The 144,179-nt window shown below is 38.9% G+C and overlaps 6 protein-coding genes and 3 pseudogenes across 9 annotated transcripts in view; 3 read left to right on the forward strand and 6 right to left on the reverse strand.

Annotated features, from left to right (window-relative positions):
- Positions 1-4,665: 4,665 nt before the first annotated feature.
- On the reverse strand, positions 4,666-5,826 carry LOC143556179 (chaperone protein dnaJ 6-like; annotated as a pseudogene). Its single transcript, XR_013139336.1, has 4 exons — positions 5,756-5,826; positions 5,544-5,642; positions 5,338-5,442; positions 4,666-4,794 (listed from the first exon to the last, which is right to left on the reverse strand). The product of XR_013139336.1 is annotated as a chaperone protein dnaJ 6-like (transcript).
- Positions 5,827-8,265: 2,439 nt separating this feature from the next.
- LOC143555273 (zinc finger A20 and AN1 domain-containing stress-associated protein 4-like) lies at positions 8,266-12,295 on the reverse strand. The gene is made up of 2 exons (XM_077044861.1): positions 12,098-12,295; positions 8,266-8,977 (listed from the first exon to the last, which is right to left on the reverse strand). The coding sequence occupies exon 2, from the start codon at positions 8,964-8,966 to the stop codon at positions 8,481-8,483; it is 486 nt and encodes a 161-aa protein (XP_076900976.1). The 5' UTR covers positions 8,967-8,977; positions 12,098-12,295; the 3' UTR covers positions 8,266-8,480.
- An 11,862-nt stretch (positions 12,296-24,157) lies between these two features.
- Positions 24,158-32,830, forward strand: LOC143555282 (uncharacterized). Its single transcript, XM_077044866.1, has 14 exons — positions 24,158-24,519; positions 24,609-24,702; positions 25,081-25,267; positions 25,900-26,158; positions 26,627-26,842; positions 26,962-27,048; positions 28,080-28,214; positions 28,295-28,408; positions 28,488-28,735; positions 29,050-29,130; positions 29,224-29,455; positions 31,267-31,365; positions 31,579-31,764; positions 32,679-32,830. Exons 1-14 carry the CDS (start codon positions 24,190-24,192, stop codon positions 32,775-32,777), a joined length of 2,367 nt encoding a protein of 788 aa, XP_076900981.1. The 5' UTR covers positions 24,158-24,189; the 3' UTR covers positions 32,778-32,830.
- A 3,119-nt stretch (positions 32,831-35,949) lies between these two features.
- Positions 35,950-43,250, forward strand: LOC143555293 (uncharacterized). Its single transcript, XM_077044872.1, has 14 exons — positions 35,950-36,282; positions 36,363-36,456; positions 36,726-36,912; positions 37,164-37,422; positions 37,530-37,745; positions 37,810-37,896; positions 38,991-39,125; positions 39,229-39,342; positions 39,438-39,685; positions 40,660-40,740; positions 40,841-41,072; positions 41,947-42,045; positions 42,762-42,947; positions 43,145-43,250. Exons 1-14 carry the CDS (start codon positions 35,953-35,955, stop codon positions 43,241-43,243), a joined length of 2,367 nt encoding a protein of 788 aa, XP_076900987.1. The 5' UTR covers positions 35,950-35,952; the 3' UTR covers positions 43,244-43,250.
- Positions 43,251-45,398: 2,148 nt separating this feature from the next.
- LOC143556189 (adenylosuccinate synthetase 2, chloroplastic-like) lies at positions 45,399-49,430 on the forward strand. The gene is made up of 4 exons (XM_077045588.1): positions 45,399-45,686; positions 46,274-46,966; positions 47,794-48,105; positions 49,080-49,430. The coding sequence occupies exons 1-4, from the start codon at positions 45,399-45,401 to the stop codon at positions 49,248-49,250; spliced, it is 1,464 nt and encodes a 487-aa protein (XP_076901703.1). The 3' UTR covers positions 49,251-49,430.
- A 459-nt stretch (positions 49,431-49,889) lies between these two features.
- On the reverse strand, positions 49,890-54,299 carry LOC143555301 (uncharacterized). The gene is made up of 6 exons (XM_077044876.1): positions 54,104-54,299; positions 53,798-53,994; positions 53,603-53,701; positions 50,906-52,440; positions 50,435-50,507; positions 49,890-50,175 (listed from the first exon to the last, which is right to left on the reverse strand). Exons 1-6 carry the CDS (start codon positions 54,258-54,260, stop codon positions 50,008-50,010), a joined length of 2,229 nt encoding a protein of 742 aa, XP_076900991.1. The 5' UTR covers positions 54,261-54,299; the 3' UTR covers positions 49,890-50,007.
- Positions 54,300-66,648: 12,349 nt separating this feature from the next.
- LOC143552494 (WAT1-related protein At5g40240-like) lies at positions 66,649-74,256 on the reverse strand (annotated as a pseudogene). Its single transcript, XR_013138664.1, has 6 exons — positions 74,012-74,256; positions 73,860-73,925; positions 67,342-67,445; positions 67,007-67,205; positions 66,762-66,920; positions 66,649-66,717 (listed from the first exon to the last, which is right to left on the reverse strand). The product of XR_013138664.1 is annotated as a WAT1-related protein At5g40240-like (transcript).
- A 37,677-nt stretch (positions 74,257-111,933) lies between these two features.
- The window catches only part of LOC143552499 (WAT1-related protein At5g40240-like), a 37,352-nt pseudogene continuing 5,106 nt past the window's right edge, over positions 111,934-144,179 (reverse strand). The window contains exons 3-7 of the transcript XR_013138668.1: positions 114,421-114,534; positions 114,026-114,230; positions 113,766-113,924; positions 113,533-113,684; positions 111,934-112,231 (exon numbers count right to left, since the gene is read on the reverse strand). The product of XR_013138668.1 is annotated as a WAT1-related protein At5g40240-like (transcript). The remainder of the gene's footprint in view (positions 112,232-113,532; positions 113,685-113,765; positions 113,925-114,025; positions 114,231-114,420; positions 114,535-144,179) is intronic.
- Positions 125,087-126,196, reverse strand: LOC143553791 (uncharacterized). Its single transcript, XM_077043697.1, has 2 exons — positions 125,255-126,196; positions 125,087-125,208 (listed from the first exon to the last, which is right to left on the reverse strand). The coding sequence occupies exons 1-2, from the start codon at positions 126,119-126,121 to the stop codon at positions 125,176-125,178; spliced, it is 900 nt and encodes a 299-aa protein (XP_076899812.1). The 5' UTR covers positions 126,122-126,196; the 3' UTR covers positions 125,087-125,175.

Here is a 144,179-nt window from a genome sequence, read left to right on the forward strand (position 1 = left end):
GAGCGAAAAAACGGAGGGGGCCGGGGCCACCCCTGGCCCCAACAAAGCTACGTCCCTGGTGGTCGACCCCCCTTTTTTTGGAGTCACCAGATTTGCTTGATTTTTAAATGGGGGCTTCTCATGCATTTGACCCGAATTCACGGGTATAGGTCTTATCAAACCCACATATTTATTAAACGGGTTATAACATCTCATTAAATAAAAAATTAATCTCACCAAATATTTGATATAATAATCCTATAAAGTATGGATATACTAAAAATTAATATATGATTTATTTAAAAAAAGATATATTATTTATAATTAAAAAACCGATTTGTAGTAAAAAAAATAAACGGGTCTTTGGTATCATCAAACTCATATAGCTTTTAAACCGGATTATAACATCTCATTTATTTGTGAAACAATTTATCATCAAACCATAAGTATATTATTAACTTTCATACAATAAAAAAAAGATAAAAATTCAAAAAATAAATAAATATTAGAAACAAATAATATAAAACAACCCCCGTAATACGGGGGATAAAAACTAGTAATATATATAAACGAAAACATAAAAATCCTACGTGTCGTGATATGGTCGCTCCCTCCTTTTTTGGAGTCATCAGATTTGCTTGATTTTTAAATGGAGGATTCTCATGCATTTGACCCGAATTCATGGGTATGGGTCTTACCAAATCTAAATATTCCTTAAACGGGTTATAACATCTCATTAAATAAAAAATTATTCTCACCAAATTATTGATGTAAAAATCCTATAAAATAGGATATACTAAAAATTAATATCTTATTTATTTTAAAAAGATATATATATTACTTAAATTAAAAAACCAATTTTATAGTAAAAAAAATAAACGGGTCTTGGGTCTCATCAAACCATAAGTATATTATTAACTTTCATACATATTATTTATAACTAAAAAAACCAATTTTATAGTAAAAAAATAAACGGATCTTGGGTCTATCAAAATCATATAGCTTTTAAACCAGTTATAACATCTTATATATCTGTGAAACAATTTATCATCAAACCATAAGTATATTATTAACTTTCATACAATAATAAAAATATAAATTCAAAAAATAAATAAATATTAGAACAAACAATTTAAAACTACCCCGTATATATAAACGAAGACATAAAAATCCTACGTGTCGCGATGTGGTCGCTCCCTCTTTTTTTGAAGTCACCAGATTTGCTTGATTTTTAAATGGATGTTTCTCATGCATTTTACCCGAATTTATGGGTATGAGTCTTACCAAACCTATATATTCCTTAAATGGGTTATAACATCTCATTAAATTAAAAATTATTCTCACCAAATTATTGATGTAAAAATCCTATAAAATAGGATATAATAAAATTTAATATCTTATTTATTATAAAAAAGATATATATATTATTTAGATTAAAAAACCAATTTGACAGTAAAAAAAATAAACGGGCCTTGGGTCTTATCAAACCATAAGTATATTATTAACTTTCATAAATACTATTTATAATTAAAAAACCAATTTTATAGTAAAAAAAATAAACGGGTCTTTGGTCTCATCAAAACCATATAACTTTTAAAACGGGTTATAACATCTCATTTATTTGTGAAACAATTTATCATCAAACCATAAGTATATTATTAACTTTATACAATAAAAAATATATAAATTCAAAAAATAAATAAATATTAAAACAAACAATATAAAACAACCCCGTAATATGGGGGGATAAAAACTAGTTATATATATATTCATTGAACTTCACGACTAATCATACCAATTATAATTATTAATTCTAACATTGTATGGTCTATTATCATTGTCTTATACATTGAATTTATTAGGTGTTTACGTTTTCAAATCGTAATAACACTTATTAAAAAATAAGTTTCAAATTACTATTCTTCATTTCTCTTCCCATTTTTTTAAAGTTTGATAATTCTATGTATCATTTTCATGCCTAACTTTAGAGAAAAACCACCAATTGTTATAGGTATACTAAGCTCCAATCATGGTATTAAGAAGTTTCCTAGTTAGCATCATGTAAATGGAAAAGTATACATAATTTACTTAATCTTTTTCTTCTTACCTTCTCATATAGCATCATATTTTACTCTCACGTTCCCTCATATTTTTATCTCTTACAGACTACAGAAGTATGTACATATAAGAACACCCGTTTTCTAGTTAATAAAATACATATATGTTGACTTAGAAGTTAGGATACATATGTAGATATGAAACAAACGATCATATTAGAATATAAGAATCTCACAAAATGATTTGGATTATGAACTACAAGCATCAGGTAACGGAAATTATATACGCTACTACTCAAATACAAAATTGAAAACATATTTAATGATATTTACATAAGCTCTCAACTTTTATTATCAAATCAATTCAAAAAAACAAAAAATAAATAAAAACTCATGTCTAAAATTAATTATAAATAAAGTTATTATAATTTTATTATTTATTATTCATATATTTTTGATTTTTTTCTACCTCACCTAATTACCCAATTCAAAACGTGGCGTGTAGTATTGTTAAGCCGTCCAAAACAAGTAACACGTGTCAACAACCTACTGGTTCCCAAACCCGACCGTTGAAGTTTGTCACTCACCGGCTTAACCGGTTCGCATTTAAAAACTATAATTAGGTGACCGGAAATACCTTGACGTTACCGTTTTCCAAAACCCTATAAATACAAACCCCTCAACCTTCATTTCTTCACCAAAACCAAAACCAAAACCCTAATTGCTTTCACAATTCTCTGCATCAATTAAAATGGCAAAGGCTAGCATTATGAAGAGAGCATCAGTTTTTGCATTTGTGGCGCTTGCCGCCGCTGCCACCGTCTCCGCTCAGGCTCCGGCACCGGCTCCTGATGTCGGTGCGGCGGGCTCTGTTTCGGCTTCTGGTGTTGTGATTGGGGCTTCTTTGGTTTTGTCTTTGATTGCGGCTTTCAGAAATTGATTGATGAGATGGGGGGTTGATTATGTATTGATTTATATACGGATTATGATCCAATGCGTGTATTGGATGGATTCTTTCTGTTATTGTATCAATTGAGGTTATATTATTATATATGAATAAATGAATTTGGATTTGAATTCAGTTTTTGGTGTGATTAGTTTGTTATTTACAATTTTGATTTTAGTTAAGCTGAGGTTTCAAAAGTAATAATTGTTGCCGATATTTGTATTTAACGAAAACCGAATTGTCACGTAATGGTAACCAAGTTTTAAACATGTCAGTATTAGGCTACTCGTTCTTTTTTTCCAAATTCGGTCAATAAACTTGCAAATTAAGCATCGAAATGTTTTTTGTCAAGAATAAAATTGAGAATACGTGGGGCCGGAATTTTCGGTATACATGATTATATTAATAAAAAATATATGTTAGTTACATTTAAAAAAAATACATTAAATTCACGTTACCAATCATATCTGACGTAACTGAAACGCTTTTAAAGCTTGAACGCTTTAATTGGACTTTGTTGGCAACTAGAAAAGATGGCAACGAAAACATGTTTAGAAGGGACATATGAAACTCTTGATTTGGGTTAACATAAACGAAATCTTTCTCTATATAATGTTCATTTTCGAAAATTTTTCTTTTACATAAATGTGGAATTGTGACTTATGGTGATTGAAAGAAAAGATCGGAAAAATCGGTAGTCATGTGATGTATTCCTTGCCAAATAATCTTTTGCTTAAGATGTGAATTGATAGCTAATTTTTTTAACTGTTTTGTAACAAATGTATTTTTAAAAGTATAATTGTGGTTAGAAGCGAATTAAAACTATATTATGAGTTATTATTGTCAATTTGTCATAGTCTTTGGCATTTTGTGTTACATTTTAACAAGGATACTTTTTGATACTATAATGTTGTCACAACTCACATTCAGAAGTGATATTTGTTCGTGTGCACACGTTTGTCAACCATACTTTCATTTCCACCTTCAATCCAGCAAAACATAAGTAAAACTTAATAAACCAACCATACTCCACACCTGACACAAGAATGCATATTGCCCTATAAAACTAGTTACAACTTATATAGCTTAAAAAGATGACTTATATCTCAAAAACACACATACACACTAGAAACTCGGTTACTTGCGGTTGGATTTCCTTGAACCCTTGCGGGCTTCAATCTTTTGCCTAGCGGCTTCAAACTCTTCTTCGGTAGGTTCACAACTCGGTTGCCCTCCACCATATTTGCTAACTAGAGATGAAAACATTGAATCCAGGCGGGTTTTTCTCTCACTTTGCCTTTGTGAAATAATGGCATGTAAATCATTTGGACTCTTTCTTTGATCTGTTCATTAGTGTTGATTACAATCATTAGTTTATTTTTAACAAGGTTTTTAGTACTGTATAAAACAACATGACCAAAAACATTGGAGATCATATGACTCACTTTTCCTTACGACGTAAAGGGTTTGTGGGCGGGTTTGTGTCCGACACCTGTTTAGCCCACTTTTGATATGCCTTGGTTGAGTTCAACTCGCCTGCATAAAACAAGAGTACAATAATTATGGGTGGTCACAAGGAGGAACCCCCTCCCCCCTTCTCAGTGACGAGCTTACGGTGTCTGTTTTGCAGGTTGAGAAGAATAACCATCTTTGCCGGACTTAACCCTCGTGGGAAACATCTATTTACCCTAAGATTATCCTTAATATGCCGGGGTTATTTAGTGTTTCTTCAGTCGAGTAATAGAACGGAACCTTTTTGTACATGGATCTGAAGAAGTCCTTCAGATTTTGAACTACATCCCCTGCAAGATCCTGTTTGATCAAAAGAAAATAACAATGCAATTAAGCTCTAAATTCAAAATAAGATTATTATATAGTCACCAGATATTGTGTGAAGCATGGTTTGACACGTTAGGTAAGTCAAAGCGGACTACTTTTAGAACTAAAAATAGATGAATTTGGGTCGGGTTGCCTCACATGAAACTAGTTGTGTGCATGAAACCGAAAAACCAATATTAATCATTAACTAACAAATATATATAAGCTCAAATTCATTATTTTTTCAGGCCAAAAATTGTAAGCCGAAATGGGAAACCAAAAACCAAACGATTTTCAAAAACGTCAAAAACCGAGTTTTCAGTTTTCCGACCCAAAGAGCTTAGAGCCCCCATGTACATCCCCTACTGAAAACACAATTTTATCAGTTTTTTAGGTTGGCCTGTTTGACCACGCTCCAATTTAGTTAAATTACAAGACAATTATGCTCTAAATTCTAAATAATTTTATCAGTGTCAGTTTATGCCTTCAATTGATAAAAAAAAATGTATGCATTTATAGTGGATGAAATTAACTTACAGCATCGTCATCAACACAGCCGGTTTGATCATAAAGTGCCCGTTTTTCCTCATCACCAAGAATCGATACAACTTTTTGCAGCTGCTGAAACTTTTCTTTTGCATTCTACATGTAAAAAACACATAATTAAATTGTTGAAATAACAAACTTAAATCATTTAAATATTCAAATGTTTATTTGAGCATGCTAAAGAAGACGAAATTGACCTGATCATCTGGATTCTTATCGGGGTGTCAACGTAGTGCCAATTTGTGGTATGCCTTCTTAATCTCCTGATGCGACGCCGTTTTCTCTACCCCGAGAATCTGAAAACTCAATTCAACGGCGGAAGTTTGAATTTGAAGATGGTTAAATCGTAATTGAAGGTATGGAAATTGGAATGTTTAATTGTGTATTCATGCATACATACATACCATACCTCATACAAGCTCGAATGATCGATTTGATTTTGTTGATCTGTTTTCTTGTTGCCCATTTTGAATGATTGTTGTTGCTGATTACAATGCTACTACTATAACTATACTACCACCACTTGAATTGACTCAAAGAGAGACAAAGACATATATAATGAAAAGTGAAACCAATCGAAATTGGGTTCCACTCCCGCCATAATATTCCAAGTATTCCCGCCATTGCAGCAACACATGACGCTCCTTTGGTCTGGGCCCTGAATTTATACCGTGAAATGGAACTTTTTAAAATAATAATTAAGTTTTAAAAATGTTTTAATTAAGTTGCTCGAGTTTAAAAATTGTTCCAATTAAGTCACTCATCTTTTATATTTTATTAAATTATAAGATTTAACATGTTTTGTTTTTGTTTCAATGAAAAAATCTTTTTATTCATTTTTTTATGTTGATGTGGAATGACAGCATGAATTTTATTTGTTGTTTTTTATTTTTGATATATTAATGTTTTTATTTTATTTTTAGATATAACTACAGATATTGCAAATCCCGACACCTACATATTCTCCTCCGTTGCTTTCTACTCACACGAAAAATCCAATGAAACTCGATTTTAAAATTTAGTGACCCAATTTGAAGAAAAATTGTATGGGCAACCTAATTTGAACACTTTTGAAACTTGGTTACTATTGTATGAGATTATCCGTGAACTTTTATAAGCCAACGACCAAGACCGAACGACTTACATTACTTTGAATTTACACCACTCTCTCAATCTACATTTTAATCGGTTTTTAAACCACAAGAAACCTAGAGACTTGACATCTCCAATTATATCATCTATCTTAACTTCTTTGCATTTAAAAACCTTTTTTATTCGGGTTTTCCATAATCTCCAACAGTCCGTAAACACAACCCGTTAAACTGTCTTCAACAACATAATCTCGAACTAGAGGAATGTATTAGAAAATCTTGTTTTTTATTACTTAAATAAAGGTCGTTATGAAAAATGACCCGTTTAATAAATTATAGATTATTAATCTACTTTCCTATAAAGAGTCAAGTAGCTTTAATATCATCTGTAACTAATTTCCATCGGTATAATATTTCCATTATCATATATTTAGTAGGTTTGTTGATAAACAGTTGAAACCGATGACGAAACAAATCAGTTGGTTGAAATACATGCGGTTTGATTATTTACAATTCGTAGTTCAGTTTATGATTTGAGAACTTGAAACCAATTATTTACAATGATCACTTATAGTTTATAAATCTTAGGAACATAAAGTTATTTATATACTGTACAATTACAAACAATCGATATCATGTGGTTGCACAACGACGATCAAGTTGTGGAAGAACAGGTTTGTTGGCGTCTTGGCTCATTGGCGAAGACTTCATGCCCTTGAACCATAGCTAGTTGCTAGGTAATTAGGTTAAAGATGCAATGGGTCATCCACTATGGAACGGCCGGAGTTGGAATAGGGGCTGTGACTACAATTTATGGAAAAATAATTTCAATCTATAGATGAATCAGATGATATCATATCACATATAGTTGAGATCAACTCGTTTCTAAATAAACTAATTCAAATAATCACTTATTTGTTATTGCAACTCTTATAATTATCAAAATCATCATAATGGTATTTCCTTTACATTATTATTATTATTATTATTATTAGTTTCTGTACTTTGATTTTCTTTGTATTGCTTCATACATATGTTTTTAGAGCTGAGGGTCTTTCTGGAAGCCACCTCTTTATCCCTTTGGATGGAGGTACGATGTGCCTACATCCCACCCTCTCCAGACCCTACTTATAGCTTTGCTGTCGGTAGGACTTCACTGGGTATGATTGATTGATATAATTATCAAAATCTTATTATTTCACACATTTTAGGAAATGTGAGGATACTAGGGATTGCTTACTGAAACTACTTATTAACTTTTTTTATAAGTTAAAAAAGTACTTCTCAAAACTCCTTTTAAAATTCTTCTTCATCTTCATTGTACTCAATAAATCCCACCGATAGCAAAGCTATGGTAGAGTTTGAGGAGGGTAAGATGTAGACAGCCTTACCTCTACCCCGAAGGAATAGAGAGGCTGCTTCTGGTGAGACCCCCGGCTCGATAGTAGTTTTGCATCAAGCATTTGACATAAGGCACATAACACTTAACCACCGGGACATCGGCCGATTGGTGCGTGTACCCTTGTCTTTCGGCTATCAGCGCCGCTATCAGCGCCACCACATGATGCCTGATTAACCTTCCGCCACTTTTAACGTTATTTTCACGAGATTAGTAAAATAACGTCAAAATTAGTGCAATTTCACTTTTGCCCACCCGAGGGTTCACACATATATACATTATATGGGCGCACCGCAAGCAGGGCGTAAAACTCCTTTTAAAATATTTTTCTTAAAATTTTTGCAAAGTTAAAAGAGCGTAAAATAAGCAATCCCAAACATGACCTATACAGAACAGCATTTCATTAGTAGCACAAGATCAAGACATTAATAATGAGAACAAATTACAGTTCAACACAAACAAGATTCCATCAATCCATCTATCAATACATTACTAACCACCACCACCACCCACCCCACCCACCAACACAAATGCACCCTTTTCTTCCAAATCAAATTTCAAACAATCTATAACCAAGGGCACCTACATTGCCAATTTCACAACCATTCATATAAAGACTTTTGACTTTGACCAAACCCCCTTATTCATATCTTGTCAAGCTTTTCAGCTTTCACCACAGGGTTAGCCTTCGCTATCGCATCACGACCTGCGCCACGGTAATCAAACGTGCACTCGTGCTTGTCCGAGTAACGATGAACCGAGCAGAAAAGATCACCACATTTGCAGTTGAACCCTGTTAAACCAACCCGCTTGCGACACATGGCGCACCTGTTGGGCCCCACTTTCACCTCGGGGACTTGGGTCGATGACTCTGGTGCTTGAACTGGGCCCACATTCAACTCCACTGGTTCTGCTGACTTGGCAGTCTTGATCACATCAGCACTCCCTGAACCGCCATTGATGATGTCATCGAAAGAGGAAGCTGCAAGTTTGGCGTTTTCTTGTTTCAGCATCATCTCTTTGTGGCATTTGGAGCACATGCTCATGGTGGCTGCACTCCCAAAAAACCCGCAGTTGTTGATGCAAAGGATCGGGCCTTCTGGAGCTGCGGTCTCTTTGGTGGATTCCATCAGTTGACTTTCTGTATAAGATTAGTCGTTAACATGGGGTCTTTTTGGAACCATTCGTTATAAGCAGACAGTAAATAATTAAATACGAGCATATACGCTATAATAATCAGATAATTGGTTTGCACACACAATTGCTTCTATCCGAAAACTCAAAAGTAAGCATTTTCAATTATGATGTAATAATAAGATGATTAGTTTGCGAATGTAATCCCAAATACCCCATTAACAATGTCACATTTACAAGCACTAAAAGGAGTCAACTACTAAAGTCGATGCACAATTTAAAGCCTCTATTCTTCAAATTAACATTCTAGTGTAGCCCCCCTACTGTTAAGTAATTGTATATCATCTACAAGTATAACACCAACGTATATGGGTAGCTCTATACCTATTTATGTAATCCATGCATTTTCACACAGAAAGGAGAAAAAACAAGAAAGATGTGTGTGTGTGTGTGTGTGTGTGTGTGTGTGAATATATAAAAGGGCATGTCCCTTATCAAAACCAGTAATTATTTATGTTCCAAATTGGTTCCCACAATGTTTAAAGTAGTAAAACCCTCGACTAGATACATACATATGTACATATACATGCACATATACATGTAAATATACATATGCATATCCACACGCACACACTAGGAGAGGGTTATAAGTAAAAAAAACTAGATACAAAAAAAGGGTTTAAATGAATAAATGCAATGTATTAACCTCTTCAAGCATTCTAAATATATACTTATAAACAAAATTTGTTTATTTATAGTACATACACATTTGTAGGTTATGTGTATCACCCGTAGATATATTTCCTACAGATAACCTAGGCATATCTGCACACGTGTAGGTAAACATTTAAAAGTAAAAACAAAAAAACGCATGAAAAAATTAGTCTAATGGTTTTTTATGTGCACAACATGACATATGTATGTAAGAAGTAAAAGTTTTTAGAAATATAGAAGAAAAAGGTAATAAAGCGAAACAAAATCTATTATGAGTTTTGGGAGTTGCATGAATTGAAAAATACGAGATTTATCAGAAGACATTAACAAATGCGTTGCAACCACATTCAAGCCCAAGTAAATTAGAAAAAAGCAAACAAGATAGCTCTCCTTCCCCAACAATGTCAAAAATATAAATTGAAAATGAATAAAAAATAGAACTTTGTGAACAGTAGTTAACTCAAGCTTTAGAACAGCATGGCATCCAATCTATACAAAAAGTTTTAGTTCCAGACACTCAAGGGACAACAACAAAGCAGACTCGAGCCGCAAAAGAGTTGCATGTCTCGTAAGCGGAAGGAAAAAAAGTGCATGCACAGCCGAGTAAAAAAAAAGGCGAAAACACGCGATAATTTATATATATAGTAGGGTTAGAAAATAAATACTACTCCACATATATGGTATAAAACCTTATCTATATTTAGTCATTAAAATCATCTGACTAATACCAAAAAATTTAAAACCATTTATAGTATCCAATTAAAAAGAAAATGATATAATAAGCAAACAACCACAAAACATAGGTTATCCAAGTAATGAACTAATTAAATAATATACTTGTTCTACCCTAAGCATGTATCATGTTAATAAAGGCCAAACAAGAAAAAATAAAGTCCGAACAAAACAAAAAAATGTCCGCATAGCAATATTCAAACCGGCTCACTTTTGACCAGACGGATTTGGTTAAACAACCTTAATTCCTCACTAATTAAAGAAACAAGATCATATAACATGACAATCCTACGCATATTTAATCAGCAGCTGAAAGAAACTAACCGGGTAAGTTTTTTATAGAAAATATCATGAAAAGGTTAACGCTTGTATATGTCAAACTCCTTTAACATGTACATTACACAAAAGTATACCAATGATTGTCAAGAAAACAAGACAAATTAACCAGATACGAGCAATCTTATTTCAAATTTGCTTATAACAGTATCTTAAACGAACAGACACAGTAGATTCTATTTATCGAATACAACGGTAAGAACCATAAGAACTAATCAAAACTATGAATTTAAAACATACATGTTGACCCTTATAAAATTGTGATCTAAATTAAAGGGTTTGATAGTTGATAATATGTTGATACAGTGTTTAAGCATTCCACATCGAAAAAAGTCAAGAAATTAACAGACGCATCGGTAAAAATCGTGAATTTGTTACTTTTAAAGCTTCAAAATTTATCAAACGCTTCAATGGAAATATAGAAAGAAGACAAGTTTGTGAATTTGTTAACTTATATAATTCAACGAAGAACATAAAATAAAACCCACCATATAATCATCAACTTATTTCAAAATGATATGAGCAAAAAAAAAAGCGAGACAACTTTAACAAGATATGAGCAATCTTATTTCAAATTTGCTTATAACAGTATCTTAAACGTTAAACAAGTAGGTAATTAGGTATAGTAGATTCTATTTATCAAATACAACGCACAAATTTTGATCCAAGCCAATGGTTTCCATACCAATGGTAGGCTCCAAACTTCCAATAAAAACTTAACTAATGATAAGAACCATAAAACTAATCAAAACTATGAATTTAAAACATACAAATTGATCTTTATAAAATTGTGATCTATATCGAAGGGTTCAATACAGTTTTTAATCATTTCACATTGAAAAAAGTCAAGAAATTCACAGATGCATCGGTAAAAATCATGAATTTGTTACTTTAAAAGCTTCAAAATTTATCAAACACTTCAATGAAAATATAAAAAAAAAGACAAGTTTGTGAATTTATAAACTTATAAAATTCAAATTGCCCATCAATATTCATAATTGAATACAAATCCCCAATTTAACAAAGAACAAAAGATAAACCCACATATAATCATCAATTCATCATCATATACAGATATCAAAACAACCCATAAACAAACGCCTAACTCATAACACCAAATTGAACAATTATCGTAAACTAAACGAAACCCTAATTTCAAAACAACCAAAATTAGGTTTCAAATTCACCACAACAACCAATCACCAATCGCCTAAACAGATCTAACCCACAAAAACAAATAAACACATACACCAATTGCACCGATCTCCACGTCAATTACAATTCGCCCAATTAAATCAAATTGAATCAATAAACGAATTAATTAAGGAAAAAGAAATCGATTGACCTGAAATTGAGCAGATTAAACGATGGATGATGGAAGGAATCGAGAGAATTTGGTATCGAAATCGAAGAAGACTGAAATGATTTGATAATTGGGGATGAAATAATACTATTAATATTAATATTAATAATAATAATATTATTGTGATGTGGTTGGAAGAGTATTTAAGAATTGCTTTCTCCGTGTCAACAAAACGCTTGTTTTCTGGTGAGGCCCAAATTGGCCTTCTCCCAACCACTAATTTATTACCTTTTTGCCATTATCCTTCATTTTTTTTTAATTATTATTATTGTTGTTGCAAATTTAAATTTTGAATTATTATAACTATTGTTGCAAATTTGAATTATACTGCCCAAGATTAATTATTGTTATAAATTTAACATTTGAATTATACAATTAAATAAAAAAACTTGTTAAATTTATGATATTTTTATTAATTTTTTAAAATAGAATTTCGGGAAACTAAAAATCAAGCAAGCAGACAAAATTGTGTCCTGATAAATTGGAAATTGTATAGTGATATGATATAGTGAATCTTACCTAATTACTTACTCGGCGAACCCTAGATGGCATAGGAAATGTAATTCGATATTATATTTATGTAATGGATTACTATAATATTATTCAGAGAATAAGAAAAGAGTGTTTTCTGCTTTTGGAAACTCGTCGTTACCAATTTATGTTGTTACGATTTAATTTAGTCGATGCATTAAACAAAAATTTAATTCCAAACATTTTTATAAGTTATTCTCATTATTTCTTAGATTTATGAACCTAATTCAATTCAGTGAGATCTTTCATTCACATTTTTTTCCATCAAGAACGTTCTATAAAACTTATTGTGTAAGTATTCCCAACAGCGATCATACTCATGCTATCATACACTCATGCATAGGTCCTATACCGGGTCAACACGTTTGTACCATCAAGGTCAATATTAAAATTTTACAATAAAGATTGGAATTTTAACAACTCTAATTAAATTGATAGGTGTTTCATCCCGAATTTGTATTCTATTAGTGCATCACCAGCTATGGCATTAACAGTAGTGTATTTGTAACATCCGACCTCCCACATATCACACATGGTGATCGTGTCTCTATCACCATTGTTGCCTCTGATTATTTTAATCCAACATGCATAGTGTTTTTTTTCTCTCTTTGCAGTCAAATATATTTATATTTAGTGTAAACATAAACATAAGATTCAACACAAATCAAAACATAACTAAAAACAGAACATAAATCAATTTTTCAATGCTTCTATTTCTTTGTAAGAAAAACTCACCACACTCAAAACAAACCACCTATTTACATATTATTGTATTCAATAAACATGAACTTGTACTCAATGCCTTCTGTTATGTACATCACTACGCAATCCTCCAACATTGGAGGACGTTCTGATTGGGAGAATTGTATCATAACTTGCATTAGAACTTTAGAAGTGTTTCAACAACCAAACAAATTGTTGAAGATTAGACCATTCGAAGAATTTTAATCTCCCAAAAACAAAAAGGCATAACTACCTATAAATATGAAAATAGTAGTTATGTGATATTAAATAATTAATCACAGGCTGTTAATTTGTTAAAGATGATAAAATAGCCTTTTGATGTGCTTTAGTTATGATTAATGGGATAAAATATATTTTTTTTTTCGTAAAGAAGAAAGATACATTTCTGCAAAGAAAATTGTGATGGAAAAGATATTTTTGTAACAAAGAAGACAATTTTGTTGATGAAAAGGACATATTTAAGAGAAAGAACAGATTATTTTGTGACAACCAGAAATTGTTATTGGAAAAAAAAACATTTGTGGCAAAAGTAAAGCAAATGTGGTGATAAGAAAATATTTGTGGATAAAACAGACATTTTTGTAAAAAGAATGAAAGTTTTATGAAAAAAGACATTTTTTTGAAAGAAAATACACTTTTGAGAAAAAGAAAATAATATTTTTTAAAAAAGGATACTTTTATGAAAAAGTTTGTAATAAAAAGATATCTTTGTGATAAAAAAGACAATTATGTGATTATGAAAAAACTTTTGTGATACAGAAGCCATATTTGTGAGAGGAAAAAAAGGTATTTTCTATGAAAGAAAAGGTAATTTTTAAAAGTCGGCCAAGCTATGAAATTTGTGCTTATCGTGTTAGGTAAAGCTAAAGAACAGCAAAATAGTTGCGCCAATTTTTGTAATATAATCCATAATGCCCAAAGCCGGTGACGGCTATTTGCATACATTGTGATTGCCAACTAGTGATTGGAATAGCTCAAAGTGCAAAGTATAATTACAAATTAATACACATTCAACATAGACATAATATGATACGACAACTACTATCAATAGGAGTTATCATTGTTGAATGTTTGAAGTCAAATGATAACATTGTGAATCCGCTTACAAAAGGCTTAACGCTTAAGCAGAGAGGTAGTACATAAGTCTTTGATATGAATGAGATTAAAGCCTTTGGAGTATGTCTCTTCAAAGGAAAACCTATCCTAAAAGATTGGAGATCCCATGTTTTAGGCTCAATAAGACAACCTAATTGTACAAACTATGGTTACACTATGAGGGATTACCCCAACATGCATAGGGAGTTTCATACTTCCTAGTCCATTTCTATATCAAACCAGTGATATCAAAAGAGGTTTTGCAAATGACTTTTAATGATTTGCATAAAATCACGTATGAGAGACCTGCATATTTCAAAAACAACATACACAATAGGAAGAGTTTCTAGCATTTTATACATTCGACACTCTCGTTTTAGGTAATGTTTTGGGTGCTTGGTTAGTTCCAACAGTACATCTGCTTTGACTGTTGTATCATGGGAGACATGTGACTTTAACCTGGGTGGTCCGAAATCTACTTTAAAGGATTTCTGTTGAACATATCCTCAACCACACCACCCGATTTCTCTTCTTACTTTTCTTATTTCACTTATTGTAATTCACTCTCTTATGTAGAGGTAGAGATGTTCAACGAATCGAATTTTAAATATTCAATTTATTCTAATAGAATTATTTGAATTTTGAAATTTTAAAGTTGGATTCGAATTCGAAATAGATTCGACAAATTCGATATAGCCAATTCAAAAGTCGATTCGAATCGAGAATGAAATTTGAGTCGACTTCAAATGGATTCGATTTTAATTATATTAAAAAAATATTTTTTAATTCCAATTTCAACGTCCCTATAAACCTGAGTTTTTTTAACAACAAAAATAACAAGTATATAAAACAAATAAATCATTCAAAGATAAACATCCTAGATATTCAACGTGGTAACGCCCAATTATATGAATTAATAACCATAATGATGAACTTTCAAATTTTATGTCTTCAGAACTTAAACGACTTCTTTAATTTATCTTTTTATAAATATGTATGTTTATAATAAAAATAAAACTATAATTTGAACTTGAATTTTGAATCGAATTTAAAATCATAAATTTGTATTCGATTCGAAATTCACTTGCTAAATCAAATTCAAACCAAATCAAATTCGAATGATTGAAAACCGAATTCGAACATTCAAATTCGAATGCAAGTTGAATCGAATCAAATCTCGAGTTCATAGAGTCCGATTCGAATACTGCATACCTCTCCTCTTATGTTTCTTTTTATTTATTGTATTGCAATTCAAATTATTAATTAATAAAAGTTTTAGGTATTTATTTCTAGAAAAATAATCATGGTCAAGGATTAAACATTTAGGGTATGTTTGGCAAAACTAGCTGGTAGCTGTAGCTGGAAGCTGTTGGCTGGTAGCTGAAAGCTGGTGGCTGAAAGCTGTAGCTGATAGCTGTTAGTTGTAGCTCTTTAGATATATTTAGATGTTTGGCAGAGTAGCTGGAGCTTTTAATAAAACGTATAAAATTACTAAAATGGGCATAACAAAAATCAATAATAGTAAATGTATTTATTTTGGATGGTTATTTAAGTAAATTATCATACTAAAAGCTTGTAGCTCTTTCTAAACGCTACTAATAGAAGCTTTAAGCTTTAAGTTTTTTCTCCTGACCCAAAAGCTTCAAGCTCCTTGAACCAAACAGAGCTTTTAATTGAGTTTGAGCTTTTTCTTAAAAGCTTTAAGCTTGTAGCTCCTAAAAGCTCCAATTAGATATGGGGAGCGACTATTTTTGTTTATAATACGGATTGGCAATTGAGAATTAATATAATAGTTTACAGAAGAGTGGAATTTAATATGAGACGTCCGATAAGATCCAAGATTGAATATTGGTTGTTCGAAAAGAATGGATTAAAAAGCGGTTATTTTCCTTACATGTAACTACCTCACTACACTTTTTTCCTCACATGTAACTAACCCACTACACCTTTTTCCTCACATCTAACTACCCCACTACACCTATTTATATGGGTAACCACCCAATACTAGATATATTTATATAAACTTTGAAGCATTTTTTATGCATACATCAACTATTGCACAAAGATGAAAGAAAACCAAAGTGATATACATGTCCAAGTAAGGTGCAATACATACGTAAGTGCTTTTGTCTTACCTTCATCATTTAATCATATTATTTGAAAGATCATTATGTTATATTTTTAGTTGCAATGATAATGTACACTTTATATATTTTATTTTGTTGCTCTGTGGTCTTGCACTCTTGCTTATTTTTAGACATGCTTATGAGAGTGTTGAAGTTGTATCATTCGGACCTTATAGTCCGTACAAATAAGAACTTTCTCGTGAGTTCAACGACGAGGTAGTTTGCATGAAGTTATGCTATTCGATTTTTAACGCATTTATGTCTTATTGGGTTTATGAACTTCCAACAAACAAGTTATTTATGTTTTGTAGATCTGTCGTATAGAGAAGAAAAGAAAAAGAACCGGAGCCTTGCTAAAATGAAAATGGAATGATGTTGTCAAATCAGCAGTTCTAAGGAATCCATTGAGTTTGTTGATATGACTGTTAATGCTACCATCCCGTCTGATTATGATTTGGCACCCTCCGAAGATGCAACTGCCGACACGGCTTATTCGCTAGAGAGTTTCTACAAAGGACTAAACATTCCAAAAGTTTTCATTAACCGCTACTATCGTGTTCTTAAGCTTTAAGTTGCTGCTTTGTAGTTGTTTTTTTTGGTATGTTGTTTTTTGTCTTTTTGTTGGCTTCATAAGTTGTCTTATGTTTATGTTACAATATTTACTTTATCAGTTAATATTTTGCCATCCCTATCCAATATCATCTTAATTAAGCTATTAAGGTTGAAAATTTATAAATTTAATAAACACGTCAAATTTGTCATGTTTAGTAAATGGGGCAAAAAACTACCATGTTGAGTAAACAGGTCAAAATTATAATTTTGATAAACTAGTAAAACTAATTGTTTTTAGTAATTGGTTCAAACATATCACTTTTAGTAAACGAGTCAAATGGTATCATTATTAGCTAATGAGTCAAAATTGTAAGTTACTAAGCACGCCAAAGTTGTTATTTTAATAAAGGGGTAAAAAAAATACCAGGTACGTATGAGTCGCAATGCATATACTACTTCAAGACTTCCATTTACAAACAGTTAACTGTATTATAGTTAGATAAAATGGGATGCTATTGTTTGAAAAGAGTGGTTTCAAAATCCATTGCGGGTTTTTTAGTTCCGTTGTTAAAAAAGGTGTTGCTACACTTTCTGTATTGATGTATTGGGCCATGATGCCTACTAATTTTTAGTTTTATTTAATTAATACAGTCGTTCAAATACAAAGTATAGACATAAATCTAACATCAAGATGTGTTTGATTTTTATATATCAGTGTCCCTAAAAATAAGAAATGAACATATTTTTTTGAGTGAAAAACTTGACTAAATGTAAAGCAATCATTTACCACTTAATTTCGAAAATATGAATATACTCTTTGTTTCCCAAATTAAAGATACAAATGGAACATTGTTATATAGATGTGGTATAATATGAAATGGGTATTCCATAGTTATTATTGCTAAATGTTAATTTCCAGTCACATGTTATTTCCGGTTTGTTAATTTTGAGTCATTTAGCCAGTTTTTTGGGTTTATTTGGATCATCTTAAATTTAGTCAACGAGTCATAATTATGAGAAAAATGAATTTTGGTTAAAACATGTCATTTAATAAAAAAAAACGTATCAATTTTGTTGATGTCCACCTTTTATTTATTCTTTTTACCCAAACCAAAATAATACTTCTTTTAAGTTGCCTATGTTAATGTGGACTTGCTTTACCCTGATAAGTTGCAACTGAGACATTATATTGACTTTGAAATATTTGCACATGTTTGAATTTATGTTTTGTAACATTGAAGACACGCTTAAGAAGCACTATTACATTAACAAATATGCCATATGTGATCTTTTATTTCTTCATATTGTTTACAACCTTTTTTTTCTTCTGATTTGTTTTTGTTTTTTTTTCTTGCTCTGTAACTTATTGATTTATTTGTTTGCTATGATACTTTTTTTACACAATTGTTTTTGTTTTATAATGTAATTAAGAAAAATACTTACATAAATGGTTCTCATATCTTGAATTCTTGATTTTAAACTTTTATCAATTAACAACTTTATTACAATTATGTAGTCGTTACATTCATGTGTTGATGTTCCCGTCCACCGGACGGGAAAAGTACCAGTTTGAGATGGATTGTCTTATGTTAAAAAGAAAAAAAAAATTAGTCCGGTATAAACTAGAGGTGGGTAAATCGGTTTTTCTTTCAGGAACCGGAACCGGAACCGGGTAGGACTTGGTTCTGGGTTTGGTCAACAAAAGTCACGAACTGGGTTGAGTAGAATCTGGTTGTAGGAATGGTCGGGTTTTCTACCAGGTTTTGAGCGGTTTTCCTGGGTTTTTATTGGGTTTTGGCGGTTCAGGTCTTGGTTTTTACCAGGTAGAGGTGGAAACGGTTCTGTTGGGTGTGGATCCGAGTATGATGTTGAAGAGAAACTGAAACTTTGTTCGTACCCTTGGGTCGGGTAGAACCGGGTTCGGTTCCTGGTCAGGTCTGAAACCGGGTTTTATGCCCACCTCTAGTTAGTGGCAGATCTAGAAATGGGGTAGCCTAAATTTTTTTTTAAGGTATCCTAATTTTGAAAACTTGAAAACAATTTATAGCTAAGAGGTAGCCTAAAATTCTTTTTAGGGCTAATGGTATCCTAATTTTAAAAACAATTTATAGTTAATTGATCAATCTGTTTTTTTGAAGATTGGAAATAGACGCAAATGATAATAAAGGACTAATTTTGTATATAAACATGATTCGAACTTGGGCAAGCAACACCCGCATGATTCTTATTCATACCTAATAGCCAGTAGCACATTTACTTGATGTTTTCAAATTGCTAAATATAATATACATATTGATTTCATAACAATTAATGCTAAAAATCTAAATTATTTGCACTTATGATAAAGTTGAGAGGTAATCCGGATCCACCCTAGAATAAACTTTAGTGGTTTAGCCTAAAAAAAATTAGGGCCTTAAAAATATAGAGAAACTGTTAATGGGTTTGGGCTGGCCTCGTATAGTGACGTATACAATCATGTGATCAGGGTATCTGGGCTAGTGGGCTGTCACACACACAGGTTGACTTGGCATTACATATATCCTAACTTCATCAGGTATTCAGGTACGTTAGACCATCCGTAGTGGAGAGTTATGGGACGGCTTTATCTTGTCATGTGATCAGGACATCAAACCTGACACGAAAAAAAACATATATACGAAGGGAAAATAAGTGCTTTTGATTCACTTGTGTAAATCTGATATGACATTTGCTTAGACGTGTTTGCCGCAAGATGGCATTAGTGAAGCTGTGAAGGTAACGATGGTGGTGGAGACGAGGATGGCAGGTGGTGGCCAAAAACAATGGTTGTTGTCTTGTTAATGGTTTTGTTATCTAACTCATTTTAAGTTAGCAAATTTGATAGAAAGTCATGTTGTAGTATAATACTATAATTTGAATAGAAGCAAATTAACTCGTTGATATAAAATTGAGTTGACACAAATCCCTTTACTCAAGTTAGCACATTTATTAAAGAATGGGCCATGGTTGCTAAAATTTATACCGCCTCTTGATTCTTAATGATATTTGAGTATTTATAGATATACATCTTTTTTGTGTTTGGATATAAAAAATTAGTGCTTAATTTGTGAGAAGTTTGGGAAGCAACTAGGAAATGTCATGTTTATTAAAGGTTAAGGGGTAAATACATCCAACTAAAAATATTGTAGTAAGACACATTAGGGTGATGTACCATTATATAAGTTTAACGCACCATGTATACGGTGAACGCTCTAATTAACTATTATAGCAATATCATATTCGAATTTAAAAAAAATCTTAACTTTATGATAATCTTTTTTAATTTTATTTTAGTTGACAATAGTCTTAATAATTTCTCATTTTGTCATTCCTCAACCATAAATAATGTCCATTTCGATACATGTGATTAAGTAATCGTATTGTGAACTAACACTCTAGTGGTATGATGTTTCCCCTTTACAAAAGTGATATGAGTTAAAATTCTCATATGTACAAGATTAACTGGTATTTAGGTGTAAAAAGTTATTGTTAAAGTAACACCCTTCACTATAGTAACTTTACTTGATTAAGGTTCCAATTTCTTACTCTTTATGGAATGTTTTGGGCTTTTGGCCTTTGGGTGTAGCTTTTCAAGGCTAGGGGTCTTCTCTTTTCCACGTTTTTTTTGTCACCTTTTTATTCCAATCGCCATTGATTGTAAATATACATTTACTTGTTACAAATTTTAGATTAACGTCATATACATATAAAATGCGTGGTTGTTTATAGATTTGGGTTTATTTTAATGCAATAAAATACTAAAATTCTTCAAGCAACCCACGTTCCAGCTCCATATTATTCCTAGATCTAGAGATGGAGGAAATAACTCGATTTCAATTAAATTAAAGTAATTATTAAAACAAAAAACTTTTAACTAAAATCATCATAAATATAATTGACTAATTAACTGTGTTATAACAATATGACTTTTTTTAAGACATGTATTTTTATAATTTTTTAATGAATATCTATAATAATATATATAAACGAAACCATAAAAATCTTACGTGTCGCGATGTGGTCGCTCACTCTTTTTTTGTAGTTACCAGATTTGCTTGATTTTTAAATGGAGGTTTCTCATGCATTTAACTTGAATTCACGGGCATGAGTCTTATCAAACTCATATATTTCTTAAACGGGTTATAACATCTCATTAAATTAAAAACTAATCTCACCAAATATTTGATATAAAAATCTTATAAAGTAGGGATACTAAAAGTTAATATATGATTTATTTAAATATATATATATATATATTATTTATAATTAAAAAACAATTTTATAATAAAAAAATAAACGAGTCTTAGGTCTCATCAAATCCATATAGCTTTTAAACCGGGTTATAACATCTCATTTATTTGTGAAACAATTTAACATCAAACCATAAGTATATTATTAACTTTCATACAAAAAAAAAATAAAAATTCAAAAACAAATAAATATTAGAAACGAATAATATAGAACAACCATCGTAATACGGAAGATAAAAGCTAGTTATATATATACAAGCCAAATTTAAAATATCATATAGACGTTCTTAACGAAAATATCTTATATACTTATTTCATAGAAAACAATTTAAAAACAAAACTATTTCATCATTATCCTTGTAAAACATACAAAATTCAACCAATTATTTTTTTTATTAGATCGTAAACTATTCAATTATAATATTTTATTATCAATTAATAAAACAACAATAAGATAATGCGATATAGTAATAAAATTATAATAAAAATTATAATTTAATAATAGTTATATTATAATAAAATAACAATGATAACGATAGAATAACAATAATAACGGTAGGAGTAATAATAATAACAATTATTATTATTATTGACTATTTTCCCTTCAATTCCATTCCTAGAGTGAATAAAAGAACAACCACATTTTACTAAAGAGTGAAAAATGTTATATATGGAAGGAATTGTATTCCTTATAAATGATTCATTTCGTTAATAAATGACAACCAAACATGTTTTATTTCATTCAATTGAAATTATCCATTTCATTCTGCCTATCATTATTTCATACCAAACACTACCTTAATGAGTATTTATTTATTTAATGCTAGCATTTGTTATCCAATATTTTTATATATTATTTGAACAACTATTTAGATTACTTACAAATTACGAACTCACACAATTATCTTCATTTCATTATCAGGAGAAAACTTACCGACATGTGAGAGTAAAAGTACTTAAAGATGAATCAAATTTCCTTTGATGAATGAATTATGAACTAAAAACAAAATTCAATGCTATAATATCAAAATTCTTTCTTAAATGAAAAATTCAATGTCCATTAATGATGTGTAAGATATAAATCAAGCAATACTTTATTGTAGAAGAGATGAATCAAACAACAGTTTAACTAAACATTTTAAAATATCAACCTTTGAATCTTTTATTATAACCAACAAAACCTACATAAATAAACATATTTTTTAAAATTTCAACCGACCCAAAACTAATCACAACTCAATTACACTAAAGCAAACCCAAAAATCTCATATGTTAATCATTACTTATTAAAAAAAGAATATTTTAATCAATTGGTTAATTCTTTTATTTGGAACGAAAATTAATTGGCTAATTCTACAGGGAGTAGTTGCAACTTACAATCGTGGTCAACTTCTAGTATACAAATTGCAAGATAACAGGCTGTCATTTGACACAAATACCCCTACACATCGAACCATATATAGTAAACTAACCATCCCCGTCAGGGGTATTTCAGAAATTTTGTCCAGTCGTCATTACTATTTAATTTTCTAATTTCTTCACCTCTTCTTCATCTTTGTACTTTCTGTATTTAATTTCTTCATTTGATTGGTAAGTAAACTCGATCTGTTTATTCTTGGTAATTAATGTGTTGGTGGGTACTCATTAAATTTGAAAAAAAATAAAAAAAATAATATATTTTCATGTGGGGTTTGAAGGAATTGAAAAGGGTTTTGGTGAATTTTGATAATGTTGTGTGTTTGATTAAATTGATGATGATGATGATGATTGATTGTGTTGGTTTAAAAGGTAATCCCTTTTTGAGCTGGTAATCATTCCCATTATTCTGTGTTGTATTCTTTAGGACTAGTGGTTGCTAATTATTATTCAAATCTGGTTGTTTTGACTTTTTGTTTAAATATATGAAGTTTGACTTTTTATTTCAATTGTGGTGTTCATTTAGTTATGTTAGATTTAGCTAAGGCTGTAAACGAGCTGAGCTCTGGCTGAGCTCGTTTACAGCCCTAATGTAAGCCGGACAAAAAGAATGAATCAGGTCAAAGTTCATACAATTGAAACAAAAAGTCAAAATAAGCAGATTTGACTTTTTATTCAGTTATTTGAACTTTGACCTAATTCATTTTGTTTTGTTAGATTTAGCTATGAACCGAGCCGAGCCAGGGTAGGCCCTGGCTCGGTTTGATTACAGCATTAGCTAAATCAAACAAAACAAATGAACTAGATCAAAGTTCATACAACTGATACAAAAAGTTAAATCTGCTTACTTTTGACCTTTTGTTTCAGCTGTATGAACTTTGATTTCATTATTATTTTAGATTTAGCTAAAGATGTAACACAATCCGAGCCAGGGTCAGCTTGTTTACAAACCGAGTCAAGCTGGTTTCGACTTGTTTATCTTAACAAGCTGAAATTCGGGCTTTAATTTAAACGAGCCAATGAGTCAGCTAATGAGCAAGCCACGAGCTGAACTTAGCTTACGACCGGTTAGTTTACAAACCGAGCCGGCTCGGCTAAATTTCAAGCGAGCCACAAGCTTTTAGATTGACTTCTTGATTCCACATAATTTTTGAACAAATTTAAATTTTTGTTCATGGTCTCATGGAATTGGCTTAAAACAGTTTTAGATTGATTTCACATATATTTGTTGAAGTGAACCCTCAATCTAACCATGTTCTTCATGTTTGACTTTAACCAGGTCAAACTCTCTTGATTACTAGGTAAATGATAATCACTTGAAAAGTCAACCAACAAATCGGCCATGTTCTCGCGTCAAAAGTGGACTTGCTCATGGTCGCTAGTAGCAACCATCGCTTCAACCATAGCATTAGTTTCGGTAATCCAACTATTGGTGTTCCCTGCAGTCCCTTCTTTCGAGTACTTGGGATACAAGCAAGTCAAAGACTCATGCATCCCGACTACTGAACCTCAAAACACCAATGGGTTGCAAAAACAACCTCAATCTTTAAAATCCCGGTTTCCAGCTGACTTGCATAAGGCGGTTGTATACCGTGGTGCACCGTGGAAAGCTGAGATTGGTCGATGGTTATCTGGTTGTGATTCAGCTGCCAGTCCGGTAAACGTGGTTGAGGTGATAATCAAAGTGCATATTACAATATTATTGTCTTGTGTTTGAAATTTGAAATGTGTTGTGTTGATCATGTTTTGTGTCCTTGTTAGGAAATAAATGGCAAGAAATGTAAAGACGGGTGTAGTGGTCAAGGTGTTTGTAATCATGAGCTTGGTCAATGCCGTTGCTTTCATGGATTCAACGGTTAGTATTGTTTCAATGCTTTATCACATAGGCTTAGGCTATTCCCACACCACATAGGTTATTCAAACACCAGGTGCTCCTATACGAGTCGTATAGGCCAAAACTATGCCATAATGTGTCGGAGCGTGTCTCAGTCTATACTAGTCGTATACACCCTATACGGCTCGTATAGACTGAAAAAGCTGTCATAAAGTACATTTGTCAGTCATGCAGGGGTTATACGACTCACATGGCTCCTATACGAGCCGTATACACTTGTTAACACACTATAGGGGTGGTGTTTGAATATAACTAGTCTACAACAGTTATGCAGAGTTTTTTTAAACATGCGTTTAAAAATGTATGTATTGTGTAACAGTTTTTGAATTTATAAAACAGGAGATGGATGCTCTGAGAGACAAGAATTAAGTTGCAATTACCCTGCAACGAAGGAGCTACCATACGGTCGATGGGTCGTGTCCATTTGCTCTGCACACTGTGACACGACACGGGCCATGTGTTTTTGTGGTGAAGGAACCAAATACCCAAATCGTCCTGTTGCTGAGTCATGCGGGTTTCAAATGATGTAAGCTTATGAATTATAAGTTTCTTTAAGCATGCCAAACCAGGTGGGTTGGGAAACGGTTTAGAATGGGTTTGGGTCAACACAGGTTCTGGGAAAAAATGAGTTCGGGTCAAAACTGCTGAGAGTAACATATTGGTACGGTGTCGCAATGGGTTCTATGGGTGCAAACGAGCCGAGCCGTGACGATGCTTGACTAGGCTCGAGCTCAGCTCATATTGACTTATGAGAGCTCAAGGTCGGCTCGTTTTGAGCTCTTTTTCTAAAGCTCGAGCTTGGCTCCTAAGCTAAAATTGGTTAAAAGTAATGTGAAGAACAGTGTCTTGGCCCTAAAATGTTATACAAACATGACTAAGCTAAGACTAGTTAAAAGTAATGTGAAGAACAATGTGTTGACACTAAAAAGTTATACAAACTATACTAAGTTGTATTGGGCCAAAAGTTTAAATGTATACATTAACGAACGTAAACAATCATAAACTAATGAACATAATCGAATTAAAATGAACCAACGCTCGCGAACATGAACGAACGAATGAGACCTGTGTTCATGTGCGTTCGTTTAACTAAATTAACAAACTTTTTTGTTCATATTCGTTCGTGTCTTGATTTATAAAACCAACTCTCTTAACCAGTTTACCTACCGAACCGGATGGACCGAAAGTGGCCAACTGGTCAAAGGCCGATCACGAAAACATTTTCTCAACAAACGGAAGCGTGCCCGGGTGGTGTAATGTGGACCCGGTTGAAGCTTATGATTCAAAGGTGAATTTTAAAGAAGAGTGTGACTGCAAATATGATGGTCTTTTTGGGCGGTTTTGTGAGACACCCGTGCTCTCGACTTGCATTAACCAATGCTCGGGTCACGGTCATTGTCGCGGAGGGTTCTGTCAGGTATATTCATTATTTGGTTTCAAACTGATTAATCCGAAAACTAAAACCGTTTGAAATCGAATCCCTTTATATATTTGGTTTTCAGATTTCATCTCAGGAATCTAAATTCAGTTTAAACCAAACAAACCAGAATAAATCGAATATAAGATAATGGCAAAAAAGGTTAAATAAGTAATAATAAATAAAGTGAAACACCTATTCGCAATGGTGTGAATTTCTGACAGGATACAAACTGGATTTGGTATAAACGCGTTCATGTTAGTATGGGGTCGAATCCGCGAACCCGTTTGGATAAACGGGTCAACCCGGTAGGTTCGCAGGTGACCCGTTCAATTCGGTTCAGTCCTGCTTTCAGTTTCACCCGAAAAAGTTTCAAAACTGAACCAATGAATATCCGTAAAAAGAACTGTGTGTTTTAATAATTAAATAAAATATACATTCATATTTTTGAATGTATGGTGAATGCAGTGTGACAATGGCTGGTATGGAGTGGATTGTAGCATTCCATCGGTTTATTCATCAATTAAAGATTGGCCACTTTGGCTAAGTCCCGCCAAAATTAGTATTCCCGATGGTGGACCGGTTGTTGGGATAATGGACGGGTTAAAAACCGTGGTGGAAAAGAAAAGACCGTTAATTTATGTGTATGATTTACCAGCTGAGTTTAATAGCTTGCTACTCGAGGTTAGAATTTTTATATATGAATCATATGTAATTTTAAAAAATATGTTTATATTAAATTGCTACTGTGATTTTTTTTATTTTGTTTTATAATTTATCCGTTGTAATTCGTTTGGTTGCAGGGTCGTCATTTTAAGTTCGAGTGCGTTAATAGGATTTATGACCAGGATAATGCTACTGTATGGACGGAACAACTATACGGTTCTCAGGTATTATAATATCCTATGATAGTGATCTTTATAGGTGACATGGGTTGGTTTTGGGCTCTAACCGAACCAAAACCGAAAATATGTGTCTTGGGTTTTTGAAAACCATCCAGTTTTGGTTTTGGGGTTTCTGAAACTGTTCTATTTCTGTTTTTGGGATTTCAAAAGCCGTTTGATCTTAGTTTTTGGGTTTTTAAGATCGTTCGGTTTCAGTTTAGTGGGTTTGAAAAACGTTCGGTTTTGGCTTTTTTGATTTTTTGTTTTTGGGTTTTTGTAAACCGTCTTAATAGGTACTGTTCAGTTTCGTGTTTTTCAGTTTTACCATTTGGACTTGACAATTTTGGGCAGAAAGAAGTAGGCCAAAATAATGAATTTGGGTCTAAATTGTTTTGTTAATTAGTAACTAATTGATTATTACACATTTGGATTTTAATTTTTTGGGCTACACCATTTAATAATGTCTTGCAAATTACTTAAATTCGGTTCTTTGGTTACGGTTCGGTTATTTCAGTTAGTTTTTTATTTTTTTATTTATTTAGTCTTTGGCTGCTAGCAAAACCGAAATTGAACCAAAACATCGGTTTTAAGAAAACATACAACCAAATTCTTGATTTTTTATTGGTTTCAGTTACGACGGTTTTTCCACTTATGATTTGGAACTCAGTTTCGTGCGCACCCGTAGCAGATGGGTGGCTCAGTGACGAGTCAAAATGGATTTGCGTATAAATGATAGAATTTATGTGTGGGTCAAGATGGGTTGGGTTGACCCACCAACACTTTTATGTCCATCTTTTTTACATTATGTATATAATTAATGTTTTAAATATGATTACAAAATGTCAAAAACTATATCTTTTAAATAACAAGATAACACACTTAGAGACAATGCAAGTATTTTAATACACACACATCAGACAGATTTTGACATGGTACATTAATCTAAATATCTACATTTGACCCGTTACCATCAAGTTGAATTGTGAGTAACTAAAACAAACTTAAGCCATTTTATGTTTGTTTTTTCCCTTTTATAGATAGCATTGTATGAAAGCATGTTAGCGAGCCCACATCGGACACTAAACGGAGAAGAAGCAGATTATTATTTTGTCCCGGTTCTTGATTCATGCATCATAACTCGGGCAGATGATGCACCTCATTTGAGCATGGAGGTATAACATCCATCATAGAACGTTAAAGGTCTTTTATTTCTTTTATTAGTATTTATGTTCCTGATTTAACGATTTTTCAGAAACATAGAGGCTTGAGAAGCTCTTTCACTCTTGAGTTTTACAAGAGAGCACATGACCACATCGTTCAGCAATACCCGTACTGGAACCGTTCATCGGGAAGAGATCACATTTGGGTATGACTCTACAAAAGTCGATTATATATATAAATGAAATTATTCATACAATTAACGATCTTTTTATACGTTAAGGCAGTCATTTTCGTGGGATGAAGGCGCATGTTATGCCCCGAAGGAGATATGGAGCAGCATGATGTTGGTTCATTGGGGAAACACAAACTCAAAACACAACCATTCAACAACCGCTTATTGGGCCGACAATTGGGATGATATTTCTTCGGATGATCGGGGGAATCATTCCTGTTTTGACCCGCAAAAAGATCTTGTGATTCCTGCATGGAAACGGCCCGATGTCACCTCTCTAAGCCAAAAGCTTTGGGCTAGGTATGTTTCCCACAAAATTTACTTAAAACGAGCCGATTTGTGTTATGCTTTAACGAAAACAGGTAAAATTTATAAATTTAGCTAAAAGTAAAATAGGTTGAAAGTCTCCCAAAGTGGTACTAAAATGTTTTCAACTTCATCATGTTGATTTATTCAAAGCAATTAGATATTATTCTAGTTATATTAGTAGAGCAATTAATTAGTTGGGCAAAATGTGTTGGCGGGTCAACACTAGGGGTGTAAACAAACTAAGCCGAGCCCATTAATAAGTAATGTATATACATTTTGTGTACTTATTTTACTTCAATGCACAGGCCTCGAGAGGACCGGAAGACATTATTTTACTTCAATGGTAATTTGGGTCCTGCTTATGAAAACGGACGACCTGAATCTACGTAAGTGAGCACGTTTATATACATGTTTTTTTTTTCAAATTGATTCCATTTATTTTTCTATTGTAATTGATTGTATATCATGTCATCATGCAGATACAGCATGGGCATAAGGCAAAAACTAGCTGACGAATTTGGATCGTCCCCAAACATAGAGGGGAAGCTTGGAAGACAACATGTTGAAGATGTGATTGTGATCGCAAGGCATACTGAAAGTTACCATGATGACCTGGCAAGCTCCGTGTTTTGTGGAGTTATGCCTGGAGATGGATGGAGTGGTAGAATGGAAGATAGTATTTTGCAAGGTTGCATTCCTGTTGTTATCCAGGTTAATTCTAGCTCAAACTTTGTATTTAATGTTTAGGGTTTATGGTTCAGTAGAGATGCACAAGTTAGGTCTAGGGGGGTAAACGAGCTGAACTCGAGCTCAAGCTTAACTCATTTAACTTAACAGGGTTTGAGCTCGAGCTCGGCTCTTTTCGTGCTCTACATCCAAAGTTGAGTTCTGCTCGTGAGTAAATTTTAAGGCTCGAGCTGGGCTTGTTTATTAATAATAGTTATTCAAGTATTTTATTTTAGGTTTATTGGATTTTAATAATCCAAACTTTGGCCTATTGGCCGATATTAATCCCAACTTAAGAAATTCCCTAGAATAATCCCAGCTTTCACTCTGTTGGCCTGCACTGAGCCTTTTCTTAACAGGAACTAACCCAGTTAGTTTTAGGGCAAAATATGTCATTTCTACAAATTGAAGGGGATAAACGAAACATATAAATTAACTTAAAAACTCAACGAAATGGGCGCCACCACCACCGACACCTCAACACCGCCACCACCACCACGACCGCCGTCGTCGACACCGTCACCACCACCATTACGGCCTCCGCCACCGGTGGTGGGGGTGGAGGCAATGGCGAAGGTCGCGGTGGTAATGGCGGTGTCGACGACGGCGGTCGTGGTGGTGGTGGTGTCGAGGGTCGTGGTGTCGGTGGCGGCGACCGCGGTGGTGGTGGCGCTCGTGTCGTTGAGTTTTTAAGTTAATTTACATTTTTCGTTTGTCCCCCTTAATTTGTAGAAATGACATATTTTGCCCTAAAACTAACTGGGTTAGTTCCTGTTAAGAAAAGGCTCAGTGGAGGCCAATAGATTGAAAGTTGGAATTAGTCTAGGGAATTTCTTAAGTTGGGATTTATATCGGCCAATAGACCAAAGTTTGTATTATTAAAATCCAATAAACCTTTATTTTATGCGTGTTTATATTGTTTTTACATATATTTAAAATTATGATTTTATATATATGACATAATATAGATTATTAGTTTTTTTTATTTTTATCATAATAATATATAACAAGATTTATTGCATAGTAAATATTATTATATTAAATAAGAGTTATTATATTTATAAAAATAACGTGTTGGTTTAGGCTCACAAGCCTAATCAAGCTCGGTATATAAAGCTGAGCTTGTTTACCAAACTACAAACGATTGCGATGCGCGCATATAATGTATATATGTGTGGGCCCTCGGGTGGGCAAAAGTGAAATTGCACTAACTTTGACGTTATTTTACTAATTTCGTGAAAATAACGTCAAAAGTGGCGGAAGGTTAATCAGGCATCATGTGGTGGCGTTGATGGCCGAAAGACAAAGGTACATGCACCAATCAGTGGGTGTCCCAGTGGTTGAGTGTTATGTGCCTTATGTCCAAGGCTTGATGCAAAACTACTATCGAGCCGAGGGTCTCACTGGAAGCCGCCTCTCTATTCTTACGGGGTAGAGGTAAGGCTATCTACATCTTACCCTCCTCAGACCCTACCATAGCTTTGCTATTGGTGGGATTTACTGAGTACGCTGATATATATATATACTTGATCTCGTTTAAGATGGGCTAGATTTGATCTTTTAGCGAGCTCAATCCAAATAGCTCACAAGCCTTACAAAAACATTTAAATTCAAGATAGTTATATTCTTTTTAACAATTTTAGATAAGGATAAAAATTCACATTTTCATAAAGAAGTACCTCAATGTAGAATTATAATGCTTTCAAGTATACAAATTTACATTTACATTACACGGAAAAAACAAGTTTTAACAATAATCAGTAATCAGAAACTTACATCTATATTACATTTTTCAGGATGGTATCTATTTGCCATGGGAGAACATATTCAACTATGAGAGTTTTGCTGTTCGGTTACCTGAAGATGAAATACCGAACCTCGTAAAGATCCTTCGGGTAATTCCTCTACACCAAGTATTAACCAGTGTTGGCTTAGTTAGTTAGCTTTTCGGTTACATAACTAACAAACAAAGCTAGTGTTAGTTAAATATTGTGTAACTATATTATTACATATAGAGGTGCATAGTGTACCGTTTGTAACTACCATTATCATAATGAATTATTACTCTCTCTCTCTCTGTAAACACAACTGAATAACTGATCATGTAGGGTTTCAATGAGACGGAAGTAGAATTCATGTTGGCGAATGTGAAGAGCATTTGGCAAAGATTCTTGTACCGGGATTCTATTTTACTCGAAGCCAAACGACAGAAATCGGCGTTTGGGCTCGTTAATGATTGGGCTGAACAGTTGTCCGAGTTAAGTGAGGATGATGTTTTCTCAACATTTATTCAGGTATGCACACTTTCGTGATACAATCGTAGATAAATAATTAAAATGCTTAATTTTTTTTTTAAAAAAGTAGACACAAAAATAATAAGGTTTTCAGTTATTATATATGCTAGGGGTGTGGATTGGGCTGTTGGGTCGTTTTGGGCCCAACGCGAAACAGAAACCGAGAATTTAGTTTTTGGGTTTTCGAAAACCGTTCAGTTTTTGGGGTTTTTTCACAATGGGTTGGGTTCGGTTTTGGCTTTATAGGATCTGGAACTTGGGCTGTAAAGTTTTGGGCCGAAAAAAATGGCCCAAAATACTGAACTTGGGCCTAAACTTTTTTGTTAATTAATGGTTAATTGATTATTACACTTTTGGGCCTAAATTATATTGGTTACACCATTTATTAATTTTTTAGACATTACTTAAGATTCAAAAAAAGGAATTCTAATCCATAAATTCAATAACAAAAGTTGGTTTTTACGGGTTCGGTTCGGTTTTTTTAGTAAATGCTAAACCGAAAGGTTGGATTTTGAGAAAACGTAAAATCAAAGCATCTGTTTTGTGTTCTATTGTGTTATTTCGGATTCATACACAATCCAACAATGTCTATTAAATATGCCCGTATTCAGGCTGGCATGTTTAACTAGTTTATGTAAACATGTCAATCGTTTACGACCCTTTAACACGTTTATGACTTGATTTCAATTTACAACCCATTCATAATTAACTCTTCAACCAGTTTGAATTGTTTAAAGAAAAATGGGTTAAACGGCTCGTGTTCAGGTCACACGAGTTTTACTGTGCCTTGGTTAGAGTTGATATTTTGATTTTTGACACACAATGTTTGAATCTACGATTCATCCCGTCAACCTGACACAATTGACACCCTATATGAGCAACTTAAAATCTGATTGATGTATTTTTCTTGGCAGACATTGCACTACAAGTTATATAACGACCCTTGGAGAATACAAAACACAAACGTGACAAAGGAAACCGGTTTACCTAAAGAATGCTTGCTCAAAGTTTAGTGAAGAACATACAAAATGATCTTGGGAACCCATCATCAACTGTAAAATCATATATTTTTCGGGTTCCTTTGGTTTTACTTCTTGTTTTATAGTTTTGAGTAAATGCATAGTTTAATTTCTTTTCTTTTTTTTTTTTGATATAGAACATTTGAAAGGTCAAAAGGTAATATGATATACTCAAATTAAATTATTCATATTAATAATTTGTTTTTTTTAATAATGTATTGTGAAAAAAAAGTTAATAATTAAAAAAATATAATTAACTTACTAGCCTAATTAGATTCATAAGTCAATATCTTAAACAGGAAATATTAAAACTTAATGAATCTTAAATTTCAATTAAAATCTGTTAAGACTTTGTAACACAAATTATGAAACTTGATTTAAATCACATGTTACAAAATTGGTAAATTTAGACATATCAATAGTTTTACCAAAATACAATATAATTTACGAAAGAGGGGTGCACAACACTAATTCAAAACGCATGATGCAAGTAGCGTGTCGATAACCTCAGAAACTGAGGTTACAAGCGTAACACCAACTTGTAACTAATTTTGTGCTTCTTGCTATGATGATCAACATGAATGGCAGAGAGTGACAGAAGAAAGAGCAGTACAGCAAACAATATTACAAAAAGATGAAACCGTAATTAACAACAAACATTACAGCACAATGCGTATGTATAATAATTGTTATGTTATGCTTATAAGTAACATAACAATGCGTTGTTAGATGTATAACATTATACTAGTATGTATATAACAAAGGTGGTGACACCGTGGTGTTAAGCTTACAATAATTTGTTGTCATATATATAAAGCAAAGGCATTGTGATGTTGTGTGTGCTAATATAAAAGTGAAAGTGAGTAAGCGACTATGATTTTTGATACCAGCGTGACACAAGGACAAAATAGAATTCATTATTTTTAAAACTGATTTGCCTTTTCCATGATTAAACTTTGGGGATTTCTGAACTACCAATAATTTAACACAATAGAAAGTTCTGAAATATATTTGAGCAACTCACATTCCAGCTTTATTTTATTCCTGGATCTAATTAAAGGGTTGAGACTTAAAAGTTAAAAAGTAAACTAGAAAATAAACTCAATTTCAATTGCCTTAAATAAAACTCGTCATAATGACTAATTAAAGGGGTGATGTGAAAATCAAATTTAATTTAATACAATTTATAACAATAAAAAGAATTAAAAGAAAGTATAAATGTAAAAGCGTTGACATCTGATCTAACGACATCTGATCTAACTACTCTGTTGAACATAAATCATTACATTTCTAAACCGTTAAAACTTTAAATGTACATAAAAATGTATAAGATGATAGTTTATTTTTAACATCCCAATTTTCCTCATGTAACAACTTTAGGTGGATGTATAAAAATAACATTGCATAACTTACAAAGTTACTACCGGTCTAAATACGGAACATTGCATAAATGTAAAAGCGTTGACATTCGACTATGTTCTCATATGTACACTTTGCTGCATGCGGTATCGATCGTGAGTACGCTTTTGTCATTGTTGCAACTGGTGACTCTGAAAAACGCATGTCAAATATATAAATCTTGCGAGGCAACCACTTTTAGCATAATCATTAGATGTTTGTGTCCCCTCCTCGTGTATAGTCCGAGTCATGTTGTCGGGAAATTTCCCAAAACCTAGTGCGTACAATCTATGCTCTCTAATATCCATGAGTGTATGTCGGTCCGTGAGGGAACTCTTCCATATAAACTAATAACACGATCACAAAAAGTTTGCAGACTTTCATGTTAAACTTTCTCGCTTGCAACACAATGTGTTTGAAAACATTGAAACTTCCTGATCTCCATATCACCCATACTTTGAACAAAGAGATATTCTTCATTTGTAGTCATATCGTTACAAAATACTTTCTTGTAAACATCTCATCATTGAATGTATGATTAAATCGACGAAGTAATGAACTAGCAACATCTTGAACTTTAATTTGTAACGATATGACTACAAATGAAGTCACAAAGTAGAAGTTATGCCTAGTCATTTCAGTATCTTCTTCCACAGAACTTGATGAACAAGCTGCCGTATCGTGGGTGGAAAGTTCACAGCGTTCCAAGTACACTTTTAGTGTATTTTCTTGTTCTTATTCGTTTTATCCATCGGTTACCTCTAACAAAAGTTTTCTTACCCCGCACAACCTTTCAACTTTTATTCTAGATCCATCGCTGGATTTAGGATTAAAAAATACATATTCATTTACCTTTGAAAATCTAATAATTATGGAGTTGTAAACTTGCCATCGGGGTCAACTTTCTAGTATGCAAGTCCGTACATAACTGGCTGTCATTTGGCAAACATACCCCTACACATAGAAATCTATCCATCAGCGTCAGGGGTATTTTCAGTAATTTTGCCTGTTCGCCATTACTATTTAGTTTCCTAATTTCTTAGCCTCTTCTCCTGCAGGCAGCACTCTTTCTCCTCTGAAATTTCTTTAATTTTCCACTGATCAGTTGGTAAGTTGCACTTTGTTCTTAATTCATGCCAACTTATTAGAAGTTTTTATAATAATTAATGCATCTTTTATTTTAAGTTTGATGAAAAATTTTAAAAGTGTGACCTTTTAAATGTTATGCATTTTTCAAACTGTTCTAACAATGACAATTTCATCTTTTATGAATCAGATCTTTTTTCTAAAAAATAATTTTCTATTTAAGAAAATATTAGCTATATATATCTTGATGCAGTTAGTCGAGAAGAGAACGTACGACTCACCACTAAAATTGTCGCTGCTAGTAGGGCTGTTAAATGGTTGTGTTAACGGGTTGGCACGAACGTGTCGTTTTTAATCAAAAGTTATATCTAATATTGTCACTATATTATTTGTACATTATATAAAGCACATTTAGAAAAATAAATAAACGAGTCAAATGATTTAACTCGTAAATCCATTGGGTCAGCGTGAATACGATTCATACACCTAAATGTGGTTTGTAGTTCAACTCAAAATAGAGCCAAACCCGTTACACTAAATTTAAACTCCACAAAATTTTACAATATCATACATTTTTCTTGAGTGAATCCACAATCTAATTAACCATGTCCTAAGTGTTTGACATTAAGTTTCTTGATTAACAGGTGAATAAGGACTACTTGAAAAGTCAATTTATAAATTGACCATGTTCTCCCTTCAAAAGTTGAATTACTCGTTGTCACTCACGACAACCATTGCTTCAACTGTTGCATTAGTTTTAGTAATTCAATTATTCGTGTTTCTCGCGGTGACTCCTTTTGATTACTTGGGATACAATCAAGTCATATACTCGTCTATCCAGACAATCGAACCTCAAAACACCAATAGTTTGCAAAAACAACGTCAATCTTTAGAATCCCGGTTTCCAGCTGACTTGCATAATGCGGTTGTGTATCGTGGTGCACCGTGGAAAGCTGAGATTGGTCGATGGTTAACTGGTTGCGATTCTGTTGCAAGTCCAATAAAAGTTGTTGAGGTGATAGTTAAAGTGTATATTGGAATAATATTGGTTTGTGTTTGAATATATATTGAAATGTTTTGTGACTCATTTAATAGGAAATCACCGGGAAGAAATGTAAAGACGGGTGCAGTGGCCAAGGCGTTTGTAATCACGAGTTTGGTCATTGTCGTTGCTTCCATGGATTCAAAGGTTAGTATCGTTTCAATGTTTCATCACATGATGTAGAGGTAGTAAATGAACAGGTAACTTGTCAATTAAAACAGGTTCAGGTACAAAACTTATGAATACAGTGTTGTTAGGCGTTACACGCAAACCAATCAAACCTACGTAGTTATATATAAAATCCTTTCCATGTTTACAAAGACAATTTTTATGCGTTAAAACTAGATAAAATATGTAAAATTACACGAGTTTTAAAATGTAAATATTGTGTAACAATTTGTGAATATATGAAACAGGAGATGGCTGCTCTGAGAGAGAAGAGTTTAGTTGCAATTACCCTGCAACGGAGGATCTACCATACGGTCGATTGGTTCTGTCTATCTGCCCTGCACATTGTGACACAACACGGGCTATGTGCTTCTGCGGTGAAGGAACCAAATACCCGATTCGTCCTGTAGTGGAGTCATGCGGGTTTCAAATGATGTAAGCCTATAATTAAATTATAGATTTCTTTAAGCGTGGAAAACCGAGCTGGACTCGGGATAAATGGGTCATCTTAGATTTAGTAACTTACACGCCGTATAACATACGCGCCGTGTATGTGTGGTGTATATATATAGTTTGTTTGTTTCATGCATATGTAATTTTTTATTATGAGACAATAAAATTTTCCTTCCCTCCTTCATTTCTTCTTTTCTTTCTATGTCATCGTTTTCAACGATTACACCAACCAGCTTACCTTCTGAACCTGGTGGATGGAAAGCCGTCAACTGGTCAAAAGCCGATCATGAAAATATTTTCTCAACAAACGGAAGCATGCCCGGATGGTGTAATGTAGATCCAGTTGAAGCTTATCAATCCAAAGTGAAATTTAAAGAAGAGTGTGATTGCAAATATGATGGTTTTTACGGGCGGTTTTGTGAGATTCCTGTGTTATCTACTTGCGTTAACCAATGTTCAGGTCACGGTCATTGTCGCGGTGGCTTTTGTCAGGTGTACTAAACATCAGCTTCTCAAGTACCCCAGTTTATAGAACTGTGTGTGCTTTAAATAATTAAATCTAATATATTTTCATATTTTTGGATGTATCATGTTTGCAGTGTGATAATGGCTGGTATGGAGTGGACTGTAGCATTCCATCTCTTTATTCATCAATTAGAGATTGGCCACAGTGGCTTAGTCCTGCCCAAATTAGTATTCCGGATGACGGACATGTTGTCGGGAATATGACAGGATTAAAAGTCGGGGTGGAAAAGAAAAGGCCGCTAATTTATATATATGATTTACCACCCGAGTTTAATAGTCTGCTACTCGAGGTTAGAACGTTTATAACAACTTGTAATTTGTAAACATGTTTTTTTTACACTCGTTTGGTTGCAGGGTCGTCATTTTAAGGACCAGTGTGTTTATAGGATTTATGACCATGAAAATGCTACTGTGTGGACAGATGAACTATACGGCTCTCAGGTATCATAATATCCTGTGATTTTGATGTTTAATATACGGTGAAAAACGAGCAGATTTGGTGACTGGTCAAAACAAATAACATTTATATGTGGGTCAGGTTGACGTGTCAAGACTTTAGATATTGTAAAATGGCTACATGTTTAACTTAATCGTGTGATTAGACGTGGAAAACCTAATAAAATAAAAAGCCCTTTATATTTTTGTTTTACTTAGGTCCAAATTTTTACTCGTCCACAGCCTAGGATCTTCTAATGATTTCGGGGATAGCCCTGCTAAAATGTACAACACCTTCAATATATATACAAGTGATACTGAAACCAATCTTAAGCGCATAAGCTAAATAAAAATGAGGAAATTTGGATTTAAATAATGCAAACTATTGACTGTTTGCAAATAACATTTACAACTAACAAAATGCCTGTTTGCGGTCACATCTTTTAACCTCCCAACGATCCGCAACTAATAAAATCCTAAAGACGTTAGTCGTCGGAAAGATGTTTTTTGCCGGAAAACTAAACTTGAACACCACCACCACCGCCGACAACCACCACTTGAACACTACACCACCACCAACATACTCACCACCAGCAATTGAACACCACCACTAGCAACCACCACATGAACACCACCACCACTGCTGACACCCACCACCTGAACACCATCACCACCAACCAACCACCTCTAGTTGAGGACCACCAACTGACTCTGACGATGGTTTAGGGTCTCGACGGCCTCAATAACTGAGGCTTTTACTAGAAAAATGTTTCTAAAGGTCGATCTAAGGTTATAAAGAGGTTTGGGATGAAAATGTTTAGTTTTCCGGTCAAAAAGGAGTTTCCTAGCCAAAACATTTTTCAGGCGACTTTTGCTCAGTAGTGTAAATTTATACGTTTTCGTCCGAAAATTTTTATACATAGAGTAAATTTAACCCCCACCCCCCCAACCCCCCCCCCCCCCCCCCCCACACACACACACAATAGGTTTGTTTGGGTACTGGCTTGTTTAAGGTCTATGCATGATTTCCTATATACCAAGGGTTCCCTTTAATTATAATTACATAATTCAGTTAACGGTGTACTCCAATACTTCTATAGATGGCAATATATGAAAGCATGTTAGCGAGCTCGCATCGGACCTTAAACGGTGAAGAAGCAGATTATTATTTTGTGCCAGTTCTTGATTCGTGTATCATAATTCGCGCTGGTGATTCACCCCATTTGAGCATAGAGGTATTGCAACATGCATCATATAACCAAGTCCTATAAAGACTTCATCTTTTTATACTTTTTTAACTGATATTCTTTTTTTTAATTTTCATGGTTAATTTCTCAGAAACATAGGTACTTGAGAAGCTCTTACACTCTAGAGATCTACAAGAAAGCGTATGACCATATCATTCAGCAACACCCGTACTGGAACCGTTCATCAGGAAGAGATCACATTTGGGTATGATTCCGGCACATAGCTCGATCAATATTAATTTACAAGAAAGAAGTGCATGTACATAATGATGCTTGTTTCTTTTATATGCTAATTGGCAGTCATTTTCATGGGATGAAGGTGCATGTTATGCCCCAAAGGAGATATGGAGCAGCATAATGTTGGTCCATTGGGGCAACACAATGAGAAAGCACAACCATTCGACAACCGCTTATTGGGGCGACAACTGGGATGATATATCTTTGGATGATCGGGGGAATCATACTTGTTTTGATCCACAAAAAGATCTCGTCATTCCTGCATGGAAACGACCCGATGTCACCTCAATAACCCAAAAGTTTTGGGCTAGGTATATGTCTTTCCAACCAAATTTATAACTTGAAAATAGGTTGAAGTTAACAATTCACACAAAGCGAATAAAATTGATTTATTCAAAATATTTAGATATTTTTCTAGTCATATTAGCTGCACAAGCATTTAGTTGGACAAAATGTGTTGGTGGGTTAACACTAAATGAGACGAACCAAACTTAGTCCGTCTAGGCTCGAGCTTAACTCGTTTATTATTTATTAGTTAATTTATGCACACTTTAATTAATATATACATACATATAATAATTTTTATATATACAGAATATATATCATTTACTAGGGCGTTTATTTACCTTATTCTGGTCACAAACAATAATGATACTTTCTTTCCATACTTATAGTATTATTATTATTTGTACTATTATTATTATTATTATTATTTTATTTTTTACTGTTAAACTTTGATTTCCTTGTATTGCCCCATACATATGTATTCTAGAGCTGAGGGTCTCTCCGAAAGCCACCTCTTTATCCCTTTGGATAGAGGTACGGTGTGCCTACATCCCACCCTCCCCAGACCCTACTTATAGCTTTGTTGTTGGTGGGACTCCACTGGGTATGATTGATTGATTGATATCATTTATTATTGTTTATCATAATTTTATATATAATAACAGTTATTATTTAAATATATGTTTTATACATTAAGCACAAAATTCATATAGATAATAGTTTCGTTTGGGTTCGCAAGCCAGCTCGAGTTCGATAACTAGAGCTCGAGCTGAGGCTCACTTGTTGAACAAGCTTAATTATAGCCTCAAGATCATTTAAGCACGGTTCAAGTGTCCAAGCTTTTAGTGCATTAGTCTCTAGTAGCTCACAAGTTGCTTGGCTTGTTAGAAGTTTGAACCCCTAGTCAACACCACATGGCAGAACTCATGTTGAAACTTAAATGTTACCGGCCTGTATTTGTGTCAAAACACATTATATTTTCATACGTGCGTGCGTGCAGACCTCTAGAGGATCGGAAAACATTGTTTTACTTCAATGGAAATTTGGGGCAAGCTTACAAATACGGACGACCTCAACCTACGTAAGTAGCGCGTTTATTAAATTTATTGTTTTTTTTAAATTGTACATGTTCCAGTTTTTTGCATATATAAAATTTGATTGTATATCCCATCATGATGCAGATATAGTATGGGTATAAGGCAAAAGGTAGCTGAAGAATTTGGATCGTCCCCTAACAAAGACGGGAAGTTTGGGAGACAACATGTTGATGATGTGATTGTGATTGCGAGTCCTACAGCAAGTTACCATAATGATCTGGCAAGCTCTGTGTTTTGTGGAGTTATGCCTGGAGATGGATGGAGTGGTAGAATGGAAGATAGTATTCTGCAAGGTTGCATTCCCGTTATTATCCAGGTAATTTCAACCTCAAAACAATTTTTTATTTGTTTGTTACAGGGTTAGGTCTATGGGTCTAAACGGGCTGAATTGAGCCGAGATGAAACTTAACAGAGCTCGAGCTCGAGCTTAGCTCGTTTATTGTTATATATTATTCAGGTACTTAATGACTAAATTAAATATCCTTCTACTTAACTGAAAATTTTAATTTAGTTAATCAAAAGGATGCAAACAGATAAAACATGAAAACCTTAGGACTTACATTAAAATGAAAAGACATGTTTGATACTCATCTAGTCATTCTGATAAAACATCAAGGATGCAAATCGAAATTAATTCATGCAATTGTGTATACTTTAACGCTTTATAAAACCATGTTAAGGTATTTCTTTAAGAAAATGTATGTTTTTATCCGTTTAAACTGATTACACACGCTATATTATAATACATATAAGGATGACAAAAAAGTATATTTACATAATTTTAAAAGTTCAAGTAATTACAACTTAAAAAAACGTAAACTGCAAAAATCGTCCATGTGGTTTGCTCACTTTTGTCATTTGGGTTCAAATATACTTTTTTACATTTCCGTCATCATGGTTTGTAAAACTCGTTATTTCCATCCAATCACCTAACATCATTCACTTATAAATGGCCAATGTGGATGACATTAGGTGATTGGATGGAAATAACGAGTTTTAAAAACCATGATGATGAAATTGCTAAAAAAAGTCTTTTTGTATAGTAATGATAAAAGTGACCAAACCACATGGACGATTTTGATAATTTACTCTAATTTCATTTACACAATAAAATTTAATATAACAATAATCAGAGTGTTACATTTACATTGCATTACATAGAAGACTATTTCTGAGAGTTTTATTTCCAGGACGGTATCTTTTTGCCATGGGAGAACTTGTTCAACTATGACAGTTTTGCTGTTCGATTACGGGAGGATGAAATACCGAACCTTGTAAAGATCCTTCGGGTAATTTGCCTACATCAAATATTATCTAGGTTGACAATATGTTGGCTTTGTCCGTATTCTTTTATGTTACACAACTAACAAAGTTAGTGTTAGTTATTTTTAATGTAACTAGATTATTATAAACGGAAAATTCTCAACATAGTCAATGTTGACCAATTTTTTTCAAAAACTGTCATGGTTTTTAAAAAATTCTCAAAATGGCAATCAAATTTAGTAGGATCCAGCGTAAACAACTTCTGACCTGACAAATTAATCTACCCTATAAGAAGTCGACATGTGTCCTGATGTCTAGTCATCTAACGAAAAAAGCAGATTTTCGGTCTTCCGACGTAATTTTTTAGAAAAACTAGAGAAATTTGATGGAAGATTAAACCGTCGGATCTGACTGTAACGGGAATTAAACCGACGGCCCCGACTGTTTATTTTTTCGTCGGCTCTTTCACAAATCCGTCAGAAAAAATCACAATTGGTCAGATCCCCTGGAAAAATGGAACACGTGGTGATTTTAGATATGCCGCATAAATACGTCAAATCCGACGTTAAATTTTGGTTGTTTTGGGAATTCTTTGAAAACTATGGCTAAAATTGGAAAACCTTGGTTAAAATTGGCTATTTTGATAATTGTTCCCGTTTAAATTAAAGGTGCATATTCTACCATTTCTAACTAACATGATCATAATGAAATATTACCCTCTCTAAATTTTATGTTTATGTAGGGTTTCAATGAGACAGAAGTAGAATACAAGTTAGCGAATATAAGGAGTATTTGGCAAAGATTCTTGTATAGGGATTCTATGTTACTCGAAGCAAAACGACAGAAATTGACATTCGGGTTCGTTAAAGACTGGGCGGAACAATTGTCCAAGTTAAGTGAAGACGACGTGTTCTCAACGTTTATACAAGTATGCATACTTTCAAATCTTAGGAAATTAAATAAAATGAAAGTTTTAGAAAAACAATCATATCTATTAGGGGTTTGCATAGGTTCATTTGGATCGGTTTTGGTTGATGTCATTGACACAAATTAACATGTTAACCCAACATGACTGACACCCCTGTGTGAGCAACTTGAATTTTGATGAATGTATTTTGTTGCTAGGCATTGCATTACAAGTTATATAATGACGCTTGGAGAATACAAAACACAAATGTAACAAAGGAAACCGGTTTACCCGAAGAATGCTTAGTCAAAGTATAGCGAAGAACATGCATATTCATTGAACCGAGCTTTAGAACCTATCACGGGCCCACTAAGACAATTGTAAAATCATATCTTCTTTTTTTTTTATCAGGTTCTTTTTAGTTTTGCTTTTCTTACACACGATTAAGATAATCTCATATTCTAAATCTTCTCCGGTCGTTACCTGTCAAAGTCCTTTTTGTGCACAAAGAAAATTACGATTAAGCCAAACACTGAGTAACAGGTAACCAAAGTAGCGATAATATGAACGACATAATAATCAAATAACATAATAACTTATCATAATAGATTAGACAATAATATCACAATAAGTAAATTGTATTGCTTATGAAAATATCGGTAACCCATAAGATATAAAATAAATTGAAGACTTGAAGTGTATATAGACTACAAGTTTATGCAGCAGTGTGTTTGGTGTAATGTGTTATTGCACCATGTAACGATATATAGAAGATTAACATGGATCAATGCATCACCTTATGCAAACCTCACATCGTCCTGTAAATAAGAGATTCTTGATTCATAAGAAATGTCATGTCTCTTAAATCACCAACTCATTTTGGGCTGAATGTTATTGGATAAAATGAGAACTCCGCAATTATTTGTTCTTAGGTGGAAATAATATCATTATGAGTGACCACCTGGAAGTCTTCTTCCAGGCAACCAAAAATAAATCCGTTAGTTCCTAGATGGATTACATTGAGGACAAAGCGCAGTGACAATGTTGCGCAGTGACTTCATGGATGTAATCACAAATGACGAGAGGAGACATCAGAAAGAACGTGTAAGAATAAAGAGTTGTAACACCCTAAATTAAAATTTGTTTTAAGGAAACATAAATAATAAATTTTAGTTCAAATTAAAAATAGGTTAATGGCCAAATTTCTAATATTGGAAAGTCAACTTACTAAGTTTAAAGATACTGGTTATTTGATGCATAAAGCTACCTTAGCAACGAACGTTGGGTTGTTGGCCCCGAATTTTAAACTATTTTGTTTCGGGGGGAGGATCAATCGATTGTACACAACACCAAGTGTGTTTGAAATAGCGACATATGGTCTGACAAATTAACGCTCGCGATAACGACACATTTGAACTTATAACAAAATTCAAAAATTGATGGAATTGGGAATAATAATTTTATCAGTGTGTTATTGAATAAAATGTTGTTTAATTATTATATATTTTTAAATTTTTAATGTATGCATTTTTATTTATTTTTGAGTTTTTTAATTTAGAATTTTTGAGTTATTTTAAAAAATAAATTTTTTTAAGGTAGTTTGAATGCATTATCAGCCCTTAGAGTAGTCAAGATAGATAAGGGTAAAAATGATGTGATAGTACATGATTGGTTAGTGCTTACTGCTTAGGGTAGTTTCACTAACATTAGATAACCACACCCTCCACTCTAAGACTTAAACTTCTTCAAGTCACACTTTACAAGATTCAATAAATCTAAATGACGTGCCCATAGTTTAACAAAATACAACTTCATTTGCAAAAGAGAGGTGTACAAATTCACTCCATTAATACATTATGACGATATTATGCGATACCTGATGACAATATCATGTGATACCCAAGACTAGCTGAGATAGACCCGTAACTTAACGTTACATAAGATATATGCTTTTAAACCTTTATCCATATTTCACATGATATGTATTCGGGATGAGGCTGGTAATTGTCATTACATAATTTGCACTCATATGTTCCTTCCTCATAAATTTATTAACATGAACACCATTGCATGTTCACCCGATGGTACCTAGTTATTTACCAAGCCAATCCATTGATTTTGCATCATTTGGCGTTGATGAGACATGTGTCTAAGGAGAAAGAAAGTCTTTGCAGCCGAAGTTAGTCACATGACGATACCACGTCAAAAGAAAGGAAGTCTTTCATGATTCGTTGCAATTAACTTGCAAGAAGGGATTAAACACACCCAATCATGTTTCATCAGTGACATTAACCATTAACAAGTGTAAGATTTAGCCTTCAAAGTATTAGGTTACTTACTATTTTTTTTAATCGAAAAGGTAAACTCAAATCTCAATTCACTTTTGCCAATAAAAAACAGAAAAAAAAAAAGAATCCATTACCCGTATAAAATCCACTCTGGTGCTAGCACAGGGCTTCTTTTAAAAGAGTGATGAACAACATCAGTTGTTGTCTCCGGTTAGACACAAACCCTGTTAATGTTATATACAATGGAACCAACACTCAACGTATTATTACTCTTCGCCATCAATGCCGTAAAGCCACCGCTCCAATTACGTGTTCGCCGGTGACCGTCGAACAACATACCACTGACACACCGAGTCGAATCGGAGAATTGAGTCAGGTTTCTGGCGTGTTAGGGTGCCAGTGGGGTGATGAAGGTAAAGGAAAGCTTGTTGATATCTTAGCTAAGCATTTTGACATTGTTGCTCTTTGTCAGGTATCTTTCTTTCTTTCACTTTTAATACTTAATACTTAATATTATTATCACTCTATTTCCATAATTAAATAATTAGGTAGGCTTTCTTAATGTCAAATGTTGTTAATACTTAATAATAGTTAATATTATTATCACTCTCTTTCTAACACATTCATTTTTCATAATGAACGTATACGGACACGGACACGAATTCCTCGTTTGTTTAATTGTTTGTGTTCGACCGTTTGTTTGTTTATACTATTAGCAAGTGATCGTAATTGAACACGAACACACTCGTTTTCTTAACGAGTGAACACGAACAACAAAACCTTGTTTGTTTAATTGGTTGTCCGCTCACACTATAAACAAACAAACATAAACGAGCATGAACACACACACACTAATTTTCTTATTGCACGAACACGAGCAAATCTTGCTCGTGCAATGCTCGTGTTCGATCATTTGTTCTGTTAGACTATCCATCTGGTTTGTTTAGAGGCCTAGTTAAACTTGCTACTAAAGTTATAATGTTATGCTAATTTATGTCGGTTTTAACGATTTGGAGTGAGTTTCACTCACATTTTAGTCTTTTCGCTTCTCTTTTTCAGGGTGGAGCAAATGCCGGTCACACAATTTACAACTCTGAAGGAAAAAAATTTGCACTTCATCTTGTTCCCTCAGGCATTCTTAACAATGAAACAACATGTGTCGTTGGAAATGGAGTTGTCGTGCACCTTCCTGGTTTTTTTAAAGAAATCGATGGCCTCGAATCCAACGGCGTTTCTTGCGACGGTCGGATTCTTGTTTCCGACCGCGCTCACTTATTATTTGACTTCCATCAAGAAGTCGACGGTCTCAGAGAAGCCGAGTTAGCTAAATCGTTAATCGGCACCACTAAACGAGGAATTGGACCGTGTTATTCTAGCAAAGTCAACCGAAACGGTATACGAGTGAGCGACTTAAGGCATATGGACACGTTTCCTCAAAAACTTGATCTTTTGTTATCGGACGCGGCTTCAAGATTTAAAGATTTTAAATATACTCCTGAGATGCTTCGCGAGGAAGTCGAAAGGTATAAACGGTTTGCTGTGAGGTTGGAACCGTTTATTTGTGATACGATTTGTTTTATGAATGAGTCTATTTTGCAAAATAAGAAAATATTGGTGGAAGGTGGTCAAGCAACTATGTTGGATATAGATTTTGGAACGTATCCGTTTGTAACGTCTTCGAGCCCATCGGCTGGTGGAATATGCACCGGGTTAGGGATCGCTCCTCGAGCCCTCGGGGATATTATTGGAGTGGTAAGTTATTTAACATTAATCCAACTTTTATTTATATTGTGCTTGTGTTCATACTGTACATGAGCGTTCAGTGAACTGCTTGGCGTGAAGCTTGTTTATGTAAAAAAATACACGAACATGAACAAGTTTCTTTGTTCATTTAGTTAAACAAACGGACTTGAACACATTTCTTGTTTGGTCATTTATGTTCATTGGCGTTCGCTCACGTTCGTTAGCGTTTGTTTACGTTCTTTTATGTTCGTTTGTTTACATATTCATCAATATTGTTTTATGAATTTTAAAATATTACCAATTACAATTTAGTCTAGTTTTATTAATTTTATTGGTCCAACATATAGATTTTCGTTCATCAATGTTATGTTTGTTCGTTACGTTCATGAACCATTCGTTTATATACTATTATTGAATGAACATAAACGGACATGAATGTGTTCAATTTCTTAATGAACGAACACAAACAAGAAACTTGGTTCGTTTAATTGTTTGCGTTCGATCGTTTGTTTGGTCAAAGTTAAACGAACAAACACAAATATGCCTCATTCATGTTCATTCAGTTCATTTATAGCTCTACAAACGGCTCAAACAGAAAACAATATTTGAAAGGGGCCAAATGGGTTGAACGCATTTTGTCCAAAATGTTTTTGCTGGTCAACCCTACTCGACCCATTTTGACCAAGATCCATTTTAGACCTGTTTTGACCTGTTTAAAGATAGAATATCTTTTTTTATTTTATTTTTATAAAAGAGTTAAATGGGTCCGATTATTTTTTTGGCATCAAGTTATTTGCTCGGGTGATAAACTTATAATAATCAGTTTTTTGGTGCAGGTGAAGGCATATACTACTAGGGTTGGATCGGGCCCGTTTCCAACTGAATTGTTGGATAAAACGGGTGATCTTTTAAGGTTTTCTGGGCAAGAGTTTGGCACAACAACGGGCCGTCCTCGTAGATGCGGTTGGCTTGATATAGTTGCTCTGAAATATGTTTGTCAGATAAATGGGTTTTCTTCTTTGAATCTGACCAAACTTGATGTTCTTTCTGATCTTGATGAGATTCAGTTGGGTGTTGCTTATAAACATTCTAATGGGACTCCTATTAATTCATTCCCTGCTGATTTACATCTTCTTGAGCAGTCAAAGGTAAGTTTCGTTTTAGAACAATAATATATATGACATACAAGACGGTCATGTAACCTTGTTTCTCTCTAACAGCACTTCTGATTATCTTGTATGCACTATGTACAAGTGCATGATGCGATCTTGCATGTGTCAACATCATACTGGTTTTGAATTGAGCGTGCTTCTATAAATGCATAACTAAATTTAAGTAGAGAATTACTTAATCACTTGTACATAGTGCTTATAAAGATAGAGGGAGAGAGAGGGGCAATACAAAACTGCTTTATGTATCACTGTTTAAGCAATAGCTTCACGTGTTCGTGGTTCTTGCGGTTTCTACAGAGAGAGAGTGAGTGTGGAGATCATGAGAAAACCACTTTTAAACAAGAATTTTTATACTTATTTTTATTCTTTTTTTGTTTTATTAACTTTTGCCCAAAAAAAAAATTAAAATAAATATAACATGTAGTTAACGAGAATCATATAGGTAACTTGTAATCTACATGTATATGTATGTACCTCATATGAGATACATATATGGATATCAAAAAGACAACCCTCTCTCTCTACTTAAAACTACACTTTTCGTCGTTTATCAACTTGCAGGTTGTGTCATTAGACTAATGTAATTACAAAAACATTCTTCATCTGAAAAGTTGTGAGACATTACATTCTTTTCACTAACCGGTGATCAAAATCCCGTTAACCATTTACAAAAATGACTATTTTGCCCTTACACATAAATGACAAAATGTGTAATTTTAACATTTTGTCATGTAGATGTAAGGACAAAATGGTTATTCAAAATAACATGATTTTTAAACCAGTTAGTGGAAAACGAACGTAATGTGTTACCTCTTTTCCAATAAATTATGTTTTTTTAATTACGTTAGTTTAAGGACACAACCTGCAAGTCAATATATGCCTAAAGGACGGAAGTGTAATTTACATATAATATGGATACATTATGATAATTGAAGTATTTCGTGTTTCAGGTGGAGTATGAAACAATGCCAGGGTGGAAGAGTGATATCTCTTCTGTAAGGAACTACTCTGATCTGCCAAAAGGCGCACGCGAGTATGTTGAAAGAATAGAAGAACTTGTCGGCGTGCCAATCCATTACATTGGTGTGGGGCCGGGACGTGATGCTCTTATTTACAAATGATCACAACATGCAGCAGATATTTGTAAAGAATTCATTGCCACGAATTTTGATTTCAATGCATTCATTCCCAATGAGATGTATTTTGAATATTACATCACTCATTATGTGGGGAAGATGGGATAATAATGTTATGCTATGGTTGTTATCTTTTTGTTTCTGAAAAAATAAAATAAATATATAAAATAATAGAAAACATTTTTAATCCAAAGATTCAAGGAACTTGTGCAGGAGCTGGTTGTGAATTTGTGATTTTACTTATCAATGCTGTGTGGGTTAATGTTGTATGTCGGTTTATGCTTTTAACATATAAAATAATTTTGAATTTAATATAGTAGATTATCTAAATAATGAAACTATGCCGAGTAATACTTTTGACTACCATGAATCTATGATCGGCCTAAAGATGTGCATAGTATCGCTAGACCAATGCTTTCATAACCGGACCCAGCATCAAAGCAGACGTTTTACTATTTCACTGATTGCATTTTTCAGGCCAGATTACTATATGGCATTTTAAGATTATAAGTATTTAAAACATATAAGAAAATATATAGAAAGAACAACAATAACATAAAGTTCAATAAAAACTAAGTCATCTGTCTTTTGATCTTAACAAAAGAAACTTTATAATACCTATTAGTCTATTATTACTTAATGAAACTCTAAAACATGAATAACATTTGCAAGAAAATAATTTGTACAAGAATATACACGCTTTCAAGGAACACTAAAACATGAACATTTGCACACAAATATTCTACAGTTTTTGTTTCTTGACGGCTGGGCCTTCTTTGCATATGTTTCTCCATTTATCTTTCAAGTCTATAGTCGTCCAACTTTTATCGAATACGTCCCGACCAAAATCTAGAATTTTCTTCCATGGAATTCTTTTATAATCTTCACCAGAAAATTTCTCCATCCCTTCCTAACAAAGTTGAAACATGAAACAGTAATCAACTAAAAATATATGTATATATATTACAATAATTTTCTATTTTTTGAATGAAATGGTTCATTAGGCTATATGTTCTATTAAAACACACTTTGAATAAAATGATTCTTAGGTAGCCAACATGGTATATGCATAACATGTTCTTTGTAGATTTGATAACTATAAATAATTTTATATTCAAGTAAATAATTAGATTATTTAATAAGATATTAAAATGTAGAAACTCAAGTACCTTTAACTTCTCCTCCTCTGATTTTTCCCAAAAAAGATTCTTCCGCCGCGGTAAAATAATGGTGCTTGATGTGCTATAAATCAATTGTGGATTCATCAAAATCATAAAACACGCACGAGCAGAACTAGTTGACAGGATGTAATCAAAATGTAACGGAATTAATATGTCATAAACGGTAACACGACACGAACATTCACGGGTTAACACGAACGTGAACAGTTTAACCCAAATTATTTTAGTATATACGTTTTGTTAAGAAATTAATATTTTATAATTACAATTTTACAACCAAAAATTACAAATGTACACAAAAAAGTTACATTTTAATTATAAAACCGTATGTCAATTTCTCTATCAAGTTCTAAATGCTGGTATAAAATACCCAATCAAACCCTGCAGATTTCATGTTCGGTTCGTGTCAGAAATTCAAACCCCTAAAAACAATACATTTTTTCAAGGTTAAGAACTTACCACTGTGGCTCTCGTTTACGGGCTCGTTTCGAGTGACTAGAAGTAGATGACACTGGACTTTCTTTATCTTCGGACGGCTGTTTAGTGACGCCAGCCTGGCCCGTTGACTGGTGATCTGAGTCAACCGATGCACAATTTTTGCCTCTACTCATAACACGTTCACCACCATTTAATTTAATATGTTCATTTGTTTTAGAGGATATATTCGGTCTATGTTTAACTCCCGAGGTTGAAAACACCTGCAAGTCTTTTCTAGCTAAAGAAGCCTTTTTCTTAACTTCCATATATTTAGATATCGCGTGAGAGTACGAGCAAAACGGGCAGAAAAAAACCTCACTTTCATCAAATGTGGCAGCCGAGCCCAAACACCTCTCGTGAACCCTAAACGGACACGCGTCAGAATTACAAACTAATAACTGACCACCTTTGTTACACTTCATACAAAGATATGTTTCAGTGAAGTCAACCGTTGACACAAAATCTTGAGTTAGTGTAAACTGAGAGCTCAAAAAAGCTTCTTTTTTTGCTGCGATATCAGTCATCTCATCATCATTAGGAGGCTGTTGACCATGGCCAACATTCTCATCATCATAAGCCTCACAAGGTGGCTGTTGAACATGTTCAATATTATCATCATCGTCGTCGTCATTTTCCATGGGTAATGAAGTCGTTTCATGTTCTTTATTTCCAGACTCCTCTGTAATCCCTTTATTAGTATCTTCTACATGAAAATGCTTCTGCAAGGGGAGTTCTTGTAATTTGCTGTTAACGTTTTCCTTTTTCAGAAATACCAAATCATCATCAGCCTCATCATTTTCACCACGAGACACCCGCTGACCATGGTCAACATCATCATCATCACCCAATAAGTCGTTTTCTGGGGACTCTATAGTCATTTTATGTTCTCTTCTTCCAATATCTTCTATGCACCTTTTATTAGAAACTTCTACATGATCCGGCTTCTGCAAGGGGCGTTCTTGTAATTTGCTGTTTACGTTTTCCTTTTTCAGAAATACCAAATCATCATCAGCCTCATCATCCTCACCACGAGACACCCGTTGACCATGGTCAACATTATCATCATCATCATCCAATAAGTCTTTTTCCAGGGGATCTATAGTCATTTCATGGTCTTCTCTTCCAATATCTTCAATACACCTTTTATTAGAATCTTCTACATGATCCGGCTTCTGCAAGGGGCTTATTTGTAATTTGCTGTTTTCGTTTTTCATAAATACCAAATCATCATCCTCATCACAAGGCAGCTGTTGAGCATGGTCAACAGTATCATCATCATCCACTAAGTTGTTTTTCGGGGGTTCTGTCATCATCTCATCTTCTATCCTTCCAGTATCCTTTGTAAACCCTTCATTAACATTTTCTACATGATGTGGCTTCTGCAAGGGGCATTGTTGTAACTTTCTGCTTTCGTTTTCAGTTTTCAGAACGGTATTTTCACATACTTTTGCCGTTTTACTCATTTCTTTCAATGATTCAAGAATCGGGTGGTTGTTCTCGAAAAGTGCTTCCTTAAACTGTTTGATCAAACAATGCAGCAAGATGTAAATAAAGTGTGTGTGTGTGTGTGTGTGTGCGCGTGGGCGTGTGTGTGTAGAAAATCAAAGTTTGAAATATTGAAAAACTAAGATACTTTACCAGATTCGAGAGGCGTTAATCTCTAATACAAGACACTTGATAATCAAAATAAACAAGACAATACAAACTAGAACAGTAAAAGGAATATCTAGAGATAAATTTGGTAATTACTACTTCCTAAAATTAAGCCTCTTGACTTTCATTCCCTTAAATTCAGCCTCCCACTAATTTAGCCCTAAATCTTTGCTCCTGTTTAACTAGGTCCAGTTTTTTGACTGGGTCTAGGAAATAACTAAACCGAGAAGGACTGGATTCAAATGGGTCGACCCGACCCTTCTTGTATGATCGAGCCGTATCAGTGTGGGTGTGTATAAGGAGAGAACAAACCTAAAAGTAGGGATGCAAACAAGCCGAGCTGTTCGAGAGCTACTCGAGATCGGCTCGTTATAAAGCCCGATCGAACCGAACTAAATCGAGCCCGAGCTTGAGCCTAAAAGTAAGCTCGTTAAATAAACGAGTTCGAGCCGGCTCGCGAGCCTAAACGAGCCGATCATTTATAGAATTTTTTTAAATATATATTTAATAATTATTAATTAATATACTTAATGTTATGAAAAAATAAAATAACTAAATATATATTACTGTATACATAAAGTTATAATAGAAAAAAATATATAAAAATAATTATAATTATATAAAAAATAATTGATAAATAGTAAATGAGCCGAGCTCAGGGGTGCATATAATGTACACAAAAAAAAATACTTCTTACATACAAATGTGGATATAATGTACACAAAAACCATTAAATCAATTTGTTCATATTTGCTTTTAATTGTTAAATGTGTACACGTGTAGGTAATATAACCTATACATGATTTGCACATGCGTAGACTTCATAAATAAACAAAATTAATTCATATTTTGTTCACTTTTAAGATAGATGAATAAACATCATATTTCAACCATTTTCTTATATTTTAAAAATAATAAGATTGGAAAAATGAATGATTTAGCATGTTTTCTGTTCTTGCAAAGAACTGTGTGTTGTGTCACTGTGTGTGTGTGTGTAAATGTGTAGAAAACATAACAATTATCAACCTTTTGCATAGGGGTTTCGGGCAAAGAAGCATTTTTATGTATTATGAGAGGATTAATACTCCATTTTCGCCTTTTTAGCTCCGTCATCGATTCAGATGTCTGTTACAATTTATTAAATAAAATAAAGTAAACTATAATTTCTAATAAACATGATTAAAGTCATTATTTTTACTTTTAGCTAAACAACCACATTACCTCTTTCAAAATCTTGTTCAAAATGTCTTCACCGTGCTCTGACGAATCAAACATGATTTCAGCATTTTGACTAGAATCTGAGTCAATCGTAGCATCATTTCCATGTGGAAACAATCTCTGTAACATTCGCAACGAGACCATTTCCTTTGCATCCTTTCCTATATCAACTGATAATTCAGGAGCTTTATCTACCAAACCTAAAACATGAGTATATGTCCATTTGTTATGTAAAAATTAAAAAAAAAAAAATACAACAAATGAAGTTTAAATAAGAGATAAAAGGGAACATAAAGCATATTTAATTACCGGCTAAAGTAGGTGAATCTACTTGCTTAAACTTTGAAATGGATTGGATGACCCAATTCCATGCCATGGCTGTTGCATCAGATGATGATGTGGCAAACATAAAGGTCACTGTTCCAATGTTTGAATAGCTATAATAATAGTTACATAATCTGTTCATCTGTGTTGTTGCTATATGATTGGTTGACCAAATTCAAGGTCATGAACTCATGACTGCACAAGTAGCCCCAAATATAAGATATACAATACAATATGTATAATAACCCAAATCGTTAAGTTAATAATTACAATAATTTAAATAGCTTAAAATAATAATAATACTTGATAATATAAATTAATTATTAATTTGGAGGATAACGTTGTGATCTTTTAGTTTAAAAAAAAAAAAAAAAAGAAAATAAATAAATAAAGACAATAATAGAGATAAATATGCAAAAATCAATCAATAGATAAAACTCAAACACTTTCACATGCATCAAACGAATTCCCAGAGAAAAATGGGATTTCAATCCCCTATCGGCTACAAAAATCTCGATCGATTACGACGCCAGTAACCTCTCATAAGATGTCACGAAGCCCACATATCGCATCTATATAATATCTTTGCTTTCCGTTCGACCTCCCATTCCAATTTCGCCGGAGAACCGCCATCTTCACCCTTCTCCACTTAAATCACCGCTGCCGTCTTCCGTTGTCACTATAGACAGACCGTTGTTGGTTACTGGGAGGCCGCCACCATCACCTTCTGTTGTGCGTGCCGATTACCGAAGGGAGTCATCGCCACGGAAGCCACTGTCTTATTCCTGATAATTGTTATCGCTCATCCGCCGAGGTACCGAACACGTTCTCTATTTCTATTTCGTCTATGTTTTTAACCTTAGCCAATAACCTTGTGATCGTTGATCTATTTCCGCAATGTAAAACCTTGTTTAATTAGAAGATTTTGTTTAAAACCAAAATTTAAAATACATACAAAGTTCCATGCATGTTGTAAGTGCTCATGCATGTTTTGTGTATAGCCTGTTCGTTATACATATATATACATATATAATTGATACCTAGAGTTAAATATGAAAGCATAATGTAACTAATATGAATTTTCTTTCCTTTATGAATCTGGTATGTATAACCAGTAACCAAACTTATGAATTTAAGTTAGGAATTATTAAGTATATAAAGAGTTTTGTTGGTTTTAATAAGAAGTTGAAGTTAGTTTCGTTCCTATATAATGAGCAAAAAGGTTTAGTGATTCATAATATATTTAAAGCTCAAACGTTTTTGGATAATTACTAAAATGGTCTTATGACAGTGTGTTTAAATAACAAATTGTGAATTTTAGAAGGCATATGTCGTGGGCGGAAATCAACGAATCAACCCATGTAAATCAAATTCGTGTATCTAAATAATAAAATTGTAAATAAACCGTAGGTACTCATAATTGTTGAAGACAAGCCAACTTGTTTACTTTTGCTTAATACATAAGGTACGGTTTCCGTCTTTGTTTCTTCTTAGTATTATTTATATTCCGTTACTTCGTAGTACGGATTCTGTTTTTTTTTCTTCACTCATAGTATTGGTTCGAGTCCATTTTATATTCGATGTCCGTCACTTCGTAGTGCGGATTTTTGTTATCTAGTTCGGTTTATTCGTATGATATGGTTATATTAATTTTATAGCATGCAATAGGTTATATATATTTTGAATTCATTATTGCATGTTCCTGTTTAAATATCTTTTAGTTATACGACTTTAGTTCAGTACTCTGTTACCCGAGCATTTCTGACTTGTCGTTGGGGCGTCAACGACATGGCACTTATCGTGACAGTGCGTAATCAAAGTTCACGGCGTCTCTGAAAGTACTCTTGTAGTACCTTGGCCACTTAGAGGCGTATAGATCGATCTTAGCTCCGACTCCTGACTCCTGACTTCTGTTTGAGATGGAACAATGTGTGCACGCCACCCACACCGTCTCCTTGGTGCATGGACTAGCTAGCTGTGTACCCCTCTGTTTAGGCTCTGGGTGCTTCCGTATTACACGACCTATTTATTTTAACGTCATCGTCGTGTATTTTAGTAATTATATTTTGTTTCGCTATATTTCTGGTCCGTTTCGATATGTGTATATGCATTTGGTTAAATTTGAGTATATTCAGATTACGTCCCGATCGTGTATCGGATTATGTTCGCATCTAATTATAGTTCGGTCTAAAACGTGGTTTTATATCCGCAATAGTTTCAGTTTTATTTCAGTATGTGTTTTGTCTTATGTATGCCTTTACCTGTACTATTGTTCTCTCCGTTACTGGGCAATTTTTGGCTCAGCCGTATTTTCTTGTTTGTGTCTGTCTTATTTGCTAACAGGTAATTCGGGAAATCGGGGAGATCAGTGATGAGAGTAAAATGAAGCTCAAGAATAAGGACTTGATTTAATCTTCTTTTATTTAAGCATTTAATAAATTTGACTTAGAATTTCTTTCAGTGTTTTTAACTCTTTTGGTTGCCATGGGATTCTTTTCATTTCATTTAAATGGTTTTTGTTTGGTCTATGATATCTGTAATAGTGACACGTCAGCCTGCTCCGGGTTGGGGTGTTACAGTTATGGTATTAGAGCCCAGGCTCTTTTTTGTAGAAAACTTACACGAAAATAATTAAAAATGTGAGTTAATGGGTAGACGTCGGGTTAGGATTTTCCTTTTCGTCTTTCGCGTATTCCGTAAATCTTTATCTTTCAGCTCATACGCTACCTTACTTCCAGATGCCTCCTAGAAGACGTGTGAATCGCCAAAACGAGAATGATGCTGGAAACGACCCTCCTCTTGCGACCCTTGTTACTAACGCCGTCAATGCAGCTATTGCGAAAATAGTCCCTAACATCATACAACAGTTGCAGCAAAATAATGCCGGTGGCAATAACGCTGGAGGCAACAATCCCCCTGTTGGTATTCATGTCTGGCTTGAGCGTTTTCAAAAGCAAAAGCCAAAATCCTTTAGTACTGCTAGTTCTCCAGTAGAAGCTGAAAACTGGATCGCGCACATCGAGAAACTGTTTGAAGTGCTGGGTGTTGAAGATGTGTTTAAGGTTCGGTTAGCTACTTACAAGCTCGAAGATGACGCTCACAGATGGTGGAAGACACTGAAAGCTGCACGTGGTGGAGACAATTATGCTGCTACACTTCCTTGGAATGAATTCCGTACTTTGTTTTACCAACAGTATTTCACTGATGCTGATCGCAGTGAATATTTGAGAGAATATTCTTCAATTATTCAGGCTAATGATGAGCCCATCGTTGAGTTTAAAAATCGTTTCAGTCGATTGGTTAGTTTTCTTGGCCCAACTGTAGGCACGCAAAAACAACAGACCAACCATTTCAAGTGGGCCATTTGTGACCGAGATAGGAAGTTTATCTTGAACCTCCGTTTTAATGACATAAATGACATAGTTGATGCGGTTAAGAACCTTGATAATGATAAGAAACACCGCCAGAAGTCTTTTGATGAAAGTCGTAAGCGGCCAAGAGAAAATAATCAGGGTCAATCTTCTTCTCAGGTTGGAACCGAACAGTCCCTCGTACCCCGAGACCGTAGACAGCGTACTGATGGGAATTTCAACAATCAGCCACGAAATGGGGGAAATCAAAATCAGAATCATAGGACCGCACAGAATAATATGCAACAACATCATAACCCCACCAGAGCTCAACCACTTAATCAACAAAACCGAAATACTCCTCTGTGTGGCACGTGTGGGAAACGTCATGGAGGTGCTTGTCGTCGAGCTGAAGGTCGTTGTTTTAGATGCGGAGATGCAGGACACATGATCAGAGACTGCCCTCAGCGGGACCCTAGAGCTAATAATGGAGAAAACGCTAGACCTGCGCAAAAAGATTAGTTCTGGGGAAATTGAAGCCATGAACCGTTTTGATTATCCGTATTTGTTTTCGTTTTAGTACCCCGTATTTCAGTTTATTTGGGTTTGATTTCGTGCGAATTTGGATTTTGTTAAGTTTCACACTCTGTTTATCTGTCATGTTAGAAGACTCTTATGTTTGGTATGTTTGAAGTTTAGCATATTTGGGTCGTGTTTCGTATCATTTATGTCAAGACTTTGACATCATTTTTTTTTAGTATATCAACACGTCATTTTTTTTTTTTTTTATATAAGTTTAGTCTTTAAGATGTGTAATGGAAGGACCGTTAGGACACACTCGTAAGGTAAATTGATGATTATGGTCGCGAACGTAACCATGAATTTACAGGTATGTATGTGTGCTACTAAAATCCATTTTGCAGCTTAATGTTCCTCTAATATTTAGATACGACATTGTCTTAAGTTTTCGCTATTATCTGCTAGTGTTACGTGTCTTTTATTATATATTTATTTATTTTTATATCAGTGTAGAAATGCATGTTAATATTCAAAATATGTTTTTGAAAATTTACGTTTTAAGTCTTGATTTTTTTTTTTTTTTAGTATTCCATTAGTTATCACTTTTTATTTCCACTTATAAGTCACATGTTTCAGTTATCTGTCTTTCGTTTTGGTTATTAGTTACACAATTTAGTCATAGGCTTTAGCTCATCAAAATTTATTTATTAGTTATCCACTATGTTATATGTAATTCTGTGTTCAAATGAAATTTTTGATTTCCGTTTATAAGAACTAGTATTATCCGATACAAGTTTTAGGTTACCCATAGTTTCGTTCAATATCATCATGGCAACGAGTCAGCTATTTCAGTTTGGATGGTTTTGATTTCATATGAATTCTGTTTTATATGTCCTAATATTTGTTTCCAAGACTTTGCAATTGTCATGTCTGAATTTATGAAAGTTTTAAGTTTGTTTCGTTTCCGTGATATCCGAAAGTATGTGTCACCGTCTTACAATTTCGAGGACGAAATTTTTTTTTTAGGGGAGTATAATTATAATAACCCAAATCGTTAAGATAATAATTACAATAATTTAAATAGCTTAAAATAATAATAATACTTGATAATATAAATTAATTATTAATTTGGAGGATAACGTTGTGATCTTTTAGTTTAAAAAAAAAAAAAAAGAAAATAAATAAATAAAGACAATAATAGAGATAAATATGCAAAAATCAATCAATAGATAAAACTCAAACACTTTCACATGCATCAAACGAATTCCCAGAGAAAAATGGGATTTCAATCCCTTATCGGCTACAAAAATCTCGATCGATTACGACGCCAGTAACCTCTCATAAGATGTCACGAAGCCCACATATCGCATCTATATAATATCTTTGCTTTCCGTTCGACCTCCCATTCCAATTTCGCCGGAGAACCGCCATCTTCACCCTTCTCCACTTAAATCACCGCTGCCGTCTTCCGTTGTCACTATAGACAGACCGTTGTTGGTTACTGGGAGGCCGCCACCATCACCTTCTGTTGTGCGTGCCGATTACCGAAGGGAGTCATCGCCACGGAAGCCACTGTCTTATTCCTGATAATTGTTATCGCTCATCCGCCGAGGTACCGAACACGTTCTCTATTTCTATTTCGTCTATGTTTTTAACCTTAGCCAATAACCTTGTGATCGTTGATCTATTTCCGCAATGTAAAACCTTGTTTAATTAGAAGATTTTGTTTAAAACCAAAATTTAAAATACATACAAAGTTCCATGCATGTTGTAAGTGCTCATGCATGTTTTGTGTATAGCCTGTTCGTTATACATATATATACATATATAATTGATACCTAGAGTTAAATATGAAAGCATAATGTAACTAATATGAATTTTCTTTCCTTTATGAATCTGGTATGTATAACCAGTAACCAAACTTATGAATTTAAGTTAGGAATTATTAAGTATATAAAGAGTTTTGTTGGTTTTAATAAGAAGTTGAAGTTAGTTTCGTTCCTATATAATGAGCAAAAAGGTTTAGTGATTCATAATATATTTAAAGCTCAAACGTTTTTGGATAATTACTAAATTGGTCTTATGACAGTGTGTTTAAATAATAAATTGTGAATTTTAGAAGGCATATGTCGTGGGCGGAAATCAACGAATCAACCCATGTAAATCAAATTCGTGTATCTAAATAATAAAATTGTAAATAAACCGTAGGTACTCATAATTGTTGAAGACAAGTCAACTTGTTTACTTTTGCTTAATACATAAGGTACAGTTTCCGTCTTTGTTTCCTCTTAGTATTATTTATATTCCGTTACTTCGTAGTACGGATTCTGTTTTTTTTTCTTCACTCATAGTATTGGTTCGAGTCCATTTTATATTCGATGTCCGTCACTTCGTAGTGCGGATTTTTGTTATCTAGTTCGGTTTATTCGTATGATATGGTTATATTAATTTTATAGCATGCAATAGGTTATATATATTTTGAATTCATTATTGCATGTTCCTGTTTAAATATCTTTTAGTTATACGACTTTAGTTCAGTACTCTGTTACCCGAGCATTTCTGACTTGTCGTTGGGGCGTCAACGACATGGCACTTATCGTGACAGTGCGTAATCAAAGTTCACGGCGTCTCTGAAAGTACTCTTGTAGTACCTTGGCCACTTAGAGGCGTATAGATCGATCTTAGCTCCGACTCCTGACTCCTGACTTCTGTTTGAGATGGAACAATGTGTGCACGCCACCCACACCGTCTCCTTGGTGCATGGACTAGCTATCTGTGTACCCCTCTGTTTAGGCTCTGGGTGCTTCCGTATTACACGACCTATTTATTTTAACGTCATCGTCGTGTATTTTAGTAATTATATTTTGTTTCGCTATATTTCTGGTCCGTTTCGATATGTGTATATGCATTTGGTTAAATTTGAGTATATTCAGATTACGTCCCGATCGTGTATCGGATTATGTTCGCATCTAATTATAGTTCGGTCTAAAACGTGGTTTTATATCCGCAATAGTTTCAGTTTTATTTCAGTATGTGTTTTGTCTTATGTATGCCTTTACCTGTACTATTGTTCTCTCCGTTACTGGGCAATTTTTGGCTCAGCCGTATTTTCTTGTTTGTGTCTGTCTTATTTGCTAACAGGTAATTCGGGAAATCGGGGAGATCAGTGATGAGAGTAAAATGAAGCTCAAGAATAAGGACTTGATTTAATCTTCTTTTATTTAAGCATTTAATAAATTTGACTTAGAATTTCTTTCAGTGTTTTTAACTCTTTTGGTTGCCATGGGATTCTTTTCATTTCATTTAAATGGTTTTTGTTTGGTCTATGATATCTGTAATAGTGACACGTCAGCCTGCTCCGGGTTGGGGTGTTACAATATGGGTCAAAATTCAAAGTCAAATATAAGATATCAATATGCGTGTATGCTGCTATTAAAGGCATACTAAAATGTTGCTTATAGATAATGTTTAAACTTGTTACTTGTTAGCTTTTAAACACTAAAGGACCTACTGCAATCGATGGTCTAATTTATTCAAATACTGGTCAACTGCGTTAGACGCCACATTAGATCACATCATGCGATGTGCACATTATGCGTTCCTGATGCGTGCATTCACGTTGTAAATAAAGCTTATTTGGCTGTACATAGAGCATGACTCACTTTTGTGCTTTGGAACCTAAACAAGACTGGCGTATAATAAACTAAATGAAACCGAAGTAGATTGTACCAAAGCTATCTATCTAATTGACTAAACCAATCTACAATCAAACTGAAGGCCATAAAGCTAGATAATTGACACAATTAATCATCAATCAACCGAAAAATGCATCCAATGACTGATAATAAGAAGCATAAGCATGAATAACATGACTCCACATCTTGAAACAAAACCCTAGGTCGGGGAGCTTAATTTGATCAACAGAGTGTAAAAAACTTACCAAATAACAAGCAGCAGAAAAAACATATTAAAACCTAATGAATCGCATAAATACAAGTTGTAAGATGAAGATTAAGAATCAAAGTAAACAAATAATGGAGCGTGTTTAGTTTAATAAATAAGAAGAAATTAAACATTGATAATAGGGTTTGAATTTTGAAATCGAACCTCCTGTCTGTCCTGTTAGAGAATTGAATCGAAGACGATTGATTGACAATAACAATAAGTAGTAGAATTTTGGTAGGTAATTAATTAACTGAGTTCCAAAGATTATAAAGCTTTCCAAGTAACCAGCAACTGAGCCACTGAGGATGCGAATGAAGAAGAGGAAAAGAAAAGCAAAGCTTCTATGGCAAGCCTGCCTACACAATTAATTTCAAACTCATTAAACATAGCCCTCTTTTATTTAATTATTCTATTTTCATTTTATTATCGAAACGAGTAACGTCAGTTCATAGTAAAAATGATGTGACATTGTAGGATTGGCCGGGTCCTAAGATAGTTTGAAAATCATATGGTTGTGCCCCCTCCATCCTAACCCCTCACCCGCACTTAAGTACGAACCTTTGGCTTAAGGGTACCCAATGATATTTGAAATTTTTATAGAAACGATTTATTACAGTAAACCCACAATAATTTTAGAGTGTTCACCCATACCAACAAGTTTAATGTTGATAACTTGATATAGTGGTAACGTTCTTTTCTATTAACCCTTCTTTAGGGAAAGGATCTCGGTTTGAATATCTTATTCACCTTTTTTAAGCTATTTTTTTAATATGAACTTAAGGTTTTACCAAATAGATAACCCTCTTTAGTTCTTCACCTAGTACATTCGCACAAGTGGCACTTCTGAGTACCATTGGCCTTAACCAATCACCATCGTTCATCAAACTTCCATCTCTGGTGTCCGCCTTTCGCCTGCCCATTGATTTGTTCATTTCCGAGATAAATCCTTCAACAAATCCTAAAAGGTAAGCCTAAAACAATTTCTTTATAACACATAGATTGGGTACCAGTATACAATACAGATTGAACAATTTGAATTATATGAGTACAAAAAACTTAAAGTTAATTAAAAGAATGATAAATAAAGTTCCTTAATAAATTTAATAAATATAGTTTAGCTCATAGAGGTTTCCAACAAAATCATGGCATAAAATAGGACATTGATTGGTATAATGACCATAATTCCATAATTCCTATATATTGGCAATGTGGTGATTTACGTCCACCGCCCCGTCCACGGTGATGGAGAAGACCAGTCAACATGATTCATTAGCTTTTAATAGGAAATTAGGAAAACCAGTTGGTTACTCCCTGGTAAATAGTTAGAAGAAGCAAGCAATACAAAGCATTTCTTTTACTCTATCACACGTCTACTAACATATGACTACATGTACTAACTTTCAAGTTTCACCAACTACACCAAAATCACGTACCTATTTTTAGTCCTTTTTTTAACATCTTTGACCCGAAGTCGGAAGTACAACGTGGCATTCAATCATCCAAAATAACTTAGGATGTATAATGGGTCCTACTCTTCAAAATTTAGGTTAGAAACGAGTAAATTTATACTATATATAAAAATTTTCAGTCAAAAAATAATAAATTTACACCATCGAGCGGAAAAACGGAGTAGCCGGGGCCACCCCTGGCCCCAACTAAGCTATGACACTGCGCACACTCTACACCCACTCACACAGCTGAGATACGTGTATTCATCTTGGTTTTAACACCTAAAGTCCTAAACAAATCAAGTTTTGGACTTGTCACATTTAGTCCCTCTAGTTCTAATACTTTAATATACTAACTAGAAGCCTTTAAAGTCGCCTCTAAATAATGAACATCATATTCTAGAGAAATATATAATACAATCTACCTCAATATTCATTTTATTTTAATAACCTTAAATCGTTAATATTAATTTCCCAATAATAATATTTTAACTTTTAATACAATGATATGAAATTTGGAATATTTTTTTTTTTTTGAAAGACCAACTAACAATTTTATTAACAAGCTAGCAAGACACTAGAATCATCAAAAATACACCAACACCAAAACAAGAACTATCGCCACAGAAAAACAAACAACAAACCAAACCTACCAACAACATACAACAATCAAGACCCGAACACAGGCGAAACCTACACTTTGAATCGACTCCAATCCTCCCAAGTAAGCCCTTTTTTTCTCCCCCTATGCTTTATCCAAAGAAATCCAAACACTTTTATCTCCTCCATCAAGCTTGAAATCTGAGTCGGGGTTCCTCTATGGACTAGAGCATTTCTTTTTTCCACAAACACCATGTCGCTACCAAACACACCGCATGAAACACTGAAGCTTTATCCTTCTTAAACGTCGAGTATTTATGGTTTGAAAAATATTATTGGGGTTTCTATATATTTGGTCCTTTGTGTTATTTGAAAAATATGTTTTGACTCTATGTTTGCCACGTTGCTTGCCATACGTTTGCATACGCACTCAACTAGTCAACTTTACTTTATTGCTTGGTTTAAATTTTGAATATTTTGTTGTTTCTTTATTTACCTCATTCGTTCTTGCTCTCAGTACTCGGTGATTATTCTTTTCTTTTAATTAAGTGTATTGTTGGTATTTTAAGGTCAAATTTACTTTTACTCAACAAAATATCTAGACTGAAAGTAGTAGCAAAGACTCTTTTGGCGCACAATAGACGCATAGTGTCTATATTAGTGGACACTCACACTATGAGTGGGAACGCTAGGTTTTCATATAAACTAAGGAATTTTGATGTCCCATCTCATAGCGTGTAAATATGAATAAATAATGGTACGTGTTGCTCGGTTGGAACATTAAAGGCCTATAACTTAAGCAAACTAATAAAAGGTGTTGCCATTAAACAACTCCGGTGTAACACGTCAGGACATATTCTAGTAGTAATAATAGTTTCACTTCTCTAATTAAAAAAACATTACAAAAGTTGATTCGATTTTTAGAGTGTGTTTAGAGGTGAAATTAACATACAAGAGCATCTTAATAGTTGGTTTTGAGGTGTTACTAAAAAGAGAGGACTTAATGTAGAGGGTAGATGAGGGTGGGTCGGTTTTGTTAAAGAACACATCACTATGTACAAAATTAGAGCAAAATATTTATCAGCAATATGCATATGCTTCCATAATAATTTTGTTAATCTTTTAAAAGAAATGGAATGATATTGAATAAATAAATCTTGTAAAAAATAAAAATGTCTGATAATAAACATAAAAGCATCATCATGTGGTTCCAGGCTTCCAGCAGAGGGGCTGTCGGTAGGGAATTTATGAACCATGTTCTAGAGCATTATGAGGTTCCAGTAGAGGGTCGGTTGTGGCCTGAGTGAACGTTGCACCTTCGTGGTCCTCTTTAGCTTTTCCCCAAACCACCCCATAAAATCCTATTGTTATTATGATGCCACCTAGAACACTACACCATGCATATCAATTCAACCCATTAGACAACCTTATTATTTGAATATCATTGAACAACTAATATCAATATTTAAAGACAAATTGGATTTTAATCATTCAAATTATAATTCACTGACCAATAATAACTTATAAACGCAATTTAGTTAATGACACTCTAAACGTTTACTTTCGTCGTGAAAGCAATCTAATTAACATGTATAACTATCACATATTTATATTTGAATTTCACTTGAGACCCAAGTACGTAAAATTCTATAATACCTCTGTGGTTTAGTTCTCTATATATTATTCTTTAATCATATTAACTATGAATATTTATGTAATGTGACTTTCCTTTATGTATCTTAACAAAATAAGTTAACATCGTTATTTTCTAAAATCGATTTATTATTATGATTTGGTGTACATAATTTTTAGAACCACACTAAATTGGATTTAAAGAGCCGATAATGTAATAACAAAAGAAAATTCGGTTTGCATTGTACATGAATTTAACTTTTAACTTTTTTAAAGTAGATGATCATTAATAAAAAAAAGGTCCATTAATATATTTAGAAATAACGCAACCCATGTAACATACACGACCTACCACCCACCATTAATCGAATTACTTCATAACACCACTTGTTGTGGGCGGTATAGAAGGCAATGAGGGGCTTTAAAGCCCCAAACACCACGTCAAGGCTTTAAAGAAGGGGCTATAGGAAGAGAAGCTTTAAACACATACCGGGACGGTATTGATGGAAGCCGGGGCCAACCGTCACTTTCTCTCTCATACACGAACACATACATAGAGACGTATATATGTATATAATATGGTAATTGAAGCTTTACATCACAACGGGGCTTTATTGAGAATGGCATTAAAGCTCTGTTTCCTACGTGACGATGGCGTGGAGGGACAGTAAAGCCCCGCCACAACACATAGCCTTAGACAACACACACGGGGTATTGTGTGCAGGAAATAATGAAATTGAGGTCAAGATAAATAACCTTCCAAGATGTAGCGAATCACCAAGAATCGTGACACCCATGAACACCGCTATGACAATAGTTAATGGCTTGAACATGGCTACATATACCGGACCTTTCAACCGCAGCACCCAAATTTGTACCACAACGTTAAAGAATCCTGAAGAAAACCCTTGCACACAAAAGTACACCAATTCTTACGTTGTTTCTTAAGTTTTTATAATGACTTATGAACATATCATATAGTGGTTTTCATATTCCGCTTCGACAATGGAATTTCTTGGGCTACGGTTTGGTCCGGTTATTCAGGATCATTATTCGCATTCTCTTTTTTATTCTCATATGAAACATACAAAGACGCATATTGATACTTAAAAGAACACACAAATGCAGATACCACTTATCACATCTTACCATGTACAGTATAGTGGTTAAAACAACATCAAGCCTTAGCTTCCAAGCTTCTACATCTCTTGCCATGATTAACGCTCCAACTCCAGCTACAAACAGTCCACTTATGCTGAACACAAGCACTACAATGAGGTCCACCGAATACTCCACCAATATCTTGGCCTGCAACAGTTTTAACAATGCTCATGTTTTTTGAGAACATATACAGTATTATTCATCGTAACTTATAGTGCAAGTGTAGTAAGTACCTGGGCAACTAGAGCGAAGGCAAGAAGAAAATATTGACCTGCAAGTAAAATACCTCCAATAATCCAGTCCGTGTTCACTGAAGTCGATAAAAGTGTCGGGCCGCTATAAACTGTTGCTATAATCGCTCCTGATATCGACACTAATGTTCCTATAATTTTAGCTTGACTTGTATAGCTTAGCAAGCGTACCTTTTCCATCCTATCAAATGCAAGTGAGTTTGCTCTTTGAGCCTTAGGCTATGTAAATATTAAATTAAATACATTATTTAAAGTCGTCACCTTCTTGTAATTCGAAAGATATTCTTGGTAAAACAATCGGTGATTGGAAAGATAACCTGAAAATGAATGCAAGCACAAAGGTAAACGCCGGTGAAAGGTTGCTCATGATCGATGAGAGGGTAGGAGAACCATACTTTAGACCAATATTTGTGACAAGTACCTGTCATATGACATTATACCATAGTTACTATATGTATTATCTGTTAGAAAAGTAAAATACAATATTATAATACGTATACATATGGATAGTGGTTACATCATTTCCTTACTTAGAGATTTGACAACTATTGCCAGCTAGCAAAGGAACGATGAAGCAAGAATCAAGGACTCTCAAATCTTTTTTATTGTATTTCCATACTTAAGAATTGTACTCTCTATTTAAGATTTTTTTTCTCTTCTGGAATTACAACGAATACAATTAATAAACAACTTTGATTTTTCCATTTGACAATATGGTATCAAAGCAGAGTACATGGTCTTAGGATTGATCTGCTCGAAATCGCTCATCATCTACCTTTATTTTTTTCCTTTTTACCACCCGTTCAGCCTTATAAACACCATACTTCACCCTCCTTTTTTGAACCCGTGATAAAAACATCTCAGCGGTGACCTCGCATTGCAGCACACTAATTTTCTCAAAAATAGTTTCAACAGGCAACATCAAACTCAGAAACAAACCCGGATAGATAAGACAAAATTAAAGTGCAGCCATGGTGGGATGAAGAAACACACCAGAGAGTGGTGCTTTAAACTCGCCGGCTTTCCCAAAGGGTGGAACGAAGGGCTCAAAAAGTGGAATAAAGAAGGAGCAAAGGCGGTGGCTTCCGCCATCGGCAACACCGGGTCTAGCGCTGCCGGAAATCTCGACAACCAGGGTGGAGGATTCGGTGGTGTTGCATCTGCTGAGGAAGAAGGTTCATACCACATGAATAGCGACCAGAGAGGTAAAGGGTTGTATTTGCAATCCATTGTTTATAGACCCTTTAGTTCATTAATACATCTCCGGAAGAAAATACAAAATTCAGTAAAAATCTTAAAAGATCTATTTATACTAACAAAGAGTCTCAAGAATATGTTTTTTTAAACAAACCCACTGAAGAGTCAACAATATGAATAACGAATCTATTATTTTTGATACTGGCCAAATGTATAAAGGTTCTATTTTGGAAGTCGCCGGAGATTATGTTTTTCATGAAAATAATCTAAATAAATCCATGGGAGAAGTTAATATGGTTGAAAAACATGAAAATTTGAATAAATCATGGATATTTTATTGTGGTGCTACCGACTCCATGACGTATGAATTATCTGATATAGTTTTAAAATCTCAACCAAAAATTAACCACATAAAAACCGCGAATGGGGAGGTTGTTCCTGTAAAAGGAGGAGGAACCATTGAAATATCACCCACTTTAAAACTTTCGAATTGTCTGTATGTTACGTCTTTGTCACATAAATTATTATCTATTAGTCATGTGACAAAAGAATTAAATTGTACCGTTTTAATGCACCCGACCTTCTGTATATTACAAGATATCAGGACGGAAGCGATTATTGGGCGTGGCACTGAACGCCACGGATTATATTATGTGGAAGAAGTGACTCAACATGGCACTGTAATGCTGGCTCATGGAACTATTAACAGAGAAGCTTGGTTATGGCATAGGAGATTGGGACACCCATCTATCGGTTATTTACATCTTTTATTTCCGAAATTATTTCCCTTAAATGAGACATTAAATTGTGAAACTTGTGTCATTGCCAAAAGCCATAGACACACTTTTAAACCAAATAACACGAAAGTTAATTCACCATTTTCCCTTATCCATTCGGACGTTTGGGGACCGGCAAAAGTCGTTGGTGGACAAAATTTTCGTTTTTTTGTTATCTTTGTCGATGATTGCACTCGTATGACATGGATTTATTTTTTAAAACATAAATATGAAGTTTTTGATAACTTTATAATGTTTTATGCCATGATACAAACACAATTTAAGACAAATATCCAAATTCTTCGATCCGATAATGGAGGGGAGTACATAAACGATTCAATGAAACATTTCTGTCAAACGAAAGGAATAGTTCACCAAACATCATGCCCCCACACTCCTGAACAAAACGGCACCGTCGAACGGAAAAACCGCATTCTCCTAGAAATAACTCGAGCTGTCTTGATTGAATCTCAAGTTCCTAAGTCATTCTGGCCTGAAGCTCTAGCTACTGCTACGTATCTCATCAATCGACTACCAACAAAAGCCCTTGACCTAAAAACCCCTCTTCAAGCTCTTTCAGAATTTACCAATCTACCATCTGACCTTACATTGCAACCACGAATATTTGGGTGCTCTGTCTTTGTCCACATACCCAAAAACAATCGAGACAAACTCGATCCTTGCGCTGAAAAATGTGTATTTGTAGGCTACGGTGTCAATCAAAAAGGGTACCGCTGCTACAGTCCAAAAACCCGTCATATGTATACTACCATGAACTGTGACTTCCTCGAAACTGAGTTCTTTTATACCTCCGATCACAGTGGTCAGGGGGAGAAAGAACATGACTCACTGAGTTGGCTAAAATGGGTTTCAAAATGGGCTTCATCATCCGAAGAAGTCAATCACAGTACCCAAGATGAGTCACACACTTCACAACGATCTACTGGACCAACAATACAACAATCTGGTGGACCAACAATCAATGTTCCAGACCAAAATCATCCCAACCTAACATCCGAGATAGAAGTAGAACAAACAATGCAGGTGGAACAAGAAGAATTGATACAAGAAGGGACAAGACAAGCGGAAACGACCAACAATCAGTGTTCCAGTCCGTTATCATCCCAACCTAACATCCAAATTGAACAAATAATACAAGAGGAACAAGATGAACATATACAAGAAGGAATAAGACAGGAGGAAACAACCGAGGGGTATGTTCTTCCACCAAGAGTCAACAGAGGCATCCCAGCAAAACAATACTCTCTAGAAAGACAGTCTAAATCCTCTAGGTATCCCACGGCGAACATAGCCAAAGGGAACCTTTCCCAAGAAGCCAAGGCCTTTATGTCTTCCCTATACACTGAACAAATTCCTACATCTGTAGAACAAGCCCTTGAATCAAAGAGTTGGAAGGATGCAATGGATACCGAAATAAAGGCACTAATTAAAAACAACACTTGGGAAAAATGTGACCTTCCTCCAGAAAAGAAGCCAGTGGGGTGCCGTTGGGTCTTTACAATCAAACACAAACCCGATGGAACAATTGAAAGGTATAAAGCAAGATTAGTAGCTAAAGGTTACACCCAAACATATGGGGTTGACTACTCAGAAACGTTTTCTCCGGTAGCAAAATTTGACACAATAAGGGTTCTTTTTTCCATCGCTGCAAATGAAGGATGGCCTCTTCATCAGTTTGATGTGAAGAATGCCTTCTTACACGGATAATTAGAAGAAGAAGTTTACATGGAAGCTCCGCCAGGGTTCGCAATGAATTTCAAGACAAATGAAGTTTGTAGATTGAAGAAATCACTCTACGGGCTCAAGCAATCTCCTCGAGCTTGGTTTGGAAGATTTACTCTAGCAATGAAGAAATATGGATACCAACAAAGCAACTCCGATCATACATTGTTCCTCAAACGAAAAGGTAAACTTGTAACTTGTTTAATTATATATGTTGATGACATGATAATTACAGGAAATGATGAGGAAGAAATGAGGAAGTTGAAGGCAAACTTGTTCACAGATTTTGAAATGAAGGATTTAGGAAGACTTAAGTACTTTCTTGGAATTGAGGTACTAAGATCCAAACGGGGGATTTTTATATGCCAGAAAAAGTATATCCTTGACCTCCTAGCCGAGACGGGAATGATTGACTGCAAGCCTGTCGACACACCAATAAGGGTGAATCATAAACTCCGGATGAAAAAAGAATCTAAGCTAACAAATAAAGAAGATACCAACGCCTCGTATGCAAACTAATATACCTCTCACATACTCGTCCTGATATAGCATATGCAGTTGGAGTCGTTAGCAAGTTTATGCATCAACCTCAAGTATCACATATGGAAGCAGTAATGAGGATTATGAGTTATCTCAAAGGAACAGTGGGTCATGGAGTTCTCTTCCAGCAAAACAAACATTTAAAGGTACAACTATATACTGATGCAGACCGGGCGGGAGATCAAGACGACCAAAGATCTACATCAGGTTACTTCACTCTAGTTGGTGGAAACTTAGTAACCTGGAGAAGCAAAAAACAAAAGGTAGTAGCTTTATCTAGCGCTGAAGCCGAATTCAGGGGAATTGCACGAGGCTTAGCAGAAGTCATATGGATCCACAAACTTCTGACTAAGGCCGGGTTCCCTCCAAGCGAAGCAAGCAAGATTATGTGTGATAACAGAACCGCAATACAAATTTCAGAGAATCCAGTCCAACACGATCGTACAAAACACATTGAGGTTGATCGAAACATCATCAAAGAAAAACTTGATGCTAGAATTATAGAGTTACCGTTCATCCGATCAGAAGATCAGTTAGCAAATATATTAACAAAAGCTGTCAATGGAAGGATATTCATCAAATGTCTTGGAAAGTTAAGTATTGGAGACCCCACTACTCAACTTGAGGGGGAGTGTTAGAAAAGTAAAATACAATATTATAATACATACATATGGATAGTGTTTACATCATTTCCTTACTTAGAGATTTGAAAACTATTGCCAGCTAGCAAAGGAACGTTGAAGCAAGAATCAAGGACTCTCAAATCTTTTTTATTGTATTTCTATACTTAAGAATTGTACTCTCTATTTAAGATTTCTTTTTCTCTTCTGGAATTACAACGAATACAATCAATAAACAACTTTGATTTTTCCATTTGACAATATTATCATGTGTTATTTATTGATTTCCAGGGCACACCTATATGCATGGCAAGGAAAAGCTAGTTTTACCGATCGCGATACACTAACAGTTGGCAAGGTCTTACTCTTAGTGCATGAATTTGGTTGTATGATGACAAAGTTAGGGTATATATGATGTTGGCGAGACTACCTATTAAGTACCATATGAAGATTTAGAGGAAAATGGCATGTGTCCTTCATATCCACTTCAACATCACACATTCCACTTTTCGTTTGTTGAAACTCTTAGGTAGAGTTTTTTATGACTCCCAATGAGTTTTATTAAAGTATTAAGTCTCTGTTTAAGTGAGACTTCTCACTCACCATTTGTTTATATAGCTCATTTTGTAAAGAGACTCGAAAAATACAAGTAGAAATAGCAACAAAAGTGTTTGGAAAAGTGAGAACACTTGAAGACACCAATATGTTGAGAACCTATAGAGAGGAGTACTCTCTACTAGATTTCATCATCGTCTTATTCTTCCATACTCCTTTCAAGAATACGGATATACCTGGTGCAATCTCATGTGCGAGCGTCATCTCCGGCAGTACACATACCGATATACTGGTTGTTGTACCCTGGGAGACAGACAAACTATTTACTTTTTAGTAGAGAGTATGAATCTATTTTAATTGAAGCATACTGAATACGTGTTTCAATCAACGCTCAATATTTTTTATTTTGTTCATTCTTTGTTGTAGTTAACGGAGTTAGACCAAAAACAAGAATCTATAGCCACACCAAGGAAAATAAATATGAAGGTGAATATACTAAACGGGTGGACAACTCAAGTCAATAAGTTACCGTTGAAGTTTTCACCAAAGATATCCGCTTGAATCATTATATTTATGTCAACAGTAATTAATATTTTTCCCATTCGGTTTTGTGCATATACGGTATTGTACTACAGTAGTTTCCTGGTATATATAAAGAGAGTATTATAATAATTATTTTATTATATTTAATAGATGTGAACACATGTCCTAAATTAATTTGTTTGATGAGAAAAGTAAAGAGCTTAATCACACAAATAATAAAAGAATTTAATTAAAAAGTATTTTTGTAAAAAGTTTATAAGATAAAAATGATATAAAAGATTAAAAGAAAACGACAGAAAAGAAAGAGAGAGAAGGACAAAAAAAACATTTTAAATATTAGATTATTATTGTAATTTAATAATTTAAGTACAAAAGCTACAAGATGGCATAAAGTATAAACATGAAGGACCGAAACATGAATTTAGTGTATCATAAATCAATTAAAAATAAATATTCAGCATGATACGAAAAATAATCAAATTTTTGACGTATGTATCCGCCCCGTTTAATAAACAAAATATTTTTGGTTGACATGTACAGTTAACCCTCAGCCTGTATGAATCATTAATAAAACATGTCAATCCGTAACCCATTTAACCAATTTTTACAATCCAATTAACATGTTTACAATTTAATTAGTACATATATGTCAACCCATTTGAAACATTCAAATAAAATGATATAATGGGTTGTTTTCGGGGTACACACTTTTTTAATTTGCAGGTAACTAATTAAGATTGACGGTTTTTACCAAAGTAAAAAATATTGGTATTGTTCATGTAAAGCATTTAAACGTACTGATTTGAACCTGTCAATCCGTCAACTCAACCCTTAGAGATAAAACAGTGGTAATTAACTTACATGAGGAAACTAAGGATAAATATTTTCCCAGCAAAAGAGATCTTTATGGGTGGGATGCTTGTGCTTCTGCAATCAAACATTCAAAATTGTTTTTACTTAACTAAAAATCAAACAAATATAAGAAACCATTAATCCGATTTAATCCGAAAAACCTGTGCAGGACAAAGAGGCATGGCAAGAGGAAGATGAAGCCAACGAGGAAAACATAGAAGGTGAAAACATAAGAGTTTATGAGTTCAACACTTGCTGATTTGTAAAGTGTGTTACCACCTAAAAGCATGAATTCAATCATCAACATCCCTGCAAATGGCAATACATCTTTATAGATTAAATTCCTTCCATCTTCAACACCCATTTTCTCTCTAGATTCTCTCTCTTTATTCTTCTTCTTATTATTATTATATTGAGTTTACGTATCATATATTGAATACTATGATGTGATTGATAGTTAGAACCCACCTATTTTTATCATTTTATGTTTGTGATTCTTAATAGTTTGCAACAACAATTCAATTTTGATGAAATTGCAAAACCAGCCCTTGATCTTAGGGTACGTGTTTCGAATAGTGTTGTCTTTTTGGATAATAACTTTAGGAGTTATTATGTGTAACAAGCTAGATCATGAGTAGTCATAAAGTCTCACCCCAGGCATTATAAGTCACGTGGCGCCCAGTCAGAGTTATGACTTTATACAAAAACAAGGTGTAGTCATAAACCACCCCCAGGCATTATGCGCCACGTGACGCCCAGTCACTTTTACACTTTTTTTTTAATTTTTTTAATAAGAATAATCAAATAACAATAATATTTTATTAAATAAATATTACATTAAAAAAAAACTACTCGCCGTCGTCGTCTTCTCCCTATTCGTCCTCGTCCTCGTCGCCCACTTCGTCTGCATCGCCTTCGTCTTCGTTCTCGTCGTCGTCGTCTTCATCATCGTCTTCATTGTTGCCCTCGTTTTGATCATCGTTTTCACCAGGCAAAGGCCGAGTCGTCCAAATATGTTGCACCAAATCCTCCTTTAGTGCGTTATGTATCTCTTTTGACCGCACGGAATCTGAGTTTTCGAGTTTTTGCTCCATACTTGCCGGAGTCTGTGGTGGATCCGAGTCCGGTATGAAAGTTGAACATATTGCTCTTCCCTCGTCCTCGATGATCATGTTATGCATTATGATACACGCACATATAGCACATTTCATTCTTTCTAAAGACCATAGATGACAAGGATTTTTAACAAAATGCCATCGTTGTTGAAGAACACCAAAACACCTCTCGATATCCTTTCTCGCAGACTCTTGCACTTTCTTAAAATACTGTCTTTTTTCATCCATCGGGTATCTGAATGTTTTAACGATTATCGCATACTCGGGATATATTCCATCACCCAGATAATACCCATGATGATAGAAGTTATCGTTAGCCCAAAACGAAGCGACGAGAACGGTCCCAGATATGTAAATCTCCATCACAGGAGACTGCTCTAAGACGGTTATGTCATTGTTGGAACCGGGAACACCAAAGAATGCCGACCAAATTCAAAGGTCGTATGAAACAATCGCTTGAAGGCTGACCGTTGGTCCCTATGGTCACCTCGTGTGAATTAACATCGCCATGCAGTTGGACAATTAGCTCATTCCCAATGCATGCAATCTACACTCCCTATCATGCCGGGGAAACCATGCACCCTTGTATGTGCCTCGTAAAGACGTCGTAGATCGTTCCAGTTGGGCTCTCTCAGATAATGTGCCTCGTAACCGCCTGTTCCTCCGCCTCGTCATCGGCTTGTTGGTCGGGCCTGAAAAACCGTTTATATATAGATGGAGGATCCATTTATATAGTGAATTATGTGTGAGGAATTATAGAGTTGAAAGAGATTTTTAATAAGTTTGATAAGTTTTGATCGGGAATGAGTTGGTTTAATATATAAAAAATATTTTTTTTTTAATTCCAACGGCTCCCAACGGTTAGTTAACGGCTAGTTTTTTTTATATTGGAGCCATTTTACGCGTTATGTATATAACGCTTAAAAAAATAATCCCAAAACACCGGGGGAGAGGGGGGTGCCCCCGGCGTTATACACCAAAACGTCGCGTTCAAAGTTGGACCACGGATGGTCTTAATAGTTTGCAACAACAATTCAATTTTGGTGAAATTGCAAAACCAGTCCTTGATCTTAGGGTACGTGTTTCGAATAGTGTTATTGTCCCTTTTGGATAATAACTTTAGGAGTTATTATGTGTAGCAAGCCAAGTGGTTTGGTTGGACATGTGGGACAGGCTAAAACGACTTGAAGATATATGTCTTTTATTTTGTTTACTAGTTCCACACCTTAACCAGACTCATAAACATAATATATTTTAAAACAATAATATGTTTAGGTTGATTGTATTGAAAAATTTTCAAAAAGAAAGTTCTATTGAAAACATATACTAATTAACTTCTAACAGAAAAAATAAGCAATAAGCACTTACATAAATAAAAATAATATGAAAGGTCTCAAGTTAGATATTTACACAACTTTTTGGCCAAATCTTTTTACTAAAAAGACTGTGCTGAATTACATTAAAATTCAATTAAAATTAAGAGAATGAACGTTACCCATCTTCTTATCACTTAAAACTGAGTGCCGGGCCACTCCCCAGAAACCAGCCAATTTATATGATGATATCAAAGGGTTCCAAGCCTAATGAACCGGTTATGTATTCAGCTCTCAGTTTGCACCGCAAACGTATAGATTTCAAACCTATCTGAAGAAACACAGATCCAATCCCCGGGTATGGGTCCTGGATCTAATGAGTCCACAAGGTAGGATACGATAATTACAACCAAGATATGAGTACAACCTCCCAAAGTCCAGTGACCAGAACCTGCAAAACAGACACCGTGAGTCTTGTTACGGGTAGGACAAGAGGGGGGGTCTTCCCATAACCACCTTCCGGCGTGAGAATAAGTACTGTTCTGTAGAAGATAAGCACTTAAGTAAATTGAGAGAGTACAGTGAGAGTGAATGAATACCTCATGGTAACGAAGAGAGTATTTATAGCCGAAGAGTGTGGGAAGAGTGATTGGGCCAGCTGCCCTTAAGAAGATGCTCTCGTAACCACCTGGACACGTGTCCTCTTTTGATAGGTTCGGTTTATACGTTGCATGTGCATGTATAACCACCTGGACACGCGTCCTTTTGATATAGGCTGATGGGCAACACTGGCCATGTGCACGGTTATAATGGCCTTGCCAGGTGTCCTTTATTGATTGGTTGAGAGGTCACGTATTGCCCAAGAAAGCATCTTGGTAGATCTTCTGGAAGGTATTTGACTGTTGACAGCTGTTCCCAAGGTAATACCTCACAGTCATTAACGCGGAAGAAAGTTCCTTCTTGCGGATGACTCCTGAGGGTGCCAAGGTGCTTCCGCATGTTCTCCGAGGGTGTTTCTTCCTCAAATGCTTATGCAGATGGTTTATATGTCCCGCGGGTGACTTGTGGTAGGTTCACGGTTGACCCGCGGGTGTTACTTAAGGGTATTTGGGTCTTTTCAGTACCCTACCTCTATAAGTCCCCCCAGTCCATTGTTTCTTCCGCGTGAAGTACTTTATGCGGGTGAAATTTTGGACTTAATGTGTATTTGGGGGGGTTTATTCTTTATAAGTTGGTAGAAAATATCTTCTGTTTGTTGTGGATAACCATGAAAAAAGGACAAGTTGACAGCTTGCAGGCGCGTGTGCAGGTGACAGGACGTTTATGAAGGCTGCAACTGTACCCGACTGTACAACTTTTTCACTTTTTCGAATTTTCCCGCGTGACGTGGCGAGTATCCGTTGGTCGAATTTTTCTCTCTCCACTGTTCGTATCCCATCGCATTAATTGCGATGAGTATATATAGGGGGAGTTAACTTCTTTTTCAAGCTTTATTGTCTTCGTATTTTGACTACTCTCTTATTTTCTTTCTCTGAAACTCTCTGCATATTCCTTTGATTTTATCATCATACCAGGCATTTGACGTTTATGACTAGCACGATGGCAGAAGTTGATGAGATAGAGGTGCAGTGGGACCAAGATGAGTATCAAAAACTTATTGAAACATATAGCATTCCACCGGGAAGTGGGGGTCGGAATTCCCTTCTGCCAGTTCTATTGCTAGTTTCCCCCCTCCCGGGAAGATGGCATTATATGCTGACTATTTTGTGTCGGGAAACTTCCGTCTTCCTGTCACAAAGTTTTTTATGAAGGTGGTGAAGGCGTTTGGGATTCACTTGTCCCAGCTTCACCCAGGTGCCGTCATGAGAATTCGTCACTTCGAGTTCGTATGTATGGCTCATGAGATGGTACCTCGGCTGGACCGTTTCGCCGTATTTTACAAGATGACCCGTCAAAATGGGTGGTTTTCTTGTCATTCGTCGTCTGACAGGCTTTCGAGCGCGAGGTTGGGACGATATCCAAAGACTGGAAGAGGAAGTTCTTCTGGATATCGGAGGATGTGGTGTCGGAAGCCATGGTTCGTCGGTCAGGCAACGAGCCTTTAATTGATCTTACTCTGGCCGCTCATGAGAACCGCGACTGGGTCCGCAAACTGACAGCCCCGCTAACACCAATGCGGGTATTGCCTGAGGAGGCCCTTGTCTGGGCAGGGATGAGCCGCCTATGGCCTGCTCCCGGTATGGAGCCTGTTTTCGTGGAGCCGGACGGTCGTAAGTTTACAACTTTTTTTTTATTATTTAATCCTCCGAAGTTCTGTTTTTAAACTTCGTGTTTGTTCTTCAGGTTTAGAATCCATGCTTAACGCCCTGTATGATGATAAGGGGTCCGTGGGGAAAACTATCCGCGACCTTAAGCAGGTGCCTGTCCTGGAGAGGAATGCTAAATTCTTCATCTTTCCTGTGAGTGTGCGGGCCGAGCCGGTTGTCTCGGATTCTATTTTTGAAACAGGTGCGTATATTTTGAACCCTCATCCTCTCAATGTGCTAACCTCGGATGGAACAATCGTTATCTTAAGTGACGATTCTACCACTTCCGAGGGGGAAAGCTCGGATGACGCTCCTGAAACTTCGTCTGTTTCGCATTTGTTGGCAGAATTATACCGGAAGAGGTCTCTCCGAACTTCTCAGGCAAGTGATGCGGGTACTAGCGCCGCTGGTGCCGGGAAAGGACCTAAGACAAAGAAACAGCAAACCCGGCGCTCGAGGAAGCCGGAGCCTAGTCTTGCGAAACGTCTGGGAACGGTGACTGGTGAGTTTCTATTGCTAAAAAATTTTTTAACTTCTCTTAACGTCCGGATCTGATTGCAAATTTCTTGTGTAGATCCACTGATTGTGGAGGATGACGTGGTTGAGAAGTTATCCACGCCTACTCCGATTGTTGAGAGGCAACCATCTCTTTCCCCAGAAAAGGTGGTTGAGGACAAACCTGGTACTCTTCCCACCGAAGCGCGTGCAGAGGGGACTAGTGTGCGCCCAGTATCCAATTTGTCGATAGATTATCTTTTCGATGATGGGGTTGCTACCGGGAACGGGGAAGATAACCCAATTGTTGACGATGCTGGGTTTCTGGTTCATGGGTCTCCGTTTCGTCCTTCTACTGAGCAATTTTCCCCATCACCTTTGACTACAAATGTGATGAGGAGTTCGCTGTTTGGACCATCCGTCCATGAAGCCGGGAGAGGGTCAACGCAAGGTGCGTCACCACAATCCTTCTCGATGCCTATACGGTGTGAAACCTCAAGCTCCCAGTATTACGGGGATGCGCAATTAGGAGGGGATTTTGATTTGTTTGTCCCACCATGGGATATTATCAATGGGTCACCTTTTACCAACCCTGAAACGTGTATGAATTTTGTGAAGCACCGCGTGCCTCCTGCCGAAATGAAAGATCTTCGGGACCGCTCTCGCGATGATCTTCACACTGGTTTATCCGTGTCTTTGGCTAATACTGTAGCCCAGACCCAAGAGATCTTGCGGGAGTGGCGTACAATGGGTGGAAAGCTGAGTGTGGCTTCCGAGGCCGTTAAGGCCGCGGAGGCATATGCTGAGGAGCAGCGTAAGGCGGCGGCTGCGGCTAGGTGGAAGCTGATTGATGCTCAAGCCACACTTAAAGCTGAGCAGGACCGGAGTGCTGCTGCTGCTCAAGGTTGGAAGGAAGCTTACGAGAGGTCTAACAACACTCTCGAGGCTTCCCGAGCTGAGACCCAAAGGAACAAAGATGAATTGGCGAGGACGAAGTGTCTCGCCAAAATGCCCGAATCCAAGATCTAGAGGAGGCGTTACGATTGCAAGGGGATCAGTCTGAGCTTAAAGATAAAACTATTGTTGATATGCAGTCTGCATATGACTCCCTCTTGCAATCTCACACTGAAGCAAGTACCCAAGCCTCCGCCGAATTACAAGGACTTCGTGATAGAGCGGAGCGTGCCGAGCGAGAGAGACAATACTTCCTCAACCGTGGTCTGAGCTCGGTAGGATTTCTTCATATTTATTCTATCCGTGTACTTCTATCTTTGTGCTGACATGTCTTTTATGTTTTGTTGTTAGGTCATTCATTATGTTAAAAAGAGTAGAGAACTCACTGACTCCTTTGTTAACTTGACGACTGCTGCTAAGGCAGTTGGGCGAGTGGGAGGCTTCAACGAAGGTTTGGTGTTCTCTCAGTCCGGACTACCTATTGAGAACCACCCGCTACATGGCCTTGACGCGAAACAAGAATTAGACATGCGGGTTCAAGAGTTTAATGATCTTGTTTTGCCGCTAGAAAATATGCTTCCGGAGTTTGCTTTGAATGAAGATGGCGTAAAACAATTACGCGTCTATATCGAAGATGAATCTGAGGATGACGAGTCTGAGGACGAGGCTTCAAATTCTCCGGAAGGCACGTCTGCTTCTAATCCGTAGATAGGTTTTGGGATTTAGGCTTTTGCAATTTCTTTTCCATATTTTTGTAATCACTTGTGAATATTTAAATGGAAAGAACTTTTGGTTTGATAATATCTTTGCAAGATATTTTCCTTTTTGAATTTTGAATTCGTTTATCTTGGGTAACACCAGTGAAGTGACGGGGAGAGAAATTTTAAGCGACGGTTGACGAGACGTGTGACATGCCCTTTTTGACAACCTGTCACGCTTTTCGAATCTCCCGCCTGACGTGTCGATCATCCCATGGTCCGCGTTTTCTCTTTCCTCTGTCAGTCAGAAGGGAGCATTTATTGCGATGGGTATAAATTAACCCTTTGTGAATCCAATTCGGTCTTATCACTTTCAACATATAGAGTAATCAGAAAAAACCTCCATCTTATCTGAGAGATTTCTGTAAACTTCTATCATATGGCTGGTGAGAAGAAAAATACTCCGTCGATCCATGAGGTTACAGTGCATTTGAAAGAGAAAGAGTACGAGGACGTCATCAATATTTACGGATTGGCTCCAGAATGGAAGCCGGAACGCCCGGCGGCCGGATCTATTGCGACTAATCCTCTGACAGGTAAGATGGCCATATATACAGAGTTCTTTACAACGAGCAACTTCCGGTTACCTATAACGAAGTTTGTGAAGGACGTTCTGACTTCCTACGGCCTCCATATTTCCCATATTCACCCACTAGGGATGCTCCGAGTACGTCACTTTGAGTTTTGTTGCCAGGCTCATACTATCGACCCGACGGTAGGTCGATTTGCTGTGTTCTACAAGCTGACGCACCGCGATGGGTGGTTTGGATGGCCCGCTACCAAAAGGGGCCGTAACGAGGGCCCTATTGGTACTGAGTGCTATCGGAGTCTTTACGAATGGAAACCTAAATTCTTTTGGGTTCGGGAGAGTGTAATTCCATTTACGATGAGTCATCGTAAGGCTACAGATACCCTTCCTTCCGTTGCTGCTACCACGGAGACTAATCTCCTGTGGTATACTTCATTAATAAAGACGCCAACGCCCATGCGGGCGATCTCTGAGGCGGCGTTAGTGTACGCCAAGATGAGCCGTTTGTGGCCGTTCCCGACCTTAGAGCCTTTCTATGAAAATTCTGGTGGAGGTAAGTTTTTACTTGCAATATTCCAAGGTCTTGTTCTTTTTCTTACCTTTTTGTTAAATTTGCAGAGGAATGATCCATTCTTTCCTCTTTACTGGATAAGGTAGGAGGCATGATGGCACGCCGTCCTATTGCTGCAACCGACGTTCCATTTCTTGAACGCACCGAGCATAACTTCTTATTTTCTCCTCTCCGCGCGAAGCCTGTTGTTTCCGAAGCAATGTTTGCGAAAGGTGAGAAGAGGATTGCTGAAGGTGAGGAGGTTCCAAAACCTCAACCTCTTACTGCTGTGACTTCTAGCGGGGTGGTTGTGCTCCTTTCTTCTAGCGAGGAGTCATCACCTCGCGTAGAAAGACCATGTACTGATACTACTGATTCTACCAATGTCTTTCCTATGGCCACAGGTTTGACCCGCAAACTTGGTAAGGTTTCCACCGAGAAGACCTCAGGAGGTGGTGACGATGCTGATGTTGCCGATGATGCTGCTCCTGAGGACGAGGTCCCAATTGTTGGCGAGGGACCATCTAAAGTTGTTAAAAAACGCAGATCTCAACTTGCCGAGACCGCCCTTCCTAAGAAGAAGAAGAAAAAGATGAGCCAGCCTGCGGACTTAGGGTCCCGTTTGCAGGAACTCGATGCCCAAGATGTTTCTATGGGTAAGTTTGTTTGTTTTTGACATAAATAACCATGCTCCGCATGTCTTTTAATTGACTTTGATTAAATCTTTCAGTGGCCCTGAAAGATTTTTCTGAAGGTATTTCAGGTTTGAAGAATTCGGGGGCTCCGAAACTTCCAACTCCGTCGTCCACACCCAAGAACACTTTCCAAAACCCGATCAATCTGACGAGTATCTCTCCTTTGAAGGATATGGAGAAAGGAGGTCATGAGTCTGATACTCTCCGCATGTCTCCGAACTATAACGTTCATCATTTCGAGACCAGGGGTATTAGTATGTTTCCTTACAAGGGTCAAATTTCTCGTGCTTCTCATGAGGGAGAAGCTGCTCTGCATTGTCCACGTAGGACATTGCATGAAGATTCCACATTCAATGACGCGGATCTCTGTTATGAGTTTCTTCAAGAGAGTCTTCCTCCTGCGGAAAAGAAGCGGCAGAGGGAGCGTATTCGCCAAGAGTTGTTGAATTCCAACTCTTATCTCATGGCGAATCTTGTCTCCACCAATCAGGAGATAGCCTGGGATTGGTTGGCTATGAACAAAGAACTTGATGACAAGGATCTTGAGCTGCTTGATGCCAAGAAAGAAACATTTGCGGCTTTGACTGTAGCTAAGGAAAGTTACCAAGCTTTCAAGTCCTCTGAGGAAGCTAAAGTTGCTCTTAAAAAACAATTGGATGAGCAAGCTGAACTGATAAGGTCTCTTCAGGCCGAATCCACGGCTAAGGAGAAGCGTTTAGTCGACCTTTATGCCAAGAACCGAGATCAGGCTTTACAGTGTGCTGGTCATAAGATGGAGCTTGTCCTGGCCAATGCGGACAAGAAATGGTTGTTATCAGCAGCATTCCCAAGGTATTCAATCTTACACTTTGATTATAACGACCATTGTACTCGTGCTTATGCATGTCTTAATTATTTTATCAGGTTATTACTGATGTCTGGAATAGTGATGACCTTGTAAATTGTGTCGCCGTGCTTCTGAAGGCGTCCGAACAAGCTGGACGACAGATGGGCTTTGCGGAAGGCTATAAGTTTGGTTCCGAATGTCGGCGTCCGGAGGAGTATGCCTTGTTTGGTAAGGATACTGCTTCCGTCCTCATTGAGAAGACCAAGAATTTTGATACTCTTAAGTTCGCTCTTTCCGAGCAAATATCAAAGCTTGCGGATAAGGAGGATGCTATAGATCAACTAAAAGAGTTATTGGGTCTTGATGAGGAAGAAGAGGAAGCCGAGAAAACGAATGATAAAACGGAAGACGAGGATGTCGCCCCGTGAATGTATAAATAACTTTGTTTTAAACGATTCCTTTTGCTTGTAATCTCTTTTGACTGGTATGATAAGAAGTCTTGTTTTCCTCCGGTGCACTTTGTCTTATGTACCATAATATAAGTGTCTATCCGGATCTTCGTTCTTGTCAATAAAAGATTACAACATATGTTACAAGTACGAGATTTTCATAGATTGGGCATAAGCCTTCTTACAATAAAGGAAATTATATGGCTTGTTAGTCTATTGAGGCACGCAGGCCAATAGGAAAAACACTTGTGCTAAATATAACATCTTTTTAACTGAGCCCCATTCCAAGTTCTGGGGATCTCAGTCCCATCTATTTTCTCTAACTTGTAGGCACCTTTAGGTAACACTTGCTTGATTCTATAAGGTACCCCCCCCCCCCAAGTTGGGGCTAACTTGCCCAGAGGTTCCTGACCGGAAGCCTCGTTGTTGCGGAAGACAAAGTCTCCCGCATCAAATTCGCATTTTTGGATCCGCGAGTTATAATATTTCTGAAGCTGTCGCTTGTAATTATGCTCGCGGATCGATGCTAATTCTCTCCTTTCTTCGAGTAAATCAAGATTCAACCTGAGTTCATGATCATTATCATCGATTAACAGAACTCGTGCGATGGAATCCCGATTTCAGCGGGAATCATGGCTTCGGTGCCGTAGGTCACACTAAACGGGGATTCTGCGTTGCTAGAATTCTTTTGGGTGCGAAAAGCCCAAAGTACATGGGGCAGTTCGTCGACCCACCCTATCCGTTTAGTTCCTAATCTCGCCTTGATTCCCTCCTTGATAGTTCGGTTAGTCCTTTCGACCTGACCATTTGCTTGCGGATGAGCTATAGAGGTGAAAACTTGAGTGACTTGAAGTTCTTTCAGCCACTCCTGCAGTCCGCTGTCAGCAAATTGGGTCCCATTATCACTTACCAATTCATGCGGGAGGCCAAACCGGCATATGATGAATTCCCAAAGGAATTTTTTTACGCTTGATGCCGTTATTGAGGCAACTGGTTTGGCTTCCACCCACTTAGTGAAGTAATCTATGGCCACTATCAAGAATCTGACTCGTCCCGAGGCTTCTGGGAAGGGTCCCATGATGTCAATAGCCCATTTTTGGAACGGCCAAGCAGATGTTACCGGAACCAGTTCGTTTTTAGGTCGCAGGGTGTTGGGGGCAGCCGCTGGCAAGAATCACACTTTCTGATTTCTTGCACAGCGTCCAGGTGCATGCCAGGCAAATAGTACCCCGCGTTCATGATTTTTGCAACTGTCATTCTCGGTCCCACGTGCAGTCCACATATACCCTCGTGGATTTCACGGATTAGGTAATTTGCATCTTTTGCGTCTACACATCGTAACAGCGGGCCGAGAAATGATCTCCGGTACAAAATGTCATCATTTATCTGGTAATTTAAAGCTTTATGTTTGATTTTCCGAGCCTCGGCTTTTCCTGCTGGAAGTGATCCGGAAGATAAATAAGCTTTGATGGGTGTCAACCAAGATTCAACACCGGTTTGTATTACCAGGACTTGGTTTTGTGGAACGGATGGATGGTCTAAGACTTCGACACGAATATCTTTTGCAAAATGCTCGAAATTCGTTGAAGCCAGTTTACTAAGAGTGTCCGCGGATTTATTTTCACTCCTCTTAATGTGAATAACATTGAAAGAGGCGAACTGGTGAATAAGGGCTTTTGCTTGGGACAAATAAGAAGCCATGACATCGTTCTTAGCTTCATACGTTCCATTTATTTTTTCCGCAATTAGCATGGAATCCACCCGAGCTTCTAAATGTTTCACCCCAAGCTTTTTGGCTATCCGTAAGCCTGCCAAGAAAGCTTCGTATTCTGCCTCGTTGTTGGTACTTTTAAAATCCAACTTTATGGCATATGTAAACTCATGGCCTTCGGGATTGACTAGCCTGAGGCATGCACCACATCCCTCACTGCTTGAAGCTCCGTCCGTGAATAAAGACCAAATCTGTCCTGATTCCGGAGGTGCTTGGGGTGGTTGCTCGGTCAAACATTCTCTTTCTTTGTGATGCGGGACTTCTGTGACAAAGTCCGCCAACACTTGCCCTTTGATTGTTGGCCTAGGTTTGTATTCTATTGCGTGCTCACCTAGTTCGATGGCCCATTTGGCCAAGCGCCCAGACAATTCTGGTTTACTGAGAACGTTTTTGAGCTTGTATCCGGTTAAGACATTGATGGGATGTCCTTGAAAGTACCTGCGGAGGCGTCAGACAGCATAGACCAGTGCCAACACAAGTTTTTCAAGCATGGAGTATCTTGTTTCAGGGTCCGATAATGTTCTGCTGACATAGTAAATCGTTGTTTGAACGTTCTTTCGATCTGTCAGAAGGACAACCCCGATGGCAATGTCTGAAGCCGATAGATACAACGTTAAAGGTTCTCCCGCGTGAGGTGCTGTTAACGTGGGAAGTTCCATCAAACATTTTTTAACCTCCAAGAAAGCTTGTTCCGCCTCCGCGGTCCATTTAAACTGTGCTTTCTTGAGGCAATTCCTCATAGTTGAAATGAAAGGATGAGACTTGGCTGCATGATTTGCCAAAAAATGATTCAAAGCAACCAGTCGGCCATTGAGTGTCTGAACTTCCTTAAGGGAAGACGGGGAAGGCATGCGGGCTATAGCTTGAACTTTATCTGGATTAGCTTTGAAACCCGCATCCGTGACAATCACTCCCATAAACTTTCCCTCTTCCATTCCGAATGAACACTTGGCTGGGTTCAACTTCATGTTAATACCTTTCAATGTTTCGAAGGTCTCTTCAATATCTCTCAGCATCTGGTCCTCCTCAACACTTTTGATTACGAGATCGTCCATATACACCTCTAAGTTCGACCAATTTGGTCTTTGAACGCTATATCCATTAAGCGTTGATATGTGGCTCCCGCATTCTTTAGTCCGAAAGGTATCATTTTATAACAAAAAGTGCCCTGGTCTGTGCGAAATGCTGTCTTATCTTCATCACCTGCTGCCATGCGGATCTGGTGATAACCCTTGTAGGCGTCCAGGAAACACTTGAATTTGAATGGTGCCACAACATCAACCTTGAGGTCAATCTCTGGTAAAGGATAACAATCCTTAGGACATGCTTTGTTTAGATTATTGAAATCAATGCACATCCGCCACGCCCCGTTGCTCTTGGGGACTATGACTTGGTTAGCAACCCATGTCTGATAGCGGATTGGACGGATGATCCCGGCCTATAAGAGGTCCTGGACATGCTCGTTCATTGCTTTTGTCTGTTCCGAACCCATCTTACGTTGTTTCTGAACAATCGGCGTAAACAACGGGTTTACCCTTAATTTGTGTTCCGCAATGTTCCGCGGGACACCAGTCATATCCGCGGGTTGCCACGCGAAAACATCAATATTTTTTTATAATAACTGTTTCAAGAAAGTTCGTACTATCTCGGAAATAGCAGGTCCAATTGTTACAGTTTGATCGGGGAAATCTTTGTTCAAGACCCACTTTTCTGGTTTAGTTCTCAAAGTTTGTTTTGGGATCTTGCTGGGTTTTGAGCTCTCGATTGCAAAGCAATGTCGATTGACATGAATTATTGCTATACCAGTGCAAGTCGGAACTCCTACTGCACCGTGTGCTGTGGACGGATGGGCGTTGAAGTCACCAATTGCTTCTCGTCTGAGAATAATGTCATGCTTCGATGTTGCTGGAAAAACCAGGAATTCGACTTCCTCGGTTCTCGAATGAATTCCGTCGCTCAAGGTAACTGGGAATGAAATTACCCCTCGCGGATGCATTATTTCCCCTCCGAACCCTGATACTGGAGCATAAATGGGTTTCAATTTTTCTTTGTATTCTTTGTCAAGTTGTTCAAAGCACTGTTCATACATGATATCTGACGTACTGCCGGTGTCGAAAAAGACATAATGAGAGCGATAATGCCCGAAAAGGGCAGTGATGATCAGGGGGTTCTTGTTGTTTGGGCCCCCTTTAACTCGAGGGAAGATCACTGGCTCATTTTTCCATTCTTCATCATCAGATTCTTTTCTCTTATCCCCTGCTTTGAACTCGCCTTGTATCATATGAACGTTCAAATCTTTAATTTGCTTTTTACTTGGACCTTGGTTGTCCCGAATGGGCGCTTTACCGTTATCGGGTTTCCCATTTTTCACTAAATGTTTAAGTTTTCCAGACTTCACAGCTGCCTCAATTTCACTTTTTAATGTTCTACACTCATTCGTATTATAACCAATGTCATCATGATACGAACAATGCTTCTTGGCATCTAAGAATGACCTTCTTGTCAGTGGCTGTGGCTTTCTGAAACTTATATTTTCTGTAGTGAGAATCTCAGCGGGAGTTTTTGAAAGAGGAGTCCAACTATTGGGACCCCGGCTTGAGGGTCCCGCTTTGTTCTTGTTGCCTATGAGAGATCTTGCATCGAATGGTTTTGATACTTCCGCACTTGGCTGAAGCCTTGACCAGATAGGGCCTTTCGCCTGTCTATTAGGTCTTGGAGTTTGAAATTCGACTTTAAATTTTTGCTTCGGGTTATCATTCCTCAATGTTTTCTCAGTGTTAGCATACACCTTTTCTGCGGTCATAAGATCATCCCACTCTTTTGGCATTCCATCTCTGCCAGTAAGTGTGCGGACTAAGTCGTCATACTTGACGTTCTTGCGAAAGGCACCACGAAGCATATCTTTGCTTATCCCACCGATGTTCAAACTTTCATCGTTGAATCTGGTGATAAAATCTTCTATGGATTCGTTATCACGGCGGACAACATCCAAAATTTCTGACTGGTCTCGAGTATGTTTCTTCTGCTGGCTGAACTGTTGGGAAAACTTTTTACAAGGTCATCCCAGCTAGAAATTTGATCATCAGGTAATTTTTCAAACCATTCCCTCGCTGCCCCCGTCAGTGTCAATGCAAACATATGGCACCAATAGGGGGCGTCCAGCCACTGACCCCACCTACTGCCACGAAATTCTGGAGATGATCGCTTGGATCAGTCATACCATTGTACTTACCCACTGATGTAGGTATTTTAGCATTGACGGGGAAGGGTGCTGTAGCAATACTTGTTATGAATTTTGACTTTTCGGCAAAGGCTGTTGGACGATATGGTTTGGTGAAGTCCCGTTCGGTGTTACTGTGGTACTCAGTGTGGCGGACTATGTCCTGCGGACGACTACTTCTTGCCCGTGAACTCATCCTACTATCACCAGTGTACATACTGTATTCTCTCGGTTGGTAAGTTGAGTCGTAACTATCAAATTCTTCCAAGTAAGATGGCATCCGCATATTTATGCGAGGACGAGGACGTAACCTCGGTAATTCGCCGAACTCTAGTTCCGTCGATTGGCTTTAACGGAGCTGACTTCCTCTTACTGTTGGTGGAGGAGAAGGAGATCTCCTGGGAGATTCCTCATAATTCAAAGTGCGGGCATGAAATCGTTCAACACGTTTTCTGCGCTCATATTCAGCCACCAAACTTTGTTGTTGCACATGAAGCCACTCCTCGGGAGTTAGCTGTTCTCTTGATTGATGGGATCTCGCCATGTCAGATTTGCCAGAATCATTTTCCAGATCAAATTCTGACTTGTTTCGGCGAGTCTCATCCGTAATCCGTCTGAGATTACCCAAATTTGAACCTTCCGGTGCCGAGCCACGTCCCCCGTCTGTGGGAGTGGGACCGGTTGGTGTTGTAACATTTTCTAGGGTAAAACCCCCAGGTGTTACATTGGTGATTCGTGACCAAGGAGTTGTGACACGTTCAAGAGTACGACCACCTGGAGTCGTAATACGTGCAAAAACACTAAGACCCGGAGGTGCTTCCGTGTTAGTCAGACGTGAATCGGATGCAGGGGTTCCCGTCGGCCCTTCAGGAAGTTTACTCATATCAAACGAACTAAAAAACCAACGAAACTATTGTTGTTCTAACACAAAACACGGATGGCGCCAATGAAGAAACACAGATCCAATCCCCGAGTATGGGTCCTGGATCTAATGAGTCCACAAGGTAGGATACGATAATTACAACCAAGATATGAGTACAACCTCCCAAAGTTCAGTGACCGGAATCTGCAAAACAGACACCGTGAGTCTCGTTACGGGAAGGACAAGAGGGGGGTCTTTCCGTAACCACCCTCCGGCGTGAGAATAAGTACTGTTCTGTAGAAGATAAGCACTTAAGTAAATTGAGAGAGTACAGTGAGAGTGAATGAATACCTCATGGTAACGAAGAGAGTATTTATAGCCGAAGAGTTGGGAAGAGTGATTGGGCCAGCTGCCCTTAAGAAGATGCTCTCGTAACCACCTGTACACGTGTCCTCTTTTGATAGGTTCGGTTTATACGTTGCATGTGCATGTATAACCACCTGGACACGCGTCCTTTTGATATAGGTTGATGGGCAACACTGGCCATGTGCACGGTTATAACGGCCTTGCCAGGTGTCCTTTATTGATTGGTTGAGAGGTCACGTATTGCCCAAGAAAGCATCTTGGTAGATCTTCTGGAAGGTATTTGACTGTTGACAGCTGTTCCCAAGGTAATTCCTCACAGTCATTAACGCGGAAGACAGTTTCTTCTTGCGGATGACTCCTGAGGGTGCCAAGGTGCTTCCGCATGTTCTTCAAGGGTGTTTCTTCCTCAAATGCTTATGCGGATGGTTTATATGTCCCGCGGGTGACTTGTGGTAGGTTCACAGTTGACCCGCGGGTGTTACTTAAGGGTATTTGGGTCTTTTCAGTACCCTACCTCTATACTATCGATATGTTTCAATGTGTATGATTTGGTGGGTTCAAGTTTGTAGGGTTTCAAATGGATTCAGTAGTACACGTATAGCACGAAAAGTCTAAGCAGTCAAAGATGAAGCCATTGTGGAAGTTGGAAACGTTAAGAGTTAAGACATTCTTACATCAAGGATTGCTGTGTGACTCCACCTACCACCACGTACATAGTGCATGAGCTTGCCTTTTTTCTCTAAAACGTGACATATATAATAATCTTTGCTTCTGATCGAAGGGGATAAATTAAAACAATAGCTCACCAACTCCTTTATGCTGACTATGTATCTTAATACTTTTGACAATTGATTATTGGTGAAATCATGTTACTGTTTCTTCTATAACTTTACATTGTATTTTGTTAGTACATTTTTTAGCATCAATATTTGTGTCCATCTCCACGTATTCTTTTGCCTTTTGTCTCCAAAAGAGTTTATCCATATTCCATCCAGGTGTCTCTGATTGGTAACCAATTAATCATGACTGAATCCCCACCAATTTATATTATCAACCATTGCAAATGTGTCCTTTTTAATTTTTTATTAATTCTATAAATTTTTATGAATACTAATATCTATCTTCTTGAGTACTTTCTGAAATGAGAATCATTTTCTTATACACGAAATTTAATTTTGAAAAAATATGGCATTCCATTTCCCAAATCACTACCAAATGCATGATTAATACATCTTTTTTGGGTGTAATAATTAAGTGGTGAAACCAGGAACTTATAAATGGATAGTCAACTCAACATATATACACACTAGTTTATAAGAATAACTTTTTACTTATATATAAAAAGATTAAAGATAAATTAAAAAATCTAAACATTTTTTTATAAATCAAATAAACGAACTAAGTAGAAATAGATGAATAAAAGGCATGTGTTAAATTGTCAACTATTATACCATATGGCGAGGGCTGTAAGGGGCACATAGGGTCGGCAACGAAAAAACGAAAAAAATTTTGGACCAAAGGCAAAAAAAAATTTAGGTCTTAGGTAAAGGAACATTTTTTTTTGTTTAAACAATTTAATTTGAACTTTAAAGTGGCTTACTTAATTATGATTTGAGTTGTGTATAAAAATAAACATAAAAATGTCTCAACTAAGACTAGAACCCACAACCTCTTGGTTAGATGTCATACCTCTTTCCCACTAGACCAAGCTAGTGATTATGAAATTATGTTGAAACATTGATTATATATAAATTTTTTATATAAATACATATAATTTAAAAAAAAAAACTTGGGCCTAGCGGGGTGTCGGGTCTGTGACCGTCGACTACCCGATCACACCCGTAGGCCGGCCCTGGGGGCACGGTGGAAGGGGTGGTAAGAAGAAGGAACATCAAGGCGAGGCTATATAGGTGGGCGGTAAAAGGGAAAGGTATGGGCCTTACTTCTTTACCCTCTCTCATACATGCATACATACATACATACATAGTGAGGCGGTAAGGGGGCTTTAAACCACAACAAGACTTTATGAAGAAAGGTTTAAAGCCCCATTTCCTATGTGTCAATGACGTGGAGGGGCGGTTTTTAAGAGAGTCTGCATTAACGTACATTCAAGTATGCAAACTCTAATGGTTGGAAAAAAAATGTTTTCAAAGGGGGTTTACCTGTCATAATAATGGCGTAGGGTTTAAACATTATAGGAGTGTCCGAGGTGTACAGCTAATGTCAGTTTTTGTCGGGTACGAGGTGAAGCTAACTCCACTGCTAAGGCTGAGGGGTGTGGGGCTTTAGCCGGGGCGCGAGAGCCCCTCCGCTCGCGCCCCCAGGCGCGAGCACCACACCACCGGGGCGCGAGAGGGGCGCGAGCACGAAAAACAAAGCAGGCGCAAGGGGGGGTCGCGGGAGGTGTATGGCATAAAGGGACTTGGGGAATGGTGAAAGAGACGTTGGAGTGTTTAAAATGAGCCGTTGGCTCTTTATTTAATAAAAATTTTTTTTTTTTATTCCTATATATTACCCATTTTATACAACACTTAACACAACTTCAAAAAAAAACCAAACTTAACCATTTCTTTATACAACACTTCCTATATATTACCCATTTCTTTCAAACTTTTTGTTAAAAACATGTCTGGAAATTGGTACCCAAACCTAGATTCAGATTATATTGACGATTTATGGTCGGCACCGGACCAAACGATGTTTTATACGGGGCCGCAAGAAACATCCGGCTTTCAACCATCCAACATACAACCGTCTCCTAACTTTGTTGTTCCAGAGACACAAGAATCACACAGTGATGCTACGAGAGCAAGAAGACGCGTCCACCGGAAAAAACAACTTGCAACGGACGGGCCGGGACCGGCTTCGACTCCGAGGATGAAACGGAAAACCACTCCGTGGTCATCGGATGAGAAGGAAGCCTTGTGTCGGGCTTGGATAGTCATTTCTGAGGATCGGCGTTGCGGTAATTGTTTTAACGTTTTTAAAAATGATTTTTAATAAAAAAGTTAAATAAAAAAGTTAACTGGAAATCTAATTTATTTATGCATTTTGCAGCGGACTACCAAAAGAGCAAGGTCTTTTGGACAAAGGTTAGGGAGACGTTCTATTCGCTCGTTGGGAGTACAGAGCGGAACGCCGATATGATTTCGGGTCGGTGGACCGAAATCAGAAAATTTGTCGGCTTGTTTACTAATCTGTTCAACAGGAACGCCGGTCGTATGAGACCAAGTGGCAGTGACGATTTGGCGGTTTATAATTTCACTGTCGAAGAGTGGAGGCAGGAGTGCCTGCGGAGGTATGGGACGGTGAAGACGTGGGACGATGTAAAGGTGTGGGAGAGGTTGAGAAGGTGTTCTAAGTGGGTTGAGCTGGTGGCGCCGGACCTTGATGCGGAAGTAGGGCCGAAACGGACTAAAACTAGTTCGTCTGGAGCGTACAGCACTTCCGCCGGGTCGGATTGCCGGGTTGGATTCGACCTAAACGTTGCGGGGGAGGAAACGTCTTCACCGCCGAGGAGGCGGCCATTGGGAAGGGACGCCAGGGGGAAAAAACCGGCTGAGGGGGAAGCCGTAAACATCGTCGATCTTGTTGAATCCCTCAATAAATTCAACAAAACCATGGAGGTGGTCTCTAATGACAAAAAGGAAAAAAAAAGAATGAGAGATTTGGACTTCCTTACAAGAGACTTCAGTAACCTAAATCCGGTCGACCAAATGCTGATGGAAAAACAAAAGGAACGTATCCGGAAGAGGTTGATCGAAGAAGACCAAGCCGAAGAATAAGAATAATGTTTTTTTTAGTACTTTAATTTTTTTTTAGATATTAATGTGTTTTTTTAATTAATGTGTGTTTTTTTAAATAATTTATGAGTTTTTTTAATAATACGTTTTTTTAATACATTTATAAAAAAATAAAAAAAAACCGCTCGCGCCCCCTCTCGCGCCCCTCCACACCAGGGCCAGGGGCGCGAGCACCACAACCAACACCCATCTTATCAAGTTTCTCTCTCTGCCACACGTCACAATATTATTGGCTGGAGCCCCCACTCGCGCCCCCTCTCGCGCCCCCCACACCCCTTAGCCTAATGGTGTGGGGTGGTTAGTGACAAATGACAACATGTATCCTTTTTCTTTTAAATACAACCAACCCCCAAGACAATAACCAAAACAGAGCACCTATGAACAACACACACCAAAAATACAAAATAAAAACATACATGAACAAGGTATAGACTAAAATGTGAAGCGCCCGAAGCCAAAGACTGAGAGGGACTACAAAACAAGGTATAGATTATAAATTGTATTTGCCAACGGAACTATTACAACTCACCGGAGCTTTAACAATCTGAATCTAAAAATTAACCCCGAAAGTCCAAAACGAAACCTCACCCAACCAGAAAGAAAAGGCGAAGAACAGGTAACGTTTTGAGTACTACTCAAATTAACCCCACAATCTCATCCTATCAGTTTAAATTATGTAAGAACTTTAAATGATATACACCATACGAAGCATCTAGTATAAACAAATGATAAGAAATTATGAAAATCTAAAAACGAGTCATTGCGTTTTCTTCCAGAAAATCAGTATATAAATTTGCCCGAGTTTTCTCCCCGAAAACAAGTATAGGAAAATGTTTTGTGTTTTCTTCCCGAAAACAAGTAGAAAAATCTTTTGTGTGTTCTTCCCAAAAACAAGTATGAAAAGTATGAACTCACCTTGTGACGCGTGTATTAGACTTTCCTCGAAATCAAAAGAATAAACTTGACTCTAACTGTTACCTATAACAAGCTTTAAATTATGAGAGTGTGATCATGCAACTAGACAACTCAAGTGTTCAACAACACATAGTCTTATGGTTTATGTAATGACTCACAATGCAACTAGACAACTCAAGTGTTCAATGACACGTAGTCCTATTTCAACGAATTGCTATTGGAAAATCCGTTGGTTACGGATACATACCTCAAAAACTAAGAAACTTGGAATTTTTGGTGCTTTTCGATAATTCGATGGCGACCATTGATTTAACCAAAATAGTAATTTTTGTCAGCAAATATGTAACATCCTAATTTCGATAAGGATTAATAAAATAAATTTCGTTTATTTTATAGTGTGTCGTTATCGGTTTAGATGAATAAAATATGAGTTGGGCTTGTGTTGGTTAAATGGATATGAGTTATAGACTTGGGTTAAAAGGAAATAAGAAAAGGCCATGGGCTTAAGCCCATGACCCAAAATATATAAACCATAATCACCATTTAATTCCTCATTCTCATCCATATTTCATACACCACTCAAAACACACAATTAAGCTCTCTCTCATATTTCTCTCCCTCTAGCCGAAACAAAGAAGGAAAACCGAGCACCGATCCGAGGTAATGATACTAGGATATTGTAAGGGTTCAAATCCGTTAGATCTAGTCACGAAATGACGAGCTGACACCGTTAACCCGTTTAAGTCACGAGATCTGGGTGGAATCGGGTATAGACCGAACCTAAAATGAGTTTAGGTATCACCCTAGCTCAGATCTGGATCGAACGGGACGAAAAACGGTGAAAACGGTGGAAAAACGAGTGAGATCTCGTTTTTCCGGCGAAAACGCGATTTTCCGGCGCGCCGGAAAAGCGTGTACGAGGTTGTCAGGGAATGTTCTGACAAATCTGACCTAACCCTAATTCGTGATGGAAAACTAACGAATTAACAAGTGATTCATTAGCGGAGGTCTGACGAACTACCCTTGATTCGTGAATTGATTCGTTAACGGAAGAAGGACGAACTAGCCTCAGTTCGTTAAGGTCCAATTCGTTATGATGACCAGTTCGTTAAGGTCCAATTCGCTATGAAAGACAATTTTTTATAAAGTAACGAATTAGCCAACTCGTTATGAGAGACAGAAGTGACGGATGAACCCCAATTCGTTAAGGATTGGATAACGAACTAAAGTTTAATAGAATGACAGAATGGTCCCTGGACTTGGAGAAGAACGATTTAATTGCAAAATAACCCTTGGACTTTATTAATTAATGAAAGATACCTTAAAGGATTAACGGGTTAGCAATAAATAACATTATGAAATCTTAATGGAAAATGTGTTAAGACAGTTAACCCCAGCCAGGGGCTCTGCCTCTTGGACCCCGCTAGGAGCTGCCGCCCCTAGAACCCCGCTGCCAGAGGCACTGCCCCGGTTCGTTGTGGGTTATATAAAGATAGAAATATGATACGAGTAGTGATAGTTAATTAATATGTGTCAATGTTGTACAGTTAGTCGTGCACAGCTCAAGAAAAGAATAACTATAAATGGTGAACGTAACCACATTCAAGTGAGTTTCTAGCCCCATTTCCTTGTTATGTTTTCGGGGCTGTGTGCATACTCGATGTGATAGTTAATACACTTACCTTAAATGGTAAGTGTATGCCATGTATGATTTATATGTTATGTATGTATATCTTAAATGTGAATGAAAGCTTGTCGATACGTGAACGATCTTCGGATATTAAACGCGTTGACAAGGGAGGTATGTATATGATAGTTGAATGTGAATGATAGATATATGTATAATGTATGGGTGTGTATGAATGATCAAAGAAAGTATATGTATGTTATGTGTATGTAAAGGCAGCATGCACGAAGATGAAGAAAGAGGGATCAGACCCTAATAATCTATACTGTATATAATACACCAAACAAGGGCAAATTAAGACACTTGATTTTAAGGGATTTACAATTGCTAATGCATAATGTACATGTGTTAGTAAGGGTAAACTTGTCTTTTAAACACAGTTCATTCAACTTACAAGTTTGGTCCATCATCTTTAACCATATTATGTTTTTAATTTAAACTTTAAACTAACTTCCCACCCATGATTTTTAAATGACTATAGCCTTTTCATACGTTAATATTTTTATAAAAAAATTACATCATAAAAACGAGCATTTTATTCTCTTTAATTTGAATATGATATTGTTATAATTTTTTTCAATTTAAATAATTTAATATGTTACGTATGGGTGTTTAGTGTCGGTTTTGATAGTTTTAAGTTAAACTTGTGAGCTCAAACTTTAATATTGATTTTTTTCGTCCAAAACCAAACTCAACCATTGAAAGTTGAAACCGAATCATTACCAACGGCTTGGTTCCAGTTTGGTTTCAAAGTTTAAACTTTAATAAAAAATTTAGTTTAAAATAATTATTAATTTAAATGTACCATCAATTATAACTAAACACCAACATAATATGTTACTTGAGATGATCATAAATAAAAAATGATAATTTTAGCCACATAAATGGCAAATACTAATGGAAGATCTAGGACGCGAAATGATAACAATAAATATCACAAAAAGAATCATATTGCAATTAGGTTAATTTAAAGTTGTATAGCCAAGTTATTTGTAATAAAAAGATTTATGTTCAATTACATTTTAACTATATCTAATATATATAACTAAACATATCTAATAATTAATAATAAAAAAGATTAAAATGCATTTACCATTTACAATCTGGTCTGGTGTCATATGGTCGGTTGCCAATATTAACCGCGAACCAATCGTTCAATACGTTTTGAAATATTTGAAACTGACCAACTAACCGAAAGTAAAAAAAAGAAAAAAGAAAAAAAGAAGCCAAACCAATGACCGGTGTAAAGGATTTCTAGGTTTTAACCGAACCATAAACACTCATATTTGTAACGTGATTAATAGGGTCAGACACCCGCTGCATCGCGCGGACACCCGTCTAGTATATGAGATATAGAAGAAAGGGATTAGACTCTAATAATATCTGAGATAGACAATAAATGGATCAGACCTTAACAATATCTGAGATAGACAAAGGAAAGAGGGATCAGACCCTAATAATATCTGAGATAGAAAAGGGAAGGGATCGGACCCTAATAATATCCGAGATAGAAAAGGACAGTAATTTATATAGCATGAAAGTAATAAAGTATGAACGTATGTATGAACTTATGTAATGAAAGTAAATTAGTAAAGTAATGATTATGTGTCTTCGGATGCATAATTGAAGGTAAGTGTATGTATGGTATAATGTGTGATTAACAAGAACTCACTCAGCGTAGCTGACTTTTAGTATGCACGCATGTTAACAGATTGAGACATCTGGTTTGAGATGGACACATGACATGATTGAAGAGGCTGACATCTAAAGATTGTCATGCTGTTTTGAATGTTATAATTTATGTTATGTTTTAAAAGACAAATTATGGATAATTGTAATGAATGGATGATGTTTTATATTATTCCGCGAAAGTTTTAATTAACTTTGATATTTAAAACTGTGTTTATGAGTAAATCCAACACCAAATGTAGAGCACCGGTATTGAGGCCTTACAAAATAACATGGACGGGAGTGGCAGCCCACCCCAAAACATCTTTCACTATCTCTCTCCTCCATGTAAATGTCAATCAAAATTCCCAATCCATCACACTCCATCTTTCTAGCTCGGAAATGATTATTTTTCATCAAATTTATCGATCTTTCACCCATTTTTAAATAATTAAATTTACTAAAAAGGTAAAAACTAAATTAACAGTATTTTTAAAATTCATATATTTATAAACAAAATAAAACGATTACATCATTTAGAACTCAACAGAAATACCATAAAACGTGAATTAAAACACTAAGTTTTTACAAAATTTAAATTAATTATCAACATCCAAGTCATTATTGTTGGAATCGTGATGTTGAATCGAGACCACAAAGTTGGGATAATTTTTCATAACATCTCATGTTGGGATGTGATTAAATCTATAGTTAGTATAGAGGTTTTGTACTCACGAAGTGCCTCATGAAATGTTTCCACCCGCATTCGCCCGTCAAGTGCATTGTTGTAGAGTTGGTTGCATTTTATAATCTTGAATTTTAAATCCTTCCACTTTGAAAAGTATTTGTGTTTCGTGGGGTTGGTCCACCGACATTCTGTTGGAACACCATTAAAACTTCTGCCCAAAACTGGTTCTCGAGCAGTGTGGTGTAATCTGACACATCCATCCAAGCCGTGCCAAAGCCACTTCGTCATCATCGGTCCACTCTATTGGTCGTACTCTAGGAGCCATTTGCTGGAGAAAGAAAGAATGAGATTTTGATAGAGTTGTAGGTATTCTAGATGAATAAAGAAGCGATAATGGTTTTTTTTTATTAAAAAGTGTTGAATGTTTAGTTAAATTTATAGATAAAAAATATAAATTTTTTAAAATGAATGTTTGAACAAGTTGCCATTGATATTCAGATTAGTGGTTCGGGGTAGTCGATGCAGTGACCCAAATCAGGGTGTTCCTTGTCGGGCCTGAAGAGGTAGGTCCCAGCAGATCAGTTGGTCCCGCAAGACTCACCTTGAACAGGGACGTCTGCGCAAAGGCCATCTGCTCCCGCAGGACCCACCATGCTCATAGAATCTTACGCGCAGTACGCAAGCTGTACACGCAGGGGAAAGCCTCCCAATGGTGAAGTACCCCGCCTGTTCCCGCAGTTGCGGATACAAGCCATCAGGGAAGGCTACCCGCAGACAGCAGGGTTACACGCACAAGACAAGCTACTTCAGTAGTCACATGAAGGAATGAGCAAGGCGGGAACAATCCCGCCTAAATGAGCCAGTCTGATTCTGAAAGATCTTTTGTACTATACCTACCAAGGTATGGATAGGACAGACGATCTGACCAGAATAGCCCATGAGCCAATCACAGGGTGACAGCTCACCGACAACAGTGCGAGGAGGAGCACCCTCTAGTACTGTTTGTCACTATTAGCCGCTGCCTACACACCAACCCTTACTGTGGAGCATGCGCAGCCTACAGTTGGTGGAATAGTGTTACTGTTGGCCGTAACCTATTCACCAACCAGCATGGCCTGCGTACAATCCACAGTAAGTGGGACGTGCATAGTCTACAGTTGCTGGAATAGTGCAGCCGACTTTGTTACTGTTGGCCGTAACCTACCCACCAACCAGTATGGCCTATGCGTAATCCACTGTTGGTTGAACAGGAATACTATTCAGCCGGCTATACCTTCTAGAAAACCTACCTTCGGCTATAAATACTCCAATACCTTGGAATGGTAAGATCATCTGCTATCCAGTTATCTAGCAATCTCTTAATATACACTTATATTCAGAGCAACCTAGTCTGATTCTCACGCCGGAGGGTGGTCACAAGGAGGAACCCCCCCCCCTTCTCAGTGACGAGCTTACGGTGTTTGTTTTGCAGGTCTCCTGAAGAACAGCCTTCTCAGCTAGACCTCATTCGTGGGAAACATTACTTAACCCCCAGATTATCTATAATCTGTACCGGGTCACTTAGTGTTTCTTCATTGGCGCCATCCGTGCATAAAAGCTAGAACTATTTTAGTTTTTTCACAATTTCCGAAGAAATGGTTAACGTTACTCCGGTCCAAAGGCCTGTAACCGACCAAGAGACCCCGGCAACAACCCCAGCAACTGGGGGGAACACCGGCGGTTATACAATCCTTACGAACACTACCCCGCCTACCCAAGCCGGGGCAAGTGGAGTAAATATTCCATTGGGGTTCACCGATACCCAACTGGAAAAACGAACGAAGGTCCCTCGCCAAACACTAGATCAAGTGAAGGCGTGGGCCGAAGCACGGCAAAGAGAATTCCAAGCCGAATTGGATGAACGCTTGCGTTCAGTTCAACAGGCTGACGAATTCACCAGTACTCGCCAACACCTCGATATGAGCAGTGACTGCGAGTACTCAGAAGACGAGTTGGAGTCCGATATCGACGCGAACCCTCGCCATAAGGCGAAAGGGAAGCATAAGGACACGGACGTCCAACCAAAAAGGAATCTTGGGGAAGCTTTTAAACCAATCGCGGAGAGAAACCCGCGTGACTTCTCCAAAACCTTTAGACCAACTGCTACAAATGCAGGAAGGTCAAAATTCGCAAGAGACATTGCGGAGGCAATCGCCCCAAGAAGCGCCAAACAAATGTCAAACATTGGCACTTATGATGGTCTATCCGACCCAGACGACCATCTGAACAGGTTCATTGCGGGGGCTACCGTCAGCAACTGGACGGAACCTACGTGGTGCTACATGTTCCAGATGACTCTGGTCGGAGCAGCCAGGGCATGGTTCGATCGTTTACCGATCCACCACATATATGACTGGGCGGACTTTCAGAACAAGTTCAGCCAACACTTCAGCCAACAGAGGAAGTACACTGAAGAGCAGTGGACGATCCTCAACTGCATGAGAGAGGAGGATGAATCTTTACTGGACTTCATCACTCGCTTCAACTCCAAAAAGCTTAGTCTCGGCAACATAAGTGAGGATCTGGTTCGCGCCGCCTTCATCCAAGGCGCCGAATACCCAGAACTTATCCGCACGTTGACGGGTAAGGATGGCATGCCATCAACTTGGGATGCCATCATGACGGCGGCAAAGCGCTTTGCCGAGACGGAAAAGCAGCTGGGAAGGGACCTTCCCCAGAGTACGCACCTCTACACGCAGAGGACAAGAGAGAACAATGTCCGGATCGCCCGGCAGAACAAAAAGAGGAGGCTAGGTATTTGGCAGTCAAGGGTAAACTTTGACACATCCAGCTCTCGCCCTCTTGTTGGCGGAAGGGACAACACACACCCTTCAAATCGAAAACACCGGTGGACGCCACTCACAAAGAGCGTCACGGAGATATTTGCCACGGAAAAATTGCCATGGCCCAAAGCCCCATCGATCCGGCAGAAACCTAATGCGGATCAAAGCAAATCCTGTGATTTCCACGGGACAAAGGGTCATGGTACTGAAGAGTGCACATCCTTGAAGGATATTATTGAAACATTTGTCAAGGATGGAAGGCTTGCACATCTCGTGGCATCGATCAGGAAGGGAGGAAGGAATGACAACCGGTACAGAGGTAATGGACGAAAGCCCGTCGACATCAGCATCAACATGGTTCATGGCAAGGTCAGAGGAAGAAAAAGACGGGTGGCAGAACCATGCGCGTGGAAGGAATCTGAAGTACGCTTCCCGCGAGTGCCAGGAGGCCCCAGCAAAGAAGGCCCCATCGTCATCAGAAGCCAGCTGGGGCACTACATCACTTCCCGCACTCTGGCTGACAACGGCGCTTCGTCGACAGTGATGTACAGGCAGTTCTTTGATAAGCTGGATGATGAAGACAAAGAACGCTTGGAGACGGTCTACGCTTCAATGGAAGGGTTTGATGGCAGTACAGAAACACCCCTGGGTATCCTATCTTTCCCCGTTACTCTTACTGATGGGAATCATTCACGCACAGAAGACGTGGATTTTGTCGTAATGAAAAAGCCACACCACACATACGACATCCTATTCGGAAGAGACGGGATGGCAAGATTCAACGCCGTGGTATCCTCAGTCCACGGCATGATGGGATGGCCAACAGCTGAGGGTGTAGCAATGATCTCTGGCATTCCCCAGGTATGCATCGCATCTGTCTCATCTAAACCCAAACCGAAGAAGGCTAAACCAACCATCACCGAACCGGAAAAATGGGCCTTCAATGGCAAATACCCTGACCAGGCCGTTACCATTGGACCAACAATTGTTGATCCCACCCGCACCTTACTCAAGCGCTTACTGCAGAAAAACGCTGACATCTTTGCGTGGACACCAGCTGACATGACTGGTGTACCCCGAAGTAAGGCGGAGCATAAGCTCAAATGCGATCCGGCTGTTACGCCAATCGTACAAAAGCGCAGGGTAATGGGGCCTGAACAAACTAACGCGTGTAGAACCCAAGTCAAGGAACTCCTCGACGCAGGCATCGTACGCGTTAGTAGATATCAAACATGGGTTGCAAATCCCGTAATGGTACCGAAGAATGACAAACAATGGCGCATGTGCATAGATTTCAAAGACTTGAACAAAGCATGCCCCAAAGATTGTTATCCGTTACCAGAAATTGATCTCAAAGTAGATTCGTTGGCACCATTTCGCCTTAAATGCTTCTTGGATGCGTATAAGGGGTACCACCAAATCCACATGGCCATTGATGACCAGGACAAAACCGCATTTCGGACGCCCGATGGTACATTTTGTTATAAAATGATGCCATTCGGACTTAAGAATGCAGGGTCCACGTACCAACGACTGATGGACAAAGAGTTTCATGCCCAAATCGGGAGAAACTTGGAAGTCTATATGGATGATTTGGTCATCAAAAGCCTCGAGCCTGAGGCGATGTTGAAAGACATTGAAGAAACTTTCAACACGCTCCGAAAGATAAACATGAAGCTCAACCCGAGCAAGTGTTCGTTTGGGATGGAAGAAGGGAAGTTCTTGGGAGTCATTGTTACTAAAGATGGCTTTAGAGCGAACCCTGAAAAGGTCGAAGCCATTGTTAAAATGGAATCACCTACCACCATCAAACAGGCTCAGACACTGAATGGGCGACTGGTCGCACTTAATCGCTTCTTGGCAAACCATGCGGATAAGTCGTTCCCTTTCGTGTCAACACTGAGAAATTGCTTGAAGAAAACGCACTTCCGCTGGACACCAGAAGCGGAAGCAGCTTTTCAGGAGATTCGGTCACGCCTGATCGAACTCCCAACACTTACAGCACCACAAGCGGGAGAGGAGTTAATCCTATACCTTTCCGCAACAGATAGAGCAACCGGGGCAGTCTTACTAGTAGAACGAAAGGGCATCCAGATGCCAATCTATTATGTTAGCCGTGTACTAACAGACGTAGAGACCCGGTACTCTACCCTCGAAAAATTGGTCTTAGCACTTATACACGCTTCACGCAGGTTAAGACGATATTTCCAGGGTCACCCAATCACCATTCTCACCAACTTCAAACTCTCAAATGTTCTAGGCAAACCCGAATTATCGGGACGTCTAGCCAAATGGGCAATTGAATTGGGAGAATATGCAATTAACTACAAGCCAAGACCAGCGATAAAAGGCCAGGTCTTGGCCGATTTTATTGCAGAAGTCCCCGTTTCGCGGGAAAAAGAGTGCCAGGAGGAGGCTCAACCCTCCCCAGCACAGGACGTCAATGATGTCTGGCGACTCTACACTGATGGAGCAGCCAGTAACGAGGGTTCAGGCGCAGGGTTAAAATTAACCAACCCAGCGGGCCAAGAATATACTTACGCTATTCGGCTGGACTTTCCAAGTACGAATAACGAAGCCGAATATGAAGCATTCTTGGCCGGTTTGAGAATTGCGCGTAAGATGGGAGTGAAAAATTTGGAAGCCCACGTGGATTCCATGCTGGTGGCCAACCAAATAAATGGAACATACACGGCTGTGAATGACACCATGGCCCTGTACCTCGCCCAGGCAAAAACCCTTATGCGTGACTTTAGTGATTGTAAAGTCATACACGTCAAGCGCAGCGAAAACAAATCTGCGGATGCGTTAAGCAAGCTTGCATCACTAGCCTTCACCCACTTGGGAAAGGACATCCGCATTGAACTCCTCGAAGCACCATCAGTCCCGCACAAGGAAATTTGTGTCATCCAGACCAGTACAGAAACATGGATGACACCAATAATAAATTACCTTGCAGCAGGAATACTACCAGAGTCAAAAACACAGGCAAGAAAACTACGCTGTAAAGCACTGAATTATCAACTCCTCAATAACATCCTTTACAGACGTAACTTTCTTGGCCCACTATTGAGATGCGTGGACAACCAAGATGCCGATTACCTCCTAAGGGAAGTACACGAAGGCATCTGTGGGGTACACGCAGGCCCCCGCGCTGTTGTAGCCAAGCTAAACAACGCGGGATACTTTTGGCCGGGGATGCATACGGATGCACTGGCATACATCAGAAAATGCAGGTCTTGCCAGCTTTACGCACCTAACACGCATCGCCCCAAAAACGAACTGGTTCCAGTCACTTCTTCGTGGCCATTTCAGAAGTGGGCCATCGATGTGACAGGCCCATTTCCTACAGCAGCAGGAAATGTTCAGTTCCTAGTGGTAGCCATCGACTACTTCACCAAGTGGATAGAAGCAAAACCTTTAGCCCAAACAACCGCAAAGCATATCAAAAAATTTATTTGGGAATTTATAATTTGTCGTTTTGGACTTCCACAGAATTTGGTGAGCGATAACGGCACCAACTTTGCTGACAAGAAGCTACAACAGTGGCTGAAAGAACTTCAAATCACCCACACCTTTACCTCAGTGGCACACCCGCAAGGTAATGGTGAGGTGGAAAGAGCAAACAAGAGCATCGTCGAAGGCATCAAGAAAAGACTTTTGAAACACAGATCCGGCTGGGTGGATGAGCTTCCGCACGTCCTTTGGGCAAACAGAACGCTGAAGAAGGCCAGTACGGGGGAAACCCCGTTCAGCCTCACTTATGGCACGGAAGCCATGGTCCCGGTCGAAATTGGTCTACCCTCACCAAGGGTCTTGAGTCAGCCAGAAGACAATGATGCGGAAAGACGGTTGGATCTTATGCTAACCAAGGAACGCAGAGACTTAGCCGCAGTGCGTGAAGAGAATTACAAACGACAAATGCAAAAGTACTACAATACGCGGGTAAAACTCTGCAACTTCAAGGAAGGAGACTACATACTGCGTAACAACGAGGCTTCGAACCAAGAACGTCCAGGAAAGTTGGCCCCAGTCTGGGAAGGGCCATATGTTATCAAACAAGTTCTGGGAAAGGGCGCATACCGGCTCGAAAGGCTCGATGGCACTCCCATCCAAAGAACATGGAATGGAGCTCAATTACGCAAATGTTATATGTAGATCAATTCCAAAACTTGTAAAGAAAAGGCCAAGAGCCACTTCTAATGGAAATGATTCTCCTTTCATAATGTGTTTACCTTTATTCTTATGAACTCCCCACTGGTGCCAGTGTTTACCACATAAAGGGGGAGAAGTAAGTCGTTACGTGTGGAAGGCGGCTAAACCCGCATAAACACGTCGTTAAAAATAAGGGAAACCTACACGCAGGTATGATGTAAGTAAAGTTTAGCCACCCTTGTAAGTGCAAGTGACGGTCTTATCCGCACAATCACGAATAAGGAAGCAAAACTTCAAACTATCATCTATCACGTTCAAAGGTTATCCTAAAAAAAAAAATATATATATATATAATAATAATACAAGGAAAAAAGGAAAACCTACACGCAGGTCAGGTATGGGTAAAGTTTAGCCATCCTACCAAGTGCAAGTGACGGTTCTATCCGCACAATCACGAAGGAGGAAGCAAAACTTTAACCCACTATCAACCACGTTCAAAGGTTAACTTATCCTAAATACTTAGAAATGAGGAAAACCTACACGCAGGTCAGGTATGGGTAAAGTTTAGCCATCCTACCAAGTGCAAGTGACGGTTCGATCCGCACAATCACGAAAGAGGAAGCAAAACTTTAACCCATCATCAACCACGTTCAAGAGGTTAACTTATTCTAGAACACTTGGAAAATTGCTAACTTAAACTAAGTATGCAAGTCATGAGTTTATAAAGCAAGGAATCCAAAGAAGGAAATAACAATCTTATACGCAAAAAGATTTATATTTCAATAATATATTACAAGAATGGCCGGGTTGCTACCCGCCTAAAAGAAAATCTATACAAGTCTAAGCAATGGAAAGGGATCTTCGGGGTCAAGCTTCAGGGCCGCTTCCACTAGGACCCGCTCCGTCAGAAGAACGGGGTGGTTCGAGGAAAGCTTTGAGGACAGCTAACCCATCATCAGCAACAGCTACTTCATCCACCTTTTCCACCACTGGATGCGGAAAGGCGGCGTATTGGTTCAATGCTTGGTCGTAAATGGCTTCAGTATCCACATCGAACAAAGGGAAGTTGGAAGGCGGGACGCCTTTCTCAACAAACCCTAGACCAAGCATGAAGCCGGCCTTTTCCCCATCCTCATGAGAAGCGTTGAGGGCTGCGGTCATAGCATCATCGTAAGAGGTCTCTGAAAAGACCCGACGCACAACCTACAAAGAAAAATACAAGTATTAGAACCTTTTCTTACAAAAGAAATGCGTGAAGATAAATCTAAACATACCTGAGGCAACGCTTCTCGAAGAAGCCATTGGAGGGCAGCTTGAGCTTCGGTATGGGCGCGTTCGGCTTCGCTCTTGTTAAGGTTGGCAAGTAAAACTTCCTTAGCGGCAGCCTCTTCGACGCCCTTAAGCTTCCGCTCGGTCTGGTCAAGCACCCCCCTCTGGTCCAGGATTTCCTGGAGTTTCTTGGCATCTTCCATTGCCAAGGCATCATGAGCGCGCTGGAGAGCCTCTAATTTGCCTTTCAGCTCCTCATTCTCCAAACGCAGAGGCTCAGTAACGGCTTCAGCCTGGGCAGCCCTCTCGGTTGCGTGTCGCGCAGTTTCCCTGGCCAGCCGAAGCTGTTCATTCACAGCTTGGGCAGCCTTGGAACGGGCCTCGAGCCGCGCCTGAACTTCAACCTCGAGGGCCTTGAAGGCCTTCTCCTTGGTGGCGGCAGCTGCCGCCAGCTGTTGGTTCTCTTCCCGGAGAGCACGCGCTTCAGATAAGTCTTTGGCGCGAGCTGCTTTCAACTTGTCGTTTTCACGACAAAGCAGCTCGACGCGCGGCTGCATCCGGGCCTGGAGAACCCGAAGCTCATTGGTTAGCCTACCCTCCTGGTAGCTAGCCATGGCTTCCCCCAACGCACCATGAGGAGCAGCGTGGCGAGCCCAGTCCACGCACTCCACAGGGGTACGAAGGGTTGTTCCTCGGCGTATGTTCCATCGTGGAACATACACTTCATTGGAATCCGACACTGCAAAAGAAACAAAAACAGTTAAGGAAAAGATGATAAAAAACAAGGGAAAAACAAAGGAACCCTACGCACCTGTAGGGTCAATGACAGGCCGATATCCGCCAAACCCATCACCTGAACCTAAAGGAAATCCATCCAACAGGTCAGGCAGATGGGAAGGTGGCAAAGATCGGCGGGAAGCCCTGCGCGTACCTGATGGTCCGGCTGTCGGTGCCGGTGGCGCGGGCATGGTGGCAGCCGCCGTGGTCGCCGTTGTGGTCTCCGCCGCGGTCGCCGCCTCCTTAAAAGCAGCAGTAACCGCCGGTTCCGTGAAGGATGCTGTAAAAATCGCACTCACGGCCGGCGGTGACGTCATCTCGGCCGGAACAGTTGGCTCGAAGGAACGAGCAACTGGACCAGCGGATGCAGGCGCAGGCGCCTGGGTCGACGCCTCAGGAAGGCCGACCGAGCCTACCGTCATTGGCGGGGAGGTACTCCCCTGCGTTTCACCCCGGAATGCGTCAACATCCACGCCTGCACAAAGAAGAAAGTGTTCACAAAATTATGAAGTGACAAATCTACTAAGGCATTATGATTGTACTTACGGGTTTTCTTGACCCGGAACGTACGGACGGGCGGGGAAGAACCCGAGGGAGCCGGCCTCTTGGTACCGGTCACCGTCGTCTTCGTTGGTTCTCCGGAGGTAACGGTCGTAGCCTCCGGAGCAGTGGTCTTCTCACCACCGGTCTTCCCCGCCACCTCTTCACTATCTGACTCCGAGTCAGATAGAACCACCGGATCAGCCGTTGAGGCCTTCTCCTTCCCCTTCACACCGGCAACAGCCTTCTTCTTCCGCACAAGGGGAGGACCATCTGCGGATTCCTCAGAAGAAGACAGGATGTAAGGATTTCCAACGGCAGGTACAGTATTGAGGGGTTCAGGATAGAATATCTCCTTACCTGGCCGCCGGTGGCTCAGGATCTCTTGGCCCGGCGGATAGACCTCCACAAACCTATCCGCCGTTTGCTCCAGGATGGGCAGCTCATTGTCATCCAGAGCACGAGTGCCCACCCGCACGGGACTGTCAGCTTCCCGCGGGAACAGGAGCGACTCCAAATTATTCCCCTCTGAAAGAAGAAACAGTTAGAAAATAAACTAATATCAGCAAGAAAGACAAGACATACCATAAGGAATAGAGTTCAAACCGTATTCGAGAAGGATTGGAAACCGAGACGCATCCTTCCATACCCGGCTCATCCCCAGCAGCACCATCCCGGACTCCGCAAACCGGTAAACCGGAGATTGGACCCGGGATATCTTCGCGAACCATTCCGCCTCCTGGTAGCTGGAAGCGTGAAGGCTCGGAAGCGCTTGACCCTTCTTGAACTTCATAGCAATGGGGATGGCGCGGGCAGAGATGTAGAAGAACTCCCGCTTCCACGATCGGAGACTGCGCTCGGTCACGCAGATCTTCAAACCCTTAATACGGGTTGTCAGGGTGTACCACCCCTGGACGCACCTCCAAGTATAGAAGGTCATCAGGCGGTCCACGTAGGGCTCAATACCCAGAATCCGGCACACCCACTCGAAGTGCCGGACCTTGGCAATCGCCATCGGATGCACCTCGGTCAGGTGCACCCCGTGCCTCTCCAGGACACGGTACATAAACTTTGTCAATGGGAACCTAAGGTTCCCATAAACAAAGAATGCAGCATATACCCCGATCTTGCCACTGGGGGCATCGTACACAGTCTGGTGAGATTCAGGAAACTCAGGCTCGAGAGGCTCGAGCATGAACTTCCTGACGATGTACTGGTACTGATCGACAGGTAGAGCACACTGGCACTCGCCAGCAGTACTCCTATCGTCGGCTACAGCTTCAGCATCATGAGAAGACATTTTTGCAGAAAGAAGAGTGATTTCGGGAAAATGCTTGCCTGAAAAAGGGGAGTATTTGCCGGAAATCACTAAGAAGAAGAAGAAGAGAGGTGGAAGTGTGAATTGCAAATAACCCTCTTCCCCTTTATATAGTAATCGCAATTAATGCGGTGAATTTAATGCGGAGGAGAGAGAAATCGACAGTGCAATGAAACTATGACACGTGGCAAAAAGCAAGCTGGCAACAGCTGTTGAAAGGACGTGCCAATAACTTCGCGGCCACGCGCCCGAAAAAACACGCCCACGCGCCTGAAAAAGCGACTGGAATGACCATGTTCTGTCACGTCACCATAACTTCCTGCACGTCCTGACACAGTCAGAAGAAACTGTCGCACGACGTTTCAGATGTTTGGATTGTTCTTATCCTTTGAAATTCAAAAAGATTCAAAAGTAAGTGGGAAAACACCCCTTACCTTGGCAACCAAGTAACTATAAGACGGCTGCGGGTACAGTGTTAAGGCAAAACCCTTCACATACCTTGCACCCGCAGGGAATTGAAGCCAAGAATACCCCGGCAACAAAGTAACTATAAGACGGCTGCGGGTACAGTGTTAAGGCAAAACCCTTCACATACCTAGCACCCGCAGGGAATTGATGCCAGGGGCACCTTGAAAGTAAAGTAACCGTAAGACGAGCGCGGGTACAGTGTTCTGGCAAAACCCTTCACGTACCTAGCGCTCCGCAGGGAATTGAAACCAAGAAGGATCTTCTGGGCAATGCTTGCGGAAACGGAAATAACATCCCCGCATAGCGGGAACGTCGAGAACTACATTGTTTTGAGGCTCCAGGATGGAATTGGTGGTTTAAACATAATTGATCACTATGTTCAAAACCACTAAAACCTCAAGGAGAATCCACACAAGTGAGACTCAACGCTCCTGACTTGCGAGAAGGTTACATACCTACCCGCATCATACCCAAAGATCAAGCAAAAAAAAATCGGGAATTTTTGCAAGTGACATTAGGAAACCCGCGGGAAGAATCCCCACGGAGAACCTTAAAACTAAACCCTTTTCAAAACCCCTTGCTTAAAGTCCAAAAGTTCACCTCACTTTATTAAACATTCGTGAGAAGAACATTGGACTGGGGGGACTTGAAGAGGTAGGTCCCAGCAGATCAGTTGGTCCCGCAAGACTCACCTTGAACAGGGACGTCTGCGCAAAGGCCATCTGCTCCCGCAGGACCCACCATGCTCATAGAATCTTACGCGCAGTACGCAAGCTGTACACGCAGGGGAAAGCCTCCCAATGGTGAAGTACCCCGCCTGTTCCCGCAGTTGCGGATACAAGCCATCAGGGAAGGCTACCCGCAGACAGCAGGGTTACACGCACAAGACAAGCTACTTCAGTAGTCACATGAAGGAATGAGCAAGGCGGGAACAATCCCGCCTAAATGAGCCAGTCTGATTCTGAAAGATCTTTTGTACTATACCTACCAAGGTATGGATAGGACAGACGATCTGACCAGAATAGCCCATGAGCCAATCACAGGGTGACAGCTCACCGACAACAGTGCGAGGAGGAGCACCCTCTAGTACTGTTTGTCACTATTAGCCGCTGCCTACACACCAACCCTTACTGTGGAGCATGCGCAGCCTACAGTTGGTGGAATAGTGTTACTGTTGGCCGTAACCTATTCACCAACCAGCATGGCCTGCGTACAATCCACAGTAAGTGGGACGTGCATAGTCTACAGTTGCTGGAATAGTGCAGCCGACTTTGTTACTGTTGGCCGTAACCTACCCACCAACCAGTATGGCCTATGCGTAATCCACTGTTGGTTGAACAGGAATACTATTCAGCCGGCTATACCTTCTAGAAAACCTACCTTCGGCTATAAATACTCCAATACCTTGGAATGGTAAGATCATCTGCTATCCAGTTATCTAGCAATCTCTTAATATACACTTATATTCAGAGCAACCTAGTCTGATTCTCACGCCGGAGGGTGGTCACAAGGAGGAACCCCCCCCCCCCCCCCCTTCTCAGTGACGAGCTTACGGTGTTTGTTTTGCAGGTCTCCTGAAGAACAGCCTTCTCAGCTAGACCTCATTCGTGGGAAACATTACTTAACCCCCAGATTATCTATAATCTGTACCGGGTCACTTAGTGTTTCTTCAGGGCCCAAGAGACATGGTGTGGTGTTCTCAGCAATCCCCCCCCCCCCCAAGTCCACTCCCCGCACCCTTAGTATTGTGTGAAGTACGTTTCAAGCGTGGCATTCGTAAACAAAGTTACAAAATGTACTCAATGTTAAAAGATTGTACTCAAAATCATGGTTTATAATAAATACATTTAAAGAAAAACTATATTGCAATGTATGCTTCAAAACAACGGTTTAATGAGGTTAAGTGGGTTACGAAATTTGTGAACCTTCTTCCAAAACATCATGTGGTTCGAGCAGGGGTGCGGTTGTGGTTCAAGCGTGGAATACATCTTCGTAGTTTTCTTTGGCCTTTCCCCAAACGACCCCATAAAATCCTATTGTGATTATGCAGCCCCCCAAAACACTGCACCACACGAAGACAATACAATAAATTCAGCACGTTACACAAACCCCATTCTATTTGTGAAATAATTTTATAAGTCAAGTTCAATATATATATTTTTTTTATATTAATAGTTATGATTGGTAGAATATAAAAATATTCTATTGTATTATTTGGCGAATATTTAACAATTCTCACGTGGGTACAACTCCCAATTTCCAATCTTGACAGTTGACCCATTGATTTATTTTTATTATATATGTTCATCAAATTTATATATAACTTAAAAAAAAGCCCGGTGATCGTTTTAAAAGAGAGAATTGAACTTAGGGGGTCTTTGGCTTAGCTTTTATTTTTAAGCTTATGCTTATATATAAAATTAGCTTATGGCTTTTTTCTATTATTTGATAAGTTCTTTTAAAGTGTTTGAATTAGCTTATATTCTACAAGTTAATTATGTGTCTTAATAAGTTGTTAAATCCAACATTCTTTAATTTGTTAGAGTAATAATTACTAATCCACCATCATTTGAGAACAAATGAGTAATTTAGACCCTTAAACAAATAAGCTTTTATCAAATAAGCTAAAAAACCATCTTCAAATAAGCTTTTTCAAATGAACTTACATAAGCTTAAAAAGCTACGCCAAACACCAAGTTAAGCTTATTTTGTAAAAAAACTATAAGCTTGGTTAAAAAAGCTAGGCCAAACACCCCTTTATTGATCTCATCTTTTCTGAGGTTAGCCGAAATAGTCTCACTTTTGAAAAAAATTAGCCGAAATAGTCTCACTTCTGAAAAAATTATTGTCATTAGCCCCATCTTTCAAACTATTTGTTTTTATTTGACATCCACTAAAAAAACGTAACTCCATTAAATTTTTTTGAATTTCAAACAGATCTTTTAGGTTTTTGATTTGAATGACGATAAAAGTCAATTGTTGTAAAACTTACCCCAAAGGGCCCAAACGACGAAACGATGCTTCAATTTGTATATATAAACTTTCAATTAACAAAAATAAAGCATTTGGAGCACCGTTTAGAGATAAGTTTTACATCAGTCGACTTGTATCTTCCTTTCGACTTGTATCCTCCTTTCGATTTTAAGCTCAAACAGGGTTTCATTGAAGCGTGAAAGGTGGGACCATTGACAACAATTTTCTAAGATAAGATTATTACCGACCAATTACAAAAATGTGTGATTAATAAAATCCAATTTTCCTTTTAAAAATGCATTGAAAAAAGATATTCAGTTATGTTTCAAACATTTACAAAAGAGTTGTAAATTTGCATTAGTGAATGAAAGTAAGATGAAGATGAATAACCTTCCAAGATGCAGTGAATCACCAAGAATTAAGATACCCATAATCACCGCTATAATAATTGTTAACGGCTTGAACATGGCAACATACACTGGACCCTTCAATCTCAACACCCAAATTTGTAACACAACATTAAAGAATCCCGAAGAGAACCCCTGCACATAGGTTACAAGTACACTAAATATTCTTAGACCTTTATTTTTTTTCCTTTTTTTTCCATGAAGATTACATCTTACCATGTTAAGTATAGTGACCAAAACAACATCAAGCCTTAGTTTCCAAGCTTCTACATCTCTTGCCATGATTAACGCTCCAAGTCCAGCTACAAACAGTCCGCTTATGCCGAACACAAACACTACTATGAGGTACACTGAGTGCTCCACCAAAATCTTTGCCTGCAAAGGTTATAACAATGCTCATCTTTTCTGAAAACATATACAATATTCATTGTTTTGAACCGTTATATATGGTGCAAGTGAGCAAGTCTACTAAGTACCTGAGCAACCAGGGTGAATGAAAGTAGAAAGTATTGACCTGCAAGTAAAATCCCTCCAATAATCCAATCCATATTCACTGAGGCCGTCGATAAAAGTGATGGACCAGTATTATAAATTGTTGCTATAATCGCTCCTGATATCGATAATACTGTTCCTATAATTTTCGCCTGACTCGTATAGCTTCGCAAATGAACCTTCTCCATCCTAACAAATGCAAATAATATGATGTTCCTCAAGCTTGCTAAATTCTTTTATCAAATATCGTCATTTTCTTATAGTTTGACTCATTAGTAATTTCAATGACTGTTCAGTGATTCTAAATTGCAAATTTGAGCCAAATACGTCTACACCAATTAGCAGTTGGTTGAATAAGAACAATGATTGAGAAGATAACCTGAAAAAGAATGCAAGCACGAAGGTAAAAGCAGGTGATAGGTTACTCATGATCGATGATAAAGTTGGAGAACCATACTTGAGACCAATATATCCGAGTACTTGTGATAAGTACCTGTCATGTGAAATTAAATACATATTTTTTAAGAAAAAAATTATAAAAACATATGTATACACTAGTCAATCCGTGATCCCACTAGGTTAACGCGAATACACGACCCATTTAGCTACCCGAATCCAAACCAGTTTAGACCCGCAAGACTCACCTTAAACAGGGACATCTGCGCAGAGACCAACTGGATCCGCAGGACCAACCATGCTCAGAGAAGTGACGTCCTTACGCGCAGTATGCAAGCTGGTCCCGCAGGAAATGCCTCCCATGGTGAAGGACTCCGCCTGTTCCCGCAGCCTCGGATACAAGCCATGAGGGAAGGCCACCCGCGCAGCATGGCTACACGCACTAGGTACTTAGCTCTCGATCATTCAGTGTCACCTGAAGGAATGAGCAAAGCCGGGAGCAATCCCGCACAGAGGCGGGAGGGGGAATACTCCCGCCCAAATAAGCCAGTCTATACTGAAGGACCTTTCACTGTACCTGACGAGGTATGGGCGAAAGATCTGATCAGGGATACGACAGCTCACTGATACAGTATGGCGAGCAGCATGCTCCTGTACTGTATCACTATTAAGCCGCTGCCTACTCACCAACTACTGTCATACCACGTGCGTAGCCGGCAGTTGGTGGAAAGGGAATAGTATACAGCAGGCCTGGTCGCTATCAGCCGCTGCCTACCCACCAACTATCAGCAGGGCACGTGCGTAGGCTACTGTTGATGAACAGGAACACTGTTGCAGCCGGCCATACCTCCTTGGAAACCTACCTTCGGCTATAAATACCCCAAATGGTATGATCATCTGGACACAACATATCTTACTACATTATCATATTATACCTGATATCTGCTCTAGCAATCTCTTAATATACTTTTATATTTAAAGAGCAATCTAGTCTGATTCTCACGCCGGAGGGTGGTCACAAGGAGGAACCCCCCCTTCTCAGTGACGAGCTCACGGTGTCTGTTTTGCAGGATTATCAGAAGAACCATCTTCCAAGGGTCTAACCCCTCGTGGGAAACAGCTATCCAACCCCCAGGTTACCAGTAATCTGTCTGGGGTCCGGTTAGTGTTTCTTCATTGGCGCCATCCGTGCATAAAACTAGAACTTTATTTTTCTCAGTTTTTTCAAACTTCTACAAAGATGGTTAGAGAAATTCCGGTAACCATAACCCCTGCTACTAGGGGGAATACCGGCAACACAGTTTTTACGAACACTACCCCGGCTACCGAAGCCGGGGCAAGCGAAGTAAATTTTACGAACACTACCCCACTTACCAAAGCTGGGGCAAGTGCAGTAAATGAGCGCCTACTGGGATCCACTGATACCCAGGTTGAGAAACGAAGACTCCCCCGCCAGACTCTCGATGAAGTTAAGGCATGGGCGGAGGCACGACAAAAGGAATTCCAGGCTGAGTTGGACGAACGCTTGCGTTCCGTGCAACAGGCCGACGAATTCGAATACTGGGAGGATGAATCGGAGGAATCCGACTCCGACGCGAACCCTCGCCATAGGGCAAAAGGGAAGCATAAGGAAACGGGATCCCAACCGAAAAGGCATTTTGGACAAGCCTTCAAACCAAAAAGCACAGGTGGAAGTCCACGAGACTTCTCTAAAACGTTCAGACCAAACGTTGCAAATGCAGGAACGTCCAAATTTGCGAGGGACATTGCTGAAGCAATCGCCCCAAAGAGTGCCAAACAAATGCCCAACATAGGCACATATGACGGTATATCTGATCCAGACGATCATTTGAACAGGTTCATAGCAGGGGCAACCGTCAGCAATTGGACGGAACCCACGTGGTGTTACATGTTCCAAATGACGCTGGTTGGGGCTGCTAGAGCATGGTTCGATCGTCTACCGGTCAACCACATCTACGACTGGGCAGACTTCCAACAAAAGTTTAGCCAACACTTCAGCCAGCAACGGAAGTATACCGAGGAGCAATGGACAATCCTCAAATGCATACGAGAGGAAGACGAATCTCTGCCAAACTTCATCACTCGCTTCAACTCAAAGAAGCTAAGTTTGGGCAATATCAGTGAAGATCTTGTTCGCGCTGCCTTCATCCAGGGCGCACATGACCCAGAGCTCATCCGCACCCTAACGGGTAAAGATGGCATGCCATCCACATGGGATGGCATCATGACAGCAGCAAAACGCTATGCGGAAACAGAGAAGCAACTGGGTAGAGATCTCCCACAGAGCACAAACCTCTACACCCAGAGGACGAGAGAAGACAACGTCCTCACCGCCCGATTAAATAAAAAACGAAAGCTAGGCATCTGGCAGTCAAGGGTAAACTTTGACACCTCATCCGGCTTGCAAAATCGGTTGGGCGGAAGGGATAATGTACAGTCGCACCGGAACTCCAGATGGACGCCACTCACCAAAAGCGTCACTGAGATATTCGCCACTGAAGGGCTCCCATGGCCAAAACCGCCAATAATCCGACATCGTCACGATGCAGATCGGAGCAAATACTGTGACTTTCACAAGACAAAGGGCCACAACACTGAAGAATGCATAGATGTAAAAGATATGGTCGAAGCATTTGTCAGAGATGGGACGCTCGCGCACCTCGTGGCGTAATAAAGGCTGAGCAGGCGGGTGCGTATAGAACCCCAGCTGGGAAAAACACGAATCAATTCCAGCTTCAAAATCGAGACTACATGCTGCGTAAAGAACGAGATCCCGAACCAGGTGCGTATCGGCTCGATGGCACTCCCATCCCGACAAGGAAGGGAGCTCATTTACACAGTTTGCATGTAAATCAATTCCAATTTGTAAAGAAAAGGCCAAGAGCCACTTCTAATGGAAATGATTCTCTTAAGAATATCGAAGCTGATGATTTTACATTTAATACTTTTCTGGACACTAATATGCCGGTTTTCACCGCATAATTACGTGAAGTCATTGCATGGGAAGGCGGTCCTACCCGCCCGAACCCAATAACGTGACAAACCTTCACGCAGGTCAGTTGAAGGGGAAAAAAAAAAAAGTTCAGCACCCAAAAATGAAAGTGCCGGTCTATCCGCATGAATCATTAAGGAAACTGAATAATAACCTATCAATAACCGCGCGTCGAACGGTTAAAACTATCCAACACTGGTGACGGCATTCACATTACGTGAAGTCGTTGCGTGGGAAGGCGGTCTTACCCGCACGAACCCAATAACGTGGCAAACTTTCACGCAGGTCAGTTGAAGGAGTTCAATTATTCCATTAAATGAAAGTGCCGGTCTATCCGCATGAATCATGAAAGGAAAATGAACACTAACCTATCGACAACCGCGCGTCGAACGGTTCAAAACAAAATTCTTATAAAGGTAAGAAAAACCTACACGCAGGTCAGATAAGGGTAAAGTTTTGCCATCCTACTAAGTGCAAGTGACGGTTCTACCCGCACAATCACGAAAGAGGAAGCAAAACTTCACACCTATTATCAACCACGTTCAAAGGTTAACTTATCCTCAAAAGGTAAGAAAAACCTACACGCAGGTTAGATAAGGGTAAAGTTTTGCCATCCTACTAAGTGCAAGTGACGGTTCTACCCGCACAATCACGAAAGAGGAAGCAAAACTTCACACCTATTATCAACCACGTTCAAAGGTTAACTTATCCTCAAAAGGTAAGAAAAACCTACACGCAGGTCAGATAAGGGTAAAGTTTTGCCATCCTACTAAGTGCAAGTGACGGTTCTACCCGCACAATCACGAAAGAGGAAGCAAAACTTCACACCTATTATCAACCACGTTCAAAGGTTAACTTATCCTCAAAAAGTAAGAAAAACCAGCACGCAGGTTAGATAAAAGTTAAAGTTTAGCCATCCTACCAAGTGCAAGTGACGGTTCTACCCGCACAATCACGAAGGAGGAAGCGAAACTTTAACCCACTATCAACCACGTTCAAAGGTTCTTATTCTAAACACTTGGAAAATTGCTAATTTAAACTAAGTATGCAAGTCATAAGTTTATAAAGCAAGGAACCCAAAGAAGGAAATAACAATCTTATACGCAAAAAGATTAATATTTCAAGAATATATTACAAGAATGGCCGGGTAACTACCCGCCTAAAAGAAAAAATAAAAAACTATACAAGTCTTAGCAATGGGAAGGGATCTTCAGGATCAAGCCTCAGGGCCGCTACCACTTGGACCCGCTCCGTCAGAACGGGGTGGTTCGAGGGACGCTTTGAGGACGGCTAACCCATCATCAGCAGCAGCTACTTCATCCACCTTCTCCACCACTGGATGCGGGAAGGCGGCGTATTGGCTCAATGCTTGGTCATAAATGGCTTCAGTATCCACATTGAACAAAGGGAAGTTGGAAGGCGGGACGCCTTTCTCAACAAACCCTAGACCAAGCATGAAGCCGGCCTTTTCCCCATCATTATGAGAAGCGTTGAGGGCTGCGGTCATAGCATCATCGTAAGAGGTCTCTGAAAAGACCCGACGCACAACCTACAAAGAAAACACAAGTATTAGAACCTTTTCTTACAAAAGAAATGCGTAAAGATAAATCTAAACATATCTGAGGCAACGCTTCTCGAAGAAGCCATCGGAGGGCAGCTTGAGCTTCGGTATGGGCGCGTTCGGCTTCGCTCTTGTTAAGGTTGGCAAGTAAAACTTCCTTAGCGGCAGCCTCTTCGACGCCCTTAAGCTTCCGCTGGGTCTGGTCAAGCACCCCCCTTTGGTCCAGGATTTCCTGGAGTTTCTTGGCATCTTCCATTGCCAAGGCATCATGAGCGCGTTGGAGAGCCTCTAATTTGGCCTTGAGCTCCTCATTCTCCACACGCAAAGGCTCAGCAACGGCTTCAGCCTTGGCAGCCCTCTCGGTTGCGTTTCGCGCAGTCTCCCTGGCCAACCGAAGCTGTTCATTCACAGCTTGGGCAGCCTTGGAGCGGGCCTCGAGTCGCGCCTGAACTTCAACCTCGAGGGCCTTGAAGGCCTTCTCCTTGTCGGCGGCAGCTGCCGCCAGCTGTTGGTTCTCCTCCCGAAGAGCACGCGCCTCAGATATGTCCTTGGCGTGAGCTGCTTTCAACTTGTCGTTTTCACGACAAAGCAGCTCGACGCGCGGCTGCATCCGGGCCTGGAGAACCCGAAGCTCATTAGTTAGCCTACCCTCCTGGTAGCTAACCATGGCTTCCCCCAACGCGCCCGGAGGAGCAGCGTGGCGAACCCAGTCCACGCACTCCACGGGTGTGCGAAGGGTTGTTCCTCGGCGTATGTTCCATCGAGGAACATACACTTCATTGGAATCCGACACTGCAAAAGAAACAAAAGCAGTAAGGAAAAGATGATGAAAAACATAAGGGAAAAAGAAAGGAACCCTACGCACCTGTAGGGTCAATGACAGGCCGATAGCCGCCAAACCCATCACCTGAACCTAAAGGAAATCCATCCAACAGGTCAGGCAGACGGGAAGGTGGCAAAGATCGGCGTGAAGCCCTGCGCGTACCTGATGGTCCGGCCATTGGTGCCGGTGGCGCGGGCATGGTGGCAGCCGCCGTGGTCGCCGTCGTTGTCTCCGCCGCGGTCGCCGCCTCCTTAAAAGCAGCAGTAACCGCCGGTTCCGTGAAGGATGCTGTAAAAATCGCACTCACGGCCGGCGGTGGCGTCATCTCGGCCGGAACAGTTGGCTCGACGGAACGACCAACTGGACCAGCGGATGCAGGCGCAGGCGACTGGGTCGACGCCTCAGGAAGGCTGACCGAGCCTACCATCATTGGCGAGGAAGTACTCCCCTGCGTTTCACCCAGGATTGCGTCAACATCCACGCCTGCACAAAGAAGAAAGTGGTAAAAGAAAATTATTGACAAATCTACAAAGGCATTATGATTATACTTACGGGTTTTCTTGACCCTGAACGTACGGACGGGCGGGGAGGAACCCGATGGAGCCGGCCTCTTGGTACCGGTCACCGTCGTCTTCGTTGGTTCTCCGGAGGTAACGGTCGTAGCCTCCGGAGCAGTGGTCTTCTCACCACCGGGCTTCCCCGCCACCTCTTCACTATCTGACTCCGTGTCAGATAGAACCACTGGATCAGCTGTGGCCTTCTCCTTCCCCTTCACGCCGGCAGCAGTCTTTTTCTTCCGCACCAACGGAGGACCTTCTGCGGATTCCTCAGAAGAAGAAATGTCAAGAACTCCAGCAGCAGGCACAGCATTGAGGGGTTCAGGGTAGAAGATAGGCTTACCAGGCCGTCGGTGGCTCAGGATCTCTTGGCCCGGCGGGTAAACCTCCACGAACCGACACGCAGTTTGCTCTAGGATGGGCAACTCGTTCTCGTCCAGAGCACGAGTACCCATCCGTGCGGGACCATCTTCCTCCCGCGGATTCAGGAGCGACTGTAGGTCGTTCCCCTCTGAAATAAACAGGAAAGTTAGAAAAAAGTCAAAATCAACAAAAAGAAACAAGACATACCATAAGGGACAGAGTTCGAACCATATTCAAGGACAATCGGAACCTTCTGCGCATTCGCCGCCTTCCACACTCGGCTCATCCCCAGCATTACCATCGCTGACTCCGGAAAACGGAAAACCGGGGATTGGACCCGGGATATCTTCGAGAACCATTCCGCCTCCTCGTAGTTGGGGGCGTGAAGGCTCTGAAGTGCCTGGCCGTTCTTGAACTTCATGGCAATGGGGATGGCGTGAGCGGATATGAAGAAGAACTCTCTTCTCCACGAGCGAAGACTCCGCTCGGTGGTACAAATCTTTAAACCCTTAATCCGGGTTGTAAGACTGTACCACCCCTGGATGCACCTCCAAGTGTAGAAGGTCATCAGGCGGTCCACATGGGGCTCGATGCCCAGAATCCGGCACACCCACTCAAAATGACGAATCTTGGCGATCGCCATGGGGTGCAGCTCGGTCAAATGAACGCTGTGCCTCTCAAGGACACGGTACACAAACTTTGTCAACGGGAACCTAAGGTTCCTGTAGACAAAGAATGCAGCATAAACCCCGATCTTGCCACTAGGGGCATCGTACACAGTATGGTGGGGTTCAGGAAACTCAGGCTCGAGAGACTCGAGCATGAACTTCCTGACGATATACTGGTACAGATCGACAGGAAGAGAACACTGGCACTCGCCAGCAGTCTTCTGATCGTCGGCATCATGAGAAGACATTTTTGCAGAAAGAGAAGTGATTTCGGGAAAATGCTTGCCTGAAAAAGGGGAGTATTTGCCGGAAATCACTAAGAAGAAGAAGAAGAAAGGTGAAAGTGTGAATTACAAATAACCCTCTTCCCCTTTATATAGTAATCGCAATTAATGCGGTGAATTTAATGCGGAGGAGAGAGAAATCAAAGGTGCAATGAAACTATGACACGTGGCAAAAAGCAGGCTGGCAACAGCTGTTGAAAGGACGTGTGCCAGTAATTTCGCGGCCACGCGCCCGAAAAATCACGCCCACGCGCCTGAAAAAGCGACTGGAATGACCATGTTCTGTCACGTCACCATAACTTCCTGCACGTCCTGACACAGTCAGAAGAAACCGTCGCACGACGTTTCAGAGGTTTGGACTGTTCTTATCTTTCCACCAACTCTTCGAATTTCAAAATTCAAAATTTAAAAAATATTAAAAAGTAAGCGGGAAAATACCCCTTACCCCTTGGCAAACAAGTAACCGTTAGACGGATGCGGGTACAGTGTAAAGGCAAAACCCTTCACATACCTAGCACCCGCAGGGAATTGAAGCCAAGTAAACCTTGGCAAACAAGTAACCGTTAGACGGATGCGGGTACAGTGTAAAGGCAAAACCCTTCACATACCTAGCACCCGCAGGGAATTGAAGCCAAGTAAACCTTGGCAAACAAGTAACCGTTAGACGGATGCGGGTACAGTGTAAAGGCAAAACCCTTCACGTACCTAGCACCCGCAGGGAATTGAAGCCAAGTAAACCTTGGCGAACAAGTAACCGTTAGACGGATGCGGGTACAGTGTAAAGGCAAAACCCTTCACGTACCTAGCACCCGCAGGGATTGAAGCCAAATATTCCTCGGCAACCAAGTAACTATAAGACAGGCGCGGATACAGTGTAAAGGCAAAACCCTTCACGTACCTAGCACCTGCAGGGAATTGACGCTAGGAATACCTTGGAAGTAAAGTAACCGTAAGACGAGCGCTGGTACAGTGTTAAGGCAAAACCCTTCACATACCTAGCGCTCCGCTGGGAATTGAAACCAGGATCTTCTGGGCAATGCTTGCGGAAACGGAAATAACATCCCCGCATAGCGGGAACGTTGAGAACTACGTTGTTTGAAGCGCCAGGATGGAATTGGTGGTTTTAACATAATTGATCACTATGTTCAAAACTACCAAAACCTCATGGAGAATCCACACAACTGGGACTCAATGCTCCTGACTTGCGAGGAGGTTACAGACCTACCCGCATCATACCCAAAGACCAAGCAGGAAACTCGGGCATTTCTGCAAGTGACAAGGACTTCCCATGGAAAACCTTACAAAACCCTTTTCAAAACCCTTTGCTTAAGTCCAAAAGTTCACCTCACTTTATTAAACACGCATGAGAAGAACATTGGACTGGGGGGACTTGAAGAGGTAGGTCCCAGCAGAGCCCAGTTGGACCCGCAAGACTCACCTTAAACAGGGACATCTGCGCAGAGACCAACTGGATCCGCAGGACCAACCATGCTCAGAGAAGTGACGTCCTTACGCGCAGTATGCAAGCTGGTCCCGCAGGAAATGCCTCCCATGGTGAAGGACTCCGCCTGTTCCCGCAGCCTCGGATACAAGCCATGAGGGAAGGCCACCCGCGCAGCATGGCTACACGCACTAGGTACTTAGCTCTCGATCATTCAGTGTCACCTGAAGGAATGAGCAAAGCCGGGAGCAATCCCGCACAGAGGCGGGAGGGGGAATACTCCCGCCCAAATAAGCCAGTCTATACTGAAGGACCTTTCACTGTACCTGACGAGGTATGGGCGAAAGATCTGATCAGGGATACGACAGCTCACTGATACAGTATGGCGAGCAGCGTGCTCCTGTACTGTATCACTATTAAGCCGCTGCCTACTCACCAACTACTGTCATACCACGTGCGTAGCCGGCAGTTGGTGGAAAGGGAATAGTATACAGCAGGCCTGGTCGCTATCAGCCGCTGCCTACCCACCAACTACCAGCAGGGCACGTGCGTAGGCTACTGTTGATGAACAGGAACACTGTTGCAGCCGGCCATACCTCCTTGGAAACCTACCTTCGGCTATAAATACCCCAAATGGTATGATCATCTGGACACAACATATCTTACTACATTATCATATTATACCTGATATCTGCTCTAGCAATCTCTTAATATACTTTTATATTTAAAGAGCAATCTAGTCTGATTCTCACGCCGGAGGGTGGTCACAAGGAGGAACCCCCCCCCCCCTTCTCAGTGACGAGCTCACGGTGTCTGTTTTGCAGGATTATCAGAAGAACCATCTTCCAAGGGTCTAACCCCTCGTGGGAAACAGCTATCCAACCCCCAGGTTACCAGTAATCTGTCTGGGGTCCGGTTAGTGTTTCTTCAACGACCCATTTAGCTACCCGAATCCAAACCAGTTTAGACTAAACCAAACTCACGAATTTCATGTTAGATTAATTTTGTGTTTCCGTGCCTAGCTAGGATAAGCATGAGCGGGTTCAGTTCAGCTATTGGCTAAAACTAAATGTATATCGAGTTTTTGTATTTTGATTTTTATAATTGATTAGTTTTGGTTTGATTAATTTGATTGTTAATAAAAGTAATATATGGTAATTAACAATTCCAATCATATCACGAGTAGTAAAAGTCTACTTCAAATTTATAGGGAAAAAACGAAAGTAGAACATAATTTATTAACATATCTCGTATAAAATATTTAAAAACTTGGTCAATTTCGATTATCTTTTGATTAGTTACTCACATTTAGAGATGCACTTCATTGGTGTCCCCATTAATGAGGTCTTTATCAACCCCAATTGGCACAACTTATTAATAACTAAATAAATAAATACACAAATATTCAATCCATCCCACGCGGATGCAAATTCATAAAACATGATCATTGGGGATAAAAATGAATACAAGACACTAAATTATGTAAAACATGCGAAAATGTCTTATCACCCACCAAATTAATCCTTTTATGGCATTCAATAGTTATTTGAAAAAAAAAAGAATATACTAACATAATTGTTGGCCCAGACGGATCAAACAATCGAATCAAACGAACTTATCAAACAAACACGCGATATTGAGGTGACAACCCTCGACTCTTTTCATATATCAAACGAACATGCCAAACGAACTTCACGAACTTATCAAACGTACATGGAGATAAGACTCTTTAACTCTCTCTTAACTCTCTCTCAACTCTCACCAAAACAACTAATAATCTAGACCCTATTTATAGACTTATTAAACTTGCTCTACAAGACATACCTTTCCTAAACCTACTACAATTCAAATAACTAAATTATAACTTAACAAAATAAACCTTTAACTTTATTAATATTCAAGATTAATCCTTCATTCACCCCCTTAATCTTGAATTGTTCATCTCCTTTGTACCACCAAGGTCTTGAATTCCCAATAACGACCTCAACTCTTAAATTGTAATCATTGGTTCATCTTTACTCTTTCTTTTCAGTTGTTTGTAACAGACCTGTTTAACAAGTTCTTCACATTCATCATTCAAACCATCCACATTGACCTCACATACCACTCCATTCTTCACATTCTTCTTTTTCACTTTTCTTTTCATTCTTTGCTCATCAAAACTTGCAGATGGGCTATTCATTTCTTCTTTATCGGACCCTACTAGGCCTTCCATTCTGACAATTCTTCTCAACCTTTCATTCGGTTCTGACTTTTCATCAATAAATGCTCGATTGTTGACTTTCACATACACTTCTAAATTTGCAGACTTCTTAGCTGCATCATTCCTTTCATTCAGTATCGTATCATTTCTCTTATCATCATCAGTAGCAGATTTCTTGCTTCCTTTATGCTCACTTATCTTATCAATTTTCTCATCTTCAAGGTTGTTTGAGGCAGAAAAACATACCTGAAGATTCACCGTCTTCTCTTCTTTTTCCGAAGAAATTCTTTCTTTTTCTTCATTCAACCTTTCTTTTTCTTCACTTCTCAAAATAGCTTGCAAAGCTTCTTCATTCTCTGCAGCTTCCCGAGCTTCATTATTACGTGCTTGTTCTTCTTGAACAATAGCATCCAATCTTTCCTTCTCAAAGATCTTATCCAATCTTTCTTTCTCAGCGGCTTCTTGAGCTGCTTTTCCATTTTCTTCTTTTCGTACATAATCAATTCCAAGAAATTGAATCTTCAAAACACGCCATGCTTCCATAGCATTCATGAACATGCCAACTTGTACTAAGATGTCTTCCGGTAGAGTTTGACATATGAACCCTAACGCTATATACATCTTCCGTTCATCTACAGCTACGCTGACTGTAGGTTCAATAACTTCCCAAAAACCATATTCTTTCAAGAATTCCTCCATCTTGGTCGACCATAATTTGTAGTTCGATTTCGTCAATACTGAAAGTCCTCCACTCACCATAGTGTCTTTCATATCTTTACTTTCTTCTCTGGTTTGCTCTTTCAGTTGGAATTGATTCCCGATCCCGAAACCAATCTCCAACACATAAGCAATCACTACAAACTTTTCTTTTCTTTAATTAATCAAGAAAAACATTCTTAATTACCCGAAACCAATCTTGCTAAACACAAACTTTCTTTTAAAACATAGATTAAAAAAAACCCCAAACACTTTCCTAAAAATTGGTTTCTTATCCCTTCAATAAATTCAGTTTCCACCAATTTTACCTTTTCGTAAGCTACTGCCCAACAAAAGCAAACCTTTTTTTTATTTACTAATATTCTCGAAAGCAACTGTCACACCCGGCCCTGAACGGCGGAAACAGCCGGGCGCGCGCGAGTGGGGATTGATAATTAAGCACGGGTCATTGCAAACATTCAAAGTAAGATTTTCATTGCGCATGAAATGTTTAATACAAATACATTACATTGTTTAAAAATAACATAAAAACATCCAAGTATAAAAACTGTTGAAGATTTCCACGCCATATCCCCTTGCGCGGCGGGAACAACCGCGCGCATCGAAGGGATAGAACTAAAATCTTCCAAAAAGCTAGTTTTAGATGTTCAGCGTGAGGTGCTCTAAGTGTGACTCCATGCGCTACCTAGTTATCTCCTGAAAGACACGTAAAACATTTGAATCAGTATAAACTGAGTGAGTTCACAAGTTTTAGTAACTTGATAAATCGTATTGCATCATAGTCTTGATAAAAAATCATTCTGAAACATAATTCTGATAAAATCGTTCCGCGGGCTACGCGCGAACATTTCTGGGAATCGTGCTCGTCTGTGTAAGTGGCGCTGCCACTACGAGCGAAATAAGTAATACCGTCCCGCGGGTTACGCGCGGACACTTCTGAAAAACCGCGCTCGTCTGTGTAAGTGGCGCTGCCACTACGAGCGAATAATACCGTCCCGCGGGTTACGCGCGGACGTTGTGCCGGAAAACAAGGCGCTCGTCTGCGTAAGAGGAGCGACCTCTACGAGCGGGCTCAATCCCATAGTACTGCCCCGTGACATGCTAGGCACTCGTCTGTGTAAGAGGTGCGACCCCTACGAGTGGGTGGATCAAACCAGCAGTCCCTACCCTTAGAGTTCCAATGGTAAAGTGATCACTTACTCGTATCGCACTCTTATCGAAAACCATAGATAACCGTTTGCATTGCTCGTAAATATACCATAATGAAACATTATTTAAACACATAATTGCTTGCATTGCTTGTAAGAGTATCATGATAAGACATAATTTAAGTACGTGTCCCTCGCCCCGAAAACAGTTTAAAAATAGTGAAAACAGTGAAAATAGGGGCTGTGAGACTCACCTGTGGTTCTTGTTAAGGGATTAATCGAGATTCGGGTTTTCTTGGTGTTGGCCTCGGAATTGAAGGTCTAGAATACGATTAAATAACAAGAAGTATATATATTAAGATCAAGAAATAGGAGAATATAAGGGTTGGAAGGTAGATCTCAAGGTTATAATCTCGGCTTACCTAGTAACAGGATCGGAAATGAAAACAACGGATGCTTGGGAGATGATTAGTGCAAGTTTGCAGTTCTTAAGAGAGAAGTTTGAAGTGTGTTTGGGTGATAATTTGGGTTACATATTTATAGGCAAGATTTAGGGAACACAATCCCTTGCTTTAGGGGGGTTGTAATCTTTTCATATCTAGGTGTAATGATGATAAAGTATGGAAATTATTATTATTTATTTAAAAGTGGAGGAGTGGATAAAAGATTCTGATTTGATTTGGACAGGACATGCAGGTCTGTGGTTGGTGAGAGTAGGGTGGCTGACAGTTGACTTTTCATGTTACAGTGTGCTTTTTCAGGTGCTTTTGTCAGTTGTACAGTAAAAAGTGGAAATCTCTGAAACACGCAACTGTTTCCTTTTTGGGCGGGAATAATCCCCTTATATCTGGAGATTAGGCTAAGTGTTCTGCGCGTATAGCTTTGTGCGCATAGCTTTCTGCGTGAAGGACATTTCTTTGCTGCGGGTAGGTACGTAACCTTCTCGCAGTTAGGGACATTGAGTTTCATTTGTAGATTCTCCAGGTGGTCTTGGTATTTCAACATAGTGATCAGTTATGTTGAAGTCAATTCCATCTTGGAGCTTCAGACAAACTAACTCTCAATGTTCCCGCCATGCGGGGGGGTTAGTTCCCCTTCTGCACGCGCATAAACGATTTGGGATGCACCCGCCTTAGCATCATGCGGGACGATCAACCCATTAGACAACATAAAGTTAAGTTACATGAAAACATAAAACCAAAACACTCGCGCATGACGCATATAACATATGCCCACGCTGGTTCTTACATCGCGCGCTCGCGCAGGGCGCACATAACGTGCCTGCGCTGACTCTAAAATAGCGCGCTCGCGCAGGGCGCACATAACACATGCCCGCGCTGATTCTAATATAGCGCGCTCGCGCAGGGCGCACATAACACATGCCCGCGCTGATTCTAATATAGCGCGCTCGCGCAGGGCGCACATAATACATGCCCGCGCTGATTCTAATATAGCGCGCTCACGCAGGGCGCACATAACACATGCCCGCGCTGATTCTAATTTAGCGCGCATAATATTCACAATCACCTAATTATTAGGTCGATTACTTAGTTTGTAGGGTTGGGAAATTACCGGGTGTCACATTTTCCCCCTGTTAAGAGAATTTCGTCCCGAAATTTAGGAGACGTCGCGGGCAGAAGCCATGCTCTGAAAGAGGTGTGGGTATTTCTTGCGTATTTGATCTTCTCTTTCCCAAGTGAATTCAGGCCCACGCCTTGAGTTCCACTGAACCTTTACTAACTTGATTCTGCTTCTGCGTAACTTTTGTTCTTTCCAATCGGTTACTGCTATAGGTTCTTCTACGAAGTGCAGTTGTTTGTCGATGTGAATCTCGTCCAACGGCAAAATCAACGTTTCGTCAGATAAGCACTTTTTGAGGTTGGATACATGGAACGTATCATGAACTCCACTGAGTTCGGCGGGTAAACGGAGTTTATAAGCAACCGGACCGATCCTTTCCAGGATCTCAAATGGTCCAATGTAGCGCGGATTCAACTTTCCTCGCTTGCCGAAACGGGGGACTCCTTTCCATGGAGAGACTTTCAAAAGTACTCTATCCCCTACTTGAAACTCCAACGGTTTCCTTCGTACATCTGCGTAGCTCTTCTGTCTGTCGCGCGCTGTCTTAAGGCGATCCCGTATCTGAAAAATCTTGTCTGTTGTTTCTTGGATCAATTCTGGACCAGTCATTTGCTTGTCACCCACCTCAGCCCAGCACAGTGGGGATCTACACTTGCGCCCATACAAAGCTTCAAACGGCGCAGCCTTGAGGCTTGTGTGATAACTGTTGTTGTAAGAAAATTCAACCAATGGGAGATGAGTATCCCAGCTACCTCCGAAATCGATTGCGCACGCGCGCAGCATATCTTCCAATGTCTGGATTGTTCGCTCGCTTTGCCCATCCGTTTGGGGATGATAAGCCGTACTCATGTCAAGACGAGTACCTAAAGCCCCTTGTAACGATCTCCAAAACCTTGAGGTGAACCGACTATCTCTATCAGAAATGATGGATACTGGGACTCCATGTTTTGAAACTACTTCTCGAATATACAATCGGGTTAACTTTTCCATCTTATCGGTTTCCTTGATCGGCAGGAAGTGCGCTGACTTAGTTAGCCGATCTACAATAACCCAGATCGTGTCGTAACCCCCAGGTGTCCTTGGCAGTTTGGTGATGAAGTCCATAGAGATTTGTTCCCACTTCCACATGGGAATTTCTGGCTGCTGAAGTAACCCCGACGGCTTCTGGTATTCAGCCTTCACCTTCGAACACGTCAGGCACTTACTGACATACGTCGCGATGGCGCCTTTAAGATTGGGCCACCAATACAGCGCTTTAACATCTTGGTACATCTTGTCTGCGCCAGGATGTACGGAATACCGCGTCTTGTGAGCTTCGTTTAATACTTGTTCGCGCAATCCTCCCTTGAGAGGGACCCATATGCGGTTAGCGAAATATAGATTGCCGTTCTCTTTAAGTTCCAAACTCTTAATCATACCCCCAAGGGGTTCGTTTTTAACAAACTCTGGTTTCAAGGCTTCTTGCTGAGCGTCTCGGATGCGGGTAGAGAGATCTGCGCGAATGGTCAACCTTAGAGCCTTGACTCGTAGCGTTTTTATTCGCTCCTTCCTACTTAGCGCGTCTGCTACCACATTCGCCCTTCCAGGGTGGTACTTAATTTCACAATCATAATCATTCAACAACTCCACCCATCTTCGTTGCCTCATGTTTAAATCCTTTTGATCAAATATATGTTGAAGGCTCTTGTGATCCGTAAAGATTATACACTTCGTACCATAGAGGTAATGGCGCCAAATCTTTAGCGCGAAGACAACCGCTCCAAGTTCCAGATCATGCGTTGTGTAGTTCTTTTCATTGGTCTTGAGTTGGCGCGAGGCATACGCTATGACTTTGTCTCGCTGCATAAGGACACATCCGAGTCCCTGATGTGAAGCGTCGCAGTAAACGACGATGTCATCCGTCCCTTCGGGCAGAGACAAAATTGGCGCACTACATAACTTCTGTTTCAACATTTGAAACGCCGCTTCCTGATTTTCGCCCCAAACAAACTTCTTGTCTTTCTGAGTTAGCGCGGTCAGAGGTAGAGCTATCTTGGAGAAGTTCTCAATGAAGCATCGATAGTAGCCAGCTAGTCCTAGGAATTGCCTCACCTCAGTTGGGGTTTTTGGCGCTTCCCAGTTTTCGATGGCCTTGACTTTGGAAGGATCGACGTGTATTCCTTTCTTGTTTACAACGTGACCGAGAAAGTGAACTTCTCTAAGCCAAAACTCACACTTTGTTGGTACATGTGTGTCAGTAGTTCATAGTCTAGCATTTGTAATCGAGTCTGTAATGCAATTATGTTTTGATTATGTTTATATTTGTAACACGCGAAGTTGTCAACAAGTTCGCTCTGGCGAACTTGTTGAATCAGCGAAGTTATTGTCAACTTCGCCTATGGCGAAGTTGTCATGTTTATATATTGTTTCAGCCGAAACAGTTTGTGTTGGTCGTTTAGGGTTTCGTTTCAGTTGTTCACTTCGTGTGTTACGTGTCATTGTCTGTAATAGTGACCTCGGGTCACGTGTTTGTTATCAAATATAACGTGTTTGGTTTATTGCTTGTGTGTTCGATCTCTACATACTCTACACTCGTATCTACCTACGCAGGGATTCCGCACCTGCGTTGTTAGCGACATCCCGTGTACGATCCGTCCAGGAGCCTACAATTGGTATCAGAGCGATCGGCTCGATTGTGAGGTTCGGGATTTCACGCGGGTGTAGAAAACGTCTCGTTTGACCTATTCGCGGGACGTGTTTTTGTTGGGATTGTGTTTTGCTCGTGCTTGACAGTCATTTTCAAGCCATTGCATTGATCGGAAACTGCTGGATTGACGAAATCAGATCTGAACAGTTTCCTTGTTCATCGGGCGAAGTTACCGTTCTTCGGGCGAAGTTACCATTCTTCAGGCGAAGTTGCCGTCACTGGAATTAGGGTTTCGGCGAAGATATAAGGATTAGCGAAGTTAACCACAACTTCGCTTACCTCATAAGTTCGCCTTAGCGAAGTTATCCGCAACTTCGCTTTCCACCCAAGTTCGCTTACCTCCTAAGTTCGCTCATTCTAAGCGAAGTTATTTTTAACTTCGCCAAGTCAAGCGAATTTAAGACCCAGCGAAGTTCTCTTTTCAGCGAAGTTAACTTTCAAGCGAAGTTATTCTTAACTTCGCCTACTGAGCTGTTTTAATATTTTTTTATTTTATTTTCAGGTTTTTCAGGTTTTCGCAAGGATGTCGTCAATTAACATCTCCGATTTGGTCAAGATGGAGGTAGAAGCGGGGTCAGCCACTAAGGCCCCGAGGTTGATGAAAGGAACTGACTTCGTGGCATGGAAGGACAGATTCATCCAATACATTAAATACCAGGATGCCAAAATGTGGGTGTGCATCCAGGATGGATATATCCCTCCAACTATGCAATACGAAGGCCGTGACGTGGTTAAGAAGTACAGCAAAATGGAGGACGAAGAAAAGAAAATGTATGAGGCTGAGAGCAAGGCCCATGCAGCTATAACAATGGCACTTCCTCAAGAGGTTCTCCATACATTCCGAAAGTACACTTCTGCGAGAGAGCTTTGGGATGCTCTTGAAAATAGATTCGAGGGGAATGTGGGTATCCGTGCATCAAAGATCAAACTCTTAAAGACCCAATTCTCCGTCTTCAAATTTTTGAAGAACGAATCACTGGATGATATCATCACCAGATACTTTCATCTAATGACAGAGCTTAGCAATTATTCGATTGCCTATCGAGAAGAAGAGATTGTTGAAAAGCTTCTCGATGCTCTCCCACCGAAGTGGGAAATGTACACCGTTCTTATGAGGGAAGACAGAGACTTTCCAAATTATGATCTGGAAACAGCAGTAAACAAGCTCAGAACTTATGAGCTTAATATGGTTCGAAAAGAAACACCAACAGATCAGATACAAGACCCTGGTATGTATGGTGCAAAGGTTAACTCAGGCTCAAGTTCGAGGCCTGAATCTGCTGCTTTTTACTCGAAAGGGGAGTCAGGTCCTGACTCTTCTCATGAAGGAAACGTTTCTGTGAACATGAACGGTGATGTCTGTTTCGTTGCTGGAGGATCAAGTACTTCAAAGCCTCAAGCATCCTCAAGTGGTTTTTCTGCAAATGCCTCAAGCAATAATTATTCCAAGATGCCTATGAGTGTAAAATCTGCTGAAGAGCAGTTTGCAGTCTATGCATCATTTATTGCTTCCTACGAAAACTACATCCAGGGGAAGATTGTGGACCCTGCTGTTCTGGATGAGGATTACGACCAGATCGATGCTGATGATCTGGAGGAGATGGATTTGCAATGGCAAATGGCAATGATTGTGAGGCGTGTAAAACGGTTTATGAACAAAACTGGGAGAAAGTTTGTTGGTGGTAGGCCCGGGTTCGACAAATCTAAGGTAAGGTGCTATAATTGTCAGCAATACGGGCACTTTGCCAAAGAATGCAGAAATGAAAGAGTTGAACGTGGACAAGGTCGGCCTACACAACACTCTGGAGTTAATAGAGAGATTAATGCCATGTTGAGCAGAGAGGCAGGTGAATACAACTGGAACCTGCATTCAAATGAATCTGGTGAGCAAGCGAACATGGCTGAGGCTGAAGTTAAAGAATGTGAGAAGGTTGATGGAAATGAGAAAGCTACTGAAGAAGAAACAGCTTTCATGGCAGATGACAAGGACACTCGCTCCGAGGTAAGTAATAAGAATATTTGTACTAGTTGTGAGAATTTGTCTGAGCAACTCACTACGATAACTGATCAGTACGTCCGTTTAGATGCTGATTTTAAAACTATTAAAGAAGATCACCATTTTACGAAAGCAAGAGAAACAAGTTATAAAATTAAAATAAAAGCATGTGAAAAAGACATTCAAAGCTTAAAAACTAAACTTGCTGAGAAAATTGAAATAATTGATCTTAGTTATGAAGTTTTAGAAGAAAAAACTAAAGTGATTGCTGATCGGGATAAACAGATTGCTGACCACCAGGTGAAGGTGGTGGAACTGAACCGCAAACTTGAGCAGTTCAGGAATTCCTCGGCCATCCTTGATCACCTCGTGAGTGATCAAGGTACCTCTGCAAAGAGGGGAGGAATCGGTTATCACGAAGTTCCACCACCCTTTAACCACAACTATACTTATAATCCGAGTGTTCAGAAATCTGTTGATTTCGAAGTTCCTCAGACAACTCCAATCAAGATTACAAGTGTAGAACCAAGTGTTAGCTGTGGCGAAACTAGTTCGCCTGTTTCTAGTGTGAATATTTCTGTTTCGAGTCCAGTCTCATCGGATTCGGATAAGTTGTCCGAATCTGGTCAGACAAAAGAGAAGGTCGGATTACCCACCGGTGGAGAGAAAAATAAAATTTCTAAAAAGAGTTCTCCACTCAATCCGTACGTCCCACCTTATGTGAGACGAACGGCTGGTAACACTGCCTCTACATCCAAACCAACATTTGACAAGAAAATGGAGAGTCGGTGTTGCTTTAGATGTAACAAATTAGGGCATTTAGTTGCAGACTGCCCTCTGAAGCCGAGATTTAGAGGTGTGAGGCCAAATAAAACTGAGGATAAGCGTCATTTTGTTACTGCTAAAAATGAAAACTTTTCAAAGTGCAAAGATGTAACTAATTCAAGTTTTTATAAAAACAAACCTCAGTTTTTCAACCAAACCACAAGATATAATACTTTCAACTCTCATAGGTTTGGAAGGCATTACACTCAATCTGCAAGGAGATTCCCTAACAGGACTTACAGAAATTATCCTGATGCTAACTTGAGAAAGCCAGGGTATGGGACGTATCGATCCAAGACCAATTGGTCTTGGGTCCCAAGATTCTAACTCTTTGTTTTATTGTGCAGGAACAGTTGAACAGGGCTGCCAACAATCTTTGGATTGTAGATAGCGGCTGTTCCCGGCACATGACAGGCAACAAACACTTGTTGCAAGACTTAAAACCTGTTCAGGGAGCAAGAGTTAGTTTTGCTGGTGAGAGCGGAGGTAGGATTACTGGTAGAGGAACAGTGTCGAATGGGAGAATGACACTTGAGAATGTAAATTTTGTGGAGGAGTTAAAGCACAATCTGCTGAGTGTGTCGCAGATTTGTGATAAAGATTACACTGTCCATTTCACGAAGAATGAAGCGATCGTATTGAAGCCTGGTTTTCTAATACCAGACGAATGGATAGTAATGAAAGCTCCACGTGAAACGAATACATATGTGATGGATATGAGGTCTACTGAAATGGCCACTGGAGAATCCTGTTTAATGACAAAAGCAAGCGAATCAGAATCAGAATTATGGCACAGGAGAATGGGACATATTCATCTTCGGAAGATGAACTTCATTGTCAAGAATGGGCTTGTGATGGGCGTTCCCTTAAAAAGTTTTAACTTTGAAGACAAATGTATAGCATGCAAGAAGGGAAAGCAACACAAGAAATCCCATCTCACCAAGAAGATTAATTCTATTGCCGGTACTCTAGAACTACTTCATATGGATCTCTTCGGTCCAGTGAATGTAAAAAGTCTAGGTGGTACTTCTTACTGCTTGGTGATAACTGATGACTACTCGCGATACTCGTGGGTATATTTTCTGAAAACGAAAGACGAGACGGCTCAGATGGTGAAGAATCTAATTACAAAAGTTGAGAACGTCATGAGTAAATCAGTTAAATACATCAGAAGCGACAATGGGACAGAGTTCAAGAACTTTGAAATGGAAATCTTCTGTCTTCAGAAGGGAATTGAACATCAATACAGCGCTCCGTATACTCCACAACAGAATGGAGTGGCTGAAAGGAAGAACCGAACGTTAATTGAAGGAGCCAGAACTATGCTGGCAGACTCGAAGCTTCCTGTGATGTTCTGGGCTGAAGCAGTTGCTACAGCCTGCTATGTTCTGAATAGGGTGTTAACCGTTAAGAGACTTGGAAAAACTCGTTACGAGCTTATGCATGGAAGGAAGCCCAACTTGTGCGGTCTAGAACCATTTGGGTCTCCTTGTTCGATTTTGAAGACTAATTCGAAATTTGGTGAAGTAGCCGATGAAGGAATCTTAGTCGGTTATGTAGTTGGGACTCCCAACAGACGGGTCTTCAATACGTCGACTTGCAAGGTGGAGGTGGTTTGTAACACCGACATTACTAGTTACCAACCGCCAAAACCAAGCAATGGACCTGCTGAGCTCTTCGACTATGTTAAACTTTTTAAGTCGTTTAACGTACCTGATTTGGAAATTTCTGAAGAAGACGAAAGAGCTGTGACGAAGATGATACTTGATGAGGAAGAGAATCTATTGCAACATCAGATGTTTGAGAAATCTCAACCTTCCACATCAAACCCTATCGATACCCCTGCGGCCTCAACTGAATAAGAGTTTATTAATCCTTTTCACTCTCAGCCAGAAACAACCATAGATGAGATCTCTTCAAATTTGGAAGATAATTTGCATGTCGGTGCTGTTCCGACCACGAGAATTCACAAAGATCACCCATTGGAGAATATTATAGGTGATGTGTCCTCCGGTATACAAACCAGAAGTAGCTTGAATGAGCACACCTGTGTTTATACAAGCATTAAGGAAACGGGTATACTGAACGAATGTTTGTACTCCTGCTTTATAAGCCAAATTGAACCAAAGAATTATCAAATGGCTTTAAAGGACAGCTCGTGGGTCGAAGCCATGCAAGAAGAGTTGGCTCAGTTCGAGAAAATGGAAGTTTGGACTTTGGTTGAAAAACCAAGGAATGTGCATGCTATAGGCACAAAATGGGTGTTCAAGTGTAAGAGAGATGATAAGGGAATTATCGTAAGAAATAAGGCGAGGCTGGTTGTTAAAGGATTTAATCAGCAAGAGGGTATTGATTACAATGAGGTGTTCGCTCCTGTTGCCCGGTTAGAAGCGATTCGATTGTTTTTGGCGTTTGCTGCATTTAAAAAGATGAAGGTATTTCAGTTGGATGTGAAGAGCGCGTTTCTAAACGGGAAAGTTGATGAGGTTGTGTATGTTGAGCAACCTCCGGGTTTTCCTGACCCAGACTTTCCTGATCACGTATACAGGTTGAGCAAGGCGTTATATGGGTTACATCAGGCACCTCGTGCCTGGTATTCAACGTTATCGGACTACTTGCTGGAAAAAGGTTTTGAAAGGGGATTGATTGACAGTACGTTGTTTGTGAAGAGAGAAGGATGTGACTTCCTACTGGTTCAAGTCTACGTGGATGATATCATTTTTGCTGCATCCAGAGTATCCATGTGTCAGGATTTTGAGGCTGTCATGAAGAAACGATTCGAGATGAGTGCTATGGGTGAACTAACTTTCTTTCTAGGATTGCAGGTTGATCAGAAGAAGGACGGGATGTTCATTCATCAAACGAAGTACGTTCATGATGTGCTGAAAAGATTCAAGATGGAGGACAGTTCTCCATATGATACTCCAATCTGCGTCAATCACAAATTGGGTGCTGAATCAGATGGTGACGCAGATGTGGACCCAACTCTGTATCGGGCGATAATAGGTTCTTTAATGTATTTAACTGCTTCTAGGCCTGATATAACGTTTGTTGTTTGTCTTTGTGCTCGTTTTCAGGCAAACCCAAAGGAATCTCACATGAAAGGTGTGAAGAGGATTTTGAGGTATCTCAGAGGCAAGCCGAAACTAGGGTTGTGGTACCCAAAGGGAGGAGACGTTGAACTGGTGGCATATATAGATTCTGATTATGGGGGATGCAATCAGAGTCGGAAGTCAACAACAGGAGGCTGTCAGTTTCTTGGAGGAAGATTAGTTTCCTAGCAGTGCAAGAAACAGACATCAGTTGCAATCTCAACATGTGAAGCTGAATACATGGCAGCATCCAACTGCTGTTCTCAGGTTTTGTGGATTCAGCAACAATTACGCGACTATGGTCTGAATTTCTTACTCACTCCTATTTTAATTGATAACACTGCTGCCATCTCAGTAATTAACAATCCCGTGAAGCACAGTAAAACTAAGCATATTGACATTCGTCATCACTTCATACGGGATTGTGCTGAGAAGAAACTGATCAAGATCGAAAAGGTTGATACGCTGGAAAATTTTGCTGATCTGTTTACAAAAGCGTTTGATAAATCCAGATTTCAAAACCTAATTGAGCTGAACGGGATGATCAATCCCGAGTAACCATGTCTTTGTGTGTATTAAAAAAAAAAAAAAAAAAAAAAAAAATTTGTCATTATTGCTTAAAATTAGTCGGTTACCTCAGTTTGCTGGACATATCCTCGGATATGTTTTGGTCCTCGTTTCAACTTAGAGAATGAGGATCGCCATTAACCGGAAGACTGAAAGTCACCGGGGCAGTTATGACGTGTGTTCTTTCAGTTGCTGAAAATTAGTCGGTCATTCTTAGTAAGAAGGACACATACTTGTATGTGGTCGGTCCAGTTGATCCATTGGATCTTCAGGATTGCCGTTTACCTGACAACTTTGACGTGATCGGGACGATTGAAATCAAAATTTTATTGGGAAATGAAATTACTTTTCAAGTCTAATACTTCGTAAGAAGTTCTTTGCTGTGTTTAACAGAAAATTGATCCAACCTTGGAAAATGATATATATACTGATTGTGTGTGCTTAACTAGTGAAGTTATTAGGCTTAAAAGACTTTAGAACAGTCATTGTATGTCATGGTAATTTTTATGGTGCGTAAAAGTGTATGTGATACTAACTTAAACTACTCGAATTTACGTGGAAACTCCTTAAGAGTTTTGTATGTCTTCATACATATCTTTTCGAAGGATAGGCAGAAAAGCAACTACCCAGTCATACACGAGCCCGTGAGTGTTCTGATTCCCGTGAAGAAAGCATTTCAAGACACTGCAGTGATCCAGATTCGGGACTTGCAGTGGTTTAGTACTCCGAAGTCAATAAGAATGTTTGGTGTAAAAAAAAAAATATATATATATATATATATATATATATATATATAAATAAATTTTATACATGTATATTTTTTTAGTACTTATGAGACATAGTAACAATCAAGACTTCTCAATTCTGGAGTAAGAAGAGAACGGGAAGCAGACAACTAGTATATACAAGTTAATCAGACACTATGGGTCGAAGTCAATTCGGGGTGACTTGGGTATAGCCAAATACGCTTTGAGAATAGATAGAAGACATCATTATCTCTGAGTTGTTGCCCACTTAAAATTTTGAGCTTAACTGAACCTTAATCCGTATCACAGAAACGAAGAAAACCATTTAAGTTATTTACATGCTTACAACCTGTTTCTCTATGTCATAATACAGCTAAACACGGATCCAAGTGACAGTCACGTAGTTAGTATGATTCCTGTTAGGATCTTTTCTAAAAACGTAGTGGTCCCTGACTAGACTGAAATTTGATCCCTTATTTCGTTAAATTTTTATAAGTTTTTCTATTTTTGTAGTTGTATTATTGTATAACTGGTTACTTGGACATGATCATATTTGTTTAACTCTTTTTGAAACTTCTAATGTTAAGTGCAAGATTCTTCAAACTTAAAGGGTTGATTTTGAAATTACGGGCGAAGTTGTTGAATTCGGCGAAGTTGTTATTAACTTCGCCTAGGCGAAGTTAAGCGTAACTTCGCCTGAACAAACTCAGCCCTATATAAGGACTTTTAAATCTGGAACAGTACCATATATTCTAAATTCCGGCGAAGATAAAAATCAAAAACCGAATTATCCGGCGATCTTGGTTTACTTTTCGTTTTCGATCTTGTGTTTCTATTATACTCGTGGTATGTGTTGTCAATATCATTCCCAAACTTACTCGTTCGGTATAGTTTTACCCGGTTCGAGACCTCGGGTCGTCAAACCTTCAAAAACTAGTTTTTCAACCGTGTATTACGTGTTCATGGACGACCTTTACGTCTCAAAATCATTAATCTATGCTGTTCTCCACTCCTAAATCGTCAAATCGTTGCGAAAACATCGGATCTAAACCTTATGAATCTGAACAGTCGCCGTTTCAGATTCAGGCGAAGTTATGGTTAAGGCGAAGTTATCCGCAACTTCGCCTGAAGCTTAATTTCGCCTGTGGCGAAGTTATCCGTAACTTCGCCTTGAACTCAAGTTCGCCTGTGGCGATGTTGTGATAAGGCGAAGTTATGATCAACTTCGCCTATACCAATTTACTTAACAGTTTTTTGACGAACTTACAGTTGAAGCGAAGTTGTTCCCAACTTCGCCTCACCTATAAGTTCGCCTATACAGGTTTAATCACAATTTCGCAAGTGGTACAAAGCGAACTTGTGAGTTGCTTAAACGTTGTCTAACTTGTTTTGTTTTGTGCAGATATGGCCGCTGTTGGAGGTGCTGGTGGTGATGACAGTGATGATCAATGACAATTCTTTCCGGCCCATAACCAGTACATCATTTTAGATCCAGACGTAAGAGGCGTAGAAGACTACAGGGAGATAATCACATTTCTCCAACGATCAAGAGTCTTTCATGCGATCACAAATACACTGCCCATTTCACTGCCTAACATTGAAGACTTTTGGCAGACAGTGTACTATGATTGCAGGCCTGAGCCTCCGGTGATGCGAGCAACCGTAAATGGTCATAACATACAGTTTTCCTCGGAAGATATACGGTTGGCTCTGCAGTTCGGTGAAGAAACAAGAGATGACCCAACGGAGTTCGTAGCTCCTTTCCGTGATGGAGCTTATTTGAGGATGGGTTATTCGGGTCCGCTGGGGGACTCGCAGAGAAGGAAAGGGTTTTTGCTGGATCAATGGCGTTTCCTGATGCATGTATTGATTGTATGCATGTCCGGCAGGAAGGCAGGAACAGATGGGATGGGCGCGACGATGCAGTCAGCCATGATAGCGCTGACTTACAACCGCCGATATTCTTTTAGTCAGCTGATATTCTACGAGATCGATCGTCAGAGAAGGGCTGTGGCGCGTGAGCGATTCACTATGTATCCTCGTTTCTTACAGATGATTTTGAATCATGTCGCTCCGTCGCTACCGCAGAGACGCCCGATTAGATACGTCGAATGTGTGACGAAACGTATCTTTGCTCAGTGCCGCACTTCGAGCACTCGTAGCAAGCCTGAGCTGCGTCCCAGGCATACTCCATTATTCGGGTATCTCATCAATCCGGAGTATGTTCCTGCAGGAGGGGACGAGTTCAGAGACCCGCAACCACATCAGGCGGCAGCACCACATGCTGTATCAGCTGCGCCTGTTGTATCTACTGTTGCCTCTGCTGCTGTGCCAGCTGCGGTATCTCCTGCTGTGTCTACTGCTGAAGACGTTGATCTTGATGCTGCCTTTGGCGGACATGGTTTGTTTGATATGGATGTCTCGGGTCATCAGTTTATGGATGTTACTAGAGCAGTTACTTCGGTAGCTGACTCCGATCTAGACGAAACGTTTGCTGAAGCGAGACGACTTATGGTGTCTCGGGAGAGAACGACGGGAAAGAGGCCGAGAACTGTAGACGAGGATGAGGACGAAGTTGATGAAGAGGAGGCAGTGCAGATTGTGCTCAGACGTTCACGAAGAGAACGGACATGTATGGGTTCCGGAGCTGGAGAATCTTCGAGGCTGGTACGTTTTGCTCCACCTGCCTTGTCTGGTATGTCTCTTATTCCTTCCACATCACAGGTTACTGCTGTCGAGACGTCGGCCCCAGCAATTGTGTCTCTACCACCCCAACCGCTTAATCCACCGGTGGTAGTTGCACGATTTGTTGAGTCGACCATCACTACTACTGCAGGGTTACCAAGTGTACCACCTGCGGTCACTTCTGCTGCTGATGTCCCGCCAACTCCAACGCCTACTTCAGATTCCGAGAGGATTACATCGCTAGAGTGGATTGTTGCTGATCAGACAAAGACCATTCAAAGCCTAGTGGAATCCAATCGACTACAAGCAGCCCTCCTGGTTGAACACGGACAAGTAATAGATGCCTTCAAGGCATTCTTGGCATCTCAGGGGGAGAAGACTTGTAGGGGAGATGAGTTGAGGACGAAACGGAGAGAAGATCATGACGATGATCCCAATGCACCGGAAGGTGCAGGTGGTGAGCTGCCAATAACCTTTCAGGCTCTTGGGGCTTCCACAGCTGAGGGGGAGTCTACAAATGCAGCCGGTGACGACATGGTAGCGGTTGATGATGATGCTGATGTTGAAGATGTTATCGACGCATTGAAAGAGTTGGATGAGGAGGATGATGAGTTTATGATTGAAGATGATGTGCTGCCAGTTGATGAGATCGAGAGGATTGGAGAGCAGATTACGGTTGAAAACGTGATAGAGGAGGGTGAGATTGTTGATGACTCCGTGGAACACGAGATTCCGGAGGTTGAGAGACCAGAGTTGGGTGATGAGAACGCGGAGGAAGATGCTGAATGGGAGGAACAACCGAAATGGAAGGAGGGTTGTGCCCACTGGTTCGTAAAGACGAAGAAGCCGGCGGTCCCTAAGATGTTCAGAAAAAGTTACAATATTAAGGGATACGCGGAAGTCAAGAAAGGTATTATCTGCTGGTTATACGACGAGCAGCTGCGGCTCTTCGTGATCAAGAGATACGATGGCATTCAGTACTTCCAGAGAAAGTTGAGATCTCTAAACACACTGCCAGAATGTGAAGTAAAAGATTTAGCCAGATTGGGATTGATAAACAGAAGTGAAGACAACATGGCTAGAATCATTGCGAAGATCGTGTGGAAAGAGTGCGTTAAAGAGAAAAAGTTTGAGCTACTGAAACCACAAAAGGGGAAACTTGTCGAAGACAAGGATAGAGGTCTGAGAGTTGATGGAAAACCTTGGATGGTCATGAAATACAAACCGATCCGGTGCCTTAAAGAAGTACCGATGAAGTTCATGCCCAAGGACGTGCTCAAAGATCTAAAATGGTGGTACGTGGATTGTGAGACAGCTGAGGCGGTAATGGAAGATGAGGATGAACAAGAAGTACTTCGGGTTTACGACCCGATGCATCTTGTTAATCTATCGCAGGCTGATCTGAAAGTGCTCAACGAGAAGAAGATCTTCTACATTCCTGCTTGGAAGGATCAAGCTAGGAAATATCAACGGGTGGTGACGGTATGTGTTAGAGAAGGGGCGCATGCGTAGAGATGCAAGATTACAAGACTCAAGATTTGAAGATCAAGATATGAAGCTACTGCCAAGGGGGAGTCTGTTGGTACATGTGTGTCAGTAGTTCATAGTCTAGCATTTGTAATCGAGTCTGTAATGCAATTATGTTTTGATTATGTTTATATTTGTAACACGCGAAGTTGTCAACAAGTTCGCTCTGGCGAACTTGTTGAATCAGCGAAGTTATTGACAACTTCGCCTATGGCGAAGTTGTCATGTTTATATACTGTTTCAGCCGAAACAGTTTGTGTTGGTCGTTTAGGGTTTCGTTTCAGTTGTTCACTTCGTGTGTTACGTGTCATTGTCTGTAATAGTGACCTCGGGTCACGTGTTTGTTATCAAATATAACGTGTTTGGTTTATTGCTTGTGTGTTCGATCTCTACATACTCTACACTCGTATCTACCTACGCAGGGATTCCGCACCTGCGTTGTTAGCGACATCCCGTGTACGATCCGTTCAGGAGCCTACACACTTGGAAAACTTCGCATACAACTTTTCTTTCCTCAACAATTCCAAAATCAATCTTAGGTGTTGCTCATGCTCGGCCTTGGTCCGAGAGTAAATCAGAATATCATCTATAAACACAATCACAAACTTGTCCAAGTATGGTCTGCACACGCGGTTCATCAGATCCATGAATACAGCCGGCGCATTAGTTAGCCCGAAAGGCATCACTAAGAACTCATAATGGCCGTATCTAGTTCGGAAGGCTGTTTTCGGCACATCTTCCTCATGGACCCTAAGTTGGTGGTATCCTGACCGTAGATCTATCTTCGAATAATAACTGGATCCCTGCAACTGGTCAAATAAGTCGTCAATCCTCGGTAAGGGGTACCGATTCTTGACTGTCAGCTTGTTCAGCTCCCTATAGTCAATACACATTCTGAACGAACCATCATTCTTCTTAACAAACAGTACTGGAGCTCCCCAAGGTGAAAAGCTTGGGCGTATGAAACCCTTATCCAATAGTTCCTGTAACTGATTGGATAGCTCTTGCATCTCAGATGGAGCTAGTCGATAAGGCGCTCGAGCTACTGGCGCAGCTCCTGGGACTAAATCAATTCGAAACTCGACTTGTCGAGGCGGCGGCAATCCGGGCAAATCTTCAGGAAAAACTTCTGGAAATTCGCGCACTACTGGTAAGTCTCCAATTCTTCGCTCATCTCCTTTCTCCTCTACTACATGCACCAGGAAGGCGTAGCACCCTTTCCTTAGGCACTTGCGCGCCTTTAGGCACGAAATCAGTTT

Source organism: Bidens hawaiensis, unplaced genomic scaffold, assembly GCF_021521415.1.
Source record: "Bidens hawaiensis isolate Kalapana, Puna unplaced genomic scaffold, B.hawaiensis_p1.1 tig00001032_1, whole genome shotgun sequence".
NCBI classification, from domain to species: Eukaryota; Viridiplantae; Streptophyta; class Magnoliopsida; order Asterales; family Asteraceae; genus Bidens; species Bidens hawaiensis.

What these genes read in the sequence shown, in the direction of transcription:
- LOC143555273 (XM_077044861.1), bottom strand. Translation starts at nt 8,966, where the DNA reads ATGGAATCCACCAAAGAGACCGCAGCTCCAGAAGGCCCGATCCTTTGC.
- LOC143555282 (XM_077044866.1), top strand. Translation starts at nt 24,190, where the DNA reads ATGTTCTCGCGTCAAAAGTGGACTTGCTCATGGTCGCTAGTAGCAACC. An exon ending in GTCGCGGAGGGTTCTGTCAG is followed by an intron (nt 26,159 to 26,626) that starts GTATATTCATTA and finishes TGGTGAATGCAG; the next exon opens with TGTGACAATGGCTGGTATGG. An exon ending in AACAACTATACGGTTCTCAG is followed by an intron (nt 27,049 to 28,079) that starts GTATTATAATAT and finishes TCCCTTTTATAG; the next exon opens with ATAGCATTGTATGAAAGCAT.
- LOC143555293 (XM_077044872.1), top strand. Translation starts at nt 35,953, where the DNA reads ATGTTCTCCCTTCAAAAGTTGAATTACTCGTTGTCACTCACGACAACC. An exon ending in GTCCAATAAAAGTTGTTGAG is followed by an intron (nt 36,283 to 36,362) that starts GTGATAGTTAAA and finishes CTCATTTAATAG; the next exon opens with GAAATCACCGGGAAGAAATG. An exon ending in ACCCAAAAGTTTTGGGCTAG is followed by an intron (nt 39,686 to 40,659) that starts GTATATGTCTTT and finishes GCGTGCGTGCAG; the next exon opens with ACCTCTAGAGGATCGGAAAA.
- LOC143556189 (XM_077045588.1), top strand. Translation starts at nt 45,399, where the DNA reads ATGAACAACATCAGTTGTTGTCTCCGGTTAGACACAAACCCTGTTAAT. An exon ending in TCGGGGATATTATTGGAGTG is followed by an intron (nt 46,967 to 47,793) that starts GTAAGTTATTTA and finishes TTTTTGGTGCAG; the next exon opens with GTGAAGGCATATACTACTAG. An exon ending in ATCTTCTTGAGCAGTCAAAG is followed by an intron (nt 48,106 to 49,079) that starts GTAAGTTTCGTT and finishes TTCGTGTTTCAG; the next exon opens with GTGGAGTATGAAACAATGCC.
- LOC143555301 (XM_077044876.1), bottom strand. Translation starts at nt 54,260, where the DNA reads ATGAACAGATTATGTAACTATTATTATAGCTATTCAAACATTGGAACA. An exon ending in AGATTCACCTACTTTAGCCG is followed by an intron (nt 53,995 to 54,103) that starts GTAATTAAATAT and finishes CTCATGTTTTAG; the next exon opens with GTTTGGTAGATAAAGCTCCT. An exon ending in CCGAAACCCCTATGCAAAAG is followed by an intron (nt 52,441 to 53,602) that starts GTTGATAATTGT and finishes TTGATCAAACAG; the next exon opens with TTTAAGGAAGCACTTTTCGA.
- LOC143553791 (XM_077043697.1), bottom strand. Translation starts at nt 126,121, where the DNA reads ATGAAAGACACTATGGTGAGTGGAGGACTTTCAGTATTGACGAAATCG. An exon ending in AGAAGAATGTGAAGAATGGA is followed by an intron (nt 125,209 to 125,254) that starts GTGGTATGTGAG and finishes ATGAATGTGAAG; the next exon opens with AACTTGTTAAACAGGTCTGT.